This window comes from Apteryx mantelli, chromosome 9, assembly GCF_036417845.1.
Source record: "Apteryx mantelli isolate bAptMan1 chromosome 9, bAptMan1.hap1, whole genome shotgun sequence".
Classification (NCBI taxonomy): Eukaryota; Metazoa; Chordata; class Aves; order Apterygiformes; family Apterygidae; genus Apteryx; species Apteryx mantelli.
The window spans coordinates 22,869,679-23,013,857 of NC_089986.1; positions in this window are offsets into that span (position 1 = coordinate 22,869,679).

Genomic DNA, 144,179 nt, shown 5'->3' on the forward strand with positions numbered 1-144,179 from the left:
TCTACAGTATTTACTTTAATTAGTATTTTATTAAATGCTCAATTTCACTCACATAGTTGGACAAGAGTAGCAGTCAGCCTGTGGGCAAAGCAAGTATGACAGAAGTAAGATCACGTTACTCTCTCTCTACATCTGTCAGAAATACAAATCTTCTATATGATTTCACATGAAGATATGACTTAGGGTTATATTGCCTTTGCCCACATAATCACATCATTGAGAAAGTCAAATGTGTGCATCACAGACTGTGCCATGACAACAGATAACTACACTAACTAACACATATTACAAGCTGCAGACCTACTCTAATTATGCTTTAGGTAAACAGCATCAACATATACAATGCTCGCAGATGTATTTAGACTGCCCTTGCGCATGCTGTGGTACTCCAGCATGCAGACAGCAGGCTTAGAGGAATGGTTCTGCTCAGCAGAACCGGTGGAGGCTCTTGCACCAAAATATGTCATCAGCTCACTCTACTCCTAACATGTCACTAAGCATGCTTAGCCAGGTGGTCTGCAGGCTACCTGTGGTGCCACATGCCCGGCTGCTCCCCTGGCTGCACTGCAGGGACCTTGGGCTGTCCTGGAGCTGAAACGATTTACAGAACACAGCTTGGCCCTGAAAGCTGAACCACAGAGGTTCAGTAGGTGATTCGCTGCCTCGTCCACACTACAGTCTTTTGCCATTTTGGTCAGCTGTTACTTGGGTTCCCTTTAATCATAAGGGACATAATGCCTATGGGTGTCTACATTAGTTTTTTAGTTTGCATCACCCATCTGCCTTTGAAGACGATCTCCCAGTCCTCACTTACTGCGCTTTGCTTCACATCCCATACTGGTCTCAGGAGCACAAACTAGACTCCATTTGGACTGCACTCCAGAGCACTCCTAATGTGGTCCAAATGTGGATAGGCATTTGGACCACTAGAACTGGACTGAAGTAAAACCACTTGAAATGCAGGTAGTGTGGATGTCACTTCTCAGTACAAATCTGCTCTACGGATCCGCTCCAATTGGACTGCACTACTCCCTAATATAAACATGGACTATAACTCTTCAAAATCCATGGGGTGGGGAGGTGCATGTCTTGCCTTCTCTCTCCTTTTCCCAAATTAAAAACTGCTGTTCTTATCTGGTTAATTACACTGTGTATTTTTATCCTATGGTGAATAGCTTGCCACTGTAGTTAACTCTAACACAAAAGAGTTTTTTCTTCCTTTGGTTTGGGACTGGTCCAATGCCAATGAAATCAGATTTTGTCCCTGTTGACAGCAATAGGCTTTGAAACAACTTCTTTCTTTGTGTTTTGTCAATAGTAAATGCACTGAAGTAAAAATAAAATTTAAAAAATGCAAATAATTGATTTTTTTTCATTTACAAATTAATTAAGATGAAAAATAAACTGTGGGGCTATGAGAAATTCTGTAGTCATGATAAATGTGGGGTTACTATATTTATCTTGCCTGATCCATATGCAAGAAGTGAACTCCATAAATGTTTAACTTTCCAGCTCACTTAGCATCATCACAAGACCACCATATTTAAGTTTGTTTTTATGTAAAATAGGCACAAAATGTTTCTGTTTTTTTTCTTTAGTTTCGATGTGGAAATTTGTTCTTCATGTTGCATCTACTACTACTTAGTAATGAGAATGATTCAGTTATGAGCCAAAATCAAATTTTCTATGCAAAAAGAATGAAACAGTTGATATTCTATGATTTCTTGGCTCAAAAAAGAAGTGTATCCTTTTATGGAAAGCATATTCTCAACTTTCAGATGGCACCTACCAAAAGCCGCTAATGTAGATAGATGACAGTATACTCTATTGCTTTCTTCCAAAGTGCACTTATAGGCAGCTGTATTCAGGGAGTACTTTCAGTAAAACTTTGCAAATAGGGAGACAGACATGTTTGCTTGATTCTCTTTTAAGGTTCATTTTATTATAGATACAGACAAGTATAGGGACTGGAGTATATACACATATATACATATTAATAAACACAATGAAGATGAGAGAAACACCTTCTTCAGCATTCGTTTTCAGCACTGGTGCAGACAGCAAAGACCCATGAGAACTATGGACTTCAGCATTAGCATAGTTCAAATACGGGAGGATCTTGAAAGAGTCTTTCTTTTCCAAAGATGAAATCATGGTGGAGCTGATATCATTTAAACACGCACATGGACAGTTACCATGAGGTAAACTATTGACTGAGCTTCTAACATTCCTGCCATTCCTTAGTAACTGGTCACAATGAAAGAATTGAAAAAAATACAAGCTACTTGATACTTACAGTGTGGTACTGAAACAGAAGAATATGCACATAGGCAATAACACTGAGTAGTTAATGCAGTAAAGATAAAGTTCACACATGATCTTATCCCCCAGAAACTTATTTATTTGCTAGACTCTGCATAGACTCTAGATTTAATCCCTGTACCTATAAATAACTCCTTTGTTGTTTCGATCAAAACACTATGCTGTATTCCATACACCCACTGTATTAAGGCAATACCTCCTAGAGAGGAATTGGAATGACTACTTCATTCATGGTTATGAAATGACTAAATATTTACTAAGATAAGGTTGTTTAAATATTTAGATATTGATTTGACATCACAGCCAAGAGATACAGAGATCCAAAAGCAATGAAACAGAAAAATTAAGGAGCTATAAAACTTAGAAAGGATTTGTCTACAAATTAAAAGAAAGAGAAAAGAAGATAAATAGTTTGTAAGTCTTTAAAAATAAAATAGAACTCAAGAAAACAACAAAGCACTTTTGACTTAAGACTAAAAATTAATATATGGTATAATAGGTAACTACAATAAGAGATCAGAAGGCTATAATAGATTATTAGGAATAACAAAGAAAAAAAGCATGACAGAGAAAGACAGGGAAAAAAAGCTTTTCTGTATAGGAACATTTATGAAAAAACAGGATTTTTTATGTGAAATGCTACAAAAGAACTTCAAGATTATTACAAAATAAATAAAAGCAGCAGCAAAACCACTCTCAGTGCCGGTAGACTGATGTATGTCTCTGGTGTTTTTGAATGACTTTACTCCGATTAATGAACTGATCCCATGAACTTACATGGACAAAGCCCCTGAATTTTCATTATCATTAAAGAAACTTCTATTTTAAGAATGCTATCTTTTCAAGGAAAAAAAAATTCCTTATGGGAGGTTTTTTCAGATTATTTTTATTTCCCAAGTCTGAGCACAGCGTGAGTCAAAAACATTTGTAAGTCACTGGGAATAGCTTCAGGTTTAGACCGTTCTGGTAGGATTGCAATGTTTTACCTACTTCTGGAAGAAAAGTGGTTAAGAAAGGAAGAAATTAACAGTGAGGGAAATTAATCTGGGCCAGACTTTCAGCTGCTGAAAATCAACTTCAGTGGAACAACATCCATTTATAACCACTTGGGATATGGCTTTGGGGAGATGGTAATATTGCTTTACCTACCAGAAGCACATGGATGTCTTATTTCTTGACTGGCTCTCTGGGGATCTCAAAAACTTAAATATGTTATACTATGCTTGAACTTAGGAAGGATGTAGGAGTTTGCAGCAGGTGGTTAGTAGGAGGCAAGGGTGACAGAAAAGGGAATCGGGAATATACTCATTAAGCTCTTTCCAGTGATGGGGCACCTCCATTCCAGGGTATGCTTGCTCCTTTACCTGGTGGAGCTCCAGACTTCCTAGGAAAGGGAGTATCTCAGGACAACAGCACTGTAGCAGCACTGCCTTCAGCAAGGACTGCCTGGACCTCTGGCATGTTTTCAGCTTGGCTAGCCTATGCTGAGCTCCATGTTGCTGACGCACTACAAGGAGCATAAAAGACATGGTCACAAGCAAAAATGGCTACAAGGAGAATTTCAGAATTTCAGGGTAAAAATTAAGAACAGTTTAGATCCCATCTTTATATAAGGAAGTGGAAAGTTGACACATGCAACTTTATGAAAGATATGTTACTTGGACAGTACAAGCATGATTCATCCACCACTGCTAGCTCCTTTAAATAAAGGTATACAACACTTACACGGTAAGGTACCTTTCCTGCAGTCTTTCACAGCAGTATATTTTTGTTGCCTAAACAGCTTTCCAGTCCAAGGTTTGACTGGAGCATCAGGTACAACTTAAACCTGCCTTAATTTTGCTGTAAGTTCATCTAGCTGCAAGGATAAGGGGAAGCCAGAATTCCAATATGGTCTCTGTAGTAGGTGCTATAAGAGGTTAATTCCTTAAGTGACTAAAAGCTTTGAAGCTATTTACTCAGTCTAATATTTAAAACAAAAGTTTTAAGATTTTTTTCGTCTTATAAGGAAGATAGAAAGATGCCTTTAAAACTTTACATGTGACCTTTCTGGCTATAAATAATAACAACAAAAAAAAGCATTTCTGACAGTTCTTTGCCAGCATACAGGAATAGAACTCATTGCATTTAAGAAGCAAGATACTGAATATAGTAGACAATTGCCATATCAAGGCCTTTAATTACGATGAGAACTGTCCATACTTTAAGTACCTCAACTTTTATGGGCCAGCTCAGCAGCTAAGTGCTTAGGCAAGGTAGTACTGTCATCTTCTAGACACTGGCTGAGAGCCAGCGCTCTTATGGCAGAGACTTCGCAGAATAATTCTACCTATTGACCTAATACTTGGAAGTTCCAGGCAGAACTTGAATATTCCGATTATGTGGCTACTCCCTTATGAAAAAAGGCAAGTATATAAAACTCTTATCAGGTTGAAGAACTAGAATAATATCTTTGCCTTATTTCTTCCACCAGCATTGACAGATCAAAGCAGAAAAGATCACTATAGGTCAGGGACCTACTAGAAGAGCTTTGAGCAAGCATGCAAAAGCCTGGCTGTGAGCAGATGTCCTAGCTGGCCTTAATACTGCTTGAGGCTTTACTGAGAAACAGCAAGGAGATTGAGCTAACGGTAATATGGTATGTTTAGGTACCATACTTCCAGGAAGGATACAGGAAAGTAACTGAGAGGCTGAGCAAATGTTGTATATATCAGCATAGCACAAGAAAAGTAAATGGTGGGGCAGCAAAGTACTTAAGGGCGAGTGTTAACAGAGTGTTTGCTATTCTATGGCACTGTGAGGCTGGCATCCTACACTCCAGTTCTTTGCTTCTTGGGGAGATAATGCTTACGTTGTCAGCCCTCTCAACCACATGAAAATTCTTGCCCTGCTGGTGGCCTTCTTGCAGGTTTTGTTATTAGCAGGGTGATTTGGTCCCAGGCAAAGAATTGTAAAGCAGCCCTCACAAGCTGGATGCCAGGGAACAACAGAGACTGAAAAATCTTCTTCGAGATAGACAAAATATATCTAATCCTATAATAGCTAGCATGAGGTGTTTGGCAGCCATCCCAGAATGAAGGACAGAGCCGATCAATATTAAACATTCACAAGCAAGTGGAGCAAACCAACAAAAAAACCAGAGGAGATAGCCAATATGTTGACAGGAGAGGGAATTCTGAGGCTAAGGGAGGTAGAGTTACTATTTGGACTCACAGCTCTGCTCTGCTATCTCAGTCAAATGCAGAATTTTTCACTTGTATTGTATAGCTGTTGTACGTTATTAGCTATAAGCACAGATTTCTACCTAACTGCCTCACAAGTCCTCTCTGGAAAACAGCTTTTGCCAGCATTCTTCAAATTCAGCAGTTGAAATATGACATTCTTTTTCAGGAAATAGCTTTGCTGATAATCTTTTAATAAGGTTAGCTAGGATTGTCATCTATATCCTTTGTGGAAAGAGAAGAAAAAGAAGAAGTAGCAACCTGCCTCACTGGACTTTAAAGTTTGAAAAAGAGAAGGACAGTATCAGTTAATCAGTTAAAGTAACACTATTCTGCACCAAGTTAGTGTATCCCAAGACTATATAGCTTTTTGACTGCTGTTCCAAGAATTCTGTTCACCAAATTTCAGAAAAGGATTGGTTCTTAATTCATACACACTAGGACACAGTGTGGCCCCTGTCACTCTAAATCTCCAGGATTGTTTATGATGTCCTTCACAGTTTAGTTCATCTGTGCTTTAAATGTAATTCTCTATTCCTTAAGCTTTGAGCCTTTTAGTCAAGAAGCCCTTCAGAGATGGCCCCTAAGTCTTAATAAATTAGAATTGCTTTTACATGCAACTATGTCATAGATCTTACTACTATGCACAGTAGCTGAAAAAGAGAGTGAATGTAAATGTATCTTATACCAGGTTCTATAAAGTTGGCTTGTATATCTCTAAAACATTTTTATCATTCATGTGACTTTTTACACCTTTTTAGGTACCCATATTTTTAGGTACTCTCCATTTAAATTAAAATCTAAGTTATCCCTACATTTTTCTAATCCCTCCATTTCCACAGTGTCCTGAATGCCAGACTCCCAGATTTCAGATGCATATATTATATGCAGAAGAAGGGATATTCAAATAACACTTCAGAATGTCAGCCAAGCATATTTCCTTTCGAGCTTATTCTCAGTTCATGCTGTTTCTTTTGTACTCTTCCTGACTAAAATATGTTCTTTTTCTCTTGAGCTTTTCAAAGAGATAGGAAGTATCTGGGAAACTTGGAGGATCTCCTACCCAATCAGGACTGCAGTGAGATGGAAAACTTCAGCCAGCAGCACCTGAACTTAACAGCGGGGATTTCAACCATGTAGTAGGAATGAGAGCGTGTTTCAAGATGATGTCATTCTTGGCCAACTTGAGGAAGCAGAGGTTGGAGGAGACTCAGAATCCTTGGTCTGAAGGATGAGGCAGCCTTCCTACATTTGCTCCTAAGAGCAGAAGATGACAATTAACTGTTCTGCATATTAGAAAGGGCAGTTGTTTTGAGATGCTCATCTTCAGCTGCTGGGTGCAAAGGATAATCTTATAATCTTCTGTTCATTAGTACTTTCCTCACTGTCTGGGGGTGAAAGTCTTTTTAACATAATCCCTCTGATTTACCTTCTCACACTTGTCCAGAAAAGGGAACCAAATTAGATGGCATGACCCAAACAACAGACAATCTTGCTACAGACCTGTTCACTGTGAACATCATTTTGTTCAGATGAGAATCTGTTCCTAATCACAGAACTCCTATGTTGAGGTGAGGTTTAGTGGAAACCTTAAAAACCTATTACCATCCACTATGAAGGTCTCTTTATATAAAAGAAGGTTTCTGTAGTATCTAATAACAAGCAACAGAAACTTCTCTAGCTTCCCTATGTGTTTCCTATCTATACTTAATTATATTATAGTAAGAAGAAATACAAAAATAATCAATAAACCCTTAAATCAGATGGGAATAGAGAGAGACGAATGAATGTAAATGAATAGTTGATGTGTAATTCCAAAGAAGAAAATTCAAAGAAATTAGGCAGCGTCTGAATCATATTGTCGTTGTGAGCCTTGGTGAATGATAGCTCTGGGAACAAAATTCCAGCAAGATTTGTCAGTTAGTCAAAATGAATGTTTGTAATTATGAAATGAAGTGAGTTTTAATTCAATTGTCTCAAAATAGAAAACAGAACATAAATACAAACTTGCATGGGAGAAACTGGAGACAGAAAACAAATCATGATTGTTTACAAAGACTCCAAAGAGATCAGAGTGTTTTATCATATGCTCATTTTCAAGGGTTTGGGGAGTGGCAAGTGATTTTTATTGAGGTTCCCAATAGAAATAACAGACGTGATGTTGGACGCTCTAGTCAAAGGCCTTTACAACCCCTATGTTCATATCTCACCAGAACAGACAAAATTCATAGCCTGAATTGCAGTCATAGTGCCAAGTGATGGAATAACTGTACAAAACCGACATGAAACTTTAGAATTTAATCCAAAACAATAAATGTCACCTAGAGACATATTAAACAACATGAATATAAGTTTGTTACTCTAAGAGCCCAACTGCTTGCCGTTCTGTTAATGACACAGCTACTCAGTTCACTCTGCTAGGGTCCGTGGCATTCTGCTGAGCTAAGAAGTGCTACCAGGATTCATAAACTGTACATGACTTTTATAAAACAAAAAATGTTATGCTCCCTCTTCAGCAATTGTTAGCTTGTTGTGTGGCATATGTAATAATTTGGCTGCAGACAGTACCCAAAACACACTTATTCTAGACCATTCCCATGACATGCCTTGACCATTAAGGCTTCTGAACACTTCTAAGAGAGACCCGCTAGCTCTCATAGCTCTCCCAGGTGTTAGTGACTGCTGCCACCTTGGAATCAGTACTGTAGGCACATCTCACAGCTAAGGGCCACTTCAGAAGATAGACTTCCAGTTCCCTGCAAACAACTAACAGGATAAGGTACACCCAACCTGCCGAGCTCTTTATTCTAAGTCTTTCTGTAGAAGTCAACAATAAACTTAGACTTGCTGTAAGCATAGACAAAAGCAACGAAATGGGCAATAGGACTTCCTGCCTATTTTGCATATACGTTTCCCCAAGATAAGATGGACTAACTAACTTTAAGAAGCACAAGGCTCTGTGTGTTGCCTCCACAGTACTTCTTGGAGACAGCCTATCATCACTGCAGATGGTTTGGAATGGTAGTCACCATCCTTCCCTAGAGCGACGAAAGGCAACCAGATCAGGAGCAGGAGGAAGGCTGGGAATAAGGGAAAACCAGGCAGGATGTAGAATCAGGAATAGAGATTAGAGAACATGGTGAGCTTAGGTAGCAGGACTCAGGAACAAGGACCCAGAGGAAGCTTGCGGGCAATTCACATAGGATCCCTATAGGATCCCATTTTACGTAAGATGGATGAAGCCACCATGATTTAAGATCACAGGCTAGTACTTAGTCTCCTGGGATACTGATTGCAGTTGGGGGGCAGATGTAGCTTGATTGCCCTTGTAGGGCCCATAAGAGGCCAACAATGTGCTCTTCTCAGAGAGCTCTGATTTTGTTGAATCAGTATTCTCTTTCAGAAAAAAAAAAAAACAAAACAGAAAACAGTTCTTGGGAACTTTTTCAACCAGCTCTGCAGTTACACAGTGGCTCAGAAAGCAGCCAAAGAATTTTTGATGAGGAAACTTTTACATACAAATATGTGTATTTCTCCAGGATCTCATAATAATAAACAATTACACAAAAATCCAAACTTAATAAATGATATGACAGAAGATTCAAACTGCCTAGACAAACCCTTCGTTTTAACTTTACCCTCTGTTTCTAAATGTGAAGAAGTCTGACAAACTCTGTCAGACCCTCTGAGTGTTGTGATGAACAGCAGGATGATGAATGCTCCAGTAATCCTCTCCTCTGTACACTACCCTCATTAGTACCAAGCATAGGAAAAAAATGTGCAATGGTTATGTCATATGCAAAACAAAAAAGTCACTGAATCATACTCTTCAGAAAAACTGATTGTTTCAAATAATGAAATAATCAGAGATTGCTGTCTTGGTCTTGCATAAAAGAACCACAAGAATTGATTTCTGCTTATCTTTGCCATGTATGGAAATCTTTATCAGATTGCTGTCCCCCAGTAATGCCCTCTAGTGGCCTGGATCATTCTTGCATAAACCATATTTTGGTCATGCGCCCAGTGGACTTCCCTCTTCCTGGGAATCCCTTTTCCACTTGCCTCCCTGGGATTCCCTAGATTGCAGCCCCTGGACTTTGTGTAAGGTAATTACAGCCAGTTTTCTTCCACTGGTCTTCTGCCTTGCACCAAGCCAAGCCTCCTTCACCCCTTGAGCTGAGAAAGCTGGAAGGCAAGTCCTTCTCAGCTCCTCAGAGGCCACCTACTGTAGCCTCATTAGCTGCAGTCTTTGGAAAGATCTGCAGATCCTCAGAAGTGTCTCAAAGGTGCCTTTGCTCACCAACACATGAGGGCCTCCCCATATTTCTGGGATGTACCTTTTCCATCACCTTGTTTACATCATGAAGCCATCCACTTCCTAGTTTCTCTCTACCTCACAGTCTATAATGTACTCATTTAGATCACAGCAAACCTACGAGGTAGACATTATTATTCAGATAAGGTAATTCCCTTTCTCAGCTGATTTACTAGGATGTTGACCACTGGACCATCCTTCCTTTTTTAATTTCCATTAGGTAAGTCATATGGTTTCTCAGAAATCAAGTCAATTAAATTAGGTGAAATACATGGAACATTCCTATAGCTGTGGTATCAGAGAAATCTCATCTATATATTGCCCTTAAGCTCTTGCCACCAGTTATGCCTAAGACATATTGTACTGTTTGACTCAGTCACTGATTACTAATTATTTAATTGCCATCACTGAAAAATGCGCAGGATGTGTCAGCTATGCAGTAAATATCCTCTAGTGTTTGGGGGGGTTATTTAACATAAGTGCATTTTTACACAGCTGATCAAATCCTACAGTAAATAAAGATGTAACTTTAACTGAGGTTAAGAGAGAAAAAAACTAACTCGGAAAGGGAAAATGCAGCACTAAACAACAACAGAAATTTATTGCTGAGGGTACATCACAAAGGCCACGGCAAGGAAGTTCTCTATCAATCAAATATGTATTATCTAGGTATAATAAACTTATGTGAAAGCATACTGTGTATCTAACTAACTGACATATCCAACATACTGTATCTTGACCTAAAAGTCAGGATAATGATGGTCTGTTATATCAAATTGTAGATATTTTTATCTTTCCTCTTTCTGGCTATTTTGATATTTTTTCAATTATAAGGATTTTTTAATCTGTTTTTTTAATTATTAAGAAGGTAATAGTGATGAGATCCTCCTACTAGGTCACCAAATTGCTGTGAGAACAATGATTTAAAGACTCTGAAGCTTGGTAGCAACTGCCAAGCACTGTCTGAGACCTGTAAGCACTAGGAAAAAAGGTCCTGTAACTCTTCTGGAGACCTGGCATCCAGGGATCAAATAGCTCAGGATTCAGTATCCTCAAAATTCAGTACTATAACTTTGATCTTTCATCACTGCTGAAACTCACAATAATTTAAGTAAGTGCATAGTTTAAAATGGGTCAACTTCAGTAATTACAGCATTTGTAAGGAAATACACAAATACATAATACTTTTGTACTCAATTTCCTAATCATTGCTTTTCACCTGAAAATATAAAGCAATAGAATTTACGCACAAAACAGCATATGATGTCTCTCAGTCAAACGTCCCTTGGAAATACATAGTTGTATTCAACGTTTGGCAGGCAGGCAGACCAGTTCATTATATCTTCAGCTATGTAGATATTTCTGGTTTCTTAAATTTCCTGAATTTCATTTACCAAGAGGTCCAGCTTCCTGCTATCTGCTCATATTCAATATATTACTGTCCAACCTTCACTGTTCAAGAAAACAGTTTTATTAGGAAAAGCAGTACTAAGAGATGGGTTTTGCAAGTCTCGGACAATTCTGATTCATGGATTTAGTCACATGTGAGAGCTTTTCCAATTAAAATATTTTTCATACAAAATTTTAAATAATCCTGATTTTTCTTTAGCTTTCAGGATCTTTTAAGTGTGCCTCATTGAACACGGAGTAGCTAATAAGATTTTTCAGCCACCCATAATTTGTCATGCCTGAAAACATATTATATGGAAAAGAATTGGTAAATTAAAAGAAAAATTACGCTTCCCCCAAATGTACCATAAATACTATCAAATATGCATTAAACGATGTCTTCTATGCATTAAACAATGCTTTCTCAGTGGGAAGGAAAGGAGAATTGCAGCAGGAGTCTCTTCACCGACTTAGAAGATGATGGACAGGCTGATAAGCCAAAAGCCAACATCAAAAGCCATGTTAGTCTAGAGATGGCTTTTAGGAAGTGGAGAGGCTTCTGACAGTACTTCATTTGCACCTATCAAAGTAGAACCTTTTGGGGGTTTTACCACCATCTGTACTCCTGATACAGTGCTCAGTATGCTTTCGTCAGTGTAGTTTTTCTGGAAAAAGGTCAAAACTGATTACGATTCAAAATTGTTGTTTTTTAAATCAATTCTTCACCAGTTAGAGTGTGTGCGTTAATTTGGGGGACACATTATTCTTCAATACAAAATAAGAGATTGAATTCCTGCTGTCAAGGAAAAGTAGAACCTTAACCATGGCATTATCATCCCTCCATAACATAGTATGAATTACTGACAGGCCAGATCAGCTGTGACAGTGGGAAACTGTAAAGTATTGTTATAAATTACATTTATCTTAGACCTTTGACTGTTCCACCTATCATGTGATCACTTAGCCCAAACTCCGCTTGCCAATTTATTTCGCCAGATCTGCAGCTATCAGTTGAAATCTGAGTAGTTTCAAGGGAAATCTTTTGAAAGCAAAACAAAAATATACTCTTCTCTTTTTTCCTTCCCTGCCTCTCCACTTGCCCAAATGAGAATTTTTTTTCTTTCTTAATTCTACTGGACAGAACCCCAAAAGAGGCAAAAATCTTTGGACAGACACTACTTTACACTAAATCACAATATTATTATATTATATTATAATATATTATTATATTATAATCCTCTTAAGAGCTATTTCAGATATTCATTTGGAATTTTAGGAATATATTAATAATAATGTTTTTCTTCACTTTTAGGCCTCTAGAATTGCATTCATACTACCTGAAGACCTTGCCAAACATAGTATAAATTATCCGAAAACTAACCAAATAACTCTGCAATATTACTAAACATTTGTTCCTATATTGGGAGAGTCAAATACAGAACTCTCAGCGGTTTGGTAGGTTGAAGTACATGCTATATTAATTCACACCCAGGGTTCCTGTCTCCAAAAGAGGACGTCATCTTTGTTTCTGGGAACAGATGAAGGTCCTACTCCTATTCACTCTGCAAATACAGCTCTCACGACTTCCACCTTCTTTCTCAGCCTTAGCTTTATACAAATATACCAACTCTCAGAACTTAGTCACAGGCCTTATGGTATCTCATGTTTTTCTATATAGCAGATGATCTAATGAGAACCTCAGTTTTTATTTCAGCCCACCTACTTTGCTGAGAAAGAGTTAAGTAATTGTTTACACTTAATGATTTCAAGACATTTTTGTGATTTCTACTGGCTTAGTTCATGAGCTAACTTTGAGTAATTGAGATTAATACTACCGATACGATATGCAACAACTGTCTCAACACCCAGCCTGTCTCTCTGCATTTTTGTGTGAAATCTAACTGACAACATTGGATGTTTTCTTAGATATATAAATACCTAAATCAAGACTTAATTTTTCAAATACCAAATTTCAATATAATTGATCTGTTCAACATATGACTAGAGAGATGTCACAATAGATGATAGAAATAACAGGTTCTTAATTTCCTGCAAAAGTCTTGACTTATCAGCCAGGAACAAAAAACAGAACAGAAACAGATTTAATACATTTGCAGATCAGGATTACACATGCAATCATTGTATTAATTCCAATCCTTTCGGCCACAGCTTGATCCTAGCTGTTCTATTTACTAATTGCTTATTTACTCTCTAACCTACTCTAGTCCTGATTTAATTTTTTTTCCCTGTCTGATATTCTGGAATGGTCAAACCACAGCAACTCAATCAAAACCTTTGAACAAAGACCAAAATTATAGTTGAGCAAAAGATTCTTACAATAGTTAATAAATCTTCATTAGAAAAGCAATAGGGACACGTTATTTTCCTGTGTAATATTCTGTTAAAAGGATCAAGTTTAAAATACAGGCGAATTCCTTCTCAAGGTGAAAGAAGTAGCACTTGGGCCAAATGCTATTACATGATCACACATTTACTTCTAATTAGATCTTTCCTATCAGTCATCCCTGGTTGTGCAAACTCAGGAGCATCTGCTCTCCTACATAGATGTGTCAAGCTAGAGAAAGAAATCAGATTATAATTATTTTTCAGGTACTTTTTTAAATGATTGCAATTTAGTAGAAGATAGTTTCTACCTAATCTTGTGGAAATATTATAAATACTTGTTCCAGAATACAAAGAGTTGCAGTCTATCCTACTTTAAGGTAGTTTTGGGGGAGAGAAGGAGAGGCAGATAAAACTGATTTCATTGTATCTTCTGGATTCTTATCTGAGCATTTTTAATTTTTGTGGTCTATGATTAACCCAAAGAAATATGCTGTATTTTGGGTGTGACATACAGGAATATTCCTTTGGCTTAGTTAAACATTAGTGAGTCAGATCCTCAGAATAACTCCCACAAACTAATAGAATTAGGCTGATTTACACCTGATAAGAATCTGACCAGAGATTCTGAGAAGGTGACTCTTTCTGAATCAGCATAAATGAAGGATTTACACTGGTGTGAAATAAATACTTAAGGAGAAAGTGATGGATATTCCTTTTGGCTGAACAGGTCTCTCTAATAAAGCAGTTCTTTGTGTATTAATTTCATGTTTTCTTCTCACTGCAGGTTGCGCACTGATTATATGTTTCTTTCCAAATGTTGGATGAACTGTTTGAATTTGATCAGATGCTTGATGTATTTGCTGGTCCAGCAAAATGAGTTGAAAATAATCAACTCAGAACTCTTGTTCATTTTACATTTTCATTGTTTGAAGGTCTTTCAACTAGAAAGTGTGACTTGCTGCTTATTTAGCTTTGATTTCTTCTCTCTTTGGGGCTGGACTGGCATTTTTTCTGCCTGACTGGATAGGGATGCACTGAGGCATACTTCTAAAATCAGAGGATATGTACAAGTAAAGAACTTAAGTACATAGCCAGCAAGAGCATTCCAGGTGTAGAGTAAAGAGCAGTAGGAAGTGGTTATAAGTGGATCCTGCAGTATGATTTCTTCTTCTACACCAGTTGATGTTAAAAATTGTCCTCCTGGCAACTTATCAGAAAGTATGTTACTATTATGTGTTCCCAAAAGCACATAAAAACAAAAGCCTGCTTCAGGATAATTTTATCTGGCAGAAGTAATTTGAAATATCTGTATATGAGAGATTTGGTCTGAGGGTAAGAAAGAAAGACTATCAATCAACTAAATGCCTAATAGACAGTAAGCCCTATTTCTTTTTTTCTTTTTTCTTTTTTTTTTGGTAATAAATAGGGAATCCAAAACACAGAAATTTACTGTGACTTTCTCCAGGACATTCTGCATTATGCATGACGCAGGCATGATTCCAGATATATTCCCTAAGCTAGAAGACATTGCCAGGAGCATTCTGGGTCTTTCTTTTATGGCTTTTCTATGGGCAAGATAGAGCAGGGGATGTGATTCACAGGCAAAGCAGACGGTCCCACAGTGACTAGGACCAAGTCAAGAACCCATGCTAACTCAGCAAATCTCCTTATCATAAACTGGGCTTCTTTTTTCATTTGCTAGTTGCATGAAAACCCTGGTTTGAGGTCTCCAAAGATACAGAAGAGTGTGTTTGATTTGCTTTCTTGAAAGAGAACATGTTGTTATGAACTGTTATTTATCAGTTCCCAAGCAAACCTTCCCCCCACAATAGCAAAGGTGACACATTAGTGGTGGACTCCAGGTTCTATGTCAAATTTAGAAAAGACAAGGTACTTTTCTTAGTGGAAAGATGAACAATATTACTTTGTCAAAAGGCTCTTAGTCCAGTTGTTATATATATGCAAACAACGAATGCCTCTGCTTTACTTTCACCAAGTATGTCTTTAGTTACAACCACTTTCTAACTTCTTAATGCATAAAACTGAAGCAGATAAACCGTTCACAGATGTTACATTATCCATATTAGGAAAGAAAGAGTAATAGCCAATTGAGGAAACACTATTTTGGACAAAGGCTATTGAACAAATGAAATTACAGTATGTTACCAGCTAAGGACAATTACCAAGTATTATGTTTTATTCATGCAATTTACTGATGTCTTTGACCAGTCTGACATTACGAAGATTGAGTCAGTCAGAATTTATAGACAACAAGCAGAGTCAATGACAACTTGCCTCATTATGAAGAAATGTTGGATCACTAAAGAGATATAGTTAGTCATTTGCCTGTCAATTCCAGTTTTTAAGAAATGCCATGAACTGATTTCTCCTCCTGAATCTATGGGCTCCATGTTGATTGTGGCCATCCCATCCTCCACCTCTGTGGCTAGAATAGGTAGCAAAATGGAAATGCCAGCTACCTTACTTCCTCCATATAGAGCCATAATGATCTTAAGAACATGCAGCCACATATACGCACACAGCCTCTCCTCTGATCTGGATCATACCCTCGGGTAGGATTCCACTGAAATTCAGTGTTGAAAATGAAATACTCTAAGGAGCTTCCTTTATACCTATTGTGATGGACAGGCTTTCAGCTTAAGGAAGCAATCAGGGACAGGGTTATTTTAGGTATAAAGAGGTCAGAAGAGACTCCTCACCCCTTGGAAACATTTGGGAAAGTTTCATGGGACCCATTTTAAGTCAATATAAAGCTGTCAGAAAAATTTCTTTTTCTTTATACACACAAATAACCATTCATAAGAACTACAAAAACTAGGATCACCTAATCCCATCCCTTTCATACTTTCCTGACACCCTAAATCCTGCTTTTTTGGTATCAGGAGAGAACTTACTGACATCCAAAATTACTAGATAATATCAGGAGCAGTTCAGTGTATGCCATATGCATGCACTGCATTTTTCATGAAAAAATTACAGTCAGTCTGAAAAAAATGGTTGTCAATATAAGTATCTCCAGATCCTGAAATAAAATAAATCTATAAACAAGAGATACCAGTTCAAACTTACTGATCAAAAATAAAGAAAGAATCCATAGCATAATAAAAATAATGCTGTAGTTGTCTGTGTCATGTTCTATATAATAACACCTCAGCTATTAAATTAATATTTGCACTTTAGCTCTTGCTTATACTGGGGGACAAAGGAAATACTACAATAAATAATCAAAAAAATCAGATCTCACCTAGCACATGGAAAGCTTTTTTTATAGAATCAGGCTTCATTTTCCTTCATGACTGTAATAAGTGGCTTTTAAAAGCATATGACTAATATATGTAAATATGTATATATGTGTACACATATTTTATAAGTGTGCTTATATGTAATGAGCTGTAATAATCAAGTAGACATCAGCATACTACCTGAATATTTCAATGGCTAAGAAGGCCTCTTATAGTGAACAATCAGTTTAGCAATGTGGATAATTTTAATAGACACATTGCTTTAGAGCAAGTCTTTACCATCTGTTCCGCCCTCTAATTACAAATGCAACAAGAATATAATTCACAATTGCATCATTAAAAAGACATAAGGAATTTAATGTATGTTGCTGTTCCCCTTTAATGTAGCATGCATCTGTTATGTTTTCTTCTTATTTTGTAGACCAAAAAAAAAAAAAAAACCACCCAAGGAAAACTTCTTTCTCTTAATAGATAAAGTTCTCCCCATCTGCATTTTTTCCATAAGAGGCGTAATTCATATATAAGTACAATTACTGAACATATGTGGAATGCATTTGAAAACAAGTCCCTGCCTGTCCCCTATAAGCTATTCTTATAAGTGCACTTTAAGACCATAAACAGTCCCTCTAGGTATCTGGCCTTACCAATAGATAAAGCACTCTCACATCATCTTGAATGAAGAGCTATTACATCAGTAAATCTGAACCAGCTTCCACATGGTCTAATAAAATAAGGTGCTGAACATCGTTAATTGATTCAAGAGAATGAAAGTTGAAGGAAAAGGCCTCATTTTGAAAACTGTCTAAAAACACAAGACATGCATGGAGGTTTAATTTACCCCAAAATCCTAATCCCACCAAGAATTTATTTACTTCTGTAAGTCCTTAACTACCTTTCCTACCAGACCTACAGACTACAACCTCACGTCTTAGGTTCTCAAGAACCTAAAAGTAAGACTATCCTTCAGGTAAGGATGTACCTATAAATCATCAAGTTAAGTTCAAGACATTGCCATTTGTATTTATCCAACTTAGAGTTTACCACCTATAAGGTGCTATTGTAGTTACACAGTTATCAGTTTAAAATTAGCTCAGGTATGATGTAATCTGCTGTCACAATTTTGACTGAAGGACAGACATACTTTTGTATGGGGTGTACATGCTCCCAAATCACTTTTGTGAGTTTTAAAGATTTTCTCTGTGAAAATGTATGATATACTGAAACCTCCATTTTGCAGATCACAGCATTATATAACAAAAGACAACTCTTGTTTGCAATTTAAAATCTTTCTTGGAAAATAAGGAGATGCAAACTAAGAACGGAAAAGCACATAGGTTCTTTCAACCTTCCCCCTTTATTTAAAGGTACTATGTTTTAAAGCTCATCATTGAATATTTATATTCAAAAAAAATTCAAAATAAATATGCAAAGTATATTTTATACAATGTATCAGACAGAAAAAGTTGAAAAATAAAGCACACAATACAGGGAATTCTAAAGATAATGTTGCTACAGCAACTCATCCACATTGCAAATTCTTTATTTTCATTATGTTCCTTCTACAACATAAACAGTAATTTAATAAGGAAGAGATTTAACAAGGGGAGTAGGAGGAGAGGAAACAGTACAAATACAAGGTTGTTAAGTTACAAGTGGTATAGGCCCCCTAAATTAAAGTCTTACTCTTAAAAAGGACATTGTGGAGGTTCAAAGATTTCAAGATCAAACTGTGTAGATGACAAGTTCTAATAATGCTGGTTGATCTTTCTCCTAAATATCAGTCACAGAATCACAGAATAGCTGGGATTCAAAGGGACCTCTGGAGATCATCTGGTTCAAACCTCCTGCTCAAGCAAGGTCAGCCAGTGCAGGTTGACCATGACCGTTTCTGGATGCGTTTTGAATATCTCCAAGAACAGCTATCTCTGGGCAGCTATTCCAATATTCAGTCACCCTCACAGAGAAGAAGTGTTTTCTTATGTTCAGACAGAATTTCCTGTGTTTCAGTGTGTGCCCATTGCCTCTCTTCCTGTCACTGGGGACCACTGAGAAGAGTCTGACCCTATCCTCTTTACACCCTCCCATCAGATACTTATACGCATTGACAAGATCCCCCCTCAGCCTTCTCTTCTCCAGGCTAAACAGTCCCAGCTCTCTCAGCCTCTCCTCGTATAAGAGACGCTCCAGTCCCTTAATCATGTTTGTGGTCCATAGCTGGACTTGCTCCTATAAATCCATGTATGTCTTGTATTGGATTTCTATAATGGGAAAGAAGCTAAGTATTCAATTAATATCAATATTGAATTCATTAAGAGTCCGGAGGATTTTTTTAGCTATACTTCTGCAGTGGAACTGATTTGAACCATTTGCAAACTTATAGGATATTGGAACAGATACTTCTGATAAAATTCTCAAAGGGACTGCAGGACACAAGGTACAGATCTGTTCTGAAAATCTGGCCATATACTGAGATGCCTAATGTGAAATCAAAGTCTCATGAAAATCTGATTTTTGTTCTTGGTGCAGAGTCCTTCAAAAAAATTCAGTTTTTGTTCTTCAAGAAAACCTAGTTCTCTTCTTGTATTTATGATGCAGTAGGAGTAGTATACCTGCAGTTTTGTCCACATAAGGATATGCTTTTTGATATATCCTTATGTCTGTGGTCATCTATGGATCTTCCTCCTCCCGCTCTGCAGTCAAAAAAGCACAGCCACTGTGTCCAAGATCTCACCTCCTCCTGACAAACCGAACTGGGGAGTTGCACACAGCCACCAGCACATTTTCGCAGCTCTATTAATTCATAGTGGATTACAAACTTAGTGAGACAAAAAGCACATTTTGATCCTTCTTCACGGGACACACATCAGTGCTCAACAACTAGCTCACCCCATTTTCTCCTTCCCTCGTTGAATTTAATAGCATCACCCAGAGGAAACAGATTGTAGATGTAGAGAGCTAGCTCCATGATTTTCCTGGTGATAGTAGTTTCTGTGCAATTCCACACAGGCAATGAATAGGATATTTCTAGACATCTCTGGTGAAATGTTTCCTTGCCAACATTATGTGATAAAACGTTTTATTTTAATGTATTCAAAAAAAAAAAAAAAAAGGAACACACCTAGATTAAACAAAAGCCCACAAAGCTCAGACATTGAGGAAAACCAAAATACCAGCAGGTGTTCCTCCTCACTTTGTACTTCAGCCCAGTAAAATAAACTACCACACTACATGGGAGAAAGTGTGAGTCACTGAACGCTGTAAATTCTCCTAATGCATCACAGCTACAGAAACACCTGTGCTGAACACAGTAACCCTGTGCTAATCCTCTGTGAATATTTCAACAGCCCCCCGATGTTTCCGTGCCTTGCCAGCACGCTGGGGCGGCCGGTGTTGTCTTCTCCCCCCGTCTCCGCGCGGTCCCAACCTCACCACGGCTAAGCTCAGTGGGGATGCGGTCTGAGCGCTGCCCAGCCCCCGCCAGCCTCCGGCAGAAACTTCCCCGCGCGCAGGCTGGCGGCTCGGAGAGCAAGGCTTAACCCCGGCGGGCCGGGATAAAACACCCCTTGCCGGCAGCGCCGGGCAAGCGAGCGCGTTGCGGCCTCAGCTCGGCCGGGCCCGACAAGCGGGGCCACCGCGCTGAGGCGTTTTCTGGTGCCTTTCCTAAGAAAAGGAGTTACAACTCGAGTGGGCAACAGGCCCGTGTTTCAAAACGCCTGTTTCTGTACTGTACGCAAAACAGTGCTCTGATGACATCGCTTGCTTTAGAAAAGCAGGCCGAAGCAGGAAAACAGGCGGGCAGTGATGGCGTTTGGTACCGCTTGTGCCTCAAGAGCGCCAAGCGAACCACGAGGGAAAAACAGTTTGAAAACACAGAGTCCCGTCATTTCTGTGACGAGCCTTTCCGGACAACAGCCCTGCCGGGCCCCGCGTGGGGGTCAGCGGAGGCGGCCGGGCGGCCGCAGCCACACGCCGTGTTTGGGAGAGGTGGCGCGGCCCTGGGGCGCGGGGTGGACCCACCTGCACGAACGGGAGGAGGTCAGTAACCCTCACAGCCTGTGGTGCCGCAGCGGGCACAGCGCGGAGGGGGAAACTGAAAGGAGGCACAAATCAAGGATCGTGACGCTGGCATTGGCGAACGTACGACACGCACCATATTAGACCCCTGGCAGGGTTAGTGCTGGCAACGAGCTACGGCGTCAAAAGCAGATCTCGCAACGGCTCGCAAACTTCACACACCAGCTCCTTTCTAAAATAAGGCTTTAAATCAAAGCAAGCAATGGTTTATATCAGTCAAAACAAACATTTAGCGCTTCCAGAATCGGCTGCCCCTCATTCTTAGAAGGGTTTAATTAAAGACCATATACATTACTGCCCGTCATCCTTACCTCGCACGCTTGCAATTAGTTCCCTGCCTTCCTGCGGCGCCTGGGAGAGCCGAGCCCGACACGCCGAGCACTGTATACCACCGGGGAGATGCTTCTCACCCGCAAAGTCTGCAGTCTAAATACGACTCAGAAAAAAAGTTTTAAGTTTTTTTTTTTAAGTCAAAAAATTATAATGTACATTGACTAAGGCAGCAAACAAGGCATTCTAACAAAATATACTGGGTGGGAAAAATATATGCAGGTGGGAAAGAGAATGGCACAATCTACTACTCATTCCCCTTAAATGACCAATTTTTTTAGTTACTTTTTGAATAAAGTGGGACTCTTTTGGAGATATTAATCCAATTAGTAATCTTATCATAAAAAAAAACTACCAGTTGAAAAATAATCCCATACTGAAGAATGTTTTTCTTTGAGCAAAATAGATAAATTCCAATTATAATATGCACTATCTAGATACTAATTGGTATTTTTTGCCAGTGATCTAAGAGAGAGGGAGGTATGAAGAGCTGTCAGGAGTAGAGATGAAATGGGCAAGCCACAGATGTCCTTTTTTTTTCAGCTGCATACATCCTGCTTTTTAATTAATAAGTTGTTTAGAGGATAGTATAACTAGAGTGTAATACTTTATCAATTAAATACACTTGTCCTTCCCACATGAAACTTTTTTGCAGTGAAAATTGTCCTGTTGCTTTCTGTAAAATACACATTCCTTAAAATCCAACTTGACAAGTATTGATTAGATAAAGCAAATAACATTAAAGAGGAGAAGGATTTCTGAGTACACAGAAAAGCTATGGCTAGAATTAATAACAATAACCAAATCCAAATCTTCTCAGGCAGAGTAGACAACTCGGAATCTTTCAAATTACACTCTTCCCATTTCCTCATTTTTTAAAGAGAAGTTGGCTTCTTCTGTCATGTTTTGATAGACAGAAAGCAGCTACTATGCTGAGAGTGGATTCTGATTTAATAATTAATTCTTTTATCTTCCATTGTAATTCTTAAACCTTTTAAAAGATGTTGATATTTGCAGTAAATTAGGAAAAATCAATTTTAACCTCTACTGTCGTTGATATTTTACTGGATTTATAAGAGACCATGATGTTACTCCTGAATATTCTTTATTCTAAGTGGAATTCACCTAAGTATGCCCCAAAACAAGAGGTGACATCTGTTCTCTCTATTACCTGTAAGCATTCAATAATTCTGCTTCATTGTCTGCTTCCTATTTTTACTCTGTCAGCAGCACAAAAAATTGCTTGTTGATGGCGAGACCAGTTGGGAATTCAACTTTCCTCTGTTATCAGTGGCTTGATCTAACCTTCCATGATCTCAGTGAAATCTCCTCCGATTAGAAGTCCACGTTTCTAGCCTTATCTCCCAACCTACCATGGTTCTGGAAATTAGTCTTGCAGGCAGTGTAGAGTGCCTACTTTTCTCACTGGAGACAGAGATAGTTAATGGGCTGTTCAGAAATCCATTGCACTGAGTATAAACATTCCTGCTCCGTATGCACTTACTTCTAGAAAACAGCAACATAGGTATATTTTACTTGATCAGGCTATTGGAGTTCCTCAAGAATTTGGTGCAAATATTTGTACAAGGAGGCACAGATCTTTCGAATGCCTGATCACCCACCCCTAGGAAGTCCCAGTAACTGGGACTTGTTTTGTCTTAGTCTCCACGCAACAAAATGATGGGACAGATGTTCTCCTAAGCTTCTTCATAGATACATAGTTCAGAAACCTGTTTTCACCTTCCTCAAACATTGAATGTTTGGTAAAAATTGTTTCTCTTTTTTACACAACAAAACTTTTGTTTCACTTTGTATTACTATTCCATAAAATATGTATAGTGAAGAAAAAGTTACTGGAGCAAATTAGGTATTCTCTTATTCAGAGTCATATACCTTAACCTTGTGACCTGGTGTAGCAGTACAGGTCAACCACTGTGGAGCGCTTTACTAATGCAGTCCTCTGAGATTAATTTCCCTATATGGCAAAGAGGAAATTCTGAGCTGCTTCTGCTTCTGGAAGTTTCTAGTGCTTTAGGAGCAGTTCTGAAAGAACAATGCATTTTCAAAGACCTCTTTCAAAGGGCAGAGCTTTAGAATTAAAGTCCTTAGCTTCTTGTTTCAGACTGCAAGGTAAAAAAGGGGCAACTAATCAATCATACAGTCACCATTTACAAGGACTTTGTTTTCTAAGATAATTAAAGTTCTTTCAGGAGTTGTCCTAAGGTATTGACAAGCCAGATCAATAAATCTACTGCTACTGTTGATTCAGATCTGACTTACAACTTACTTTGCTGAGGTTATATCTGGATAAACTAGAACCAGAAAAAAAATTATGTTTGGGCTCTTGCCTTATCAAATTTTGTCAAGTTTAACCATGATATCTGATGGGCCATCAATAATCTCTTGTGTCATTTAGCTTTAATTAACTTTCCTGAAAAAGCAGAAACAAAGAAATTACCATACCAGGTCAAAACACATTTCATCTAACCTTGTGCCCTATCTGCACAAATACTTTATACCACATACTTCAACAAAACATGCAAGAACCTGAGGTGAGCGATAGTCCAGCCTTAGGAGACTCTGCCTTATAACCTCTTCGATAGCACACACATACACATTCAGTATCTGGACTGGAGGCCATGCAGGATACTGCATGGACTACTTTTTAGATGCCTTTTTATGAATTACATGCTGACTAATATTTGACTTTGTTAAAAACATTGCCCTGTATCTTCAGTCTGAATCCTTAAATATAGGATGCTCTTTTTTTTTCTCCTTTCTTGACCTCCTAGATATCTCCCCTATAATTTGTTCCAATATGCTTTTAAACCTTGCCTTTCCCAGAGAAACTTCATATATTTTCCTTTGCAATACCACATTATGTAACCCTTTAATGCAACAGGGAATAATAAAAATGTATTTTTATCATCTTTGTAATACCTTTACAGTATACTATGCTGAGAATTCGCATATTTCTTTGGAGGAAATACACATTAACCAAACGGGTAGTAAATTTTCTCCTCAAGTGTTAGAAAGATGTTAAATTATTTTGTTAGGTCCCAACTTTTGTAGTTAAAATGTTTATCTAAAAAAGGGCAGAAAAAAATGCTAAACAAACCTTTCTTCCTGTGTAGGTTTGTGCCACAACTCTTTAATACCGATAAACTGTATTTCAGGACTTTGTAGATTTGAAAACATTAAAGTAATAATTTAGGGCCCCAGACCACAACTGTCTTCCTGACTACAGCTGGGAGAATGATGCTGAAGTCCGGCAGGACCACGTATGCCAGCTTCAGTAAAACTGTTGCAAGATGGGTATACATCTTCTGTAAGATCTTTATAAGATCTTGTGGACCCTTTTCCCAAGAAGGCGTCCTTCCTCTGCATGTGCAATACAGTTCATCCCCATTTTTGTCATCTTACCCTCAGCTGGTCATGATCAATGGAATCATCTAAGTGCATGCTCATTTTTACCACAGCATACTGGTGAATATTAGTAGCCATTCATCTGTCCAGTGCAACATTTGCTATTTCTGCCATGTTCTACAGTGGTCATATCTTGCTATCCACCCAGAGACCTTGGAGAACCTCTGATATACCATTGGTACATGATCAAACTGATATATGACTTCTTTGATATCAAGATCATCTTCCTGCAACTAGATAGATAAATCAACTAAATCACTCAGCATCATAGTAATCCACAGGCAGAGCTTACAGGACAGTTTATTGCATACTCTGTGACACACAGAACATTATTTATTTACCCTTGGCACTAAGCTCACAATTCTCTCATAACTTGTAATTGTATAACTGAAGCTGACTGCTGCACACTTCTATTTCAGTTTATGCTAATCTGCAAGTGTCCTCAGATTGAGCCAGATCTTCCTCCCACCTACACCAGAGTTCAGTAAGGATAACAGTTTGATCGCCCCTGCTTGTGCTCATGTGGCACTCCACAAGAGGAGAATGGAGCCCCTGAGCACGATATTGTTTCATCTTTAGCAGAGACTTTCCTTTTCTTAAGTAATCAAGTTTCATTGTCACACAGGGGGAGAGACTCTGTTTCTGCAAGTTGTTTTACATGAGCAACCTTGCCTCCATTGACACCCGAGTCAAGGGTGTTGCACGCAGCTGCCGGAACATCTGATGCAATTGCCCAGGTGGAACAACATCTTGTTGTTGTCAAGACAATGATATAGAATAGTGTACTATTGTATAATGGAACTGTACATAGCATAACATTTGAAACAAAACTAGGAAGAATGTCACTGATCATTATATGCAACTAAGTATATCATGGCAGTAAAGTTTTGTACGTTCTGTTCTTATTTAAGAAAATGTGGACAAATAGGTAAAACAAAATAAAGCCCAATTCTTTGCTTAAAAGTATTGTGAGAACTGCTCTGTGTACATCATAGAAAGCATAGTTTTTTCATGTTTTAGGAAACTGACTTTTATAGCACTTCTACTATGGAAGGCATATTTTATTATTCTATACGGGTGTTTTGGGAAACTGTCTTAAAAAAAGGCAGAGCATTATATTACACATGTAAATTTTATGTCTCCTCTTAAACATTGGAGGAGTTTTGTGGTAATAGCACATAGTGGGGTGGTTTAGTGATACTATTCCACCTTTTTTTCACCCCCCAATCCTTACCATAAAAAACCCACCAGATTGTTTCTTTCCTCCAAGGAGATGTTGCTGTTTGGTCCTGGCTCTGAGAGCAATGACAGCAGAACTACACAACCCTTTCACCACTTCAGTTTCCCTTGGACTGTGGAATGTGATAGCGCTGCAGCGCTCCTAAAGTAGGTCAGTGCTGAGAAACTGGATTTTTTGGCTGGCATTGATTCAGAGATGCAGCCCTGATGCAGCAAATCAAATAGTCTGTATTTCCACCAACTGTGACTATCACATGAATGAGTTTAAAATCCGTGGTATGATATCTTTCAAGTCCCCAGTATCAGTGCCAAAAATCTGTCTGGATTTAGCTTGCTCGTCACGTATTTAAGGTGTAATCTACATAGCATGTGTAAACCAGAAAACATCTATGATACCTCGATTTTTCCCTGGGGAAAGGCACAAAACTTTTACCATGGTAAAAGAAACTGCAGGTGTCCATGTGTTGAACATTAGATTTCCAGAACCAGAAAAGCTGAATTCACATGCCAGAATGCACTGGGAATCAATATACATATTAACATTTTTAGAGAGAACTGTTACATTCTGTCAATGTCTGTGTTAGTTAAACCTGTGACTTTAAGTACCCCTCTGGTGAAAAGGCTGATTTGTAACTTGAAAGCGTTGTGGACGTGGCACGTGTTCCTAATGTTAAGCCTGGCATTTCTGATACTGGCACCACTGTCCTGTCACTGAAGTTCTTGATTTTTGAACACTCCTTACATACCATGTTTAATGCTAATGTACACAAGTAGTACAAGTGGAGCCATCTGTGCGCATAAAGGCTTGCAGAACTGGGGCTATGTTTATTCTTTCCAATTTACCAGTCACGGTGAGATCTGTGTCATGCTAAATCATGTTAGAGCAGTTTATACAGAAAAAAAAAAAAGGCACTTAAGCTTTAGAATGTTAAATATTTAAGTATGGATTAATTGAAAATTATTTCTGTATACTTCTGTTTCTTCCTTTGACTTTCAGGTCCTACTGAGTATTCTAACAGCAGATGCTATGATCATCAAGTATTCACTTTAGTGGCAAATTCATGAGTTTTGTGGAACAATATTACTTTGTAATACTAATACTGAGCATCAGCATCAATACTTCATTATTTCTCCTACATTTAAAATGCAGCATTATTTTATTTGAATTCCAACACAAATTCCAGTTTAAATCATGGATGTCTTAGACCTGTCAAGAATTAATGTATAGAAATGTTTTAATTTTCCCCATTTATGAGCTTTTCACATATTTTTCTCATCTTTCCATCGCAGAGTGATAATGGATTTTTGAGACATCCTTAAATGCTTAAATATGCACAAAGTGAGCAGGGGGCAGTTTTATGTGGTTCATTTACATTGACTACTGTATGAAAGAACACAAATGAATCACAGCATCACAGCAAATAAGGTGTATTATTTAGTGGAAATAATGCACTCAGGCCAACAGAGATAATGATAATTATACCATAACTTCTATCATCTTCTATATACATACCTCTTGTCACTCCTCTGTGCCATACAAATCACATTAGGATCTGTGATAAGCTAAAAATCCTGATAATATGAGGCATATGAAGATGAATTAATTTTAATATGCTCAGTTTCCTTTTTATGATTCTAAAAAGTAGCCAAATCTTAAACTTTCAAATATAGCCTGGAAGCCATTTTGAATTTATCCCAAACCAATTTTTTGGCATACAACATTTGTTTGATTTTGCTTGATTATGTTCAAGCATTTTGTATCTACAATGCAGTGCAGTTACAGAACATTAAGACTTTTGAATGGAATAATTCAGGTAAGAGCAGATTTACAAATAGGATCAAAACAGAAAAACTAGTGTGTTAGTAACCTTACTCAGTCACGTTACTATTCATGTTTCAAATCCAAATATGGCTCCATTTTCAGTTCTTGACTTATCATAACAAATCAGAACGATCTGTTCTGTTCTCTCTTGCTCCACCACAGGTTAAACACATTCACTATAATATTAGAAATAAGTATTTTTGTAATACATTTCCCAGAGCCAGCTCTGTATATGATATGCCATTACATTAAGAGACTTCCTGATAAAATCAGCAAACGGACAACAGAGATTGATTAATCAATATGTGGGCATGGCCTTATTACAGTGAACAAATTAGACAAGTCAGGATATATTGCTTTATAGGCAAGATTTCTTCTTTACAAATATTCTCCATAATTGATAGTAGTGACCTTTTGGCAATACTGAAAAACATCCTCAATTAATAGGCTGCTTTTGTAAAAGAGATCGCAATGGGGAGAATTACACAGCTTGCTCAGTAATCCTTTAAAGAAAAGGAGGAAAATGTTTTTTAAGCCTGCTCAGTGGGAAGTAGATGAGAGCTTTACTTTCTGAAACAATATCTGCTTAATAAAAACAATGTAAAGACAATTTAGCATTGATACTGTATTTCAAGAGTCACATCCCAAACTGGGTTCTAACCCATTGGCCCCACTGTCACAGGAGTACACAGGGGTCATCTATAGCTTATGAAGTATAGCAAATCCACACCAGAAGAGGAGTCCCTATGTAAAAAACATATTAAAGCCAGACTCTTAATTTATAGCACACTCTATATAGCAAAACCAATTATGGAGAGCAAGTGAGAAGACAGATGAGAACTTATGTCAATAATGACTTTAAATCTCACATATGGTCCAGAAGCAAGCAACAAAACTGCTTCTTTTCTCTAAGTCTTGTTTGATGGAACAGAGACCCAAGACATGCATTTAAAGAAGACTTCACTGGCAAGTGCCCACAAGTCAGCAGCAAACCCACTAACCACATTAATAGGCTTTGTTTCAAAGCCTTCTACTTACTCCTCTGTACGTCAACTTTCCAGATGACAAAAATGTTCAGATTTAGTTTAAAAAATGCACATTAAAGACAGAAAGATTTCACTTTCAAACCAAACCTTTTGGGGGTACGGTGAACTTGCTTGCAGAGAATTGACACAAAGGTCAGTTTGTTCACACAGTGTTTTACTTAGTGACGCAAATGTTTTGTTTAGTCCGCTTTTTCATGGAAACTGTATTCCTTTTCAAAGCAACATGGAAGTCAGTAAAGATTTGGGCATTCAAGCCCAATATCAAAGTTGATATCTGGGAAACCAGAAAAGATGGGAAGTAACAAATTAGGAGAAATAACATTTTTGTGCAAATGAGAAGAAAAGGAATTAAGTTCCTTTAAGCGTTCCTTCTATTTTTGGCTGGGAAAAGCGGAAAAGGGGAATAGCAGGATTCATGATCTAGCTGGAGGGGCAGAGGTATGGCATTCGCTCTCTGAATACCAGGGAATCCTGGAAAGCTGTATATCTTTCCCTGTGTGATGCATTTCTTTTCATTCAAAGGGTCAGGCTCTTCCTGCACTGTTAGCACCGTACTAGCTGTCTTCTGGGGTGTGGAAGATTTTTTGTTACTCAAACTGTCTAGAGAAAACTGAACGTTTTTCTATCTTCCCAACAGCAGTTTCAGACCTAGTCGGTTTGATCAGGTGGTTGTCACGTCCCAACAGATACCAGGTGTCAAGTACCCATACCTCTTCCACTGGGAAGCCCAAAGCCATGACGTGCTTGAGGTATGAGCAATTTGAAGAAAGACCAAAAATGAGAACTACATCTTTTTATGACCAGAGCTGTAATAAAGACTGGATAAAGGGGATCTTGCCATAAGTATTTCATCAATAGAAGGTACAAAATACAGACAAAACTTAAAACTCTTCTGGTTGTTACTGCTGCACTCAAGGAAACTAAAAGGAGCCAGGGAAAAAGATGAACAATGGCTGCAATGAACTGGGAAACAACACAAAGCAGGAAATGCAGAGGTGGATTAGGCTGTCTATTTTGATAGGGCTGAAAATCTTTATTCCCCCCAGGTCTTCAGCATCACAGTCTGTGTATGGGTGAGATGCTAGGAATAGGTGTTAGGAAGTTCAAAGAATGATGCAAGCTGGGGACAAGAGAGGACAATACTTCTCAAATATGAAATCAGAGTAAGGAAGGAATGATCAGCTCCTTGGGAGAAGTCCTTGTCAGCTAATCCCAGAAATTTTAAATAAATTTGCAGACCAATTAAAGGGAAATCGTTCAAATCTTGTTTTTCTTCCTCCATATCTAACACAATACTCAGTCCCACATACAACCCAGATGAGCTTTGTGGTGTTAAGCTAGCTGAAAAGACAGCTGAATGTACCTATTTACTCTCTTAGATTGGAAAATCTATGTAACAAAAATGTTCTGTCCATTTCAGAGTGAAGAAAACAGGGCTTGCCTTTCACACCCAGCAGGCGTTATACTGGTGGACTTGTGCATAGCTGTCTATTTTTATTAGTTTTCAGACTGTAAAAATTTCAGTGCGCTATATCCTGAAGGAGCATATGTCTGCAAACTTCTTTTTCTCTTTTTTTTTTCTTAAATGAAAGCTAATTAGCCTTGATTTTAGTCCTTTCTTTTGTGAGAGTCAAGTCCACTGGTTTTGTGCTGTAGCTTCTGGCTACACTCTGACCAAGCGTCACAAAAAAAACCCATAAAGTCCAGAAGTTGCTAATTTAAGCAACTTTCCTGTTTCCTGCCCACCCTCAACCACCACCACTCTTTCCATCTCAGTTCAAGAATTTATAGCACTATTTAAAAAAGAGGATTGGTAGTCATGATTCCATAACAAAAATTGATTGAAACCTTGCACAAATTTTCAGGCACAGCATTTGTACAGGCAGGCCTAACCAAAAAAAAAAAGGCAATGTTTGTCCATTAGTAATGTAATGAGAACCATTCCTTTCTGTATATTATTAGAGAACAGTTCTTGCAGGGCTCTGGTAGAAGTCAAAATAATGTAATGTACAGTTACAGGTACAGAATCTATTACGCACTGCTTTGTCAGCCCTTGTCACTTCTCATAGACATAACTGAGATCCATTGGAAGCAAGATGCTGACATGAAACAAGTATTCTCACCATTTCTCTTATCTGTCCCCTCCACCCGAGACTGCTGAGCAACCACTTCGAGCCAGTCTGAGGCATCTGCTCCATCCAGTGCCTGCGATCTGACCGGCAGGCAGCAACTTCTGCCTGGCAAGGTAAGTCACAAACAGGCATCCAGCATGATCCTTTGCATTCTCTTGATGCAACCATTTGTGCCTCAGTTACCACCCTGTATCCCAAAAGCCCTCTGATGCCTTTCTGAACAGCTATCTAAAGACACAAGCAAGTATTTGGGCTACCACCTTTAAAGTTGACACACCAAATCCATTTTCTCTTTTCTTGCCTATGAACAGGCTAAACTGGGCAACAGGCAAAGAAGCAAAGATGGCTGAAAAGGTTTCCAAAATTAAGCCTGTGGTGCAGACAGAGGCAATTTCTAAAATTTCCTACTTTCATACAGTTCAGGAGAACCTTGGGATGCAACCTAATGCAGTGTGTTGACTCTGTTACATGCTACAAAATATGCTGTAGAACAGAAAATGGCAAGTCCCATGATTTGGATTAGCCATATAACCTTCTAAGCTTGTGGATAATTGTCACTGCAGACATAAATCCGGTGTATCATTTTTAACAGATCACCAAGCAAGCTAAGCTTCTATCCAAAACAAAAATCCATGACAACTGGTGCTTTAGAAGCACAGATGTTCACATCTTCCTCTCCTAAACAAAAACAGAAACTTAGTACCAAATGTCAAGTTATTCAGTAAAATAGCATTGGTTAGATTCAATTAATCTTTAAGGTAATCTGCACTCCTAAGTAGATCAGAAGGCCTTTAGACAAATCAAGATTATTTTTCAGCAGCAGTGACACAAACATATCTTGTTATACCATGTCCTGAGTCTTAGTTTTCTCTATGTTTTGTTGTGCTAATTACCTACCTAAACCTTTGAGTCAAAAAAGCCTCCTTTGACTGTATCGCAGTCTTGCCAGCATAGGGATGATTTATTCACTTTCAGGTTTGTAAACCTAGGTTTGGTCCCACTTTCAACTATCTCGTTATTATATACGCTGTGATAACACAAAATAAGGGCCTGTTTACCTGAAAATTTCTACCTTTTGGCTTGATACATTGCAAGAAATGCCATCTTTCAAGGATGTGACAGACTCTAAACATAAGGCAAATACTTAGCTTATGTAAATGGTGGAAAGATTCATTGATTTCAAAACATTGATTTCTACGCAGTGCTGCCAACTTATACTAAGAGGAAGTGGCTCACTGAATCAAGAACCATCTGAAATTATACTCAAATTAAATACCTTTTAGAAAGATGCCTGCTACATGAAGGTGAATGCTTCATTTGATCAGCAAGTCTGTTTTCCTTCGTGCAAACAATCACAGATATTCGTCAGATCAGTCATTCTGTGTGATTGCCTTCTGCACTCATTGCCATGGTATCTGAGCAACTGATGACATTACATGAATTCTATATAGAGTCTAAACACAGACAGTAGTTACCTCTTCCCTTCCTATAAAACTACAGACATAAAGCAGATTAATATTAATTATTGCTAGCAAAAGTTATGGTAAAGATGTGAATTGTACTTTTCATCCTCAAGAGAAGATTTTCTTATTTCTTATTTTTTTATTTTTATCTCTAGAGGAGATTTAAGCAGCTATAGTCCAACCCAAGAAATATATATATAGAATCTTCATGCATCTCACTCTTGATATTTATTGTCTGTTGTGATAGATAAAGGTTCCCTTGTGAAGACCTAATTCTGAAGCTATTTGAAGATGAAGTCCCAAATTTTTATCTGCTTTTCAACAGACTTTGTCTGATACCAGACATGCTTTATCACGTATGTTTTCTTCAAGGTGGAAGGTCTGGACCAATATGGCCACTACGTTCATTGCCAGCATTTGTGAGTTGTGAATGTATAGGTCACTATGGCTATGTTTACATCTGCAAAGAGAGAAAAAGCCCCTCATTGACTGCTATACAAAAGTTATTTTTAACAGCTGCTGGTGATCAGTTTTTCAGTTGCTTAAGGAAATCAGGAAGACCTGTAGGCAAGCTATTGCATGGTAAAGAGTCTCCAGGAACAGAGTAGGGGAGAGTGCGCTTCTCCGCTCTGAGAAACAGTATTATCTGTTCTCTACCATGAAAATGCTGAGTCCTGCATCTAGGCATCTGCTCCTAGCTTTTCTTAAATGGAGACTCTAAATCCAAAGTCATACATAACATTTCATTGTTCATTTTTACCTGGTTGTAAACTTTTTTATTCATTTTGACACCTCATTTGAACAAAACAAAGCAATCCTTTCAGTTACACAAAATTAAAAACTTCTTAGAAAGTGGAAGTTTATCCAAGATGAAATTCATTTATTGGTGTTACTGACACTTACTCAGGTTAGGACAACAAGGCTAATCTCCCTGCTCTTAGACTTCAATTTTCTATCTCATTTAGATGTTTCCTTCCAGAACCACATGCCAAGGCATTAGTTCAGCTCTGACTCAAAAGGAAGAGTACCACCCACTGAATCAGCTCCTGTGGCATCCTGCATTTTCCTTAGAGAATCTTCTCAGCATGACATTTTGAGATCTGATGTGATTATAACCCAAGGCAAAATGAAAAAAAAATATGTGTATATATACATGATATACATATATATCCAACATATGGAAAATGTATCTTTGCCATATGAGACTGGAGGTTTGTACAGCACTCTTCAGAAAAAAAGAACATAATTTATAAAACATACATGCTGCTTTCATGCTATTCCCTTTCCTTACCTTTAATAGAAAACCCCAGAGAAAGCAATTTATGCTTAGTAAAAACAGCAGCATTTCTTGTAAAAGATAAACTCCAAATTATAAAGTGAACAGGAAAAACATAACACTAGCCCATAACCCACTAGAAGTTACAGTGGGGTTTTTTTGTCTGTAGGTTTTCCTTTTTCTTTTTTCTTTTTCCTTTTTTTTTTTTTTTTTAAGTAATACTCTCTTATCTTCCTACATGATGAAAAATCTGGCAATAGTCATGAGACAAACCTATGCATAAAGAGGATTAGGTCTTCAATTTGACTAAAATTTAAGTACGTCTTGTTTAGACAGTTCAGTATTAAAGGCACCAGCTTGTTTGTTTAAATTGCTTTAGGACTAGTAGGGCATACAGTTTTTCAGTGGAAGATGCACTGAATGTAGAAATTGAGAAGGAATAATTAAAAGAAATACAATATCCTTGAAAAGCAATACTCTGTCAGTTCTAATAATCCTTCTTTCCTTATCCTCTCTTTATAAGATGACATTGATATTAGAAGAAATGGGGCTTCTCATAATAAAACAATGTAATATTGGCTCCTTCCCTAAATATTTGTATAGAATTAAATAACATTCTCCTTCATTATTATAGTCCTCAGGAGTCATTCATGATATACATAATAAATCAATAAATCAGTAGGAATGCCTTGCAATGTTAATCTGCTTTTAAACAGAACAAATACAAGAGGGATTAAAATCCTAATTGTAGGGGAAATAATGAAAGTGTACAATGGAAATGTAGATTATATACTGGTAAAGGCATCCCATTTAATAACTCTATATACCATTTTAATTTTCAGACATTAAATTTACCTTCAAAGCATTATTTTTTTCTGACAATCCTGACTGCATTATAGTCTTAGCTAGTACTTATAATGGCTTATACCTTTTTAATATTAAACATGTTGGCCAGAATTGCCACTGCATGTTCTAGCCATTTTACTTATTCAACAGGTACAAAGCAGTGAAAATTGGCTTTTCTGGCCAGCAAGATATCCCTTAGAATCAGACCAATCAGCTTCAAGTTTTCTTGTTTGAGTTCTTGTTCAAATTGATCACCTTTATACAAGCTCTCAACTGCAATATGATCAGCTTCTAAGTTTCATTTTTTGAGTGCACTGACTAAGGCTTGCACAGATGTAGACACACAAAGTGAATCACCACCATGTAATACGGTCTTGTACTCTGAAAATATATGCTCATATATATACGATACACAAAAGTATGCAGGCCTAATTTTCTATCAGTGGATCCGCAGGGTCAACAAAGACATTTACATAATACCTCTCATTAGGAAAATATACAACAACAAACGAACAAAATAGCAGATAGCTTACATATCCCATGTAAGTTCTGACATATATTGAGCTGACTGATTCACAGAATGATGCCAGTCATCAGCCACATGCATAGCTGGCAAGTTGCTTGTATGCCATTTATTAAACAAAGATAAACATATATTAACCACACTGCATTAGGAGTCCTGAGAAAGAAAGAAAAGAATAAAGTTAAAAATAAAAAAAAACCTCTTTGAAATGGCTTGGGTGTTAATCCAAATGTATTTAGTGAGTTTATAAACAGAAAGGAATTGCTCTTATTGTCTGTGCATCAAATTGCTCAGTAATCTGGTATGAATGTTCCACAAATTCAGATATAGCATAAAGAAGCCCTCAGTCCTTTACTAAACTTACTTAAGAATATGCCATATTAGCATTTCCAGAGCTCTATAAACTGCCTGGATTTTTGGAGATAAATAGGGTAATTTTGACAAGAAATTTGCTGCCTAATGACCATAAGTTCAGAGTTGCCATGTTATTTCCAATAGCATTTGAATGAGTAGGCCATCTTACACAGAGGAAAGACAAAAGAAAAATAGAAATGTGCCTCAGGGTCAGCTTAAGTAGAGGGCTTATCAAAAAGGTACCTTTCACTTCTGATTGCTTCTCACCTTTAACCAGTAATCTTACTGATACAAGATAAATGAAGAATAGAGTTTGGACTGATGAAAAAAAAGATACAACTGATTTGTTCACATGAGCAACCTCCTTCCTCTCTTTTAGAAGACATTTGGTCAACCTCATTGGGATGGTAAGAAGAGGCCCTGAAAAGTCTGGGGCTCAGAATACAGCTAGATGGTGAACTCACAGTATGATCCTCTCCAAGGGATGCATTACATACGGTGGTATTTTGGTTGTTTAGAGGGCCAGTAAAGAATTTTTCCGGGAAACTTAGATTAAGGAGAAATAATTTTCTTGCTTTCATCAAATCCTGTGGGATAATTATGTTACTATTTTTTAATTTAGTAATGGGTTCCAGTGAAATCATACTATCTCTTAGAACTTCCACATGCTTAAAATGGGCAGGTCAATCAGAACTGCTAGTGTGAACTTTAGAAAAATTGTCTACTGCATGGACATGCAGTAAAATGATCCATGCACTAGAATTTAGCTGAAAGTTAGCTTGAGAGAGAAAAAAAGTGCAATGGTTTAAAAAACCTAATTCCCCCTTATTTTAGAATGACATATTTCAGTGCTTCTTTTCAAAACATTTTCATTTCAGCCTTTACTTTTTTATTATGATAGACCAGAGGGGAAAAAAGCAGAAAAGACATCAGTCTTTTGAATAACCTGCAACAATTATTGTAAAATTGTTTTGAGGTGAATTATGAAATTCTCATCCTTCATTTAAAAAATTAAAATATATTTTGAAATCTCTACAGCATTCTTGGAAACAAAATTTTACCTCTTGTCTAAAATGATATATGAGCAATAAATAACACTATAATTTTACAGAGATGATTTTTAATCACAGAAGTTTTTCCTTAGTCCATCGCCATTTATTAGGCCGTATTTGTGGATACCACATTTAAATATCTGCAGTTTCAGGCTCTCTTTTCTACAGACTTTTGATTAAAGTCTGTATTTTAAATGAAATCTGAATAAAACCTGAAGCTCACTAGTTGGTAATATAACCATATAGTCAGTAACACATCCATGCAGTTTAAATAATGACATAGGGAGAAAGAAATTTGGAGGCAGAGACCAAGGAGAGAAGCTGTTACGGTTGAAAAGTGATGGCAAGTGAATGAGGCAAGTGAATGAGGCAGAAAGAGGCACGGAAAGTCTTTTAGACAAAGCATCAATAAGAAAAAATTTCTGCTCGAAGTCTGGACAGATGGCAGGAGTGAATAAGAAACCGTAACAGTAGGTTGGTGCTAAATGGAGCTGGTTACAAATTCCCATCCAGACAAAATGGATTAGATGTACATAGTATTTTTCATTGGTGTTTTGGCAATTTTTATTTTTCTGCTTACTTATTCCAGGATTTTCCTAAATTAAAAGAGGAACGGCAGAAGGTTCTACTTCAAACTCGATCCTGAGAAAACAAGAAAACTACTGAAGTTGCTAGAGCAGGGTTTTGTTTTTCCTTTGAAAGGCAAGATTTTTGCCATCAATAGAAAAGTGCATGATAATGCGTTAAATGTGGCTGTATAGCTCAAGATCATCTCAGTGAGAGTTTTTTCAGTCAGTTCTGTGCAACAAGACTTTGAAATTTTCCTTTCGACAGTCCAGCAGCATTCATCCTTCCTCCATCCAGGTCCGGTGCTGATGGCCAATAGTCCATGCTTCTCCCCCCTTCAACCACTAAATGTTCCGGTGAAGCAATACAGAGTAGGTAGTCACAGTTATTCTCCACAATGAGACCAAAGTCTCACTAGTTTGCAGAAGAAAACTGCAGGCTCCTAAATTCAGCACCTTTGTGGAGAACCCACATCAGCCATGTTCTGGTGGACTAGGTCCTCCTAGCCTGACTAGCTCAATGTCTTACAACTGCAATGAAAAGAGTTCCTGCTCTTTCCCAATAATGCTCATTGGAGAGGAAGGAGAAAGCATGCATATTGTGAAAAGAACACAATGGCATTGTTTGTTAAATCATTCACTTTCTGTGGATAAAAACTAAGCAGACACACATAACGCAAAGAAGTTTTGGTCTCAAAATGGACCAGGACTGTGCCTTCCCAGAGCCATGGCTATATCTGAACTTCTATGGCTCACGGTGAATATTTCCTTGGCAGGTAGCTGCCACAGCTACTTCTCAAAGTCCTGTCCATCACTTCAGAGAACAGCAGAGAGTCTGGGGTCACATAGGGGACTTTCCACTCCTAACATCTTCCTCTTGACTACCTCCTTCCCTTTGTCAAAGCTTTTACGAAACAAAAATACCTGAAAATGTTTTGGAAAAGTGCTTTTACCTCTTTTCAATCCCCATGGGTCTTAGGATCTCCCTCTTTAGTCACATCAACTGCTTATATAGTCAAGTGAGACCCGCAGGATACAAACTAACCAGCAAGTAGGTCAGCCCCCCACCTGTAAGACTCTGCCTTGAAGGAAATTAAGCCCTGGATGACAGTGACTGATTTTTGGCTCTTGAAGTATGAAGATGGAGGCCCAGGGCTGAGCTGGGAGCTAGAAGTTCCATGAGAATTACTTCAGCTCCTTAATGTATCCCAAGATATATACAGGTGTTTCTTGCTGTGAGGGATAATCAGTCACCTGAGCCAGAAAATTTCATTGTGAGAATCCCAGATTTCCTGTCCTTTATAAGTTTCTTTTGTAGAGGGGCCAGTGTAACTCTACACACTCCGTGTTTCAGGAAATTATTAATTGTATTGTGCTTGTGTAAAATCAAGAGATCCCTAAGAGACTGTTTACCATATACAATTATTATTTTTTCATTTAACAATCTTTTCATCCCCATGGTGTTTTTATAGTTTTCTTTAATATATTTCAGTCTTTTCATTTTACTGAAAGTTACTGGCTGAACACGTGTGACTTATGGTTAATCACGATATGGACAAAATGTGTTACTTAGCTGGAGCTACCAAGGATCTCTCCTACTGTTTCAGTTGAAAAGGTTATTATTCCAAGACTACTGGGCTTCAGGCATAGGTTTATGAAGTAGTGAACTTTTCTTTTTAAAACTATGTGAATAGTTAAACAAAGATCATTCAACATTTACAATTGCATTCTTTGTAAGTCAAAATACATACATTTGCTCAATAACTTAAAAGACAACTTAAATTCCTTTCAATTTAAAATACAAAATATTTCCTTTTTTATTTTTTACAGTGTTGTAACTGAAGATTTTAGTGTAAAGCTTTAGGTAGGCCACTAACTCCTTGTGCCTCAGGCTATGCACATAGGCAATGAATTCACTGAACTAAAAAAGAATATGTGATAACTATGTCATTTTAGTAAAGCCAGCATACCCTTCATCATGGTGGTCACATATTCCATAACTTTCCTGCTATTAAAGCTGGCTAAGTTTTGATGGAAAGCAGTCTTTGATTGTAAACTCTTGTAAGCTCTTAGTTTTCATCTAAAAACCACAAGAACTTTTGTAACTTAGTAAATGTAAACAGATTGATGATGCCTTCATCAACACTAAAGTGCCCACAAGCTGATTTTATTGGTGATTTTTGTCCAAAACATTTGGTTATTTATTCTTGTTATTTTTTATCAGCTTTATTAGTTCAGTTCAAGCATCAAGATCAAAAATACAAGTCTCTCAAGCTTACTTAGATCTTTTAAGAGTAATTTCAGCAAAAAGGTTTTCAGAAAGGAGTGTCAGACTTTCAAAAGCATACATCTGTGGGATTCAAGGAGGTAGCAAGAGTCCATCTTGAAGGGTGCTAGGTTCACTCAACTCCACCTGACTATAAATGAAAGCTGAAAATACTCAGCATCTCAGAGAATCACATAATTTAAAAGATCGAAAATGTCCCATGCCTCTTCAGCTAGTTGCTTCAATGTAAGCAAATATTACTGGTGGACCTTAGGTATTCCAATTTGTTCAATCCTTATCAATGTTATCCATTCAAACACTCCTGGAGAGGCAGATATTAAAAAAAGCAACAAGATCACTTTCTAATAATGTGCTTAAATTCTGTATGTTGTTTCTAAGCAGGACTTTTTGAAATAACAGGAATTTGAAATAACCTTGATGTTTCCAGCAAATAAATGATTCTTGTTTATGTTGGACTCCAACATTTCTATGGTTACTGGCTACATAAGCTGTTTATTTGATCAAATAAATATATACATTCCTTTAGGCATTACTATTAAAACCTTAAGCTTCTTTTTAAGAGCTTCTGTTTGTGGTAACACGTAAGTTCAGTATTCCTGAGGCTTTGTATACGCTCTACAACTTTTGAGAAAGAGGGTGTTCCTGCGTCTCCTTGCTACAGAATATCAGAGCACATTTGTCTCTTGGTTTAACTGAAAGCAGACATGCTTGTCGTATTTGTTGTCTTGAAATAGCGTGAAACCAATCACAGGGGGCAAAATCCCATTTGATTATCTATAGAATATACTGTCTTCAGTAGCTATGAATTAATAAACTCTTTTCAAATGAGAATGTATATGTATTTTTTTGCTCTGAACAGCTGGCACACCTTTTCATTTTGTTAAGGAAAGCAATTTTACTCCCAGCCATATGCTATCCTCTTTAGTTCTTTTAATAAGGTAATTGTGGCTCAGTATCTTCAGAGCTGGTCTTTGTCAACAATATCTGGATCTTTCTTCTCCTCATAATCTAATGAGAGAAGAAAGGACTACAGTTTGTCCAAGACGAGTGAACTTCTAAGAAACTCATAAGTGATTACTGGGCTGAATGATATACAGTAGTGTCATAAATTCACTCTTTAATGACTCTTACAAAGTCTTAAAGACTTTTGCAGAGGTATATTGCCATTTATTGATAAAGTCAATTCTGTAAGAATGTCCAGCTCTTGCTGGGAGTATCTCTGCATGAGCTGGGATGGAGGACGTTTTAGTGCATTAGAGCTGCTAAGGAATGCATTTGGGTGTGGAGATGAGAACAGGAATTGCAGAGTAGCTCCTGATACTATTATATAAGGGATTATTAGTATATGAGAGCCTAGTGTGTAGCCTGTAATAGATAGAAGAGAAACCTCCAGCTGTATGATTACCTGCTTTCTTCTCATCTATTTCAGGTACATGCTGATTGTTAGCCAACAAATAAAAAGCCATCCAACACTTGTATGCCAGATGTGCATAATAGGTATGCCACTGCAATCTACCTGCAGAATGTGCTTCATACCTTCTGTTTTACAGAGAGCGGATGGAATATGTTACACAATGCTTGGTCTGATCTTGGAAATTCATTAGTGAGGATGCATATTTTGCACAGCCTCAACACTTCAGCACTTGAGTCTCCTAACACATGCATGACTAAAAAAAATCCACAATGTCTTTAATTTTTTGCTGGAATATTGCAATAGAAAGGGAAATTTCTATATCTAAAACACAGTGGAACTCTAAAGATATCTAAAACACTACTAGTTCCTAATATTTCTAGGTAGTCAATTACACAATCCAGAGGTTTTTTTGAAAGATGATTTGGCTAGGAGAAATCAGATGAGAGGAGTTGTTTCACCTTCTCTGATGAAGGTCAGTGACTATTGTTTGACAAGTCAGCAGTAATTAGACCAAACTGCATTGCAAGGCTTAATAAATAAAGCCTTTCTTCTTCTGCTCTGCACAATCCTGTCTGGCACCCACAGAAAACAGAGCTGAAATTAAGTCTCCATTCATTACAGAAATAGTCTAACAGTAATTCAAAGCTACGGACTGTCTGTTGTTTGTCAACGGTATTGAATGGTTTCTATCTACTGTAACAAATCACTCAACAGTAAAATAAATGGTAGTTGATTGTATGCCAATGGTATATTTAACAGTACTCTATTGTATTGAATGCTGCTGGAAATGTAACAGGTCTCGATAGGGGGAAAAATACATGCTATTTAAAAAAAATAAAATATTGATGTAATTGGTTTTCCCACCCACAGTGCTTCACAAGCCTAGAAGCAAGATTAGATTTAATAGTTTGTTAGAAAAGTTAGGGAGATTGGAGGAAAAGGATCTTGTTGACTTCAAGGCATTTTGAAAGTATTTAATTAAAAAGACCAGAACTATCACAGGCCTCCTTAGAATGAGGTCTCGGATTTCTCCCCACTCCCTCATCATCAGTTTAAAAAAAAAAAAAAAAAAAAATCAAATAGCATCCTACAGTGCTAAAAGAAAGAATGGAGTAGCAACATCCCGCCTAATGAACACTCTCTGGCAAAGAGGAGCAATCACGGAACGAAAGCTATAATCATGCCTTACTGGCAGCTGGTTGCACGGACTGATTGGCAAGCAGGCAAGGCCATGCAGTGGTTGCTTCCCATTTACTGCAAACCCACCCTCTGAGGGGGGAATTTTCCCCTTTGTCTTTTCTCTGTTTGTTCTTCTGCATTTGGGTCTCATTAGGTCACAAGCATATCTGAGCTATTAGGGACATCTCTCTTCCTTCCCTTTTGTTTCTTTTAATCCTGCCATCCTGAATTTCTGTAGGCAAACAAGTTGCCAATTGTTCCAAGGTCCCAGCTGGTTCAATCTGAACCAGCAAAGATAACTTGGAGCTGCTTATATTTTCACATGTACCAAGAGGGCAAGGACACTGGCCTTTGGTTTCCTACAACAGATGAAGAAAAATCCAGCTCCAAATTCATGATAAAAACTTTCCTTTGGAGATTCCCATTCACAAGGTCCTAGAGCTAAAAAGAAACTCATGGGTAATTTATTTGTTATTTCGCCCTGCTGGTCCATGATGATGTATATTCCTCATCCAAGGTACACAGCATGGATGGGTGATGTAGTGAGCAGAAACACATTTGCTAAACTGCCACACTTAAAAGGACAGCAAAGATTTACAAGGTGTAAAAAGGACAGCAAATACTTCATCTCTGGAAGGTACTAGTTAGTATTGGGTTCCCCTATATCATAAAAACCTCAGGCAGGAAAAATAACAATGATAAACAGGAACAACAAAAATGGGAATGTTCACCTATTGGAAGAGGTTAAAACTTGGCAGTCAGCTTATAACTACAACCTTTTCATCTAACTCAGCTGGAAGGCAAGGTAGCATTTAAAGAGCTCCTCTCTTCCCACAGTGTGCATTAATGAGATTTTCAGGACTCAGGTACCTAGGTAAATGTGAGCTAGGAAATCATAATTAAATGAACAAACAAATAATAGACAAACCAAAATGACCTTGTTCTTCCACTTGTTTTTCCTTTTCAGCTGTGAAATAATTAAAACTATTTTCACGATATTATTCCAGGGGGGAAGGGAGGGGGAAAGAAAGGAAGTCAGATTATTTCAGGCAACTAGAATCTGTGCACCAGTTATACATAAGAACACTTTCAGTCACACTGCATTTTCACTGTCTTTCTAATCCAAATCTGAAATTTTCAAATCTTTTTCATTTATACTACTAAAAAGCACTGAGAAACAGGGAAACTGCGCAATATATATGGGAACATGTGCATAAACAAATACTCTCTCCCTTCCTTTCTCTTTTACAGGACCCTTACAAAGATGTAAAAAGAGCCAAATTAATACAAGTAATCGGCAACCATCACCTTTTTGTGGCCTATCCCTGTGATAAGACTTTGCTTCACTGGTTATCCCAAAGTGGTTTAAGAAACTTCTAAGAACTGGCATTGACCCAATGCCACTTAGCTCAGAAGAACTGGTCTATCACATCATATTAAATACTATGATGATACAAAGTTTAGAAATTGTGTGCAAGTGATACAGCAGGCAAGATGAGTGCAAGTTATAGGTTGAATCTGATTCATTAATTTTACTGACAGTCATTCAAAGTAAAATACACAGATTCATATGCTGACCTGCATGGCTTAAAAGGATAGTATGAGGGTATCCATGACCAGTGAGAAGGCCTATGTTAACGAAGTTAACTTATCTGCATTCTCTGTATGCCTAAAACTCCTGCCTTGGAGGAGGAGGTAGAGAAAAAAGCAAGTGGGTATGTGTAAATGAGTTACAGAATTTTAAAATAAGGAGTCATCTTTATTTGGTATGACTAAAAGTTACACATGCTAAAATCCACATTTATTTATTCTCAGATAGGTATGTGGCATAATAATTCATATGCTCTCTCAGCAGTTTCATTTTTTAACCTATGAGAGAATTATTACTATCAACATCATTTTCAGATTTAACGTGAGTCATCTAGATGCCAACAACATAATTAGAATAGAATTAATACAACAACAACCCACATAGTGTTTGATTATATTTCAATACTCTTTTTCTCTTAAACAAGCAGCTTCTATTAGTAACATGAAAATAGAGCATGCTGAGAGAAACAGACAGTGCTTTGCAGATGAGCTGGGGATTCACAAAGAAATGCTTAAGTTTATAAACTGCAGAATGGAGAATCAATTTTGCTGAACGGAGAATACTTAATTACAGTAACATTTATGCCAAGAAAATGACATTCTGAAAACCCCATGAAAAACTGACACTGACATCCCACTGAGAGGCTTTTTTTCTTTCCATAAATAGACTGCGGGGCCCAGTTATTTATCGCCTGTGATGCTATGAAAGGAGGAAGACTGAAGGTTTGTGAGGATATGCTGTAGTTTGCGCTCATTGAGAAGGCAGAAACTGTATGGACAGCACTTTTAAAATGGCACAAAATCAGCAAGAAAGGCTTGGAGCATTTACAAGCATAAATACCCCTTTACAGATATCTTTCTATCACCTATCAAAAGTAGGGGTCTTTGTTTTTCATATTTACGTGGAAGACAGTTATAAAGGCGATAAGCATGTATAAGAGGCTGTAAAAGAAAGTATGATGTGAATCCATTTTTAAAATTTAGTCTGCATCCCTAATGGCCCAAATACCCTTTACAGTGCAGCTATGGAAGTGTGCATTAGTATCACAGAGAAACAACTTCCCCACCCAAAACTAAGGTAGACACAGTCTCTCTCTTAATTCTTCTCCACAGAAAATTTCAGGAAGCCTGAGGCCAGCAAGCATGGAGAGGTGGCATGACAAGGATACTAGAAGATTAAATTACAGTAGTTTCTGTGCTGTTTTCTGATTCTCAGGGCATTGTATACACAAGTACCGAGTGGGGATGGAGACAATAAAGACAGTTAATAACATGATGATGAAGACAGTTGAAGAAATTATCTGAGTAACTTCCAAAGTCATAGGGGGACAGGGAAGGAGACTCAGGAGAGGAACCAGGGTGTGGAATCACACTCTTCCAGGACTAAACACTAAACACAACAGTAAAGGATAGCAGGATTTTCCATCCTTTTGAAGAACTTGAAGCAAAATGAGGCAATCCTATTCACCAGAAATAAGAGTAATATTATAGGAAGACTGTCTGAAGGCTGCCTTAGAAGCTATTAAGTCTCACTTTCTCCAAGGAAGAATTTAGGATGGGATTTTCCTAACCAGTCTTTTATTGTGTGCCTCAGTGCCTTGAGCTCCTTTGAAGGCATGTTAAGTGCCTTGAGCTCAAACCTCCTTCTACAGAGGCAAATTTAATTTCAGTCAAGTTTCAGCCAAAGGTTACTACTGCAAAACCCTTCATAATTTTGTATGCTGAAGCACACTGCTAGCACAAAAATAGATCCTTCAGGCACGTTTATTTGTGACAACTCAACACACATGGATAGTGAGTGGAACAGCTCCTGCGCTGCAAGTATGTGCTGAAGAGTCCGCAGGAACAATCCAGTGAGGGTGGTACCACCAACTTCAAAGGGAGTTAATTCAGGTTCTTTAGGATTACAAATTCTACAATTTAAATTTCTAATTCAAAATTCTTAATTTTTATTTAATTTTAATTTTCAATTCACAATTCCAAATTCAAATTCTATATTAAGAATAATAAGTTATTAGATGAGACAAAGTTTCCCTCCTTAGCATGATCCCTTAACATCCTCTCTAAACTGCTTCATTTAGTCCAAATTAGGACACAGCAAACTTAAGAGCCGAATAGCCTGATAAAATATTTTTCTATGGAAAAATAACAGTTGTTAAAATCAAAGTGTTTAACAAATATTCATTTTTCACAGTAATATATTTCAAGGGAAAATACTATGTGATATTTCATCTTTCCCTTTTTAAATGATTGTTTCCAGTTATACAAGGTAATGGAGCATTTTTAGGAAGTCAAATCAAAACAAAACATTTTGATCAACTTTCAAGTATTTGTTCTTTAGATTTTTTTGCTTATTAAAAATACCTCATTCCATTTCAGAAATAGAAAAGAAATTGTAAAATATGTTTCCTATCCATCTTTACTCAGTGGCTTGAAAACTGCTTTAAAGAAAGCTGAAAATTTAAATTGCTCGAAGAATTATTTTATAAAAGGGTTTAATCATGTATTGATATGTTAACAAGCAGACAAGACCACATTCATTCATAGAGAATATATCACTACTGTCAGGGTAGAAACACCAAAGCACATCTCAGTTTATTATAAAAATAAGAATAATTCAATGAAAGACTCATGGAAATAAGCAAATCTAGTCATGATATTAACTGTACCCAATGACAGGTGAAAAAAGTAATACTCCATATTCAAGGACAGACTTTATAATCAAAAATTATTGGCTCTCCTAACTCAACTGTTAAAAGATAAAAAGATCATTTTCTGTATGATTTTATTTCACTAAAATTTAAGTAAATGGAAAACATGATCAGCCTCAAGGATTTAAGAAAACAGTTAATAAAACCTAGTTAATTTTTTTAATGATGAAAACAAACCTATCTTTCTTAATGGCAAAGACACAGTGTTCATTGTAATCAATTTTTATATAGCTTCTTTAAAGGAAAACTTATTGATGAAGATAAAATTTCATGCTTCTTAGGAGGCTGAAATTCGCTGATGATGAAAGCTACAGAATTCATTGCTCCAATTAATAAGCAGTAAGTTAAGAGGCAAATTCTGTGGGGAAAAAAAAGATTTCTAATCAGGAATGGACTTTTTTTTTTTTTTTTTTTTCCAGAAAGCTGCTTTGCTTGTTGGAAAATTTCCAGACCACATTTTGAAGGGGGAATTGTAATAAAACTGTAATAAAATCACTGATAGAATTGAAAGATACATTTGAATCGTAGAACTATTAAGAACTGCAGAGCTCTAGTTCTTCTTGGATAACAGTGCCACAGCGAATGCTGATGCTTGTGGGTACAAGTTGTGTCTTTGGAAAGGTCTGCATATGAGCACCCTGATCTATGTGCTACCTAACCGTAAAAAATAAATAAAATAAAAGGAAATCTTTTCTTTCTTACATGGTATGGTGAAACTGGAGGAAAAATTTAAAAGATTAAAAGAACTCTTATTTTGTCAAGAAAGAGGTGGAATCTGTGAAAGATGAATCCAGAAGTTTCTTTGACAGTAATTATTCCCTTTTCAGCTTCACATTCAGAGAGCATTACTGGAATTTCATTATGATCACTGTTATTTAATCAGTTATGTTGGTAGGGAGGTTAAATTTACTATCAAATGGGAATTACTCAATGGGAATTTAAGAGGGCTGTAGGAGGAACCACAACAATGAGATATTACAGTATTCTTTATGTGAGCCTGAATTTGAAGAAACCATTCATGAAAACATTTTAGATTGCTACTAATTAATCAGATTGATACATAGTCTCAAAAGCACTTCTGACAGCTAATGGTAGTTCTCAATAAACCTGATTCAAAGCCTATTGAATTCAAGGGAAAAACTCTCATTGACTTTGATTATGCCACACAAATGCAATTCTCATATGTATAGAGTGCCCAGTAAATGATCTACATTACAACAATCATATTGTTATAACAATATTATTGCATGTTTTTAATGACTAGCCTACTATTTTTAAGGCACAAACCATTTGCTAAATAGTCTATATATTTAAGAGACCCATTTGTAGGGCACAATGCAAAGTTAACGGGAGCCTTTACACAGATTTTAATAATGGATTCCATGGGACTAATTTCGGCACGGGATGCCAGGCATGAATAAGGGTGACAGAAGGGGGTCTTTGAGGCAGATCTGATTTTTTTGCATGACTTTAAGTATGGGATTGTGTTTTGCAGAAAAAAAAAAAAATTTCCTCAAAGGGACCCCCTTCGGTCACTCTTCCTAATTATTCTGAAAGCAATCCCATTAAATCAGTGGAGTTGTACTCTGGTCAACTAGAAGGAAAAAGTGTCATAGTAAAGGCCTAGCGTATCTGAATGTCCTTTTATCACGTTCTTTGCTCCTGTCTTTTGCCCTCCCCCCCTTCTTCATTTTGCATATGGAGAGAGACTTTTTCTTTCCTTTTCTATAAGCAATGACGTTTGCCAGTAGAACGAAATAATCTCCAATTAACCTACTGAGAAAGTGTATATTACAATTTCTTTGCCTAAGGACAAACTGAAGTGCATTTAGGGAATAATGAATAAAATTTAGACCAGCAAAACCAAATCAATGTATAACATCAATACAGAGGCCCTGAGCCTAGGATACCACAACAGTCTAATCTCAAAACGCAGCCTGTGTTAGGGTATTTGTAAATGATCTGTATGTATTCTGAGGTGGTTGAAAACAACCAACACTAAATCATTAACAATCTTGGTAGTCATTTATGGTTAATGTGTCTTAGAAATTACAAAGTATCTCACACGGGCAAGATTTCAGGAAGAAACTGTGGCTGACTCTACCCCATCATGCCCCCCCATCAGTAGAGGGGACTGTTGCACACATTTTTATAAGATAGGGACTGCATAAAGTACTTAAAGTGATGATAAAGTAATAATTAAAAAAATGTGGAAAGTGGATGATTCCTGTTGGCCCGATACAATTTTTAGTACTTCCTCAAAATTGTTTCTAGTTAGCAATCTCTCTGCTACGAAAATGAAGAGAGGATGCTCAGCCCAACACACAAGAGAAGTATTTTGCCTTCCAAAATCTCCAATTCTCTGGTTAACTAAGAGTCAGCATCATAGAGAATATGTTTTTTTCAGCCTCTGAAAACAGTTAGAAGGTAACTAGTGTGGAGTTTACTCAACAACTACACCTCTGAAAATGAAGAGGAGGAAAGTATCACGTTAAAGAGATAATGAAACTTCAGAATAGTCAGTGAACGGATACACACTTTGAACACCACATAAACAACTAAACTGTGACCTAATATTTCACCCTTCTAACATTTCAACTTATTGCAGTCTCAGATAGTTTTGCATAAATATAGACAATATATAAGTGTAAATGTCAGTCATTCAAAAAGTTTTTTCAGAATGATGGGGGAAGAAAGTTTTCTATATTCAGAGCCCTCCACAATGACCCAATGCAATGGATTACTTCATTTCCATATACAGCCAATGGCTGCATGACTGCCTGCTTTCTTTGTACACTTGCACTGTTAGCAGTGGTTAACTGAAATTAAACTGTCATAGGCTTACCATAAAATGTCATCTGCAATGAAAAGAATGTGCTGCTTTACACTAGAATGTGAAGCTGGAAACACAGTGGTGGTGGCTCAGTATAATTTGTCTAAGACAAGAAACAAAAAACAAGTGAACCTTTACTAAATTTTTATCATTTTTCTACACTGACATCATCTTCCTAGTCCATTGTTTTTTCTGCTGGGAAGGCTTCTTCTAACATACAAACGGCAAACAATTTGGAATAAACCCACTATTCATTAACTGGTCCTCTGTTCATGAGCTATTCCCAAACACTTCATAATTTTCCCAAATACCTCCACCACAAGCAGTTGTCTGATACAGCTTCCTTACTCGAGCACTGCCAACTCCTCGCTATGCACCATGAACAGCAGCAATTAAGCTGAGCTCTGGAGGGTCTCCCTATCCTGAGGTTCAAACCAGAGATGGTTTGACATGCATGCAGACATCCCCAAACTGATGGGTTTTTCCTCTCCCTCTTTTTCTCTCCCTGCTGAAGATGCAATACAGTGAGGATCCATTACAGCACAGGTATTCTGCGGGGTTTGCTCAGCTCATGGTGAAGCCTGTGCTGCCGCAGTTTCATTTTCAGCCCCATCCAGCTAAGGTATAAAGTGCATAATCTGCATCTGCCCAAACTGCCGATAGCACAGTCTATACGCTCTGTGTGCCAACAAGGGATCCAGAAAAGATTATACTGGCATTACACGAGGAGGTTGAACTCATTAAGAAATGTCTTTTGTCTCTATTTCTCAACCGTTTCACCTTCAAAAAGTAGAGTAGTAACTTACTCTTGGAATAAGTCTGACTATAGTAAAGGAAAACACCCCTGTCGGAGTAGTAATATCTGAACAAAGTTAGACATCTAAACAGCACTTAAAAATTAACAAGAGGGGATATGAACATCGCTGCAAGGAATCACAGCTCAGCATATTTCCCATCATCCTACCAACTACTCCCTTCTCCCACAATTCTTATGGTCCATAAATTAGGACCTTCTGGGAACATTATATAGTAAATATGAGCAGAGTGAAAGCCCTTTCTGCATTTTTAACATGCAGCCACTTGAAAAAGAAATAAATTTAAAGAAAATCAAACACTATTGCTGTCAGTCTTGGGGGAAATGTTGAGTGTTTCAGAAAAATTACATAACAGTGCAAGAATTTCTTTACATACCTGACTGACCTGAAAATAAAATAAATAAAAAACCCTACACCCTCATAATCAAAATCTGCAGTGAAGGGGCTAAATGCTTTATTTCTCACTTTGTTGTGAGAGTCCTGGGTTTTAGCCTCATTGCTCATACTGCAAGAAGTTAAAATACTATAGAAACTGAGTGTTTCAGAAAGGAATTATACTTTAACTGGAATTATGGAGGGGATTTGTTGGAATATTGCCATTGTGTTAATTTACTGTGTGTTCAGTCCTTACCTCTTTACTTTTTTATTTCTTTGTTTCTTTCATGTATTTTTTTTACCAGTATTTCTTTGCTGTGTATGCTTCTTTTGTTCTCTTCACTATTCTTTTATTCTATGACTTGCAGAGCTCAACACAATTAAGACAGCTAGATCAACATTACTGACCTATTTGGATTCACTTGGCACATTAACTATCTTTTAAAATTTGTATGTCCTATACAGCTTTAGGCTTTTTTGTCCTGGAAGGTCACTTCAAAGTCATCTAAGAATTACTGAGCTGTTTATTGATCTACTAATTATTCTGTGTTTGCTATTCTTCAGCTGACTCTCTCTGTGTTATTTTGTTATATTAGCTTAACAATTTAATAAACAAAGTATGCATAGAAAAGGAAGAGTGTATAAAAGAGAACAAAATGCAAAGCAGTTCAAAGGAAGACCAGAAGAGTTAATTTCCACTGAACTCTAAGGATGGAAATAAAAATACAAAAAAGAAGAAAAGCTGAAGCTTGGTCCACATGATGGGGCTTCCCTCAATTAAAACAAAACAAAACAAAAAATAGCAGGTTCAGTTTCTGAGTAATGTGCTTGCAGAAGGTGTGGTTATGCTGTGCGGGGTTTGCTGGCCATATTTTGCAGAAGTATTTCCAGACTTATTTTTTCTGGGTAATGCTTGTTCCTCAAAAATGTTCCTGAGAATGGACTTAAAGGCATCAGGAAGAAGAGAGAGAAAAATATTTCTCCGGTGAGGCACTTACATGGCTTCCATTACAACAATGCCTGATCTCTTTGACATTTACCCTTACAGGTGCTCCTATGCCGCTGTGATCAAAGTCATTCGATGGATTGAATGAGACTTGGGTTATGGTCACAATGCAAGTATGTAAAGTTTCTTACTAGAATCTACTATATGATTCATACAGTTCAACACAGCTCTTTAACTACCAACAGCTTTGTGCTGCAGCACAGACAGGAGCTGAAGAGTACCTATTAAAGAAGTACCTATTAAAGATATACTGAATGATCTCAGAAGTTAAAGTTAAAGTAAACCTCCCTGGCCTCATTTGTAATCTCTTGCACTGCCAGCTATAACTTCTTGCAGTCTCAGCAATCAATAAAAATCACCAAGATTTTCAATAATGCCGTAAAGGGAAAGAACACACCCTTCTTGCTCACCTTAGCAGTTCTACTTCACAAAACGGAGAGATCTTGTGCTTTGTATTTAGCAAACATGGTTCACTCCTGGTTTTTACTTTAGGTATGCACAGAGTCCATTCAACACAAAGCTCACTGCAGGATGTGACCTGCAATTGTATCCAGACCTTTTCCCATGGAAGGGTAATCAGAGAAACAGAAGGGACCGAAACAATCCCTCTTCTTTTTTCCCTGGGCCAACGCAACAAATTACACTCCATCCTAGCTTGGTGTCTTTGCAGATTTAACAAATGTAATCTACATATCTTTATTTTATCCACAGCTTCATTGCAGTTACCAAACAATACTGCATTCAGACTCAATACCCAGAGAAATGCTCTCAGCACCTCCTTCTGTTCTAATACTGATAAATTATGATTTTTCAAACCAACTTTGTACCACCTTCTAGTTGTTTAATCTAGATTAGATTGCCCAAACTGGCTTTGAATGTTCTCATTCTCATCTTTCTGTGGTCATAAATGCTTAGCTTAGTTATTTGTTCCAGCATTTCTCCAAGAACTGAATTTTATTAACTGGCCCCTTTCTTATCAAGACAGACAACACATTTGCCCTTCTTCACTCCTCCAGCAACCTCACCTCTACCCATAACTGCCTGAGGCTCTTCACTGCCATTCGTGAGCACTTTGACTCCTCAGTTCGAGCTCACTGGGCCCAGTCAATTGAGAACAATTTTGTAAGTAATCTTTAACCTGCTCTTTCATAATCCAAAGCTGATGTCTTACCAGTGTTAACTACAGTTACTATCCGATCACAACTGAGAGATTTACCAAAGATCAGTGAAAGTAAGCAATAACAAACCACAGTCCTGCCATTAGTCAAAAGCTTTCCTGCTCCACTTGGTAGCAAGTTAACCCATTCTTGGTCTTCCTCATACCATTATTGGACCTATAGATCATTATTCTTGATGTCTTTTGATAAGAGTTACATTTCATCTTTCAGACCTTCTGATTTTACCGGAAGTTATATTTTTATATTTAAATCTTTGTTACCAAGTCTTGTTTTCTTTTAAGGACAGTGAAGACTTACTGACTTAGTTACATCGGTTTGCCATTACACTTCCTATTCTTCCCTACAGTGGCATGGTTGCCTTCATGTCCTAACTAGCAGTTCTTTAAGGACTTGACAACTCTCTGCCTTTTCCCACAGATGGCTCCCAGAAGATGGCTTTTACCTATTCTTTGGGTTTGCTTAAATCTGTTTTCTAAATTCCATAGTTTTTATACTTCTTCTGAACCTCAGGAACCATGTTATTTATGGTCATTTACCAAGCCATCTTCCACGTAAGCCTTTTCAGTGGTCCCTTTCTATTGGTTATAAATGAAAAGGCAGCCTTACAGAGCAGCTCAGAAAAAGAGTTTTAAGGATGGGATCCTGAGCAGTCCACGAAAGCTATGAGGGACTCCACTGGGAACAAAGTGATCCTTGGAGTTGGAAAAATTGAAAGCCTCTCCCATTTGTTTGACAAGGATTTGGAAAACCAAAGAAAGTGTTTAATTATTATTTGACTCATCAAAATTGAATGTTCTTCCCCATAAATAAAGATAGCATTATTATAAAAATAATAATACTTTACAAAGAAAGGAACTAAGCTTGCCTTTCATTTCTAGGAGAAAATTCACCGTTGTATTTTGCTCTTTCCAAATTTTGTTCTCATTTTAAGAAATCTCCCCTACATTCACACACTCCTATTAAAAGCTCTGATGTATAAAGCAGGAACTCACCCATTATCAAGAATTTAATAGAACTATGCAAGAAATTTTTTTTTTTTTTTTTTTTTTTTAAGCAAAGAAGCCAGAGGGGGAAAAAGAAAACAATCTCTGAACTCATTTGCTGTTATCTTGTGTTTACATTAAGCATAGTAGCCATTTCTACAAGCTGTGATATTAAAATGTGACAAGCTGGAGGCTGCTAGTGTGCTATGTAGAGTGCTGTGATCGCGGGTTTTGGGGTTTTTTTCATCCCATGAGAAGAACCCGGGCTTCACACATTGGATGTGGGGTTAGGGAACACTTTCTGGAGCCCCTGGAGAATACCATTTACATCATGATCAAACAAAACCATTTTGTTTCTCTAATGAGCTCACAGAGCCAGGATGACTACCATGTGCAGACAGCAAGAGTAGCTAGTTTAGTAAGGTTCATAATAATTACTAATGGGTTTTCCTGTAGCTTTCATAGTAATGTGCACAGCCATATATTTTGTACTATAGTTGTTCATTATTACTGCTTAAAAGAACTACAGAGTTATATGAAACAACTATCTGGGTTGCAGAGCAGAAGGACAAAACTTATATATTAGGATTTCACTTTTCCTTACCTATTTTTATTCCCTGTTCTTGCTCTTCACGCTATTCACCACTTTTATCTTAAAATCCCAGGCTCAGTTTATTTGTTTTGATTCTGTATTTCATCAACACTCATTAGACAAATGCCTGAAATTATGGACAATGTCAATGATGCACCCCTTTGAAACCATGCAAGAATTTGCACAGAATTTTTTTTTTTTTTTAAGCACTTTTCTGAACAGAGTATTAGAGGGAACTGAATACGTTCAGGTTGTTGGAAATAAATTCTGTACCACAACCCTCTCCCATAAACCTCAGACATAGAAGTAATCCTCCTTCATGTGAAGCTATCTGATCACCGTATGTGAGCTGTTTCAGCTCGATTGAGAGCATTGACTTCAATGCAGTTACTCAAGTGCTTAAACTTCATTTACTTTCTTGCAGAACTGGAGTAAGAGCATTCAGTGTTCTGCAGGCTCAACAAACAGACAGGGCAGAGGAGGGCTGAAATAGCCTTACACGAACTCTGAAATCAGCAGAATGAGTCAAAATTTTCTTAAAGACTAGCACAAAGTTTCCTGGAGTCAATCAAAGACAAGTACTCTCTGCAAGGGTCTTTGGATCACAGCATAACCAAAACAAAGCAAAATATCCAAACAGCATAAGAGCAACTGTAAACTGTTCTAAATTACAAGGCTTTTTCAAAACTTCCCTAATTCACATTGAAAAAAGGCAACAATATGAATATAACTGAATCTACAGACACACATCTTATTTCAAATCAAAGCAGATGAGTCATCTGACAATCTAGCTGTTGTGAAACAAAAAGAACAGAAATGAGAAAATTGTGTCAGTTCATTACTTGATGAGATTTTATTTCATGTATTTTATTTTCAGTATCTGATTACCACTGTTATTTACATTTTTAGAGATAGATTTGCATTGGCTCACTTACTGATTTTTGAAGATAAAATTCAAATCACAATTAAGTTTAAACTGGATTTACTCAAAAAGCAAACAAGAGAAAGAAGAAGAATTACTTGTGTAATGGCTGACAATGAAATTGCTTGAAGTAATGGGGTCCCATTTAAACACCAAGAACTTGGCAGACCTAACAGCACTGAATTTGCATAGGCTGTAAAATCTTAGGCGTACTTTGGAAGCTTGCTGGAGAGCTTCACAGAATATAAAACTTCTTGGCATCATTACATATGCTGAAAAATAAATAGGAGAAAGCAAAACACTGTTTACTGCTAATTTTGATGTTCAGGTAGGAAGTTTGCTTCCTTCTCTATCCCTTCTCTCTTCAAATTTGTCTGCTAAATTTTCCCTCTGCGCCTCTCTAAGTTTCGCAATAAGTAATTCCAACTGATTCGAAAGATGCCTGCTAGCGAAGGCACAGCTGATCAACACGGCTTTTGCTGCTGCCAAACTTCAGCCAGTGAGCTATTCATGGTTCCCATCCCTGTTTCTCCTCATTAAGCCACTGGGAATTGTATGAATCATTTTCATTCCCTGCCAGGAAGCAACGCCAGTGTTTACTATTACTTATGCAAAATAATTTTCCAGAATCACTTTACAAATGCTGAATGCTCAGTTGACTTATAAAGACTGAAATGAATTAATAAGAAATAAATAAGCAGTCCCAACTGCATGGGTTATCAGTTTTATGCACAAGACAAGTAAAAGCCTTACGTATTTCCACTAAGCTGGAATTACAATAACCCCTTTTCTCTCAAGAGAAACGATACCTGAACCACAAAATTAAGATGTGCCTTATTTTTCTTTCATAACAACAGGGAGTGGACTTGGTCAAACTGAGTTTTATGGGATATGCAAATGATCTTAGGCACCAGCGTACAGGTTGCCTTATCCTTCTCTCATTTGCCTTATTCCTGAATAGGTTCTAATTCCTTTTTTCCCCCTCACACAGAATGATAGCACAGCAGGGAAATAATATTCTTAAAATGTAAAACCACAAATAGCCTGGGACGGGAAAGCAAAAAAGCTTTTGCAACTGGACTGCAAGAGCTGCTAAGGACTGAAACTTGAAAAGGCAACTGTATGACAAGATAAATATGGACATAATTGAAATATATAAATCAGGACAATAATTGTTTATAATAATTTGCCCATCAGTTAACTTGACTACATTTAATCAGCTATAGAGACATTACTGTTAACCCAATAGAAGGAAATTCTATTGAAAAACAGAAAGAAGTCTTTGTTGGAAAACCAGCAGAAAATTGTGCATAAAACCTGATGGGAGCCTCAGAATAATCTCATTAAAGTGGAACACACTTATTCAAGACAGACAAAAAGGGTTCACAGCAGTCTTAAAATCTGTTTTAGGAATTTCACTTTATCTCTTTCTCAAGTGGAGTTCTCTCCAATTACTCTATATTAAACTATGACTTTTTAATGTTCTCAGCAGGGTAAGGATTTGTCCAGAGCTAGTCATTTTAATACTCAATCTACAAAACAGATCAACCTGATAAAGACAGACCCCAAACCATAAATCTGTCTTTCTGTAACACAGAAGGATACATTGGCCCTAACTTTCCTCTGTGTTCACCCCCTCTTCACAGCAGGATATCTGCAGCCTTGTTAGAAAAACCATTCTTTAAAGGAACACTGTCAGGCTAAAAATATGGAAGAAGAAAGGAGAGGTTTGTTCAGATTTCCTTGCTACATCACTAGTCATAACTCATTGTGTTATTGATGTACAGTTTTTTTTCCTTGAAAATTTTACTTTTTTTTCATTCCCCTTGGACAATGAAAGTAGATCAGTTAGTTTTAGTATCAAGACTTAGACATGTTCAACCCCAGAAATACTAGCCTTTATATTCAACATAGGAGTATTGTTTCTCAGTGTTTATGTAATGATTTATTTCAGCATAACTTGTGAAGCCTCATTTCTGTAGGTTCATGTCCAAAGTCCCCATACTTCCTTACTTCAACCCTATCCCCTGCTCTACACCTAGGAGTCCATCTTCCCACAGCTCCTCCGGGTCTTCTCCAGGTTCCCACCTCAGTGCTACCAGGTCCTCCAAAACCTCTCACTCTCCTCAGCTTCTTGTCACCTTGTCCATTTACCAGCCCTGCAGGCCAGGTGTGCAGGCAGCCAGGGCACACGCGCCTCCAGACCTGCTGACATGCCATGCACAGCAGCTGCCTCCTGAACTCACATCAGAGTATTGCCTTTTCTGTCTCCTTCTCCTCCATTCAGCTATTCATTTAAACCATAATTCTGCTGCCAAATCTGGCTGTCACAAGTTCTTGGGTACAAGATGGACAGTCAATTTGATGATATTAATCTGTTTTCCTTAGAAAAACAGGCTAAAATAAAAGGCAAAGTATTTTTTCTTAAACTTAGTCTAAAATACCTAAAACCAGACTTAAGCTGTCATTTGAATCTCCTTCAGTCTCCCTTCAAATAGAAATAGATAGTGATTTTTATAAAATCTTTAATTATATTAACAATGAGCTTCTTCCCTTTGTTACGCTAGGCAGCTGGAGGCTTAATATTTTTTAATCCTCAGTGTCATGTCTTCAACACAATGTTTTCAGTGATCCAATTATGTAGGCCACTTAGGTAAGAAATGCCATTTCTTGGTGTCCTCTAAGCAGCTGGTTCTAAGATCATCCATTCCAGATTCTTTTTTTTTTTCTTTTTTTTTTTTTTAAATCAAAATAACTGGAAACATTTCCCTCTTTCCTGCCTTTAACACCTCCTTACTTTTCATATTTTCCATCTTCAGCCTTTCCCACCAGACACCCACATTCTATCTTCCACCATTAGATTCATGATTAGCTCAGCAGACCTGTAAGAAAACAAACTCCTATTTTACCAGCAACTATCTAAGCCCCAAAAGAATATAGTCCAACACTGCTGTGCCACTTACAGGAATGTGAATGAATGCGTTATGCAAACAACTGCAAATTAAAGGGTGCGATGGTGGGAGAAAATCAAATCTAAGTTTCCTCAGCCAGATTATTCAAGCTTTAAGGAGGAGATAATCCTTGTTAACTGACTTTGAGAACCTGAGCAATGTATCACTCAAAGTTCAAGACACTATTTTCTGCTTCTACACTTCAAGTGACATTTTCTACATATACTCTGGTTGCAGACTCCAATTTTAATGAGGCAGGAAGAAAGATCTTTCAAGCTCTTTTTAAAGTTATATTTGATAAATGTTCTTCTACTTCAGCAAATAGAGCTTCTAAAGTACTATTATGTATTGCATAAAAATAATGTTTGGTGTAGATCTCTCCTGGAGGGGTCTGTTCCAGGGCATATTTAGGAATGATTAGTGTTGGGAATGATTCACAAGGCACAGAGCAGGAAGCAGTACATAAAATCACGTAATGCTGATCTAAATTCTTAAGAATAAAATGTATTTCAGGAAGAGAGGAAAAACAAATCTCCAGCTACTTCTGGATGTCCCAAAACAATTTAAAAAAATATGACAATGCTTTCTTAATGATTTAATTGTTCCCTCTTTTAATATCAAAGACTTCATTATACAGACAAAATACAGTAACATCTTCAAAAGTTAGGTTGGCAAACAGAAATATTTAATATCTGTAGCATGATGTCTGGAGCTTTTTTTTTTTATTAAGTTTTTTTCTTTTCTCCCCCCATGCATAATTCACTCCTTCCTATATCTTGCAGCATATCCTAAGTAGAAAGTAAATCCAGTAACATCTGAATCAAACATAAATCCCACAATGTTGTAGCAAATTTTAAATAAGGAAAAATGAGTGTGTCCATCCCTAATTATCACTTGACTTATATAACTTCATTTCCTATCGACTGGATAGATTTTGAAAAATGAGACAGCATTCAGAGAACTTCATTTACAGCTCAGATCAGAGTCACAGTGCTTGTCAGCATTCATCTAGGAGTTGGGATTCAATCAGCATTGCACATGAAGGTTCTTTATAAAAAGAAGGCCTGCATTAGATCCTACTGCTTCATACCCAAGGTGGCTGTATTGATTATTGTGCAAAAAAAAAAAAAAAAAAAAAAATCGAATGTCCTTCTTTGCTATTTCTTCCTATTTTTTCTTCTCCTACAAACATTATATATGGAATGAGATATACAGAAGTATCAAAAGGTTTGCCTGGAATTTGAGATGACTGTGGAACATTTGTGCAGAAATAATATTCAAACAGAAATAAGTAGTTTTACGAGAAGCAAAACAGGGGAAGGCTAATTGAACCTTCTCTCTAAAAAGGTGCATGCCATTCGTAAAAGCTCCAGTGTACGATTTTCCATAGTTTAGAAATCTCTACAGGTTGTCTGAAGCCCAGTAAGGTTTGAACTCATACTATTGCCTTTTCCTCACAGGAGATACTATCACACTTATTTCCATGACAGTTGCTGAGTTTTTGAGGTTTTCTTCCGTGTTTCAGATTGTCTGGGTTCAACTAAGAGGAGCAATGGTTCTTAATGAAGGACAAAAATACCCCAGACATCTCTACTCACATCCATCTGTAAACAGCACAGTCGTATAGATCTTAATTTCTCTGGGAAACATGCTATAAGGCTGATGATGCTTACATTTATCATTTGTAAAAACGTATCACTTATATAAACTGCATTTCAGTTTTAGGTCTCCAAGTATCAAAGAGAAACTGAGGGAGAGAAGTTATGCTACATTCTTCTCAAACAGCATGTACGGGTGCAGTTAAGCTCTTCTCATACAGCTTTATTCCTGTATAACATAATCTACCCATTCCAAGAGATGGAATTTGAAAAAAAATTAGGAAAAAGCCACTTTGCTCTGACATGTTCCTGCACATCAATAGAGCAAATGTGGGCTGGCATGAAGTAAACACTGAGACATTTTAAAATCATCTTATACGCTTATCTCATGCTATGCTCATCTTAGCTAGCAAAAATACTCTCAAAATCTATAAAGAACTAAAGTGTCCAAAATAACTGAACACCAATAATTAGTAAACAACATGTTAATTTTAAGAGAAGAGATGAGCTACTGTTTGCAATATGTAAACTCTAAATGTTCTGCACATTTCCCAAGATGGAGTAATTCTGTCTTTCAGAGAACACTGTTTGTTCAGCAAAATATTTCTTCTCTGTTAAGAAAAGGCTAACCACCCCCCCCCAAAAAAAAAAAAAAGAAGAAAAAAGAAAGTGCCTTGTGAATGCTTATACAAGCAAAATGATGTAGCTAAAATGCCTGACTATTCTTGATCTTATTTGAACATGGTTTCTTTTTTTGATTGAAACCCAATCCTGACCCTGAGTCAACTGCAGTGACTCATGAACATCCTTTTGATATTCGTGGGTATCAGACTGAGTTTGTACTGTCTTTGTAATCCAGGAACAAAGACAGATATACTCAGAATCCCACAAAAATCTTTAGCTGGTAAGAAACCAATTTAATAGCTGCTTTAGACAGGACTCTATCGTTCTTTTTTTTTTGTTTCCCCCTCTCCCTCCCCACCATGGGTAAAATGCAAGAAAACAAAAACACATTAATACTGCAAAGAGAGGTAAAAGCCTTGGTTATGCCCAAGATTGACTGCAGCATTGTGACTTATTTTTCTTCTCAATGAGACGCACACAACCCTCAACAACACTGTAGCAACGATGGTGTCATTTTTACATAGTGGGATGGTTACAGTTTTTCAGATTTGGGTCACCTCCAAGTTGAACAAAGTATCTACTTACAAAGAAGAAAACTAAAAACTTTGAGAACTTTCAAAGTATTTGGAACTCCCTTCCCTGAGTTCATCTTTGTGGACCCAGAGTGTTCACATAAACCCATCTCTATCATTTTTCCCAAATCTTCAAGTTTTACATGTGTCCTACTTGAACCATTCACCGCTGAAGTGATTGGAGGGGATGAGGAGCCGTGGGGACAGGATGGGGAAACAACCCAGATGATAAGTCATGACAATTAAAAATGGAGAGCAGATAAAAGAAAGCACTTCCATAGCATTCCATCCTCACTGAGAATCCATAGGATTTACAACTACTATTACAGCACTCAGCTCATATCCAAAACTTGCAGAAGAATGGCCTACATTTAAAGGAATTCACAATCTGTGTGAATGCCTGTATTTCTCTTTAGAGAAATTATCAGTCCCAAAAGGTCTGACGTGGGGTTCCCTCTGCTAAATTCAAAATACTTTGTCTCCTTTTCCACAGTTTAGCCAAATTAGCAAAATTCATTCTACCAACATTTTTCCCCACAAATCTCATGAGAAACATTTTTTTCCAAGACAACCCAGGATTTCTAGCTATAAATGAGTGAAAATTAATATGGGTAAAGGTAGCATAGAACAGTTGGTCACAAATAATATCAAGCTAATCAACTTGGATAATTTTCTCAACATTTCATCTCAGTATTTTATTCTCAAATTCAAGCTCAGTTACCAATTTCAGCAAGAGTTGTTAGTAGAAATTCCTTTGCAGTGAAATACTCAAATAATGCCAAAATGAATTTGAGCTCTGATTTATAGTTTCCTATTTCTATTGCATTTTCAGTCATACAACTGTATTCTAGGTTTGACATCTTAGCTCTGAAGATCCTTCAGCTTGCAGAATATTGCATAATCCCTGCTGAATGGCAACTGGATCTTCTACAAGTTATTAGAAGTTAATTTGACTTGGTTAGGCATTATCTGACAATTGTACTGACCCCCATGTGAACCTTCGCATGCTAATTTATGTTCCCAGAGTGAAACTTAATGTTTCCAACACCAGAAAAGATTATGCTAAACTCATACTAAGTATAATTTTCTAATATAGCCCATAAATCATGCTGCTACTAAGCAACAAAGATCATTTCAATAAATGATACCCATCCAAACTATTGACATAAAACATTTCATCCAGGGCTAACTGGGTCTAGAAAAGCAGAACTGGGGTCCTCCAGTATGATGTGGCAATTCTGACAATCAGTCAGCATCTTATATATTAGAAATAGTAGTACACTTTGTTCACAGAGGGTCAAATTAAAATCCTGAACATCAGCTGAGTTAGCTATTGCTTTGTGTTAATAAATTAGCACCTCCACTCTTACCTTCTTTTGTTTTCATTCTCTGCAAAAACCATCAGTGTCAGTCTTGATCAGACCTGAAGTAATACATGAACCAACTGAGATTTGATGTATTACTAAAAGGAATGACCCAATATTTGAGCAACTCAGATACTATATTAACACACACATGCCACAACATTCAGCCTGTTACATTATTTATATAGCAACTTAAAGAAGCATCTGCCTCTGTGAACACATTTCTCTGTTATTCAAGTGTAGGAAAGTGTCAAAATGAATACCACGATACAAAACACCACCCTCTACTATGGTGCTGATATTCTTAAATATATTGAAGTATCATGAAGAAAACACTCAGTTCTGTAGTGCCAGGTCCTGCAACCACCTACACTAAAATACTACCTAGAAAAGAGGGGAACATAGAAGCAACTTTATACAGCATACATTTAAGCACCCAGTGTACATTAGAAGACTTACCTCTAGGACAGTTACGTAGTCAACAGAGAAAGATAAGAGATTAACTTATGCCCTTTTAATTGTACAGGAAAAAAAAAATAGTCTTCTAACTTAGCATAACATAATGTAGCTAAGTGTACCAGTGCAAGTACATATATTTGTAGCATCCTTCTAGCATCTGTTAGAGGCTGCATCGATCTGCTCACGGGGCTAAAGCACATTTTAAGCACTACAAAACGTTCTTCATTAGAGTACAAGACATCACGGATTCAAACACTAACTCTGCAGCATGAGTGGATATATCAAATAACCTCTGACATCTGGAAGGAATTCCTCACCCTTCAGACACCTGAAACCTGCAGATTCAAATGAAGACAAAAGCACTTTCCATGATACGTGACATATATAATAAATCCAAATGACAGACATCAAATCTCTGATGGAACAGTAAGTCCAAAAGGAGAGCAGGCCTGTTAGCACCACTATCAGTGTCTTCGTATATTATACGGTCACACCTGCATAGTGACTAACAGTCCATTACTTACTCTGCAGTCAGGTGCTCACTCTGTGCAATGAGATATGTGATCCCTCAGCTTCAAAACAGTAAACCCAGCACTAGTCAAGTCCCAAGGCAGAGAGCAGTGGCCCATTGCTATCTAGACAGATATCCAGAAGCTGCATATCAGCTATCCAGAAAACACCTATCGGGAATTTTCCTTTCAGAGTAGCAGAACGCTACCCATTTAACCTAGGTGACAGGGAAACAAGGTAATGCTGTTTATTCTCCTTGTGACTGCAGAGGGTGGGAGGTAGGTATTGGAGCATAGAAGTTTCCCCAGTGCTTATTCAAGCTATAAGGCACTACGCTCTGGCTGTGACCATTTGGAGTCCAGACTCGCAGCAAAGCCCCATTTGATTTTTGGTAAGTGACACATGGGACATTCAGAGGCACTGTGAGAGCTTTTGCCTAACTCAGGACAAAAGACATGAAGAGTTGTTCTCAACTAGAGGAAATCTAGTTGGCTTTTCAGTAAACACTTCTGCTTTTGGAGCAACCGGTATTCCAGAATACGAACCTGGAAGAAAGCCATGGCCAAAACCAGTTTCTTTTCTCTAGATCAGTGGAGAGTTCAAGCTGTCTCCACAGCTTGGTAGAAATGAGAAAGCAGCAGAAAGCCTTTAAGGCACAATAAGCGATACTGACCCATCCAACCTGAAAGACTGCCAACAAACTTTTCCACAGACAATATGATCTCACTTGAAACAACTGTGCAAATAAGGACGTATACATTTATCTTATGTTCACCAAAATCAACAGAACAACTACTTTGACTCTGCTCATTGAAGGAATGACACAGGGTTAGTGGACTTATTTCTCTGGGCAGCACCTGATGCCTATATAGTCTTTATTTTTGTTTTCTAAATACATAAAGCATGGCCAGTTATCAGATTCCATTTATAAGAGATTCTGCATGTAATAAATTTAACTGAGAACATAAAATTTGTAAGGGAAAGAGAGATCAATTAAAAAGCAGTCATTCAGATTTGTCATTCAGTCATCTAACTACCAAATAAAAATCATCAGTTTGAGAAAGGTCTTTTTCTTGAATTTTGAATAGTCTGCATTCAAGAAGTGAAAGAACTCAAGTAAGAAGCTACTGTTCTCAAGGATTCCCACAAGTACAGACTCCTTGAAAACTGGTCCTGTCCTCAAAAATTTCAATAAAACTTTTGTCTAAATTAAGACCATTTTTTCCCTAACAGCTGAAATCAGACATTAAAGCAAACACTCCCAAACAAAACCCAGAAGACCATGATTAGTCATAAAACCAGCTTGCATCAGAAGCATGCTTTCAAAATTTTTGTGACCCCACCATACCCTCACAGAGATTGATGATAAAACCACTACTGCCATCAATAGGAGCTGGACGGCATTTTGGGGCTTTGGAGCTTGAGAACCATCCAAAGCAGAATTAAACTGGATTAGTTTAGGGTATGAGCCCAAAGGATTTGCATTCAATCCCTGGTTCCACCATGAACTTCACGTGTGATCTTGCACAAATCACTTTGCCTTTCTATGCTTCATTTCCTCATCTTTCAAATAGGCATAACAGCACTTCCTTACCTCCCAGGCCATGTGTGCTAAGTATATTAAAGATCGTATCTACTAGACTGATGAGGGAGAGATACCTACATAATATTATCATAGATACATAGATCATAGCTATGATAAAATCTAGATAAAATCTCAACATCAAGAAGAGAGGAGTAGATATGATGTGGCATTTATTTCTATTATTCGCCTCTCCTTTCATCGCATGTGCTGGGAATCAGAAGCAACAAAGTAGCTGCAAACAAAGCAAGCAGCTTGTATTCTGGCATGTTTCCTCACATAGGGAATTGGAAACAGTGCAGCAAGAACTATTCATTCTTGGATGAAAAGTACATAAATAAAACAGATGAACCCTTTTAGTAACTCACTGACAGCAACCGCCTACTGACTGGACTAGTTTGCAGTATTCAAACTGGATGCAGGAGAAATAAAGGGCCCTAGGACTCTGGGAATGTGTGCCAACATCTGGAGCACATACAACATATACCTGTAAACTTAACCAAACAAATCAGCTTGCTCTGCTCCTTATTTAAAACACTTTCCTTTTATAATGCATGGGAAAACTATAGCAATATCTGTTATACCATTTACGATTAAGAAAATCAGGAGGTAGACAGCTTAGATCTATAAAAGTGATTTGATATATCTGGCAATCCAACTTGGCCTGCCTGCAATGAGCTGTTAAACGAAACTTTGCACAGCCATACCATCAGGCTTTATTCACTTGCCACATTTTATTCTGAAGGGTAAAACTGAAGGCTAGTACTAATCACCTCAATTATTGCCAGAATTGTGTCAGATTTGGGCACGAGATCAATCCCTCCTTGAACCAGAGGAAAGAAGATTCAGAAATCAGCAGCCAAAGAGAACAGAGAGATGCCCTAAAATGCAAACAGCTTTCCATTTCTTCAATAGATCGGGGATGCCAACAGGCGTTTCTAAAAACTCCAGGTGACATCTATGAAGGTTTCTCAGATAATGGAAGAAACCTAACAGCTCCTCCAATACTTATGGGTGAGAAAGTATATTTAAGAAGCAGGTATTAGAATAATATTAATATAAGCCTTTTCTGATGCAGTTCTGTATTTTTATGTTACACACAACTGACTGAACTGACCGTAATGGTGGGATTCCTCAGTAGGACACATATGACAACTGTGACAACCTGTTCTGTGCCTTCAAGCACAAAATAAAAAAAAACAACCAAAACTACAATAAAGCATAGGAATTATTAGTTATTAAAAGGGGAATGAGGGAAGAGTTTTCTTGTTCTAAATGCTGGAAGGTTTTCCTTTTACAGAATCCAGAAAGGACATCAGGACCAGACCACAGTCCACTTTACCCAAACTCCTGGCAGTGTTTAAACAATTTATTTCATTATTACTCATAGCTAGCACTCTGTTGCACTTCTGTTTACATACTCTGCAGAGGCCACCACCTACAGGAAAAAAGATGAGAACCTACTCAGATTATGGTACCTGTAAGACTCATCGAGTCTAATGATTTTCAAGCAGAGTCTTCCTGGGAAAGTGATGCACAGAGCCAATACAGAGCTCAGGTACAACACTCTCGCAATAAAATTAAAATTACTAAAATAAACTTCTATGTGTCTGGCAAAGAATTGAAAAATACAACATATTTATATATAATGTATCAACTGACACCAGATGCAGCACATGTGAGCAAGGCTGGGCTCAGTGAAAGGGGGCTGTGCAAATTGATATAGGCTTTAAGTGTGTGGTATGTGGATGGTTCTTGTTTCATGAACATATTTTCTTTTCCCCACTTGCTATTTTAACAACAATAATATTCTAGACCCAGGCATGAAACAAGAAATATTGTCCTGTTTGGGAAATAGTTTTTCACTGCACTAGCAACTATACACTTTTTTTTTTTTTTTTAAGAAATTTAGAGATAACAAGAAATTAATCAGAGGACATATTTACATACATGATATCTAGACCAATTCTAAGTTACTTTTCAGTGTATGTTGGTATATGGATACTTATACTTCAGAATAAAACTTTTTTTCTTATTTAAAATTGATTACTTAAATTTTTGATAAACTGACCTACATAAATCAAAATAAGCTACATGTGGATTTGTTTCAAGATAATTCCATTGGTTATAATCCAATTGGTTGCTTTTGCTCTAAGTTGTAACTAGGAAGACCCAAATATTTGGACAAATGTATCAAAAAGAAAGAAAATATCCCCCAAAAAAACCAGCCTCAAAAAACAAACTGCACTTAGTTGTATTGTCGTGATTTCTATTACAGGGGTAACTGCAGATAGAGTAATTTTCCAATCAGCACCAGCAAAGGAAAGGAAAAAAGGGTAAACAGATAAAAAGTAACAATTTTAGGATAAGCGCAACTGCTTTGCGTAGTCAAGAAACAGAGTCTGGAAGTTCAGTTAGGGTTTCCTTGCTGTTGTTCAGGTAAATGATCTCTCAAGTGCATCCATTTTACAGGGCCACAGAAAGCACTTCCAGATGAGCGGACGGTGCTCCACTACACGTTCTCATTCATTTGCAGTTTCGCTGAACTCTATCTGTGCATGAAGTTTCCCTTCATTTCTTTCCTGCTCCTTTGGCAGACAAACCTCAGTTCAATCTCTTCTGCACCATCTAGCTAGCAGAGTATCCTTCCTCAAAGCTAGATCATTGTGTCTCCTTCAGTGATTTCATCTCTTTTCCACTGGTCTTGAGCATAATTTGGGGTTTTGGTTTTTTTTTTCCTTCACGACAGAGCCTGGATCCTATTCACGTATCGCATATTATTCGTTTTCCAGCACTACCTTTTTATTCTGTCAGAGCAAAGTTCAATGATGCCTGTCAACACAACAGTGCAGACTTTATTTCTATGAACTCAGCAACAAAAATGCAAGGGTCTCATGCAGCATTCAGCATCAGGAACACAACATCAAATGGATAACTGTGTAATTAAAAGTAGATGCTGTCAGGGAGAGAGAACAAACCGAAACTCTGGAACAAAAGAATCTCACTGCTCTTTAATATTGTTATTCAGAAATTACTCTCATTCCTGGAAAACTAGACTTATTCTAGTGGAAAAGGATATTTAGGGCTGGGGTTAACTTTCCACTATGGCAGCATAGGCAAAAATACAGCGTTAATTGGCATTTTTATTCCTACTCTCCACAAACTTGAAAACAACCTATTTCTATGAATTTTCTCAGAATGTGCCTTGTTGATCCACCCATGATTTGGCAGCTGCAATTTGTATAACCAAATACAACTCAGAAGAATGTCAAGAATGAGACAATTTCAGCAATATAATCAACAGCATTCATAACCAGCAACCAAGGATTCATGGAGTCTCAGACAATTCAGTGAAAACATCAGCAGTTCAGTATAGGTTATTTTTAATTAAATTTTTTCCTAGTGTAGCCATGATGCTGGCTATAAAACACAGATCTACATACAGATCTAGATGCTGAGATCAAAAAAGCCAAGGAAAATTTTAGTGTTCTGATTAGTAAAGACATTAAGGAAACAAATAGAAAAGAGTCATGTACCTTTCACTTTTCCTAAGCACAATAAGAGGTGGGAAAAATAAGCGCATAAATATATACTTATATAGAATACATACATTTATATTTTGAACACGGTACTATTTGCTCGCACACTAGGACTTCTGTGGTATCCCTAACTCTACATTTGTAATACGATGAATCATACCTTAAAAAGCATTCATTCCTTTTCGTTTATTATAAAACAGGGACTAGCTCTTTTCTAGTCCCTTTGTCAGATATAAGAAGTTACACTTTAAGCACGTAAATATGGACTGATTAATCCTACACAAAACTGCTAGAGTAGGGGGTTTGGGGGGGGGGGGGTTGGTGGTGATGGGTTTTTTTGTTTTCTGTTTTTTAGTTATTAGTTATCCTCTTCTTTCACCTACTGAGCTTCTCTCAAACCCCAGGTTCTTAAACTCATCCCACCCAGTTTTGTACCCTACCTTTTATGCCTCGCACTATCTTGGGCTGCCTTTGTTTTTCTATCTTTCTGGCTATTTAACCCCAGCTCACCCAACAAGCTAATAGACATTAAAATGTGACTAGGTCTTTTCTTTCACAAAACAGAAAGGAAAACACGTGGCACTAATGTAGCTTTCAGAGAGCAGCACTGTTTATTTTGCTTGTCTCTTACTATCAATTCCTTTATCCTTGGTCTGATTTGGTTAAATTCTTCAAGCCTATTGCTAGCACAGTGAGATGCACCTCCTTCCTACCTTGGCCCTGCACAGAATAACAACTAGTACATCCTTCAGGGAACAGAGACTGAATGGAGCTTTGGTTGCATTTTACCTTTGAATAAAAAAGGAAAAAAACTTTGGGGTTTCTCATTCATAGCTGTCATATGTGTGTTGATTTTTGGGTGAAGTTCTGATTTGCCAAATGCTGAAGCCTCTGCAAACTCCAAAGTCAAGGCAAATACATTTAGCGTACCTTCATTTGCCAGCTGCAGACCTCTTTATCTCGCTAACCACATCGTTTTGGTATCTTGTGCTCAAAGTCACTTGGTGAATTATGAAGGAAGAATAAACTAAATGTATTTTAGCTAAAGTGCTAAAGACACAAGACATTACTATTTTAAACATCTAAGGCCATACTGAGCTCTATTTTTAAACAAAGCAGTGGCTGGTTCAGATAACTAATTTGGGTTTAAAGGCTAGTATAGACACTTGACACATATTTAGTCCAGTCTACAAATAAAAAGTCAATCACAGGTTCAAGTATTTACTGAATTCCAAGAAAAAAAAAATAGAACTTTTCTATACTCTTGAAAATAAAAGCAAATCAACTAAAGCCATGAAGGCACTGTTCAATAAGGCATGTTAAAAAATCAGGTACAGAAGCTGCCATCCAGGATTAGCACACTGCTGTAATCTAACCCTCTAAAGAAAACGTGATGCCACATGTTGCTCAGAAGATTAAGCAATAGTAGTCTAAGGCAACTTGACTTCTGTACGAGAGCGTTCACAAAGCAATTCAAAGATTTTCTACTTTCAGGCACATTAACTTCACTCCTTCAGAGGATCAACTTCTGTGGGATTGTACTGCATGTGGACAAGGACCAAGGGTAGGCAAGTACAGTAGCTTGCAGAAGGGAACCATTACCTGGCTATTGTATTTATTAGTTCATCAATGAATTCATATCTCAGAGGTTAAAAAGTACTCCAGCAAAAAAAGGTAACGAGTGCCAACAGACTCCTTTCAAAATCTCTCCAGCTGTCAGATTCACTGAATTCAGGAAAGGTCCATCTGGTTTCAGAAATGTAGACTGAGCTTAGCAACTACCTTTATAGCACAGTAACCAAACAACAAGAAGAATGGGGAGTCAACTTGGAGAAGGAAGATTTTATATTGGCCAGATCTGCCAAGATCTAAACTAGGAAATTAAATATGAAGCAAGTCTGAATTTTGGAAAATTGAATCTGGATCTGGACATAACGACATGGGCCTTTGCAAGCTGTGAGAGCATTTCAATTTTATTTGATTTAGTTACATTTAAATTACCCGCATAAAAATTATTATTTGGCTAAGTCCATTTGATAAGTCAGAGCAGACGAACTGAAAAAATAAAATAGCAACCTGAACCAAGTGACCAGCTCAGAAAAGGTCCATTTGTGGAAGATAATTTTGTAATGCATAACATAATGCCTAAAATCTGTGTTTAACCAAATAACACAATAAAAAAAATCTTGGAAAAAATAAAGCTATGGTAGAAACAAATGTGCCCTTACTCTCACATGCAAATTTTAATAGTCTTATTTAAATGAATGCAACACAATTCTCTGTGCCTACAGGCAGTTTCCTTAGAACAATTACTACAATAAAAGCACCATCACTGACCCAAGTAGTAATTGTATGATCTGCATAAATCACACTTTCCCTATGAATGTCCATTTCCAAAGAACTAAAGTTGTGTCTGTACAAAGAAATAAAGAGTAAATAAGACATTTGGCCAAAACACAAAATAGCAGTCCCTTCACTATTAAAAGAGATAACAACATTAATAGAAATGCAGCTATTTAGTACCTACTCAGAAGCATCCCTTAAAATGTAAGCAGCTGCTTGAAGTACAGGATAACAGTTGTTTAGACTGGAGAAGAAGAAAAAGATGAATCCCTATTCATGGGAACAGTATATGAAATTGTACATCAAGGTTTATGGGGTGGCTGCCATATTGCCTAAAGGACTGAAGATTAAACTCTGGATCGAAAGGAAGAATTACAACAGTTTAAACTAAAAAACCCAAAGCCTCCCAAACTACAGGTCAGCAATTCTGTGCACTGAAGACATCAGAAAGGCTTCCGACGCCAGTGACTGTATTTCCACTGCAGGTCAGCCAGGCACAAACGAGACGTCTTACGCCTGCATGGGGAGGAGAGTTTTGCAGCTCAGCAGAAACCCAACATTCGGTTCTTGGAAATGGATGTACTTTCTCACCTGCACTTTTAAACCAGTTTTCCAGTTAAGTCTGTAGTTTATTAGAAGTCTTCATTCTTATTCCTATGGAAGACCTATCATATTTATAAGGTCGTAATTTAAGCAGTTTCCCCTCTCAAAGAAGTTTTACGTCCAACATTAATTCCATTGAATCCATTTCACTAAGAAAATGAGTGATACAGCTGCCAACTACCGTCAGCAAAAGAATTATTTTTTTCATTCCCCTTCTTTAATATAATTTGTGGTAGTCAGTTATAGAGTTATGGGTCTTCAAATACTTCATAAGTATTTTCCGCAGATATCTTAAGGATATTTTTCACTGCATATCTTTATATAGAGTATTCATAAGACATGAAATTACTTCATTTCCCAGAAACATAGGACATCACAACAAACTGTGCCTTTTATAAGCCTGCTTAGTAGGGAGAGATAGAGACACAAATTTCTTTAATGTGAATCATATCATAATCAGCAACTAAGGAAAGGGGATTTTCAAAAATACGTACAACATCTGGATGCAGATAGATATATGGCATTTCAACACTCTGAAATCTGTGTTGATCTTCAGCCTTACTTAGGAGAACCTTATTTAGCCAACTTTACACTAGTATCAACAAGTGATTTTGCATATACAGGGGTTTTTTTGGAAAATAACAGCACCAGTACAAGTTGTGATAAAAATACAAAATAAATCTAGCTACTTTGTGTGATCTTCATAAAAGTAGTCAGGATCAGCTTTGCAATAGGAATGGCTGAAATAAAACACTAATTCTTGTTATATAGGATTTGATATATTTCAGTTAGATATTTTCCAAGTTCTGCAATTATCTACTTTTTTTTCAAAGAGGAAAAATTGATAATATTTTCACTTGTAAAGATGTAATTTTATTTCCCATTATTTCCCATTCATTTTATATGAATTATTCCTTGTAAACAAAACATCATAATCTATTGCATTTCATTTCCTTACATAATACTTTAGCTTTAAGAAAATAACACACTTTTGTTCAAGTAAACTTTGAAGTACTGGTTTCTTTACAGTATCTTCTCATTCTACAGAAAAGAAAAAAGCCAGTATTTTAACAGCAATACATATGAGAGATGCTTTATATACACATCTATTTTTAGACACTATTGACAGTAATATTGCAGTATCTTATTTAATTGGTATCCAACTGACATCCTTTCGTACTAACTATGGAAGGGATAAAAGTATGCATTTGGAGCAGAAGAAAATTAAGGAGGAGCTACATTTTTCTTATTTTTTTTTAAAGTAAAACCCTGGAGTATCACATGTAGAAAATTACGAGAATATAATAATCTATTTTCGCAATTGATTTCATCTTGTCATAATGAAGTAAAAAAAGTTACATAAGAAGGTACAAAGAATTATAACACTGATCTGCGTATTGTCAGAAAAGATTTTTTTCCCTTTTTTTTTTGTCTTGTTATAAAACTATCAGAAATGTTAAATATGGCAGCAGTTCTAAGCTTATTTGCTGGATTTGTTTGCCTTGAAAATCACTGTGTGTGTTGCTTATAGCTGCACTGGAATGCTCTGCTTCTGAAGTCAGCTCTTTCACTCCACAACAGCTGATTCCTTACGCATTCTGTATTTGCTTTCACTTGCCCATTAGCTTTCAAGCAATAGGGTTTTTTTAGCACCAGTTCAGACATAAAGCAATCATATAGAATGTCCATTATTTGAATGAATATTCTTTTGTGCCTACATCTCACCTTCCTTAGAAAAATCATTCTAGCAAAACCATCAATATTAGTAATATTTTTTTTCTTTCATATTTTGGCAATAATTTTACATTCTCATTTAGAGGAACTGAAAGCCTTTGTCAATCACTCAAAACCAGCATTCCCTCCCCACATATTTCTGTGGTGTCAGCTTGCTGGGATAGGAACCACAAGGCAAGCCACAGTAATTTTGATTTCTATTTGAATTATTTATATAGTTGGCATTTTTATGAGAAATATCTTCATACATTCATTAGACGCTGATAATGCGTGCCTAATAAATCAGATGAATGACAGGTTGAAACACACAGCCATGCACATGTTATTTAGCGAAGAAAGTTACTGCGTATCATTCCATTTTGGTATTCAGAAAACTTCACTCCTCTGACGCACTGCAGTTTAACTCAGGCAACCAAGAACTGGCCTTTTGTTAAGGATAGCAGGGAGCAACAAGGGGCTAGGAAACTTAACAGTAAAAAAATCTGTTGCTTTAGAGAGCACTTTGCCTGAGAGCGTTATTTCCCAGGGTAAAATCAAGCCCCTCTCTCACTCTGCACCCTCCAGTACCTTGTGTAGTTGGGGTTAGTACCCCAGACCTAATATGGATTATTGAATTTCAGGGTCTATATAGCAAATCTGGAGATAAAAAAATCTAGGGCCTAGGGAAAACAAATCAATCTCTATGAAGGGAAGTGCATGTAGTCTTGCAATATTTTCTTGAAATACTTACTAAGGTCTGTACTTCCAATGTAAACACAGCCATCACCAGCTCTAATAACTACATGTAGTTTACACTGAAAGTATGGTTGTAACGCATAACCTCCCCCAAACCTGGCTCATATTCCCAAAAGCCTTTGTATTTGCAGGTAACAAGAGAAGAGAATTTAAACTTCACGCTGCACAACCAAAAGAACCACAGCAAAAACCTTCAGCAAGTTTCTCTCTGCAGCTGAACGACAAAGAGCCGGAGGACTTCTCGGACCTCTCGGTGTCAGTAAGCTGCCCTGTATCAGTAGCCGCCAAGGACACATCTTGATCTCAGGCAGCCTTTGCCAGGTCAGATTCTACCTCGTTTTCACGGGAACACAGCTGTGATCAATGCAATGGGACAATTCACATGCAAGACTGTACAACAGGTTCATTTGAGAATGATAGCTAAAGCCTTGAAGATTAGCTATGACTACTTTCTTTTTCTTCCATTAACTCCAGTTCAACATGTTGCTATCTGAGGTACCACCCAAAAGCACTGGATAAATGCATCCAAACCACCATTTTCAATATCTGAAGTATGGCTTTCTAGAACACATAAAGCACCCATTAACTTCTTTACTGGGGCCCTTTTATTTTACTCTGGTTCTGTAACTATTCGTTAAATCAAGACTAAATTTCTTATAACCTCTCTTAGAGTCTCTTCACGTTGCCCGAAGGGTATATAGGAGATGGTCAGATGACAACAAGCAAACAATTCAGCCCATCTTAAGAAGTTGCTAAGCCTGAGCTGAGGCGACTTGACTGCACCAATCACCTTCCTAGTCCAGTGCAAATGCAAAGCAAAGTGAGTCAGATTAAACCACCACCACAATGGGTTAAGCTCATCCATTTAACACTATTTTCACTGGACTAGGACCATGCATTGGCACATGCCACTACCACTTCACAACCGAGGGCAGGAGCTTTTGAAGTTGTGGCAACTCAACTGATTGCGATCCTCTGCACACAAACATTTGACCACAGAGAGTCAAAGGCCTCATGTTCCCTTGACATTAAGCTAGAAAAAGTATTTTGCAAAGCTGATATAATTAATCAGATATAAAAACTGTAATAAAATCATTTGCTGAAATTAGATTCAGAGAACGACAATGTATTCATGAAAGCAGCCAAAAAAGAAGTCAGTGCACACATGGAAAATGCCTGCTCCATGGCATCTTTTAACACAGCTCAAAATGGTTGCATAAGCAAAAAAAATAAATAAAAATAAAAATACAGACTGGTTTTCTATACCACAAATATATTGAGACCACCCAACATATTTTCACTATTTTTTTCCAATTATCCTGATCAAATATTTCCATAATTTCATTAAACTCTCAAGAAGAATTTTATCTTTGTTTGTTTCATTATTTGCGTTTACCAGCTATTAAGGGGGTGGGGGCCAGGCAAAACCTTCTTTCACATAGAAGAAAGGTCTCAGCATGTTTCACTACATTTACAATTTAATCATGCCCTTAGTACAAAAATCTCAGAAAGCTTATATGGAAGTCTATAAACTCTAATTCATAAGTGCATTCATGTGACTGTGTATTACATATTACACATATACATTTTTAGCATCCATTGTATGTCCATTATCCCTGAAAATCCTTCATTTCTCTCGACTTACTGACTTACAGATAACTGTCCAATCTTTTATGGAATCCTCCATACACCTAGCGATGTAGAGACTAAAGACCTACCTTGCTGTAAAATGGCAAATTTGGGGGGTGGGGAACGGTGTTCTCCTTAGGACTTGATTATTAGATGCTTGCATGACTTCTAATTTTATGCTGCATAAAAGCTATCTTAAAGAACTTTTAAGAATTACCTGTTTCTGCTGCTTGTTTCTCACTAATTTTTTGTGAGCATTCAAAACATATGCAGATTTCTTTAACCATGCAGATCAGAGTATAAAGGTGATGACTTTCCATGGATGAATATCACTCATTAAATTAACTTTCTACTGAATATTCCAGTTCCAACTTTGAAATACACTTCCCACAAATGATCTCCAGTGTCAATTTAAAATTTGCTGTGTTAGTGGCAACTCCTGCCAGCAAATTTCTGCTACTAAAAATTCAAAGAAAGTAAACGACAAACAATTGATCTATGCAAATGAAATCAGTTATTTAAATTAACATCAGGAGGAATTTTTATGGTCCTTTCCTAACAGGAAGCAATTAATAGGCTATGAGGGTATGCCATTCCTTACATAACTATGAATAAATTAGATTGTAACACACCATTTTGAAGACGTAGATTTTGAGGGATGAGAAAAGTCAGTGAAGAGCAAGGGGATAGATAAAGCACAGCTCTCAACCTTGATCTCAACTTTCAGAAAGGGACAACTTCCCGTGGAAGTCCAGACAGGTTGGAGACAAGCCCAGGAGGATGGTTGGGAATGGCAGGGCTAGGATGGCATCAGGGCTGGATGTCCTGATATGAAGCAACTTAGAATTCATGGGGGTTACAGTATCTAAAATTAAAGTAATTCACATGCCCCTGTTATGCATCCATCTCTTTATAGATGCTAAAAGTGGCTGGCAAAATATTTTTTAAAGAATAAAGTTAACTTGCTATTCTGAACCATTTATTGGTAAAACTTATCTAACTTTCATCTTACTATTTACACCATAATATCTTTTAATAAAGTGATTTTTTTCAGAATCAAATACTTTGATTCAAAAAGTGTCCTTCAATATTATTTTAAAATGTAATACTAATCATTAAAAATAGTGCATTATTTAATGCCTTCATACTCCAGGTTTTGACTCACACAGAATTAAGTGGTCTCAAAAATATGTTTTTGAACCATCAAAAAGATAAAAGAACCATAACCAATAACTATCTGTTAAAGTCTATGTTGACAGTTGATCTAGTTCTCTTTGAACAAAAACCCACTTAACAAAATATACGACCTAATTATCTGCTTTATTCTTCACTGTTATCAAAGTGATCAAGATCTGAATTAGTATTGTTTGCCTAATTATCTGCTCAGACAGATTAACGAGCAATATGCTGCTGTTAACCAGGATGAGCCACTCGGAGAATCTCTCCAGAAACCCAGATCTCAGGTCAGTGCCTTTCAGGGAGTGTTAAATAAATTCACTCAAAAAAAAAAAAAAAAAACAACACAACAACAAAAAAACAAACTTTGATGTCCAAAGTAAAAGAAAAAGTCAGCTTCTGGTCATACTTGACAGTTTGGACAAGTAGTGTGTTTGTGTTTTCATTCCTTGTGACATTCTAGTTTTAAAGAGACTATTTCAGTTGTGGCAGAATTAATAGGCGGCTCATCTGTTTGTCAGGATGAATTTTCCATTCCAATATGGCTCTGTTGCAGAAGCAGCACAAAAAGACTAGCACAGAGAAATAATTCCCAATACTATTTTGCACCATCCTTCTTCAGAGGACAGAGCACTTAATCAGCTACAATGGGACTTAATGGACTGTCACAACTGTCCAGCTTCCCCCGACTACTAAAACTCCATAGCTATAAATCAAGATTTGTTAAGACTTTGAACCTATGAGCAGGTGTATACAATTTAAACAAACCCCGATTCCAGCCTGCCTGCTGCTAGGACAACCTACTGCAGCAAAGAGTCAAGTCATTACAGCTCAACTAGAGACTTTCAAGGGACAACGATTCCATTACCTTCCCAGGAATTACAGCCCATTGCTTTCGTATAAAATCATTTCCTTCCTTTGTTTATAAATTTTATACTACAACAGCTACATATAAACTCACCAGGAGCTTCCAGGAGGAAAAGTGGAGAAGTAATGGGTCTATTAGGCAATACATACAACTAAATATTCTCAGAAAAGGATCAGTTCAGATTTGGTGTTTGTTGAAAAGGGTTTGCTCTATGTTCCATAAACAGACTAAGATTAATTCTGATCTCTGACCTCTTATTTCAGGGCTTTTTTTAAGCACACTGAGGATACATGTAGAAAAATAGTTACATTCATTGAGAAACTGTCATACCTTTAGGATAGCCAAAATTAGCAAAGCAGAAGTTCAGCATTTTTAAGTCTGATCACCTATCACAGCATATTAAACTGCATATCTCTTTGCGATTTGTAGCTTTGATATGAAGGACTGACCAATAGGATTTCCATTTTAATAAGGTCATGCTGTACTTGTTAACACAACAACTAAAGAAAGAATTACTGTGGATCTAAGCAGAGAGACAAAGTGACTTAATTTTATAATGGAATGATTAACCTGGAACAAATACTACAAGAAGAGAATTTCCATATATACTCTGCACATCCATTAACATATTTGTAATACTCTCATGTTTTATTTAGCTGACATCCAAACAATACATTTCCATGATGCATGTGGATTTTTTTAAAGTACATCATACCTTAAGCTGCTTTCAGATTTTGAAGAGTTAATTAGATTATAAATACAAAGATAATATAAATAATATTTATATATATGTGATGTGAACATTTGTAAACTACTGAAGGAGCTGAGACACAGAATTACGACCAATTCTGTTACATTTGTCCATCTGCCTTTGCACATGGAGGATATAGACAAATTTGGTCTTGCAGAGTGGCCTAAGACATCGCAGGCCTACAAACGAGATGCTGTAATAGACTCTGAGTTTGCTTCAGAGAAAAACATCAACTTAAGTCGCTTCTAACAAGGGAAACAGGATTTATCATTCCTGGCTGCCCAAATAACCTTTCAAAGCCATATTCATTTGCATATCTCTGACCTCCCAGATAAAACCAGTTTAAGCTAACGAAGCTGATTAGGCATTGAGAGAGAGCAGGAGTGCTCCCGCAGGAGCCGAGAGATGCTTGTTGTGGGACAACTACAACAGTAACTCTTTAGACAGCCACAAAAAGAGTAATTTAAGAGACACCCATGCAGCAGTCTCTTGCAAGTGTAAACCTTCCTTTATCTGTCACAAATTCCTGAGAAGTTGCTCGTAAGGTTGCATTCAATACTTTGGACAAAAATTACTTGAGTCTGTTTTATTCACATCTTTGATAGCACGCATGTGATTCTGTAAGTCATAAGGTATTGCTTTTCTCCCTGACTGACGGATACTCAAAGGACAAAGACACACAGGACACAGAAAAGCACTGTAAATCACACTCCTGAGCCTATTTCTGATGCTTTGCAGATTTGCAAAAGAATACTGGGCAGACACCCAAATCTTCATGAATAGTGAATAGCGTTGGCTTCAGAAATAGTAGCAAACCAAAATTTGAATTGTTTATGAACACATTTATTTGCTATCCAATGGACTTTATTCATTTGGAAGCCTCAGAATACTAAAAATGAAGAGGAATATATATGTAATATTATACTAATGAAGCTTGCGCTATGTGATTATTCCAATTGAAACCAAGGAGTATCTAATAGTTTCATTATTCTTCTCTAATAATGGAAGGCAACTTTTCATTTTACGATGCATATGTGAACTTTAATACATAAATATTAACTCACATATACCAAGATCCCAAAATAGAAGTTACTATAGAAACCTGATTCACTTTTGTGATAGTTAAACACAGTATGTACAGAGCTAAATTGCTAAGTAGGAGCAAAAGTACTAACAAATACAGAGAAACAAGAACCTGTTCATATTGGAAAACATCTCTAAGGAACACATCATTAAGCACCTTACTCTATTGACTCAGAGAAAAATCAATTTGATCAGGTGCTTAAATATCATCTGTGTGTTTTAAAGTCTTAGCCCATGTCCACTGAATGCTGTACAAACACCCTAAGACAGACCACCTGACAAGGATCAGATGGCAATTAAACATAGCTGTTTTGTTGCACACAGATTCATCGAATATTTTCTTTAGCTTCAAGTTGAAAGAAACAAAAAAAATTTTAAACCAAAATCCCAATTATACTGACTCTCCTTGCATGTTTATATGTTGCCACAGAGGTTTCTTGATTTGAACACAAAAAACTTCAAGCCAGTTATGCTTTTAACTGACGAAACATTTTTTGTAAACACCGGTTCACAAAAATTCCAATTAGCATTTATGTTTATATGTAGGAGAAATCAGAAAATGGCTTTGTTTTGCATGTTCTTTTATGAAATACATGTTCAGTTTAAAATGGGGGAGAAGGGGAAAGGAGATATCTGATGAGTTTGAAAGGATTCTCCAAGTAAGAGAGAAAAATAACTTCAGCAAAGTTCTGCTGAGAACACTATAGGGAGCTCGCCCAAAGACAACAAGCATGACTGCAACAATTTCCTATAGTTGTTTCTGATGATTATTTTAATTTGTTTCGTCTTCCATGACCTTTCATGGTTATTAAGAGGAGTCATGGGTTTTCTCATCCCACATATTAAAGTGAATGAATTCATAAAATTTGGAGTCAAGTTTTATTAAAACATATGGACAAAAGAGGGGATGAGAAGGGCATCATGAGCATTTTTGGAATAATATTATTTCATTGCTTGTAACACTCTCTCCCCATTGGTACTAGGAGCACTGCTGATCAACGGCATTACGCAATGTACAATAGAGTTAAAAGAATATTAGATGACATACTGAGGCTTCACATCAGATTAATACAATAATTCAAAGTTATATTGGGATTTTTCTCTGGTTGGAGGGAAGGACAGAGGTCTGTGCATCTGACAAACTGCTGTGGCATGATCTGCAAATGGATGGGGAACACCCCTACAGTACTCAAAGCTGAAAAATCTAGTAAACCTCACAAATCTATAAAAAGTACCATCGAAACCAGCTTAGCAGGATCCCACAGAAATCCCATAAACTTTTCTGCAGGATTCTAGCAATTTTTAGCACAGGATACTGCAAATATGCCTTCTAAAATAAATTTAGAACAAAAGAATGATCCAATGATTTGACTTCAAAAGTGATGGTTTCAGCATATTCATTACCTTCCAAGCTCAGCCCGAAACAGTTTGAAGTCTTCCACCCACAAGACAGAGTAATTTTCAGCTGACCATTTATTACTATGAGACCAAAAGATAAATGACAACCGGCTTGCAAACTTTGAAGGTTTTGTCATCCAGAGCAAAAGTTTCAAGCAAACACGTCTGTATAATAGTTCTAATGCAAATATTATCCAGCCCTCTCCCGCTGAAGTGCCTATTGGCAATTCTGTGAGTATTTCACCACAATCTTTTTATACACAGCCTAAGGACTCTGACAAACTCTCTTTCCCTTCAAAGGCTTGTTAAGTATGTGATGAATAAATCTGTCACTTCCAATTCTAAACTTACTTTCTGTTTTGATTGCTGCAGGATCTCGTATCCATGGCAACTTTTCACCACTCAGAATCGATTAAAGAAGTGATCAGTTTATCTAAATAGCTGTGCTGATGGAAGGGACCGTTTTTTTGAAAGAGCAACCGTGACAGGTACTGTACATTTCCTTGATCAGTTAGTTTTCTAACACAGCCAGTAATGGATTCTCAAAGAGCACACTGCGGTCAGCTGAACGCTCAGTTCATTTCTCCTCTCTGAAACAGGTCTCTAATTAAATACTCCCACAAATCAGTATCTACATTTCTGATTAATCTGGCTTGCCCTCATTTAAGCAGAGGACCACAGCCTGCAGACCTGTTGAAGGTCTGAGCTGCATTTGTCTCCAAATACGGATATATTTTTATTTGCTTTAGGGTTTAGGAAAGATGCATTTATTCATTAGATGAGAAACTATCAAAGTTTTCAGTCAGGCTTAGCAAATGTTCAAATTAATTACCCAGTTTGGAGGTCTGATGCCCCAAGGGCATTGAAAGTACCACTGCAGGTAGTGGACCATGAGGGAGAAGAGTGCTCATGAAGTATGAACTGCCTCACACATTGCTTCAAGTTCCACAGACCGTCTTCACTCTGTGCATTTGTCAACTACAGGAGTTCTTAATTCAGGTATATGCGAAGGCTCTTGGGACCAAACATTAAAGATCTTAAGCATATGCTGGAATTTACAGTGATTAATGCGAGCATTTTGTAAAGTCTACAAAGGCACAGATTCAAAACCTGAGGAAGTGCTTCGGAGGATGGAATCAAGGCTTAATGCTTAAGCACAATGAAAGGGCACGAATCAGCTTAGTGGGGTTTACGTGACAACATATTAGATACAAAAACAGCACCCAGAGAAGCACTGCAACTTCAAAGTAAAATTCTGCAAGTTAAAGCACAGTGGAGGACTTCAACCATAATTAAAATTATCTTGCTTTCAAGACAGAAGCTTCATGTGCAATCAGCATTAATTATATCAACATCTAAGGCCATTTCAGTAACTGAGGGGAAAGGATGTTGTGCAGATTTCCTAGGTAAAAGCTCTTAATTCCAGGTGCAAGTTCATTCAAGTTGCTGCGCGCCTTGCCAACTTCACCCAGGCAACGAATTAAACAAGCATAAGCATGAAGTAGCTGCAACTGTAACTGAATGCCTGACACCAAGCCATCTTCATTCAGATCTGACAGCCAAACACAAGGTTAGAAATCCAGTCTGATCACCTCTGCCATACATCACTCTTCTGTGTTCCCAAGCTTAGTAGTAATATTTATAATATATGTAAAATGAATGCTGAGAGATCACTTAGGTTAGTTAAGCTGCAAATTGAAATACTGTGGGTCCCCCTCCTCCGAAGGATAGAGAAGTTTTTCTTTTTGTTTCCCCTAGAGGGAGAACTCTTGGGTGATGGCCAAATACAGCACCTCCACAGCCATGTTACGAGCACCAAGTTAGCAAGATAATGCTGACAGGGCGCTGAAAATGGGAACACTACAGTAGTGGGAACATTAGTGTGAAGGCTTAGAATCCTCTCCAGAAGTGCAGGGAGACAGCAAAAGAGGTGGGGAACAAAAGTTTAAACAGAATGAACGAGTGCCAGGTGGAAAACAAATGCTGAATTGGTCCTAGCACAGCTTGCTGTTTCAAGTGTCCCTCAGGAGGGCAGACAGCCAAGAAGAATCCTATTCTTACTTTCATATTGTTCGGTGTGAGGTTAGAGTTTAACAGGATGTTAGTTACCCATGATGTGAAAAGAGATAATAAGCAGACTTCAGTGAATGGCACCACGTTGCTGGTCCTGGCACAGCTGTCCCTGCCTGATGGATAAGCTGGAGGAGCAAAGAACAGCAGTGCAACTAGGGTGTCGACAAGCGAGCACCAGAGGACTGAGATGCCTCTTGTCTGACTTCAGACCTCTATCTGAGCCGGTCACCTGAGAACCACAGGCAAATAAATGGAGAGAAAGAGCAGGACTGATCTGACTTTTTATTAAAAACAAAGCAAAAAAAAACAAAAACAAAAAAACCACACATATCTACAACTGAGAAGAATCATGAATATTTCTCCCTGTGGACTATGAACTAGCCTAGACCAGGAACTGTCCTGCTCCAAAGCCAGAGCTGATCAAAGTATATCAAGCTCTTTTTGTAAGGCACATTGAATGTAGATGAATGTTAGATATATATAAAATATATAAATAAAATCTTCAGGATTTTAACATAAGCTCAGGCTATGCCTTTGGATGGTGCTGGCTCTGTGCTTGCGTTAGCGGCTCTGGTTTGAAGTGGCTCCTCCCTCGGCTGGTTACAGCAACTTGCTGTACCATACACCAAGCTGGTCATTCGGACTTGGGACAGTGAACGAAGCAGCCTTTGCCAGGCTTGTTACCTTCACTGAGAAATTTCCGAACACAAGAACTAGCACAGCTCAGGGAAAGTCCCCTGGAGCTGGCCCATGGCCCAGTCACTGTCCCAACACAGAGGCAGAAACAGTGACCGCAAAGAGAGCCGACTCCCGGGACCGTCACCGCCTTCGCCTGCTTTGGCGACGGTCGCACCCCGTGCTGTCAATGTCTGCCGACAGTTTGGGCAGTCTCCCCTGTTTAGACAAGACTGGCATTTCGATGATCTACCCAGAATCAAAGGCTTCCAGGACTTTCAGTAGAGAAACACTGTCAAAACAACAAACAAAACCAAAAAACGCCACACCTTTGTTGAAATTTCAGTTGGATTTCATCTGGAGTCATTAACCTCCTGAAAGCCTCCATTCCTCTAATTTATCCAGCGCATGTCAGTCAAAGCCTAAAAGATTCAGACCACCGTAAATGCGTTTGAACAGCTACTTGCTATTACACTCTGTTTGCGAGAGCTGACAACAAAAAGACTGGCAAAGTAGCAAAAAAATTGAGTAAAAATTAGTTTACCTTTTGCTTCTGGCATACAATGTGGGTTTTTTATTTTCTTAACATCTTTTTCATTTTATCACTGCTATACTGTACTGTTCTTATCATTAAAAGATCATGCTGGTCAGTGGATTTCTTAAAAAAAAAAAGAAAGAAGAAAAAAAAAAAGGAACTCAAATGTCACTGTGGTCAACTCTGCCATTTCAGTTTTCTTCTTCCTCCCTCCACCACCTCCTCCTCCCACCACCACCAACCACCATACATTAAACAGTTGATACCACAAACTGAAAGAGTACAGTCCCGAGGGAGCAAAAATAGCTGCAAAGAAAAACAGACTTGGGAATCACAACAAAAAGTAGAAATAAAATTGCTAGGCCTGATATATTACTTGAATATTAGTATATATGTGTTTTCCTTACAAAAACCCAAAACAGCTTAATTCAGTGATTCAGTTTTAAGATCTGTCATGTACAATGACTCATGTTAGTTGATAAACAATTAAAATTTGGCAATATGTAACAGGTTGTAAAAATAGAATTCATAAAATAAGAAAAGAGAAATCAATAATTAATTTTTTAAAAACATGAACTACAGAAGAATAAGATTTCCAAAACACCTGTACCGCATTTTCATAATAGATACAGGCACTCTCTAGGACTGTAGGATCACAAATCAGTGAGACTCCAGTTCTTTTCAAAAGGAATGCTATTTTCAAGCTATATGACATTTCAAATTTTTCCTACTGAATAATCAGGAAGATATATGTACATGATACAAAGACTGAATGGTTAACAAAAGCCAGAGAATACATAATGTTCTGTTTAAGTTTATCAGCATATAGAAAGTACTCCTTGGGCTAGGTCCCAAAGCAATTTAATTCAGTGAATATTTACTACGGACTTCAGTGGTCTCCATCAGCAGCCTGAAAACATATCACATTACAAGTTCCGGCATGTCTGAAATTCTGCATAAAGTTATATATCATATCCATGCTACACAGTTGTGTTTTCCAAACTTAATACCCTAAGAATGAGGCTCAAAAGAGTTGTGAATAATCTGTTTTTCTACACATTTCAACTGTCTGAAGTATTATTATCACATCAGTGGGCATAAGGACAGGACAATTACAATGTTTCATCAGTCAATAGATTTTATTTCAGTGTGTGAAAGGTTATCATACATTTTAAGAATCGAAGACACTGCAGAGTGAAGAAAAAAAACATCAGTAGTAAGATACCAAGCATATCAACACTAAATTAGTCTTTAGGAAAATTAAAGGAAAAGTACTGATGTCTATTAATGTCTCTTGTGATGTTTGCTGTTTAATTTTCACTGCGATAACAAAAGGAAGTATTTGCACCGTTATCTCCACATATTTTCATTCTTCCCCCCTCCCCCCCCCCAAGCCTGTTTTGCACTGAGTTTTGCTAGAATAACACAGCCAGGCAAGCTTGAAGTCATTTCTATACAGTACTGGAGAAACAACCTTATTTGCTGACAAGCAAAGGCTTGACAGTGTGGATGCTCCTTTCCCCAGTCATTCCACATTGACCCCTTCTCCACATCTAGGGCCTGCGACACAGAAGAACTGGACCCACCTAACTTCAAGCTTGGGCACTGGTGTGCCGATTAGGAGCAGCACTGCCCCAGGCTCCCTCTATAGTCAATGAAGAGGGAGGCTTTTCAGAGGATGGCAAGCCTTGGGAAAGTGCACAGCCTTAACTGAACTCTTAAGCTCAGCAATTTAATTACAGGGTGAGCTGGGATGGAACTAAATTCTTGCAGAACATGCTTATCCTTTCGTCACTCCATCTGCAGTAAACGTGCAGGTTCCCCAATTATTTGCTCCCCTTCATAATGGGAAGACCGAATTTCTTGTTCCAGCTTCTATTGAACTTCACCTGCGAAAAAGGTAAAAACCAAAACACTTGGCCCTCCACCCCATAAAAACTTGAACATAGGCTAGCTTCATTTGAGTTTAAAACAAAAGAGTTCCAACAGCCCATATGAAACTTTTCACGCATTTGCTTTGATTTGCCAACATTAATATTGTATAAGTTTTGGATGACAAGCTTTTTCCTTGTGACTCCAGGTGGGACTGCAAAAGAAGAGACCTAGTTCTAATTTTATTTCCTTCATGATGATTTTTAGTCTGGCCAACGTGACCTTATACTTGTACACAGTAATATTCAGAGCATTTTATATAAGCTGTATGCCAAACAGTCAAGCGCTATAGCTGGGGACGTGCAAGACTACCATGCCTCTTGGGTGGGACCAGGCACAGGGGTGAGGCAGAGGACACACTAGGGTTACACCCATACTTCAGAAAGTCACTTAATTCCCTTGAGTTGAGCTTCCTCACCTGTCATTTGCAAATAGTGAGATACTCTTGCACTATTACAAAATAATGGCACTGCAAAGTGCTCCACACAGCAAGAAAGAGATGAAAGTCAGAAGCCGCCGATAGACACAGGAACAAAACCTGGACACTCAAGACTTGTGCTAAGACTTGTGCTAAGACTTGTGCTAAGACTTGTGCTAAGACTTGTGCTAAGACTTGTGCTAAGACTTGTGCTAAGACTTGTGCTAAGACTTGTGCTAAGACTTGTGCTAAGACTTGTGCTAAGACTTGTGCTAAGACTTGTGCTAAGACTTGTGCTAAGACTTGTGCTAAGACTTGTGCTAAGACTTGTGCTAAGACTTGTGCTAAGACTTGTGCTAAGACTTGTGCTGTGCCAAATATAGTAGACCACATGGCTTCCCCAAGTAGCAGTTCACTTCCAATTTATATCCAGAAAATTGAATATACTATCATTTCTGATGTTTAGAAATGTTTAGTGACTGAGGTGCTTTAGGAGGCTACTGAATCTGTCTTCTGCATCCTGATGTTCAGAGATCTCGGGTGTGCAGCAGCAAAGTAAACTTTAAAGCTGAGGTTGTCAGAGCCTCAAGTCTCCCCCCTCTAGAGCTGGGGCTCCAACACCATAACACAGAGTTTGGAAACCTTTAGTTACCAAAAAATCTGGAGTGTGACTCTTCCCTGGATGAGACAACCTGCCAGCTGCTTCACAGATGAGCAGGTACCACACATGTCATCAATAACTAGCTCTCTGCAAATCATTCTCCTTTTGATAAATTTTCTTTTTTCATAAAAGCAAAAACTAGCAGCCATGCTACTCAGTAAAGTTCCTATCCAGATCTATGCATTAAAAAGTTTCCCCAGTACATGCAAACATCCTCCAGTGAGCTTTTTCACCAAGACTGAAGGACAGGATAGCAGAGATAATGAGATCTTTTGCCTGATTTTCCTCTTCACATCCCACTTTGGACAGAAGACAGACTCAAGGAAGAATCTTGAATAAGTTTCTATCAACCATCAACACACTGGCCAGTCCAGACAAGCCAGTGTCTATGCAGAAGTTATATTCAATAATTTGAGATTACCTATATATGTCTGCAGCCTATCAGAAATAAGGGGAAACAGGCAGGAATTTTCTTTCTGTTTGGAAAAGGTAAAATCACAACCTGATCCAGTGTGCATATGGGTGGCAGAAGAGAGAAATCATGTTTTAAGACTGAAGACAAAAGTGACACTACTAAATTCAAATAGTTTCCATATTCCAAGGATATTAAGAGGAAGAAAAAAGAACCAATGGCAGGAAGAAACAAGAGGAAAATATGAGCAATAAGAATCGTTTGAGTTTATGGGGCAATGGAATCTATTGCTTGAATGTGGAAAAAGGTTATTTGGGTTAGCTTATGTTATTCCAAATTTAGGTCCTTTTAATACCAGCTACAGACTTCACACCAAAATAGCCTTTGACTGTTTAACAGCCAAAGTGCAAACTAGCTATTAATGAAAAAGAACAAAGCCTTTGAGCAAGTAGGCTTCCCCTTGCCTCTCCCCCTTGCCATTATTTGTTAATGAAACTATGCCTCCACCTGGCAAATGCACACAATAGCAAATTCCTAATGCTCTGAAAATAGTCTTCGCATCTAACATACCACAAAGGTTTGGCACATATGCTATTGGCTTTAATAAATGAAAGATTAAGACTTTACACATGGAACTTGTTGCAAACCCACATAAACATTGTACCTACTTGATGAGTTAAGATGAAACGGAGCTCAGAGTCTGGGCTGCTGTGAATGTTTTAGTACTTAGAAAAATTATATATATCCATGGCTGCCTGTTTTTTGAGCTAGAGTTTAAAAGTTAGAGTAATGCTATTGGGGAAGAAAATAGTATTGAAAGATGTTTGTTGACCTAAGAGAAGGCACAGACCATTTTATGGGCTATTCAAAACCAAACCTGGCCCAGCAGGTTGGAACTGTGTTGGTATAACATAAGCTGCAAATATTCAGTTTTATTGAAAGTAATTGAAAAAGACAGTCCACACAATTATCTTGAGTAGATTTTTGTGCTGTTGTTCTGAGCTGAAAACCATTTTTTATGGAACGCTTCATATTGCTAATTCCATTCTCAGACAGAACAGAGCTAATTTATATAAAACACTTCGAAGCAAACAAACAATAAAATCCTAGGTGATCTTTTGATTTTGATAAAATGCTCCTTCCTGATCCTTGCCATTCTGTGTAACAAAAACCTTAGAGTTGGATTTTAGGAAGGAGAAACATTCCTCATAGTGCTTAGCACATACAGATGACTTTTTGCCGCTCCATCTCAAAGGCCTTTACCAAGATTGAAAAAACTATTACCGCCATTTTAGGCGGTGGGCTACCAGAACTCCTCCACCCCCGTAAGGCAACAGCTTAACCAGGAATTCAGCTCACTAAATTTCATCTCGCAAGTTGTTGGGCCAACTGGCCCAATCCAGCAAGATACACAAGAACATGTCCAACTACTTATAAAAGCAGCCCTAATTACTCTAACTGGGATTATTAGTGGCCATACCCACTGCTTCGGTGCAAGTCATTTCCTGGTTATGCTGCTCCCAGCCCTGTGACCACAATGACTTCAATAATTTACGCCAGTTTGATGGTAAATTGAACACAGAAATTATACCTGGGACTGGAGGAAGTTAAACCCTCAGCATTCACCTCTTCACTCTTAGTGATACTAGACATAACAGAGGCCTATAAAATGTATTTACCATGTGAATATTGTGCTGTTATTAACTTATTTGGAAATCTTTAAATTCCAAATAATTGGAAGAACCAAGGGAAGAATCTCACACAGACATGGCTTTTTAAACATAGACTAGATTGTTCTTCACTCTTATTTGAAAATGCAGGAGTCTTCTGCACATTTCCTTTTATTATGGTTCTGTGACTGCTACCATTGACACAACAGTGGTATTTTCTGTTAATTTGTTATTACAGAACTAATTTATTTGCTTCTGAATCACTTCACAATTTTTTAGTTACTGTTGATCTGATTTGTTTCAATTTCTCAAACTAACATAGCTTTATTTATTGCTTTCATTTTAGAGTTTTTTTTTTTTAAGAGTAATAGCCAAAATGTAAAATAGAAAAATCTGTCATCCTCACAATGCTTCACCAGTCAGTTATGAAACTTCAAAAGAAGTGCCTAAGTTATAATACCAATAAAACAGTGATCAGTAAATTCTCTATAGTTTTATTGGGTAGTTAAAGACCTATAACCCACTAAAGATTATAAGCAATAAATAGTTTAAAGTTACTTGCTATATTTTTAATTGTTCTCCATTACTAATATATCTGTCTGATTAACCATCTAAATATCTTCATAACTCATTGGTCCTAAAAAAAAAAAAAAATTCAATGTTCACTATAAATGTCTACCTCTAAAAAACCAGTTCTAAAGGAATTGAAAAGACAGGTCCTCACAGTCAACCCAAAATTTAAAAAGCAACCAGAAACCCCCCCACCCACACACACACACAAAGTTAGTGGATGTCCTTCTTTCTTTTAATTTGCCATCCTGGAAAATTTTAAATGAAAAAAGACCATCTCAAAACATTTTATGCATCTTTACCGGATTCAGAGCTCTTGTATTCTGCTGCCTCCTGCCCCCCCACCTCCCCCCCAGAACTGAACAGATTAGGGAGGTGCAGTTTATGCTATGAAGAATAGCAAGTGTGGACATGATAGAGGTTAGTATTAGGTTAATTGAAAAAGTTAATATTTAATAAGAACGTTTGACAGAGGAAAGACCTGTGTTTAGACACCTCACAAAAGCTCCCTCTATTAAATCCTAATATTCAGAATAGGCAGTGGATTAGATTTAAATGATGCATCAAGGTCTACATAACAACCCTACGTATACGGTCAAAATGAAATACATATACTCATCCACCAAAAAAAGAATCTACAGATTCTTTAAATATAAAACTCCTTACTGTATTTATGTTGAATTTCCCTTGACCTGTACCTGCTCTAATTCTCTAGGCCATCCTTACAGTCAGAAGTCAGCCTAACCCCTTGCTTTTGGGAGGAGAGTGAACAACAGTTTCCAGAAACTTCTAGGATTAGCTCTTTTTCTTTGACTGAACAAACAAAAATGATGAAACCCTCAAGTGGTATAAATAGACAGCGGGTCTGCACAATAACACTACCAGAGCATGCATCCTAGAGCAGGATTAGCTTTTTTTATTGTTATTTCCAACAGGCAAGATGTTTATATAGCATATCTGAATTGCAGTTGTTCATGAAAAACAAAAACAACTAATTGTGCTTGTAAACCATGCTTATTTTACTCATGTAGGTAAATCTATTGCTTTGTGCATAGTCATTTGTGTCATTCCATTTACTAATTACTTTTTTTTTTAAAGTAATCTTACTGCCTTTAAACATTTCCTCACATCTCTTATCCTTGATATTTCTCATTTATGAGATCTAATACTTTTTTTTTTTCCTCCTAAGAAAAAATAATCAAGCTAACCTCAAACACAAATATGGGAAGTTTTAAACAGATGCAATGAGGAAAAAAAAGTCTTAAAGAAATTCTACCAACATTTAAAAAAATATATAAGCCATAATTTGCAATATAATACAGTTACTTCTAAAAAGAAAGGTAAAAAGATAACTCTGGAAATATGATACAATGTGGTAAAATTCTCCAATCAAATTAAAAAGTATCCACTATGGAACAACAGTCAAACAGAAAAAACAGGGATATGAGCAGATGTTTTAAATCACTGGCTTTAATTACATAAAAGACTCCACATTCCACATCAGCTGGCACAGAATCACTCACTGGGCGGCAGCTCATGTTCTGCTTTCTCTTAAAGGTGAGCTACAAAGCTAAAACGAAAATCAAGCTCATTTTAGATGTGTGAGCTGAATTCCCTCCTCCCCCATAAACAGACAAATGCTTTTCTGCTGGCCTCATACAGATACCGACTTACATGTATACGCCAGCCTCTCTAATTCAGTGAATGTATTTCTCAACATAACATCAAAAGTAGCTTTTTTTCCTTCTTTTTCTTACTACAAAATTGTAGCTATTAACTAAGCCGAGCACATTGTCCACACTGAGTTTCAGGAGCTTTCTTGTCCTTACCTCTTCCCATTATTGATCCCCTAAAAATCCAAAATACCTCTCATATGGGCTTTGATAATAATGCGAAACTTTACTGGCTCTAGCCCTCAATCTCACTGAAATAACTGCTACTACATTAAGATTATCACATTCCAGAGTATTTTCATCAAGTTGTGGATGGCTAGAGAGATTTTCAGAAACGTCTCTACTGATACTGCAACATACATATATTTTTAATGTTTATTTAAAATATGGTTGTGAACACTTCCTCCAAACCCAATTAATTATGCCTCTCTTGGTGAAAAAGATTTACTTTTGCAATTCACATTAAAAACAAAAATGAAACAAAGAGAAACCTGAAAAAGACACCACCTACATCCAAGATTTTAAAAGGAAATCATTAGAGAAATATCTGTCTTCTTAATACCTTCTCAAGGACTTTGAGTTCTAAATGAAGTGAAGAAATGAGAGCTGCATAACCTGCAGCCACAGACGGAGCAGACCGACGCTGCACATACTTTGCCATTTTAAGAATTCCATTTCCTCTAACAATCTATTTATCAAGCTGTGCCGATAGACGCTTTGAACACCAGCTTTGAATTCTACTGATATTCATAAACATGTATCACATCACTGATTAGGGCACATAGCTATCTATAATATACACATTCTATTTATCAGGACCTTTAGTGAAATTTCACGCATGTAAAGTAACCAACTTAATCCATATTGGAACCAGACTCCCGACTCCTCCAAAGTACCACTTACATTTTCTCTATTTTCTTCCAAGTGCAAAGTATAATGAGTTCCTTGTGGGAAGTTAGGCAGACTTATAATGTTTAAAAATAAAGACTTTGTAATTCATTAACAAGTAGGCTGCTATGAATTTTGTCTGAGACTCTCACACTCAATGCCCAGTTCTTCTTAGATCTACACAACTGATCTCAGTTCAGATATTCTACTCTTCATTTATAAGTGGACCTCTTTTAGAGATTCACACACATACAGAAGATAGTCATTCAGACCCCAGATCTAGCACATGGTCCCCAAAGGAAAGGGCTCATTCTCAGGGTTAGAGCTGAGTAGGAAAGAACTGCTCCACACAATTCTACATTTTCCATATGGTTTCATTCTCATGTAGAATGTGAATCAAGACCTCTGGAGGATTTTCCCCAAAGACAGACACTCATCCCAAAAAAGTCATTATCCCAAATTTAGGTAATTCACTTGCAAAGTGAGACCTTCAAATCCCTGAGCGGTAACTTGGAGCCTAACCCCCACTTCACAGCCCATCAGCCCAGCCGCTATCTGGCCTGTTGGTTATTTTAGGGCGTTTCTTTTCCCTTTCTTCATTTTGATCACAGTTTTCCATTTTGCATAGGAAGCACCTGCCTTGATAAAAGATTCATCAGAACTGCTGGATTGCAGGCATGCAGTTTTGCTTTCAGGCCCGTCCTCAGTTTGGGTTGATATTGTAGCATGGAGGTGATCACAAGAAAATCGTCTTTCATTTTGCTAAATAGAAATTCTGTTTAATCATACTATTGTTTGATTTAAATTTTGATTTTCATTCCACCTCAGAAGAAAATCACAAAATTCTAAATTCTTCACAAAGTCATTCCAAGAAGATTTTATCTTATTTATCTTACTACGTTTTAAAGAGAACGTCTATCCTCCACAGTGCTTTGACGGCAAAACAGTTACTGGCTCCTAGTCCTATGGCAACACTGTAAGATATTGCATCCATCATCTTTCCATTATACATTGCAGATGGCAAAAGCGGGTGAAAGAACTCTGTTGTATGTCTAATAAAAATGAGGTTTTCTAGACACACGGCTGCTTTTGTTGGTAAGTTTTTACTTGATACTGAAAATGGTGAAATATGGAAAAGCTGTATTTGAGTTTACCGACACTGAAAGAGGTGTGCATACATCTTCACCTGAGACCTTCCCCAGTACAATCATTTTTAATTAATGATTCTGCAAGGCTCATTCTTCCCAAGATAACTCTCTTAAAGCAAATGGATGCATCTTGCCTTGTATGCTTTAACCTCTTGAGAGAATGCTGCCAGTGAGGCTAAACAGATAAGCAGATCAGTGTATCACACTTTAAAAAGATGAATAGAACACTTAAGATTTAGCAAGGTATTTATCAGATGAATTCCACTAAGAATGTAGGTTTCAGGTTGCTTTTACGGTCCATTTTACTGATGGTATCTGGCAAGTTCCCCAGGTATAGCAGTGTTCATCAGGGAATGGTCTCATAAGCTACTATTTTAATGACTCACTGTAAACAGTCTAGTGCATATAAATGCCATTCCCCATAGCATTTGGTGGCTAAGTGTGATGGAGTCTCGAATGTTATTATTCTCTCCAAAAGACAATAGTTGATTTTTCATTTCTTCCTTTTGCTTCAAAGCTTTGAGTAAAAGTTGTTGTGAGACTGTCAAAGCACTTCACACTTGGCATCTGAATGTAATTATACCATTCAAAGAAGAGTCATGCAACATTGATTACACTCGCGTTTACAACTCCAGACTGCTTTATAAAAGCAAACAAAACAGACACAAACAACTCAAAAGTCTTAGTGTCTCCACAAGCAGAACCTACTGGGACAGAACAGATCCGATGTTTATTTTAGTAACAGGAAGTTCCAGTCAAAGAAGTACCATTACCAGTGAGCACTCGCTCACTGTTGACAACAGAAGCGCTTTCTTTTTTCTCTTTTTTTTTTTAAAAGGGTATATAATTTGAGGGAAACGGCAAGGATGGTAGCCAAGCAATATGAAGACAGGTACAGCTAGGAATCTGTGCAACTCTACTAAAACAATTATGATTGTTCTGTCTGACCTCTGTGCTTTTGGTTCATGCTAAACAGTCACTTAATCTAGAATATTCACTCTTCTCCTCACAATTATAATTCCTCTATCGTAAACAATGTGAATGAACCTTCTGTGCCCCTAGTCCTGTGGTTTATGTTGACTCACAGGACTCTGGCAGGGTTCCTTTGCAAACCTGTTAGTATAACAACTTTCTCACATGAAATGGAGAAGGAGAATCAAAAAGTCACACAGTGTTAGTCAAAGGATACCACCTGAAACAGACAGAAGGCTGCATTTCAAAATAATGCAAATCAGTCTTTCATACTTGGGAAGATGAGGTTACATCTCCTGTTCAATTAAATCATCTACAGTAGAAATGCTCCCAGTATAATCAGTTTGTATATCAGTGTTACTTCACAGCCTTCCATTCAAACATTGGAGTACTGCAGAGACAGACATGTTCCGACTTCAAATAATGCTATAATTCAGCAAGAGATAAAGTCATTCCAAAGCCATTAAAGCCACAAAGAGTTTTCTCAACAAAAAAAGAATATACCAGACTGAAAGCATGAGACCACAGTCAAAACTGTTGGGCCAAGCCTGACTCTAGAAAATTAAAATAAATAAGTAAATAAATCCAAAGAGAAAACTATCTCCTACAAAGATAGCAATTAGATGTAAAATCAACAACAAATGCCTTCACTTACTGCCCAGTCTTCCCTCTACAACGCAAGAATATGGTGGCACTAAGGAGACTTTTTTTTTTTGGCATGCCAGAGGTTGACCACCTATATTCCAGTTACTGAAAATAACTTTATGAATACAACACTCTTATTCAATACAACCTCTTAATTCAGCTATATCTTTATGGTTCTCTCTAGTGTTTTTATTATAAAGGAATTCACTCTTACTTCAAAAGGCAGATGCAAGTCTTAAGTTTTCCAAATCTGGAAATTGAAAGAAATCGGGAATGGACAGACTAAGGTAGGTCTAATCTTTCAAGGCATAATCCATAGCCCATTAAAGATTCCTGTTACACATAATAGGCTTTGGATCAGGCCCCTGAACCTTTTCAAATTGTTGGATAGAGATAATTGTATCTACATTACAAGCACATTTAATTTTAGCTGCTTTACATGTCAAGCTCTTTCTTTCCTCTTAGGTAATTAGATAGGATACCAGGTCCAAAGACTTTCCCTTTACAAAAAGCTTCAGCAGATTTCTTGTGGTACAGAGACTGAAGAGACTCAACAGCACTTGTTATCAGAGGACCTCCAGATGTTGCTACTCCTCTGTTTGATAAAACTATTAAAGAGATAAAAGGAAAAAGAGGGAGAGTTATTTCAGTGGGTTTCAAAAGTCACCTTTTTCACATCCAGTGCTCCCTATTGCTTTTATTCACAAACTTTTTCCAGAGTTATTAGAATTTCTTAGACTATTCAGTTTTCCATCAGCTCCAAAGGCAGTACCCTTGATGGAGAGGGGAGGAAGATAAAGGTTTTGAGGGGGGCAGGGGGACCAACAAAACTGCAGTATTCAGGTTCTGCACCTCATCCTGATTTTGCCATAAGCTCTGCATAGGCAGACTTTCGCTCTCAGAAGTGAACTCTCCTGATATGACAAGAGCCTTGCAGTGTTTCTTTGTAAGTGATATCAGATAGAGGTTCTTCTCAGTGATCCCCATGCCTTCCTCTCAAGAAACCCTATCCACTGCCAAAAGACAGGATCTCTAGGTTCAAATCTTGCAATGATGAGAAGAATAGCACAGAACAGTGACTATACTGTCTTCTCTCATACAAGACTGCGGGTACCTCCACTTAGACTTACGAATTTAAAAAACTTAATTTGGGGGGGGGGGGGTGTCAAACAATAGTTTTTTCTGATGGAGGCTTTCATGTGGAATCACTTTGAGTCAAAGGAGGGTATTTATGCTGAAAATGAGCAGGTAATTGAATGAAACATTTTGGGAACATGTAAAAAGCAGCACACAACAATCCCACAGCAGAAATCTGCCCAAGTAGTCACAATACCTGCATGTTACAATTCAGATCATGCAACGAAAATGCTGCTCAAACTCTTTGAATCCTTCTTTGACAATAGTCTTCGTAATGGTCAGCTTACAGCCCGAAATACCAACACTGCATGAGAAAGAACTCCCCCTTGGCACCTCTAGTTATAAGCCCTGGCACAAGCGCCTGGGGGCACCCGCCAGCGGGGTTCGGGCAGTCTTTTAAAGTGGCAAACACAGACCAGGTCTGAAATCAAAGCTTGAGCTATACAGTCTAATAACCATCAGTTTACTACAGACCAAGGCCAGCTAGAGGCCAGGTACCTCATGCAGTAACAGTGATAGAGGCAGGAGTCTTCAAATTCTCACACCCACTAAGTCCCAAATTTTGCACGACTGCAGACCTCCTGCCTTGCATAACAACTGATCATCAGCTTTTCGCCCTTTAGAAAGGCAACACCTAGCAGCTCCTGGCAAGTTTCTACTAGGATGATTGATTTCTAACTTAGGAAAGAAAAATACAGCATGACACACAGTTGTTGGAAGGTTACTGACCCCTTGGATAAGACCGCTGTTGGGGAGATTCCAAGAGACATACCCTTACACCAAGAGACTGTCTCACATTTTAGTAGCTCAGCTAGCATTTTTAAACTGTGTTTGAACTCTTCATATTATTAGAGAGCAAAATGAGAAATTAATCTATTAGAATTTCTATTTACTTGTATAAGCACAATCAAAGTTGTAACAAAAAAATCCAAACAGACCTATATTGTTAGTGTTAGTCATTCTACAATATAAACACTGAATCAAGGTTAAAATACACATTATTCAACACATGATAACTTCACATAAAAGTCCACAGTTAAGTTTTCACCCATCTACTCTGACGGATGTTTAAAACTTACATTTTAGTAAATTCAATTTTTGGCCATGTAAAGAGTTGCTTGAAAACTGACTTCCAGGAGAAAGTCTGGTGGATGTACTGATTGACATCAATCTTGCCTAGAATACATCTAAGCAGAGAAACCAAAAATACAGTGAAAAAATCTGATAAACTGATTTGATCTCTCCCATCTCAAGCTTCAAGAAGAGTTGGTCTTGACTTGTTAAAGAGCTGCCAGAAATAACTGTGATGACATGTCCATAACAGAGGCTGAATTACCACAACCACAAGAAGTTGAAACTGTGGTAACACATTTCTAAAAAAAACTCTTTTTTCAACCTGTTATTTCCACGTGCCTCCACCCAAGGTAGGAAGGCATGCAAAGACATACAAGAATGCATTTTCACACACATTCCTTTAATTTCTTTCTAATTCCTCTTGAAGGAGTGCACATCTATTGCTAGAGAAGAATCAGCACTCATGAGCTTATCAACAGTTTAAGACAAGGTAATTGTGCTTGAAGTAGTACTGTGATCACATCACTAATCTACTTCAGGTTTCCTTCTGTTGTCTGTATGAGAAAGGGTACTACTTCATCTACAAATAGAACTAAATCTGTATTATTAATGAAGGGAAGCATGCAAAATTTATAAAGAAATATTCTATCTTACAGACAATATGAAGACTGACACAGGACTAATATCACAAGAATAAAAAAAAAAAATCAAAGCAACTGATGAGAATGACATTAGAATTAATTTTAAAATAACAGAACCAAGCAGAAAATATTAAATATTTTTGGCTGGAAGGAAAATTATTATAAGGTATTTAGTCAAATTTTCATTTGAAAAAAGAAATCTAGAATTCTAGTTTTCAGTCATTTAAAAAAAATCTTGATGGTGTAGCGCTTTATTAAAATAATTTGATTTTAAAAGAAGTTTCATTTTTAAATGAATCAAGATCTGCTCTGATAGGAATTCATAACCCTACAAAATAGAACTTGTTTGAATGAAAGGGCCTGTATTTTATAACTCATTAAGAGGTTCAAGCATCTTGGGTAAGATTCAACAGGAAAAACAAAAGAAATCAAAAACCCACAGGAGTACTACTGTGTACGAAGAAAAGGAGCCAAAGATGAAGAGGTCTGAAAACTAAGTTTACATTTTCTCTGAATCCACAGGTTTTGGATCTGGGATAAGTCTGTATTGTAAACTGTATAAATATTTGGTATACTAAGCTTGGTTATATTGTAAACTTTGAATTCAAGATTTTGGACACTGCAGTGTTTAAGAATTATTTTCTTATAAGCGTCCTAGACTAGTATAGTAGTACTCCTATGCACCCAGGAACTGATGAGCCAAGTATCCCTTCCTCCCTCCCAAAAAGAGAGGAGGGGGGAAGAGAGAGAGAGAGAGAGAGAGAGAGAGAGAGAGAGAGAGAGAGAGAGAGAGAGAGAGAGAGAGAGAGAGACGCTGATATCCTTAACATATACTCTGTTAGACTAAAGGAAAAATGCACCATTTCATTTCCTTAACAAGTTTCAAGCAAGAACGATTCACATTCATGCTAAATTTATGTGCCTGTGTTAGATGGATTTCTGGATTTTCTTAAAATCTTACTGCACAGCAGTATATTTCATTTTGTTCATACCTATACTTGCAGAAATCATCAGAAAGGTCAAGAATGGACACAAAGATCACATCTGACATCCTCCCAAGGTTAAAACATCTTAATTCCCTTCCTCACAAAGGATCTAGTGCCCAGAAAAGCAGGGCAGGTTTTCTGGGACACACTCATTTTACAAGGATTTAAAATGTTGTTCTAAGGTGTTCCCTGGGGAAGGAGGAGAAGACAGCAATGCAAACACACAAATTGGAACTGAAAGCTTCGTTCCGAGGTGTTCCTGTTGTACTGTCAATGCTTCATTGCTTAGAAAGGCAACTCTATTGCAAGCTAAAACACAATGAAGCCATAACAGGGCAGCATTTCCAAAAAAGCAGTGCTGCTCCCATGCTTTGGCAAATAGGCAGATGGCACCTATGTTTTCAAAGAGAGCAGATTGTACTGTATAAATAAAGATGGTTTGATTAGTCTTGATGGCCCAGGTTTAGACTAGTTTTAAAGAAAACTGTAATGGGTAACAAGAATAGAAAATAAAAATTACTTTTCTAATACAAAAAAGATTCGATATATTATGACAATTTAACATCACTTTTCTTCCAGAGAAGTGAAGTAAGCGTGTAATACAATATTGTAAACTGCTAACAACAGGGAAGTCTTCTGTCCTAGTAGCTCCATGCCACCAGCAAAGCCACATTGCACACAGCCCTCCTCTCCCCGAGCCTTTACTCACATTTCAAGATAAAAATCTTAGGTTTCTTATTAGATCCATAATGCATATCCCAGAGGAACAAGAAATTTCAATAGTTAAACACTGGAGATTGAAAGCATGCAATCAAAGCTACACATCCATAATGGAAATAGCAGTAGGGAAGAAGAGGTACATCCCATGAAGGCTGCTGCGCTGGAACAGAATGACTGCCCTCAGCTCACACCTGCACTGCAGACATTGCAAGCCAGAGATACAGGCAACACCTGCAGCTCGCTCTTTCTCTTTGAGGCAAAAATGCTTTTAGCAGCTGCAACTTGATACCCTGATCACAGTGCTTTGGGGGATGCCATTCCCAGGTTGTGCGTGTCTGTTTGTATTAAAGCAGACGCAAAGAGCTAGCAAGACGCCTTTATCAAGCTGTCCTGTCTCTGGACCCCTCAGCAAGACTTGAACGCACAGTGCCAAGCGCATTACTCCCAAAGCTGAGCCTAAACACCCAAGAAGGTCTTCTGCTCCAAAATTCACACCAGATATCACACAGGATAACCAAGTCCGAAGCAGTTGCTGGACAGCGCGTTACTTAGCTTTTACCCACTAGCCACACAGGTACATTATCCATTAGGATATTTACTTATGTTTAGGATATTCAGCCACCAGATGTCTCTGCATTATGCTTCGTTTTGAAACGGCTATGGCCTGTTTGTCCAAAGGTAAGATGGAAGCCACATTCATTTCTCCATACAACTCCCGTTTTCAGAACTGTGTTTTAATCATTCAGCAGTCAAGCTATTAATAGCCTACCAAGGAATATTAATGTTATAATACTAAAATAAATTCTTATTTGCTAAAATATGCTATAATTAAAGCATTCATGTTTCTCTAAATGCTTTGACAACCACTAGAAATGTAAGGAACAGCCCTGTTATAGAGATGTTCGGTAAGGTAACCTCATCCTTTGAGTACATGAGTGTCTACATTTGTTCCGAGACTTACAATATGCACTAGAAATACACACATGTGATCAGTGGGTGATTGTATTGGTCCTTTCGCTTGCATACACAGTCATTCATTTAAAAACCATAAGTATGTACAGTTTATTTTGTTTCTTGCTACTGTAGAAGCAGTATATTTTCATCCTATTTTTACCATGCCACGTGTGTCTACACTTGGTAGCATTCATGTTGTTAATAAAGATTATATAAGAGGAAATGTCTCCATCTGTGCACCAATGCTAATAGCTAAGACCAACATAAAACCTTAGCTGATGTCTGAGGCTTTAAACATGTGGACATTAACTACTTACCAGATGTATAAAAAGACATAGCTTCATCAGGGTATAATACTGAAGGCTGTAACATCCACATTCACACTTTACTTGACAAGAGACTAGAAAGATCAACCAAATATTAACACCCCTTTGCTGTGAAACATGTCCCCACCTGGATATGTTTCAGCAGGTCACATCACCCCTACCTGATGAGAAGGAAGTAGAACAAGGACATATGTCCTTAAAGACTTTCTGTAGTTCTTTTATATCTTCAGCATGTTCCCAATCACTAACTAATTAATTACAAGTCACTGAGGTAGGCAATCACTCAAGCATGCACATGAAGGGAAGACCAGAGTCAGGCTCGAGGTTTGGAGCAGCTGGTTCCCAATCACAGGCCTGCTCTGCCGCAGCACAACACTCAGCTGCCTGCTGCACACACAGCATCACAGTCTTATTTATAGTCGCTCCTCAGGAAGCTGTAATTTGTATTAAAATATGTAATGACTGAATTACTCTTCAGTGCCTGTACTTGAGAATAACAAAGTGTTCCCACCAATCTCCACACTAAACTGGAGCTAATAGCAAGGATTTGCTCAGAAGGCAGCCTAAAGTGGAAAGAATCTGACCTTTACGCAGCAGAAGACAACTTCTACGCTTCTTCAAGGATATTTCACTAATACCAGAAAGTGCAATTCTTGTTCATTTACACCGATATAAAGGCGTTTGCTTAGTATTAACAGAGCACACAACAGTAGGCAATGTTCAAATGTAACACATAAGCTTGAAGTTATACTTGAAAAATAATCTGTAAAAACACAGCTACCTTATTTCTCTACTAGCTTGTCCTTCCCTCTTGCACAAAAACCTTTCCTCTAGAATAAAATGCTAAAAAGACCTATCTATACCAGTGCTTTAAAGGGCTCCTAGAAGCTCTCTCTCGTTTCTCACTCACCCCAGTTACCCTTTTGGTCTAGCCCTCTGTGCATCTTGAACACCTGGCAGTCAACTGCTAGTTTCACATAATGTGTCTGTAATCCCTACCAGTCACATTAACACCTGCTCTGCCCACAAACCCACTGCTGTCTGACCTTCTCCAATTAGCAAGTTCTTACTTACTCCTTTCTAGGATGGAGTTGGGAAACAGTGCTTCTCCTGAAAAACTAACTCTCTCCTGAAACACTTTTCTATTTGTCACATCTGGGTTATCCTTTCCAAATAAAACAAACTGTAGCAAATCCTCACAATGCGTGATCAAATGTTGCACTGTGAGAGAGCAAGTGACTCTTGGGCTTAAAGAGGGGATGCATCTTGTTCCACACAGGCATTGCACTTTCTAAGCCTTAATAACCCAATTTTGAAAGGGGTGTGCATGGGTGTAAATTACAATTAGATCACATGAGATGTGCTTATTAACTGGTTTGTAATTGATCTGTACTACACTGCATCTCAAGGATGATTAGATTACCCCAGTAAAATCCATAAGTGGTGGAAGGGCTGTTTCTGTTCATTAATTAAAGACTTGAGTTTTGCAAAGGTGTTTTTTCTGCCTGCCTCCCCAAGATGACAGTGTATGATTTATATACAAGTTCAGTGGGTGCATAACAGAAAGTAGAGTTATAGAACACAGAAAAATATTTGAGTATGGATTGAGCAAACTGGCTTGCTTTGCCTAAGAAGAATGACAATGAATATAAGGCATCAAGTATGTAGAAGCCTGGTGGAAGGGATATGAACAACCTGTCTTTGTGCTGAAGTACAAAGGGCTTAAGATGTAGAAAAAGATTCAACTTTAGGGAAAAGAAAAGCAGAACCAACTTTCTGATGGCAAGGGTAATGAGACACAAGCAGGGAACTTGGCAAGTTTCTGTCATAAGGAGTTTCAGAGAAAGGCAGGCTGGAGGATGATCAGTCAGGGATAGCCTTGCTTACAAGAGGACACATAATCCAGTATTTCTACTGTGCAAACAGAAATGAATTAGAAGAGGTGGTAAAATGGCTTATGCTAGCAAGATTGTGACTATAGCTGCAATTCTAAACTGCCTTTCTTGCTCCATCACAGAGATGCCCAGAGAGTGGAAGAACCTTCAGAGAAACTCAAAACAAATTTGCATCCAATTATTTTCCCTTCCAGTTAGTTCCAAGGTGTGATGAATGCAAGGCTTCAAGACCTTGCAATTTGTACTATCACTATGGAGAAACAAGTTAGCCTTCCATAAAGGCTTTTACAGGCTCTATTGAAGTTAAAGTGGGTCTTTCTACACAGGTGATTAGGTGTCTTCCTGCTCCTTCCTCCCACAGGAAATAAGAGGGAGTATGTGAAAAAGAGGAAAACATCATCTTAAGGGGAGAACATGCCCACCAAAAAAGAATTACTGAAACTAAAATATACCGAAATTAAATATGTGGTTCTAGATACTCAGAGTTTTCAGAAAAACACAGAATCAGTAAAAGTATCTTTCTCTGGTAGATTTTAAGTATGGACTTTGCTATTTATGTCACTGAACAAATTGTGGAGTTCATACAAAATACATACCCAGCCTCCTAAGCTTTTTAGTAGGAAAAAACGGGGGGGTTTTCTGTTCTACCTCATTCTCTTGATTTTGTGCTTCTGTACATTTCAGAATGTCTACAATTTTGTGAGATTCAGGTTCTACATAATAAAGAAGCACCTTACCCATTTCTGGAAATAATCTGAATTTACAAGATCAGAGATTACTTGTGTAATTAAAGTACAACTTGAATATAATTACAACAAAATATGACTAGAAAACTAAATCTTACTGACTGTGCCTCTATTTTAGGTTTTTTGCTTGTCTGTCTTAGGTGTCTGTTACCTTAAAATATCTCCAGAAATGTGCTCTGAATGCTTGAAGGCCAGAAAGAAACTTTGTGGTTAAAGAAAAAAAAAACAACTTGAGACAAGTTTCCCACATTTTAGTCTAACAAGATACATAACTATCATACTTTACAGGTGTGCACATCCACTTCTTGCTGAAATAATGCAAGGCCTGTGTCCTGCACTTAAAAGCCAGGAAGGACTGAAAGCCATCCTCTAAGTCATGAGGCCCAACTTCTTGTTTTTACTGAATTATTTCCTACAGTATAATCTCAGATATCACTCTCTAAACTAATTTCAAATATCTTTATGGGTGGCTTCCAGATCTTTCTAAAAGTCTACATTTTTCTGCATTACTTCCAATGTTGTTCATGCATCTTTCAGCTAAATAATTCTTCAGCCCATGATTGCTCTCCATGTTGCCTGTCACAAACATTATGAATATAAGTATCAAAAAAGGGAAGTCTCAGGCCTGACTCCTACAAGGAGAATGGCATACAGTTCCACTATTCTTTAAATACTCTCGAGGTCTCTCTTTACATCTTAGTTTTTCAAATTCATAAAACAAAGACAAAACCCCCATAACTATGTACAACTCACTACAGACATCTTCAATATCAGCATTGCTCTCTTATCCATGGTCAAAACCACTGTTCCATTTTACAGCTAGAGAAAATGATACTCAAAAAGACTGAGATGCCCTTACTGATCCTATTAATTTGTGAGCTTAGGGCTATTTATTTATTCATCTTCATATCTGTTGTAGGAAAAAATGGATGCACCCTACTTTGAGCAAAGAGTAATAAATATGCTGGGAAGTTATTGCCATTATATCGCAAAAACAAAACACGAACAACTGTGACATCTTTGTTTTGTTGGGTTGAGTCTATCAGCTCTCAGACAAATATAGGAAAACCTGATTTGCAGTCCTGGGTAGAAAATTCCTGAAACATTTTCCATCAATGCTTGCAAAGTGTTGATCCTGACCTGCAGGCCAGCTCTGAAATCCAGTAGCACTTGTCCAAACAAACAGTGCATGCTCACTAGAGCTCTTGTGCAAACAAACTATAAATATTACACCAGTTACAGATTTCTCATTTGTTCATCTACTTAAACAAGCTTAAGATACATATTTGAACTGAATGAGCTTTCAGCCATATTGCAGGGAGACTTCCATCACAATTTGTAGTTTTATGGGATAAAATATCACAACATTATTTATTCAATCAATAATATTAATACAAGATAGAATTCTTTTCTTTAGGAAGAGGACCAAAGCACTCTGGATCACTGAAACAATTTCTTTTTACTAGACTACCTAACAATTTTGCCAACATAGTCTCATGGTATCTTCATTTGGGATTTGGGGGGTTTTGTATTTATGTTTTTGGTTTACATGTTTTTATGTATTTAGTGCCTGAAAAACAGAATGCATGTCCTACATATCTGCTTTTCTGTCTTAAAGCTTCTTAGACATTGGAGATGGACCTGAACAAATGCCAGTGGAACAAGCTCTCCTCTTCAGTACTTGCCATTGTTCAGATCCCAGTTCAGTCCATTACAGAGTCAGGCACTAGCCTAGAAATTCACAGTTAAGTCATGATTACCTCTGGAAGTAATGGATCAGGCATTTTAACTTAGGGAGATGTGATCTACTGAACCCAAAACTGTATTTTCCCCACATACTGATGGAACCATTGTTTTAGCCTCGTGCAATAGTTTGCATCCAAGAGAAATTATTAAAAATAGACACCTGATTCCTACTTTATGCAGAAATTTTCCTAAACTTATAGAGCTATTGCAGCAGTAATATCTTTTCCTCTGTTTTCCTACAAGTTGTAGAAGTCTCTAACATGTACATAATTCTCTAATAGATTCCATACAATGGTTCACAAAATCTATAGAGATATTGTAACTTTTTCATAATGATTTATTTTATTCTATGTAAGTTTTCCACATAGCTAAATTGAAATATTTTATTAGGCATGAGAGATTACCATCCTATAAATATATCTGTGGCAATTTTACAAAAAAGTATAATCATTTTCAATAGAATTCTTTACATGCAAAAAATTAAACTCATGCACATAAATGACTATGGGATAAAGACCTGAAGAACTAAACCTGTCAGATGCTGACTAACAAAGACTGGTAACAGACACTTCAGTTTGGATGATATAACACTCACCTGATCTGAGGCAAGAAAAAGGTGCGTCAACTGTTCTCTATGATTAATCTATGCAGATAAATACTATGTTTCCTCCCCATGCAAATTTTCTTCACTCCAGTGGCTTCAAATATTCTTACTTCTTTCAGTCACGTTTACTAGTGTTTATATTTAATCTGAGTCAAACTATGCAGTTCTTTAATAATGCAAAACTAAAATGCCATTTCTGTGTGCTTCTGGAAGATGTTACAAATCAGGTTTTCAGAGGGGATGGAAGGGGAGATGAATACGACCTTAGCCAAAAAAACCTGCAGTTTTCCTTCTACCTTGGAAAAAGCTGCCTTTATGTTTTCTTAGGATAGAAGTCTGTTAGTTTAACATGATGTCAGTCAAACTTTACTGGCTAAAAGGCCATAGTTTGTTTATCTTCAGTTCTGATATTAACCTGTTAAGAGACTAAGACCAGCTATCTGGATTTCAGGAGTGGCTTTCAAGATATAACAAATGCAGTATTTGGAAAATTAAAACACATGCCCTACAATTATTTATTACCTGCCATTTATTTTATCAATATTTGTAAAATGTGAATGGATTAAAGGCATCTATAAATCATCCTAACATTTAAAGATTCAAAAGTCCATACCTTAAAGCAGAAAGAATTCAGTTTTAGCTCCAGTCCTTTCTCATTTTCTAATTTGAGAATTCATTGGAACTGGCATTGCTAACCACAAAATACAGTAGGAAAATTGTAGGCTATGCAAGAAAAATGTGAATCTGATCTGCCAAGGATCAGTATTTTGTCACTTGTTTTTATTATACCATCCATTCTAGACAAATAGCGCATTCATAAACTACTATGTTTTTAAAATACCAGGGCTAACTTCCATCCTCTCTCTAGATCAAAAGCATGTGCATGAAAAAAATAAAATAAAATGCCTATGTTGAGTTTGTGATCTCTTCCAAAAGTCACTCAGGAGCTTTAGGAGTTCTTCCCCCCCCCCGCCCCCTTTTATGAAATTAAACAGAATTTATGAACTCCTTTTCCAGAGTTCTATGTGAAATCCCATCTTGGTTTTAATCAAGATTATACTGCCAAACTGACTAGGTACAGTTTAGTAGCTCCTCAGCCATGTCAATCAACTTCAAAGGACGCATAGATAAGTTACAGATGAAATTATACCAGACTATGTGGTGCACAATTACCATCTTTGATTACATACCTAGGGCCAAATCCACTGAGGAGGTAAACAAGCAGAATTCCATGGAAGTCATCCACATTTTCTAGAGTCAAATTAATATTGAGAGAGGTTTCTTCTTAAGATGTCAAAAAGCATGGCACCTATATACTGCATTCTCATGGTCTGTTTCAGCTCCAAAACTAGAAGAAAACTTTACTAAGTATATTTAACCACATTTCTAAAATGGGCTCTTACCTCGCTAACAAACTGCAGTAATTGGAGAATTAAATATATATCAGAGGAGATAATTATTTCATTATGTAAGGCCACTACTAGCGGAACTGTGGACAGCGCTACAGACTATAAAAGGACAAAGTCTTGGCAAGTGTGTTGACTTCTCAGTCTGATTATTGCAACACAGTATACTTGAGGGTATCTGTTGGATTTTTGAAAAGTGTCCCATTTGACTAAAAATATAGCAGTTATCCTGATTATTGGTAAGTGAAGCTATATGTTCTTCATCCAAGTTACAGTAAGCAGCTGGTGTAATGATTCATGGTCAGCTTCAAAGTTTCCATCCTAATCTTCAAAGTCTCCTGAACCATTTTCAACACTGACCTGCTGATACTCCTTAGAAGCAGCTAGGGGTATGACTCTGCTAGTGATTTGGTGGATAGGAGGGGTTCTTTCTAGGCGAAAATTTGCCTGTTGTCTATACCTGATGGTCACACAGTCTGCATCCAAGCATGCCAGTGGTGAACTTAAATCAGTTCCCTTCCTGTTAGAACCAAAGTTGAAGTCACATACAAGGGCACCATTTGGAGAACTCTACTTGCAATGCGGACCCGTGGTTGACCTGTAGTCAGCTCTGTGTGTGCGCATGGTACGTGCTTAGGACTAGCCACTGGCAGGAACTCCACTGCTGTTAAAGACATGATGCATATGAATGGTCCTGGAACCAGAACAAATCATTGGCAATCAAATATGGTCCTGGTCCTGCCATCCTTATACCACACCACTGAATAAAGTGGACACACCCTATGTCCTGCTTCAGGACAGTTTTCTATTGACAGTCCCCAGAACACTTGTTGTCTGTAAACTTAAATTTTATATACATGAGCCCATGTCATAAAGAAAAATTAGGGATGCAAAATTGGTTGAAAACATTGCAGTAAAGTTTTAAACTGTCAGCCACTGTCATTATCCTTGTTCTCTCCCCTTTCAGTAAGGCTTATCTGCTGGTCATAAATCAAAATAGATGATCACCTCTCAAGGGAAAGCCTTCTAGTGTATTTATACAATTGTATAATTGTACATCCACAAAACACAGCAGCCATGGCAATGCTGACAGTAACCATTGGCTACATTCCAGCAATCAAGGGTTATGCTCATGGGCACTGAACGCAGAGCTGGTCCAGTGACTGTCTCACCGAGAACCATCTCACTCTTGTAATGACTGTGATCATCCTTATCAAAGCACAAAAACACTTAAGGTTTGCTAGATGTTGTATTTCTTTAGTGGCTGACCAAGGTGTTTGGTAAAGTTCACCACCTGCTTCTGCAGGTTAGGATGAAAGTCTCAGATTAAGCTGCTGTGTAACTTTGTAAAACAGCAGAATTTGCTATTCAGTCATGACTTTGCTGAGTGAATAGGCCTGCAGAGGTTTGATTGAGTTTTGTGTTGGATCTGTTTGAAACCTAGTCAGAGACTGAACTTCTCGCTCTTAACATGTCTTAAAATCTGAACACCTTTAAAGGAAAGCCTCTGAGATTCTCACAGCTTCAGTTTTGAGCAAAAAGGCCATCACATTAAGAAAAAACACACCACCACCACAAACAGAAAACTTAGCTCTCTAGATCTTCTTAATAACCGTCCTAGTAAGATTGTATAAAGCAGCAGTTATTTTACTAATAGCCACTGGGTTAACAGATTTGGAGTCCAGAGGAAAGAACAAAAGTTATTGACAAAAGCTACAGCTATATTTTCTCCCCATCCTCCTTCTACATTAAGAGCCGCTTACTAAATAAGAATTAACTAGTGAATGGATATGACTCTTGATTTTGCTGTACAGGTGTTCCATCACATTTAGAGTGAGTTATAAAGAAAAAGAACAGCTCCTATCCAAGCAAATTGGTTATGTACGGATTCGAAAATTAAAATCATAGGCTTCTTCAGACAAATATGTCATATACAGCATAGTTTGGAAAATTAAGTCTATGTGTCAAAACTAGATTACATAACAACAGAGTAGGATGGATGTTGAACCTAAACCAAATTTGAAGAAGCCCCACTTCACAATGGAGATGGCAGGCTTCAGATGAGAACAGACCCCAGAAAAATAAAGCAAAATCATGTCGGGGGGAAGACAAGAGGAGAGTAAGTAAAGCCAGAAAGAAAAGAAAACGTGGTCTTTCTTCTCTCACTATGAAGAAATTTAAGAGTCCTTGCTTTGAAAATAATGCATACTCACCCATGACTTAACATTTCTCTCACTTTTGAAAGTCCAGCTTCTCAGGACTGCCAACTGTCACCCCAGCGGTAGAAGCTGGCTTGCAAGGTCCGATACTAGAATATGCCCCAAAACCATGGGATAATCTGGTGCATTTCACCATGTGGAGAACAAGCTTGTTGCTTCTTTTTTAGCCTCAGATCCTGATCTCAGCCATACAGGGCGTACAAAAAGGTTACCATGGTTCATCAGCTGTTCCATGTGCACCTCCTTCTCGCAAACAATTTTGAAATGGGCCTCACAGCCCCTTTAGCACCAACAGCCTCACTCACCCTGGCTAAGAAAACACATTTATCAAATCAGCTGCCATGCAGAAACTCATTCATGAATCCTTAGCTACTGTGATGCTCAGTATCCTGGAATGGAAACATTACTTTCAAAATTCTTTGTATTGAGAAGAAAGACATATGTTTCACAACAAGAAAACCTTTTCATCACTGATGTTACCTCATTAACTAAACTAAATAACAAGTCTACAATAACCATAACAGTTTGAAAATTGGGGGCCAGACACATTCAGAGGAAAATGAGTTCACTGACCTGGCTAGTTCATTGAAGCGTTTCCCCCTTCATGATGAGTATTAGTTTATTACTCCCTGAGTTTAGTTGAAACCAGATGTTTCTGATTTTTTGAAGACAACCTCATTGTGATGGCTTTGGCAGCCTGTATTTCCTTTAGACCTAGGTGTATGCATAGGTTGCAAGCCAATCAAGCTACAGAGAACTAGTTAAATTACTCCTTCATACGTTCTTTGCTAAGCATAAGATTACGTCACTCATTTGAGACACTGGAGATTAAAATGTCTTCTTACCTTTATATTAAAACCCCATTAAATAGTGAAGGCTCTCAGCCTTTTAGCTTGCCTACAGAAGAAGTGGACTGTTACCTTGTAGAGGGGGAACATTTTCTCTTTGAGAGAAATTCTGAAATTAGTTAAGCCAGTACAAATCTACCATAATTTCTTTACATTAATAGAACCTTCAGATTTACACTATCATAGCAGAGACAGAAGTGGCACTTTAAAATGACACCTTAAAAACTAAGCAAATCAAACATTGTTCTCATTCCCAAATCCTAGACTGCATCATGCTGTAGGAAACTCTTTTATTCTGACTAGATGTTACTGGACCTTTTGGTGCTGCAGGACAAGACATGAGATAAAGAAAACTTACAATTTTTTTCTCTTTGCTGCACAACTCCTGCCTCACGCTGTTCTGAAAGGAAATGACAACCAGATGCCCCTATGACCCACTGCTCCCCTGAGGTGACCAATCCAAGTGTAACATGTGGTCACCTCATTTGGGAAGGAGCCAAAGCCTGTTCTCTTTAATTGGCCGAGCAGTCCCCTACAGCTGCAACAGATTAGGGACAAATTCTCTTCAAATAAAGCTGCACTTTTTCTTTCTCTCTCTTTTTTTTTTTTTTTTTTTTTTGGGGGGGGGGGATCGTGCCTCAAGAAACGTGTTCATATACGCAAAAGTGAAGTTAATAAAAGTGTCAGGTAGGCAAACAAAACATCATTTATTATTAAACAGCAATAAAAGACTGCATTGATGTGCATAAGGAATCAGGCAACTAGGGAGCTCAAGAGAGAGGGACACTAGTAGAATCTCAGGAATCATTACAAAAGTTTGCTCTGAACTTGAATACCAGACCTGGTGACTTTTGGGGACAAAGGGACAAAACATTTGAAATTTCAAATCCTAAGGCCTCTCTTTCCAATTCTACAGCTATTCCTGGCTCAGCATGGCTAGAGATAAAATTTGCTGCAAAGAGAAGCTTAAGGTCTGCGAGCCATCTCAGAGGGAGCTTTCATTCAGCCTGGCCTGGCCTGGCATAGCCAGGAGCGCCATTAGCAGATATGAATTTTAAAGGTAAAGTCATCTTCAGGGCAGAAGCAGGTTGTTCATTTATCTAGAGATCCGCTATCTGAGAAACTCCTCAAGGAAAAGCTATATTTAGTAGACATTCAGCTGGTAAATATGTGCTCCGCTATTCATTAAGATCACAAATTTTCATGAAACAAAGCCCATTTTCTTAGACTTGGCAGAAGCTGAGTTTTAATGTAGTCCCTTCCTCCTCTTAAAAACTTCTTACTGTATTTTTCTTTGATTGCATAGTCTCAGTCGTGGGTGTTGAAATTAACTTTTGAGAACACTACAGGACATATGTAGTACTTACTAAAGACATATTTGGGGGGATGGAATTGCCGTAAGATTAGCAGATGCACACAACCAGCACCAATGGTGCTGGAGCCCCCAAAAGATGCCGAACCATTCTTGTTCCTAAATACATGAACTCCTTGAGATCTTCCCAACAATCTTCTAAGTTTTCAGAGAACCATACATAAAGTTTCACGTAACCCAAAGATTATTGTTTCTACTTAAGATTTTGGAAATGTCATCTTCCTTACAGCCTGTTAGGCAAGTGAGTGCAACACTACTGCAGTGTGTGAGAACAACCACATAAAACAAACATTCATTTTAATCTTCTTGGAAAAAGACAGTAAAATATGTTACCCTTGTCACATACACTGTTGTGCTTAGTTGAGAAGAAATGTTTGTTATTTTATTTAGAGATCTGATAGTCCAGCACCATCAGGACACATTTGTTAAACGTATTCACATACTATACAGTCAAAATAGTTACATGATTGTAGCAAATATTCCAACTGAAATTTTCTAAATATCTTCCACTCCTACTTCATGAACTAGAGCCTCTGAAGACAGGACCAATCATCTGTAACAAATAATTCAAATGGAGACACCACTATACCTTAAATAACCAAATACTAAAAAAAAAAAAAAAAGGATTTGTTGTTTGCTTTACTGAGAGGACGAATCTCAGGGAGAAGTTGAAAACTCCAAAATACAGAACAAGTATCTGTATATGGGTCAGCAATATGAATCTTTCGAGCCCACAGCAAGATTTCAGAGAGCTCAGATATAGAGACTTTGCTTTAAGACCTTCTCCCTGCTTGAAAGATAAGAAAGAAAGAGAAAGCTCCTCTTGCTTTGGGGTATTGGCATGTTTAATCCTCCCAACTCTTACTAATTATCTGATTTGTTCATTTCCCCCAAAATTTCTTCTTGGGAGGGAGGGAATCAAAGGACAATGAAGGATGAAATAAGTCTTCGTGGAGATAAAATCTTTTAGATTTGAAATATTTCCAAGAGACCTCTCTAGTTCTGTCTGTCCACACATGGAGGTATTTTATTTTCCCCTCACTGCATACATTAGAATTAATTGCTTTTGCATGTAACACTTTATATATACATATATATAAATATGTGTGTGTGTGTGTGTGTGTGTACACACACTAATAAACATTTTGAATTACTTCCTCCATTTATTTTAGAACAACTCACAGAGTTTCTTCAGCCTCAAAGCTGATAGGCATTTATTGTGTATTTCATCACATAAAAACCAAATGTCTTGTATCACTAAATATAGTCTTTTCCTCAGGCAGTAAAATGGCTTTACATCACTTTTTGACGAGGATGCCAAAGGGGTGGGAATGGGATGAGCCCAGCACAAGCTCTCGCCATTCTCAGATTGCTATCCTTCCATAAGCAGACAGAGGAACGAAAAGGGCACTCTGTGCCAGAAACATTTGCCTCAGTGATTCAAACATGATGAGATTCTTTGGACAAAAACCCAAAGCTCCTGTATGCTGATATTTTCTTCTACTCAGCTAAACTTGAAGTATTCAATGTTGAGAAAAATGACACCAAAAAATTCTTTGGTAGCCACCTGTTTATCAAACCCATCATCCTTCCTGCACAGTTAGCAAACAAAACTTGTTCACATGTGCATTTCCCTCATTAAAAATGTTGATTATATTCCTTTATATGACTACCAGTATCTCATCAAATATAGGACTACATCATCCAGAGACACATCATTGGAGACAAAAGCAAAGTTAACAAACAAGGACCATGTAAAAAATATTTAAGGGTTTTTTCCCTTGCTATTCCTGTTTTACCTAATACACTGAACTGTTTGCAAACTCCAATTTGATGCATGGGCAATTGAACATTTGCCTTTGAAACTGCTGTGACAAATCTATTTCATACTGGTGTATAATTACACTTTTCACAAAAGATTACGTGATAACACACTGTTGGGTTATTTTCTCATTACATATCAGATATATATGATCTCAAGGCTCCTCCATGTCGATATCCAGGTTAAATAAGTTAAAAAATTGTGTAGCTTTCTACTACCCCTTGCCTTTTGTTTTTTTTCCCTGTCCTGCAGCCATGACCAAGAAATTCACACCTAGACATTGGACACTGTTCTGACCAGTTTGGTCGAACCGCAGGATCACAGGAGAAGAAATAGCATAATCCATCTCTGTTATGTCCTCAGGAGACCCCCCCATAATGAGTCAGCCAGGCATCCCACCTGCAGCACCGAGGCTGAGATGCTCTCCTGCGCTTCCCAATCACAGAAGCAAGAGTGACAGCCCCTGCACGCTCACATTTACTATGCATTCGCTATTTGCTATTTTCATACTTCATTCTTACTTCTTTATCTTGTCTGGAGCTTTTCCTGTCCTGTCGGGTCACGGTACCACAGATGATGACTGCATGTGTATTTTTTTTTAGTGCAGAACAATAAGGCCTTTTCTGCAAATGGTTATCCTGCATATGTATGATTTTTGACCCATTTTCTACTACAAATAAAACCAAATTTATGCAAATACAATCTCACATTGAAAACACTCTACATTTATATTTTCAGATTTTTTGAATGTAAAAATAGCCACTTTTTTTGCTGACATTATTGCATTAAATACAATTTTGGAAGCAATTCATTTTGAATAACTCACAGTATGTGAAAGTTGGTGTGGATTAGACTCTACTAACTATTGTTTTCTTTATTTTTTTCAGGAGTTGCACAACATCTGATTTTTTAATACTGGGTACCACTATGAGGCACAGACGGTTTTGCGATGCTTTTGGGCTGGTAAAATCTGATCACTTAACATCATTAAAAATTTGGTTCTGCAGAAATGGATGTTAAGGTGCCTGTCTCAATAAATAGGTAAATATGCTACCACAGTAATCAATACGATCCTTATGTCGCTATCAGTAATATTCAATCTGTGAAATTCCTGAGACTTTTTTCAGTCTCTCTCTTCCACGGGCACTATGAATAATAATTCTACTGCAAAAGGATTTGGATCCTGCCACCAGGCAATTCTGTGCAAGATGTGCAATCACTTTGAGGAGGAGTCACACATGATGCTGACCATAAAGTCAAAGAGCGCTCTGCATTTCGTTGTGTATATCTGCAGCGTTGGCTGTTAACTCTTCTCTGAGCAGATCCAGCCATACAGAGAGATAACTCAGGTGACCAGGGAATGTCAGTGTGGGCAGCAATGAGGGAATGGTCCTCCCCAGAATGAAGGTTAAGCCAGTGACCATTTGTTAAAGCACAGGCAACAGTTTTCAAAGAAAGAGCCGCTCACTGCAATTGTAATCCTTCTTACAAAAACATCACAAAGCAAACCAGTAGATAATTCAAGATAACTAATGCTTTATAGAAAAGTATATTGGGAAAAAGTGAGCAAATCCAACAGGCCAAAGAACTAGTACAATTCTTTCATGCCTTCTCTAAAACTTGAGGAATTCTGTCCAGTTCCGCTCTTACTGCTGTCATATGCTATAACACCATCCTTGGAGCAGGTTACAATATAAATGTGGTTTCTTACAGAAAACGTGACAGAAGTCTCTCTATAGAATATCATTACTTTCTGCAGAATTCACCAGTCTATAATATTACACAGTCATGAAATTTTACAGTGAATACCAGATCAATTGCAGCTCTTGACATTTATCTAACTTGAATGCTACAGAATATACTTTTTGGTTTGATTCGTATCTGTTACCAACTAAATGGATCAATACGGCTTTTTTCTTTTTCAGTGACAGAGGGTCTACACTTGACATCTTCTTTTAAAGTTGAGCAGACAGTTTCATTCAAACTGCAATGCTCAGCAACCTCTGATATTCTAGCAGTATCCAGCTGCTTTCCTATTGTTAAGGGACGGTTCAAATCTCTATTATAAACCCTTTTTTTTTTTTAAAAGCAAGTTTAAAATTCAGCCATGAAAATTGCTTTGGGATGAACCTTTGCATGCTGAGCTGAGTGCTAGCCTCCTTTTTTCTCCCCCCGCCTGCCTCTTTTAAAATTTGAATTTAGATTTATCCTGTCTGGAGATAGAGGAAGGGAAGGGAATAATAAAAATACCCCATTCCAAAACTAATAGGCATACAGCAAACCATCAGATATCAGGTATGTGGCTTCACTACGAAAAATAACATATTAGATAATTTATATTTGCAACTGTCAGCCCCAAAAACCTTCACAGCATTAAAAGAAAAGATGTAACAGGCAAGCTGATGTTCAAGGTCATACATCTAGAAAAGATTCCCCATCACCAAGTCAGGTACAGCCTATCTCTACAGCAGCCCATGGAACTACTCTGGGTACTGAGGGCTAAAGGAGTTACTTATTGTAGCACCGTATTTTAATATACTGCTTTTATCAGTAGCAGATCAATACAATTACGGATACAGCACATGCTGTGTTTCAATAGATCAGAACAAACCATTATACAACTGTGTTTCAGTGGCCCTGCTTGCTCAGTAGTGAGTCCGTTCTCCACACTCATGCAAAACGGAGCTGTTAAGAGGCAGACACAGTCAATTGTCATGGATATATTGTTAAAAAAAGAGTTAATAATATGTGCCATCAGTGTGATGTATTCTCAGTGGCTAAGCTGCTGAGACAATCAGCAAACTATGTAAGTTTTAGAGTTAGCCTTCACTTGTGCTAGACGTGATTAGTTATCAAATGCAATCTCCAACTACTTGAGCCTAAGGATGGGAGTATAAAGCTGGCTATTCCAATAGCCTCTCTTAATGCCTGAAGCATTAGGATGCACTGGAAAGGACCCTTAGCTTTAATCTAGAATTTCCATTCTTTTGTAGATTTAATTAAGATTGTAGTTGGTCTTAAGACAAATGCAAAGTTTTGTACTCACTAATTCAGACCCGCTTTTGCTAGCACCTATTCAGAGTCTGAATATAACAACATAACAATTGCTAAATGGTGAAATCTTAAGAGTCAAAACATTCACAGAAAAAGAACGGCTCGCTGGGCTTGGGAAAGAAAATTCTAAAACTTGTGTTTGACAACCTTAGAGGCCTCCCAAGATGTTCTGAGTTGTCAGCATGCGAGTAGCTCTTTTCACCTGACACGCACACTACGTACCTCAAGAAAAGTTATTTTTGAAAATTCCTTTGAGCCAGGTGGCATGGTATCCTCTGAGAGCAGCAGCATGGCTTATATCGGGGTTATACAAGTAACTATACAATGAGCAGCTGTGAAATAGTCTTTCCAAAAACAAATTCAGATCATAATCAGCATATGCTTTGTCACAGGCAGATCTTAAGCCCTTTTTCTCACCACTCTTATCACTGTCCACAAAAATGATTCAGTCTTTTATAAACTAAGTTCTGCCTTTAACAATATCTTGCAGCAGTTCCACGAGTTACTTTAAGAATGTGTACTTCCTATTTTACCTTTATACATTACTATTTTGAACATATGAAATAAAAACCGACGCATTCTCAGCAAGATTCACCTCACATTCCTTCTGTAATAGACAGCTAGATACAAAATCCTGTTTGTATCTCTTCTACCATTCCTGTTTACCAGACTTAATCATTCCATTCCTTCTACATATGGAAGAGTCCTCACAACTCTTCACTTCTCTAATCATTATTTACTCCTAAACTTCAAAGCCGTATTTTTAAAACATACTTTATTCCTTAGGGATTTTTATTGAAACTTGTTCATATGTGATGGAAATATTAATATTTTGTTAATAGAAGTTAAGTGTTTAAGTATTAAACCTAATCAAAAGACAGTTCCATTGTGGAATAACTCCTTAATTTTTTAACTGCTCCAGTGCTCTTTCTCAAGTTTTCTAAGTTTTGCATCTGAAATTATACCTGACAGCATGGGTCCACAGAACAGATTTGAATCTCAGCTACGGTATCAGAGCTTCTTCTCTGAAATTCTTATCCCAGAATATTTATGGCCTTAAGGGATGGAAGCATATTCCCAGCCATTTTCATTTGAGGGAGCTAATCTGGGACAAATTCTAGCAGCTTTCAGCTTCTATGTAAAATACATAAACTCTGGAGCCAGAAAATAGTATTATGTACTCTGCACAAGGAAAAAGACTACAGTGCTACAGCGTGGTAGCAGCCAGAGCTGCATGCAATGCACACCAAAGACAAGAGCATCTCTGCTTTTCCCTTTGCACTAGAATGTATGAGGAGTTCACTCTATTGCTAAGCTCCAGGATGAAAGGTACCAATCAAAACAGGGGAAATTATTGCTTCTAATCAGGGGGGAAATATATAATAGCATGTATATGTATATAAACACACACACTATATATATATTTATATATACTTTTTATATATTTGATAAAAGTAATAATTTGAAAATTTATAAATGAGTACATTCGATTTGTTTAAATTTTAGCAGCCTTTGAGCCAAAGGTTTGCAGAACAGGTATTCCTCAGACCGGTAATATAGCATGACATGAAACACAACAAGCTGAAGCTGACAATTAAGTTCATGTTAACTTTCCATTGGAAAGCCTGGGGTCAGGTTCTTACAGTCTAAGACTTGCCACTATCTGGGCTAAATGAACTGTTCCTTACAGCTCTAATCATGATGTACAACACAGTTTTGGCCACGGCTGTTTCCTCTCTGTCAGACATCCATCCATAGCTGCAGTTGGAACCATGTGCATGAGGAGATTGATTTCTTGACATTTTGTCAGTGCCACTTCTCCCTGCATGACTGCTGATCTGATTAGAAAAAGAAATTTGCCTTGGTGAAAGGCATGTGTTCCATTTCCTGCCCTTGGCAGCAATGAGCTCGGCAGGGTTCCTCCAGCAGCTCGCCTTCAGCAAGTCTCCTTCCTCCGCCTTACCCTCACCCAGAGCTTGGAAGGAGGAAGAAAAAGTTGTTAAAAAAAGAAGAAAAAGAGAGAGAGAGGAAAATTCAAGTAAACAGCTTGAGAAATTAATAGAGGCTGGGAATAAATCTCCATCCTTAATCCCTTTTCTCCTTTTTATAGCACATCAGATTACACTAGCCTGATTTTGATACTTTTCAGCACAGGATGGCACATAAATAACAAAATTTAAATGGAAGGAGAGAGAAGAGGCAAGGGAGACAATGAACTCCCACACTGGGATTTTAGCAACAGCGTGAATAGAAAGCAATGCTTTCTCAGAGTCTGTTATTGAACAATATCAGTGATATCATCCCAATTTCTCTTGCTGAGTAGCTGTAGAACAGCTTGCAAAAAATTGGAATAAGCCTCTAAGCAACTACCCCAATGACAGTGATCACAAAGCCAGGAAAGCTAGGCTACTTCCAAACTAACCCTCATTAATTGTTCCCAAACCATCCTCGGCATTTAACACAAGCTGTTGCAGCCAGCAGCTTATTCCATTACGTTCTGAGAGTAAAAATTATCTCTGAAAAAGAGACTGAAAACAGCAAAATGTGGAAGAGGAGGAGGGAAAGGGAAAAGGGGAACAGAGACTGAAAGAGAAAGAGGCCTTCGAATTAACTGGATTTAAAATTCAGTTTATATTCTTTAAAATAAGTACCACAGTCATTGCCACCAAGAAAGGCAAAATGAAAGAGATGGCATGCAAACTTCAACTACCTTCTTTATGCATTTGTTTCAGAGGCATTTTTGATGCACAAATAAAAAGCAGCAACTTTGCTACAATCATATATTCACATGTCTAAAATCAGCTTTGTATTAGTCTGGAATATTTTATCAGCCAAAGCTGAAGATTTTTATGTATGCCTACATTAAACAAAAGTCAAAGAACTTGGTTTTTTTGATGGCAGGAGGACATGGCAAATGATAGGTGTTATAAAATATTCTCCTTGACAGTAACACCAAGAAACCACAGCCCCATTGTACCATACACGAAGCAAACAGGAAAAAATGCCTCCCAGTCCACAGATGTAAGTGGGCAACTGAGAGAAATACTTGTTCAAAGCCAATCTGCAGGTCACCGAAACAGAGAAGTGTTGGACTGGATTCTATTCCTGATATATTAGACACCTCTTTCATGGGATCTAGGCTTTGTAAACACAGATATACAGTTTTGGAGAGCATTTCCGCACAGGTGTCTAAGACTCAGCAAAATGTTTGTGTTTGGCGCTATAAAGGTCTAATTCAAATCTTGAAAAGAAAGACTGGATTTATTATCTACAGGCTTATTTAGTCTTAATGTACATTATTGGCAGCATTCTCTGCCTGCTCTAAATGTATTAGATATATCTGAGATCAAGGCTAGATTGCTTTGTTTACTCAGAGAATCAGCAAAAACCTCCACCAACAACAAAAGGATTCAAATCATATAATCTCCTTACAAGTAGGCAATATTTTCATAGAAGTAACAGTGGAAGTTTCCTGTGTCATCACAAAGCAAATTGCTCCCAAATGAACACTTTTACCGGCACAAAAAGGAGGAAAGACTGCTGTTTTGAATTCATCCTCAAAAGCCAATTCCAACATTAGTCCTCATCTCCCATCACAATTTTCCTTAGGTACTGGCAAAACTGAATGAGATCCACAAAAGCTAGAAGCAAAGCTGAGAATACCAACTATTCTCATTTAAACGAAAATATTTTTACTTATAGTCAAGTCTGGACTGAACTCAAAAGGTGGAAGTTTTCACACCTCATTGCCTATGCAATGAGCCTTGTAAATTCACCTTTAGCATGGCAGGGAAAGAAAGAAAACAAGGAAAAAATATTGTTCATCAAGCTAAGGTCAGAACATCACAGTGTTAAGCAAGAAAACTAAAAGCATTTGCCTAAGGTGGACTCTAAACCAAAGGAGCTGACCAGGCTGTTCCATTACTACTGCCGCTCAGCGACTTCTGCGACACGAGCTGTTGGTTCCAGTCCAGGTCCTAGAGAACGGTCATTTTGTTTGGTGGACACCTACTGCAAACGGCAGTATGAGCAGGTGTGAGAGGATGGAAAAACTATTCTCCCTCCATCTCAGAGATAGCTCTTTTCATGATATTTGAAGGGCACAGATGGGGTAATTTAAGGAAACTTTGGCATTTCTTTATTCAGTCTATAATGAAATCAATGTTTGTAGCCTTTGATGCTTTCCATGAATGTTAAGTCACTTTGAGAAAAGGAATATATAGAACTATATATGAAAATTAAAAGAGAGAAACTGATGAGTTACTGAAGCAAGATTTCAAGTCCATGCTTTGGAAGCAACGATTGTACTGAATTAAAACAATCCTAACTAGTTTAAAGACTTTCAGAAGGAATGGCAAATTGATAATAAGCAATTTCACATTGATAGCATTACAATGCCAGGGATTCTTTCAAATCAATTCCTATTTCCTCAGCAAAACAGGTCTGCAGATAGTAATTGCAGAAAACACATCTTTACTGTCAGAGGAGATCAGGTTTTGTATCTGAAATTGGACCAGCTCACCTTCTTCAAATGCTATTTTCCATTGAACTATTAAACAATACAAGTGTTACACAGTTGCCTGGTGGGATTGTACTGGAGACCCTGTGAAGAAAGAGGCAGACTGCGACACGACCTGTGAGGGTACTCAAAGCGCAAGACTACCAAATACTTGTTCTGGAACCCCTTTATTTCTAAGAACAATGCTGACTGAACCGAGTATTTTAGACAGGCCTGGAAAACAAGACAGAAGTAAATCAACCTTATTCTGTTGAGGTCAAATGCTGAAGAAACAGTGTTGCCTTTAGCAACAGAATTGCTTTTTCTTGAAGAAACAAGACCATATATCAGTATTTGTCAGGCATTTTATTCCTTTCAAAACTACATTTGTTAAGGACTGAAGTTTTCCAGGGCTGAATCCTTTAAAAGTTCTGACACAGCCCTTTGTATCCTAACACATACCATGCAATCTCACCTACAATGTCTTTGGTGTGATGATACTGATATATTATTTGTGACTTAAGAAGCTGTTGCATGGCAGAGAGGTTGCAACACAATCAAGCTGTGTCATGTAAGAAAGCAACATTAGCAGCTAAAAAACACAAAGCCAAAAAACAGCAAGAGGAAGAGAATAAGCAACACTAAGCACCACCAAAGAGGAAAAAGCACAGCCAAACATATTTATGGCGATTACAGGGGCACATGAATATTTCTGAGATTACATCAGATGCCTTACTACATCTACCCCAAATCAACCACAGATCTTCTTCCCCTCCCTCTTCTTGTATTTGCAAGAAATCAAAATGTTTAAAATGAAGTACTTCTTCACAATCTCACAGATCCCTGGGGGGACTGCATGACGCCAGATCATGGCAAATACAGAGCTCAGGGTACAAGACAGGAAATCAAGAGTTGTCATTATTTCACTACCTGTTAAAGATGAGGTTCTGTCAACTTCTTCCCAGCACACAAGGTGACTGCACCAGCTGCTAGCACGAAAAAGTGCTGGCTTTCCACAAGAAGTAAACACTGATTGCAAATAGTGTGTTAGGATTTTGACTGAAAGACAGGATGCCAAAGAAGCTTTGGGGACATTCTGTGACGTGGCTGCCAGTGTGAACCTCTCATGTTCGACCTTGGCACTGAATGTTCTCAGGTAATGTGGGAGCTGACCTATCCCACCTAGACAGTCGGTGGTATCTTCTAACTTCCAGCTACTCACACAGGTTGGTCATTTTTGAAGCTCTTCCCAGATACAGCGTTTGCAAAAAGACTCTACTTTACCCATAGTCCTCTCACTTCTCACTTTCTACAGATTTCCGTGAAGGCTGTGACAAAGGAAGTCTCCTTTAAGTTGCCTTTCACTAACAACCCAGACAAACCTTTAATGGTTACTATGCCATGCTGTTTGCAGTCAGTTCCAGTCCAGCTGAACTGCTCATAAGCATGTTCCTGTGCACTGCAGTTCCAGCAATAACCAGTTATGCAGTTACAGCATAAACCACACATCCCCATTGGCCACTCTTCACGAAAGGTAAAGCAATGGCTTGGAAGAGCATAACAAAAGTTATGCTGGACATCACAGACTGTGAGAACTTCCTGAATTCTACATAGAGCCATCAGTCTGAGCTCTTACGCTCTGGTAAGGGGAACCACTGATCTCCAAGATCATAGGTAGATCATCAGCCAACATAAACTGTCAATATTTACCTAGAATGATAAGTGATTGAGGAGACAAATGAGCTGCACAGCCAACTGCTTCAGCACACTGCTGTCAGCTCTCTGTTCAATTCCTGAGTTTGCTGATTTGTGGCATGTCCACCAAAAACAGTCCTGATACTTTGCTCTTCTTACTACAAGCTGAACAAGGAACACCACCTACAAAAGTCAGATCATTAAACCATTTTTTACTCCTTTCAGCTGGAAGGTAGCTTGTCAAAGGCAATGTGATGGAAGAAGAGGAATAGATATGTAGTAACGGAAATTGAGCATTCCCACCTGAAAGCAATGTAGAAAGAGCTTCTGCTTTAAGGGGGAAAAAAAATGTTTCTTCTTAGTTTCACCCTGCCTTGCAGGGAACAAAGTAAACCTCATGCACTGTAGATTCTAGCATGACTTAAATGACAATATGATACAAGGCAGGGTATTACACCAGGTTTTGTTTTAGTAATATAAGCATTTTTCTGACTGTAAAAAGCCCTGGAAGTTTCTGGCCAACTCTATTTGTGACTTTCATCCCTTCCAGATAAAGTCTAGGCTAAGCAAGACATTTGAAGAGTTGTCTTTCATTGCTGAAATGAATAACACTCATTAAATGCACTTCACCATGCTTTACCACTATTGAGTTTGGCAATAGCAAAGAGGCATAGTGAAGATCCCTACGCTACTTAAGCATACAATGAAGATTTCTAGAAGTGAGAAGAGAGTGAGGTTTCCAAGGAATTGCATGTGACAGGCGGTGGGGCTCCGTAAGTTAATTCCATTGCTCTCCCAGCTATACCACAGACCTATTGTGTGTCTCCGAGCTGGTTAACTTTTCACTCTCCCTCTCTCTTGTCTATATATGTTGTCAAGGTTTGGACCACCAACTCTTGCATTCGGTGACTGCATAACTATAGACAAGATCAGTCAGGGCCCATTGGTGCTACTGTAATAGAAATAATTCCTCATAATGACTTTGCAGGCTACAGGCAAGTGTAGATGGTACAGGTAAAAGAAGACAGATGATGCGCAAACAGCAATTCTCTTTATTAGATGTCAGTCTGATCAGCATATCTGAAAACAGATCAGCAAATCTGAAAACTTCACACACCTCCTTTTGCTTGGAAATCCAAAAGTAGTGTTACTGCAATATCATGCCATCACAAGTACAAAGTAACCCCACTGAAGTAAATGACGTTAGAGTAGACCAAAACGACAATACTACCTAGCTACCATTGAAGGAAGGTAATATTTTTATCAACATATAATCCCACCTCCACATGATGCTGGTTTATTATGATAACAGGGGTCTTTAAAATGTAGCTTTGACGAACAATAAGCATATGCTGTTGAGATTGAAAAACAACAGTTCATTTTTTCCCCATGCAGAAAGCAGTTTAGCAAGTTCTCCCCTAGATATTCTCTCACTAGATACCTTACAGGGAATCCCCCTGTAAGGGCAGCAGTGCTGTGGTTTAAACTTACCCTCTTTTGATCCCTGAAATCATTTCCTCCATTTTTCAAGTCTTGATTCCATGCTTTCCACCAAAACCTGGCTTGACCCATGATTTGGGAACAGCTGCTCCCACAGTATGAGTCTGCTACAACACTGGGAGTGCTGAATGACGGCTAAAAAAGGGAAAAAAAATCCTAGGATGAAATATAGTGAAGGAGAACAGCTGGGATCTTACATTGAAGGGCGTGGGGAAGGGTGCATGGGGAGAGAAAAGAAGTGTTACGCAACAAGTTTAAAAGCCAACAATACGAAAAGGTCTGTCAGACTGTCAATGAAGAAATTAAAGTGCAGTATTCTTACTAGAGCTAAATGAAGAATGACAGATGAACAGAGAAAAGAGCAGACTACACAGTGCTTACCAATTACTGCTGTTTCTTCCCAAGGTGTGTAAACTAGTTGTGCTTAGAAAGTTAAATGATATTGATTCAAGCATATTACTAATAGTACCTTCGCTGGCAATTGGATTTAACCCAAAATTCTGCTGCACCTAAATTATTTTGTCATACTAGCTGCTCCTGTAGAAATACAGATTTGTCTGCTAAAAGCAAGATGTATTGTACCAAGTATCCCTCAGCATTTATAAACAAAAATATGTTATTAAAAATATCTGGATGTTTTCAAATTATATTCCAACTAACAGTCAAAAAAATCATAATTCAGAGCTGTAAGGTAAGAAGAAGCTGTGCAATGGCTATGGACAGTTGTAACCCACCAGCAGCTATGAACACAACATTCGAAAAAATACAACCCTTTCCAGTTGCCTGTTTTCTGTGATTGAAATGTGAAATAGGTATTATTTAAACAAAGAAGCAGTGCCTACTTTTGGTAAGGGGGAGGAATTTCCCTGAGTAGTTACTTCAGTTATCCATCTGTTTAATCACAGGACTGTCATTCTGTTCAAATAGCAATACATGCACAAAGCAAGGACCCTTCCCCTTCCAGTGGTGTAAATGCAGAGCATTGCACTGTCCTGAGTACACTTACTCCATTGTGTACTAGCCGAATCAAGAGCAAAATCTCATTAGAAGGGTCAAATGAAGCACCTATTGAAGTCTATGGGAGCTTTAGCACAGGATGGGGCTGCAATTGCGATAACAGTTTAAGAGGATTCAACATTATGTTTGAATTGACAATAACAGAGTACAGATGGAAAAGTAATTCTTCCACAAGCTGCATGTGGTTAAGACAAAGAGCTGATACATCAAGATGATGTGGGATAAGCAATGACTAACCACCATACTTATCTTAATTCAGCAAGCCTCCCCGCTTAGAGGTTTGGGTTCTTTTAATCAGAGATCAGACTGTTTTTAGCGGTTTAGTCAGTTTACAGTTTATACCATCTTAGCGGCTTTAAATGGTGCTATGCAGACATTTTGGAAACATATTCTGATCAGCGAGAACTGATGGAGCTGTGCAGAGCCCCACCACCCTGCCTCCAACTTGGGCATTCAAACCTCCTGCTTTCAGCAACTCATTACAGTCCTGGATGCAACGGAACAGCAGCAGCCAGACAGTGTGAAGCTCTCGACCAGAAAACAAAAGCTTGTGGAGCAACCAGACTTCTATCTAGGACAGCGTAGGATACTTTTGTACCAAAGGAGCAGTTATCTGGTCCGGGCCATGGGGCATTACGTAGTTGCCATAGGGGAGGAATAATGGGAACCTTCGGGCTTGCCAGAGGCTCTTAGTGCCTTGTATACAACCCTCCCGTTTTTGTAGCTCAGCACCCCACAGGCCACAGTGCAACCATATGGTGAACCCAGTCAGCAGCTGCTCGCTTAGGCCAAGGCACCTGATAGACAGGAGCTCTTAATGCTGAGATGCCAGATAAGCAGAGCAGGAGAGAGTGAGCTCAGTAGGGAAATACAGGAAATTTTTTGCAGAAGATAGAAGGATGTGAGGTGGAGCTGGATTTGGAGGAGGTGTCAGAAAGCAAGGATGCAGCATCAAAGTGGGAGTGGTGGCCACAAGATTCTGCAATTTTACTTGAGATGTGAGAGGAACCGAGCTAAGGTAATGGGTGATGATAGGAAAGTGAGAAGATTGGATAGCAAGTGGCATCCTAGGTATTGCTAGTAGTGCAGCTGCAACTGCAAGGAACTTTATGCAAAGTTATTCAAATAGGAACCTACCTTGAACATATGCTGCCATGGTTACAGGGCTGGCGGATCCCAGGCCAGCCGCTTAGAGGTAGCTCCGTGAGATGCAGTCAGCACATGGAGGTAGACATAGGACAAAGCACGTAAATTAAAGAGCCTGTAAAAGCAAAGGCAGAAAGTAATCACGGTTTGGGTGCAGAAATGCTGTAATGTGTACTAAGAACAGGTGCAGAGAAGAGCATTAAACAAGTGTGTGTTCAGTGGGGATAGTTTAACACTGCAAATGTTACAGAGAAAGATGCACAGAGAATAAAACATTATCATGTGCTACCTCAGCAACTCACAGGAAACTCATGTACATAATTTTCAAAATCCTTTCTAAACGTATTGTAAAGACACAAAATTAAATATGAAGACCAGAACCTCAACCACATTAGTGGATCAGCAGCATTTTTGTGGTAAGTCTTTCAAACCTAGTTTTACTCCTCTCCAAAGGATCCTTAAAAGGACTATTTGAGTTAGGCCTGATAGCTTTGGCTAACTATACAAAGAATTGATTGCATTCCTACAGAAATGCCCCTAATAACTCTTTAGAATGAGCTGTGGCATTTTTCCACTAATTGTAGAAATAACTAATGGGCACCTTGAGCATGTGTTATTTATCTGCACGCCAATTTTAAGGGATTTCAGTTTGGAAAAACTACAAGGCATATTTATTCTACAGCACATACTCTATGCCAGTAAAAATAAAATACCCATTGTGAAATGGAAAAATAAAAAGGAATTTTCATCACAGGACTGTAGTGTCATTAAAGATACAAGATCCTGTACTGGCTCCCCGAAGAACACGGGATCAACCAGAGTTCAGTTTTCCTTGCTCAAGTTCTCAGAAGGGTGGTAGGAACAGTAAGAAATTGAGTACCAAGCATCATGGGAGAGAAATTAACCTAAGCAGAGAGTTCTATTAGATTTCGATTATAGTAACATATTTTATCCATTTTAAAGACCGGGGAAGGAGAAATAACCACAATTACACTTTTCTGCTGAGGTATTCCATTCTAACCCTTGTTCTACTCTACCTCATATCAATCTTCTCCTAAAGATGCAAGAGCCAGAATATAAAACAAAATAAAGCACAAAAACTGGAACAAAACCGCAAACCCTAGATATAAATGTACCTCTCCTGTAACTAAGATTTCCTAGAAAACACTGCTGTATCTCACATCTTTATTTATTATTTTCCCTACAGGCCTGGCCCCAGTCATTGGTTCCACACATTCTTGTTGTGAAGGGTTTTCTTATCATGCATAAGTCTGACATTTCAAAAATGTTCCCACTCACCTGGAGTGAAACCAAGATTTTTCCAGCTTTCCATAGACACCGTGAAGTGTCTTTCCTCACATAGCAGATGGCTGGGACACCAGTAAGGGTACAACACACCAGCTTCAGGTTCCTGCTTTGCCATTTGCCCACACACCAGAGTCCCTACCTTCATTACTAGGATGGTGTCTGTGTTGAGGTCAGCAGCTTCCAAAATTTCCTATCAAAATTCTTCTATTATGTATAAATAAATGTGGAGAAGCCAGACCTTGAACCTAGACATGGCTAGCTGTGGAAGCCTTAATCACTGCCTTAAAAATTGATCAGTGGGTGGGGAAAATTTTATCTAAACCTACGCGCTTTCTGTACAAAGTCCAATTGTGCCAAATCAACATTTTCTAATTAAAAAAAAAATGTTACTGGCAAATTTCTATCCAGATTTCTTCATTATGTCACCCTCACTTACCTCTAAGTTCTGCTGGAGCTGAATCAGCTCCAGAATCAGCATAAGGACAGCAGAGATTGGCATGAAGACTGTTAAAAAAAAAAGGGGGGGGGGGGGAAGGAAGCTTATTGCTGTGTTTATAACACCTCCAGAGGTTGCATGCCAACAGCATTTCAACTGGACACCCCACCCCACCCCACCCCTGGAAAACCCAATTATTCTTCTAACTGGGAAGATACCTTCTTTAGCCAACAAGAGCCTGATACAGTCTTTCTTGCAGAATATCTTTTTTTAAAAAGGGACTACATTCCTGTTTGATAGATGTTCAGGTCCCATATTTCTTCATCTGCCTTCCTGAGTGCAGTTTCATAATGAGTGTTAACAGGCCAGCTTTAAACACTAAGGAGTACATTTGCGGTGTAATGTGTAGAGATTTGGCTGGACAATTTCCCATTAACACTAATGTGCACTGCATGGTTAAATCCCTAAACACCATACTAAAAATTTAGTTTCAAAAGTGCCCATTATGTTTCGGTGTTGGATTTTTTTTAGAATGGTTGTTAGTCTATTAAACATTCATTGCTCTCACACTAGTAAGACAGAAGAATTTTCTCTTTTAGTTTCAGTTTAGACAGTTAAGAACAAGATACATTTTTGCAACAACTTCACATACTAAATGACGTTTTTAAAATCAAGCTTTAGAGCTGACACTGATTAAAGTCCTCATAATTCCTCATCTAAAGATCTACTCATAGATGCTAAAAGCTCTAGATAAATCTATGGCATCCGAATTAGCATTTTTACACTATATGATCTAACTACAAGTTTCCTGTTCACAAAGGGCAAGGCTTATGCTTAGAGAACACTAAATGTTTTTACAACCACAGTAGGTACTATTTTTTGATATAATTTTATCACAAATTTTCTGTCATTAAAGAACACAAAGTGAGTATACACATGTTTGTATTTGATTTTTTTCTAATTAGGCATTTAAAGCATTAACAAGAAAAACCTCAAGGGCTTTCACACTCGAGATGTGAATGCACATGAAAAATGGATAGATTAAAATAGCAAAAACTGAAGCATCAGGCAAGATTATGATTATAAGCAAGTTCTTAGTGACAACAACATAGCACTCACAGATAAAGTATAATCACAAGCTGGTCCCTACCTTTCCTACTATGCAATCTAAGCATGTGTCTGCTTTGTAGATCTTAAATGAAATGTAGCATAATCTAGCCATGACCCAGATGGTCTAGTTTTATTGGAAAAAGGCACGTAGCATTGGACCAGTCTTTCTGCTATTGAAATTTGTTAAGACAAACGAAGAGTTAGCTAGGGGTATGCTTGGGCAGGAGAGGTGGCGAATAGAAATTCCTGAATGTATTTCATGGAGTAAACTGAGATGAAATGTCCTCAACAGATAATGGGTGACTTAAAATCCATACTGTACGGCTGAGATTCATGTGTGGACATGAACAGATGGAGTCCACTACTTTTACAACGATTTGCTGGTTCTTTTTAGTGACTGTGAAGCAAGGCTATTGCCATTACAGACAAACATTTAATTCTTCAAAAAGCCCGATTTCTTCTTACAAGACAATAAAGTACTTCCTCTTGCAACAGCAGGTAAGCACTAAAGGCATCCTTAAAAATCTAATCCCAATGTGCTAAAGACACTTAATAATCTTTAAACTACATACAATACCACTTCCTCCCTGGTACCAGGATGTTGTAAAATGCCTAATTAGTGCTTATAACAGTGCTGACACCTCCACAGCACTTAAAAGAAGACTTTTAATTTACAAAAGACAGCTACGGTTCTCTTGATTTTTAACCTTTAATTAGATCGTAAGAGCTAGCTCCATAGACTGCAGATGAATATTCCATTAATTTGACTGTTAACCAACATAAGAGGTATTGGTTTAGGGTGCAAATAGATTTGTGAGGCTTTTTTAAAAGCAGTATTCTAATATTTTGAATGGATTTTTAATACACACAGTTTCATGGATTATTTAATTCTCTAATGAGGTAGAAAGAAATATTAAAGACAATATTTTCAATGTCAGATAAATGACCCAGTTTAATGTAAAAAGAGGACTTTTCTGTTGATTTTCCTTGCAAGGGTACCAGTAACTGCCTAGATTTTGGAAGTGACTTTGTGATGTTTAGATTTTATATTGGTGCAATAACTGTGCGCAGTAGGGTACTGTACCTAGCTATGAAATTCATTTAAAAATGAAATAAGAGGCATGATGAAAAATACAGAAAAGTCAGTTGCCCCAAAGGAAATATAAATAATTTTGAAAGCAAAAGTGTTTCTGTGGCAACATGAAGTTTAATAAGTCAAAATCTGCAATACTAGTAAGCCATACCCCAATGACAAGTAAATGCATGAATTTGAGTAAGAGGACCAGTGGAAATTATAGTCATAGAGCTGTCTCATGAAATCAGAGGAAGTGAGCAATACATGTCTGAGCACTTAATAAAAATCACCATCCAGCTCACAATGTGCAACACAAGCCCTAAAATAATGGGAAACCTCCACTGTGATACGTGAGGGGCTTAGTGTGTCGTTCAACATTAGCGCTCGCCTCAACTGTCGTCTACTCCAAACAGCGCAAAGAAGGGGGCAGCTCCAAAGACAGGTCCTTCTTGCTTTGGGCCAGCACATCTGGATGTGGTGAGGAGTCAGTTGCTGCCCCCTTCTAGCCCTCCTTCCAGAGAGGAGCTCCCAGAAAGCTCTTTATCCATCCCACTGTAATGAACAAAACAAGACGCAGGAGACAGTGAAGCTACACATCACAGGAGAAATACAAAGAATATGCAGGGCCTGTCAAAGGCTACTTGGAGACACAAGTTCAGACACAGAAGCAAAATGACTTGCCTGTTTTGTGAAAGGTGGAGATGTTCAGGAAACAGAATGTCTGCCTAGGAAGTGGGATGGAATTAAACAAATATGGATGGATATTAAAAAAGCAAACTGAACACTTTTCATTCAGAAATTTGAGTGAAGCTAAAGAATAATTCAAAGCCAAAATACTGAGTTCTCCTACTGGAAAACAAACAAACAAACAAAAAAAACAGAATACTTCATCAGAATTGATTTTTCTCTGCTTTTTGGAAATGTCAACTCAAAGCCTAAAACAAAGAAAATGTCCTACTTTAGCCAACCTTTACAGTCAGGGTATTGCATCCACACAGATTTAAGGGTTCTGTGCAGCTGTTTGCTACCTGCTCTTTCCTGTCCTATCTCTAAAGCGAATCCTGCCAATTGTGGAAGAAACCACACTACAATATTAACACATGGAACAAATCACAGGATGCTGCATAGCAGGGAATCATGCCCATCCCTACCTCAGTCACAGCTATCTCTCCTTATTTCCCTGTATTCCTTTCCTGACCTACAGAGATTTCAAAGTATGGCTTATGGTCACAGAAGTAGCTATCTCCTTTACCATAGATACAGGCAGATCTGTTCAACATGAGTTATCTCTAAGGAAGGACTCATATGGCCCAGTTCAGATCAGAGGCATTATTAAAAACTGCAAGTGACTGGCCTTATATTTCAGTGTACATATTATTGCTTGGGTAACACTTTTCTTATAATTGTTGTTCCAGAAGTCAAGAAAAAGGTTTGGGTTTTTAATAATTGAAGAACACACTTATCTAGTCTATAAGACCTAATTAAAAATTTAGAAGGCTCATAATGATCACCTATTCACTTCAAGGGGGAATGCCGGAAAAGAGACAGGAGGCAATTAAATATAAATAAATTAAAATTACTAAAACCTATTCGAAATGTGATGACTGTGTTTGTGGCTAACACCAACATTTGGACGTGCATCATCTTCTACAAGGATGGATATAAAATCTTATCCCTCCCATATTATCAGAAAAATGAAGTATTTTAACAGTAATCTATGCTTTGGCTTCATCTAGAGACACCTCTGTAGTGCTGGTCATCCTAATTTTAAAGGACATTGCCAAATTAGTGGGCTCAAAGAATAAAAATGAAAATATTCAAAAAGAAAGTTTCAAATATAAGAGACTGAGGAGAACATGAGTGTTTCCTTTGGACATGAGAAGATTCAGGAAGATCTAAAAGAAGTATAGAAAAGTAACAAATGGTATAGAGAAGGTTTTGGGGGAATATCTGTATATAATAGCATCTGATGATAATAAAAAATTGGAAAACATGTTCAAAACACAAGCTTTTTTTCATTCCACATCATGTTACAGAAGTCATCAGCATCAAAGCATGAAGATTAAAAGTATATATTTTAAAATATCAACATGGGTATCACCAATATGAGGAGCAATAATTAATGACAGTTCACATTTTAGAAGTCAGAAAATACGTTCTCCAGCTATTGAAGACCAGAATGAGACCTATGTAGAAGCAGGTCATTCTGTTATAAACCAGGTGACTCTCACAGTTATACCGAGATGTACAACTGGGCATTTGTACTTAAGACATATGAAGAAGCTTTAAAATGGGACATTAAGAGATGAGATAGGTGGAGCTATCTCAGGACAATCTCTCAAAACTTTTCTTATTTTCTCTGATTTATATATGCCAAATGCAACTGATAAAGATGGTGCTTTGTTTTAGAAATGTCAGTATTCTAGATTATATGACTAACCCTTACAGCAAGTCTGTTCTTGGGCTATTAACCCCTGCCTCTTAACTCCAGAGGTGAATAAGTAGTACTTCCTCTGTTTCTGCTCCTTCAATTTACAATGTTGATTATTTCTGAGTAATGGAAATGCTTATTCCAAAGTTTTCAGACCGAGCAGATTCTTCTTTTTGCAGAAACAGAAGAGAGGATAAAGGCTATCTAGTTTTCTTCCCTGAAGGTTCCTTTTCCACAGAGATATGGTCTAAAACTGGCTACCACTACCTAGCTTTTACTTTCAAATAAAGATGGATTGTTAAAGAAAGTTTCAGAAGAATATCTAACAAAAGATAACTCTCTTGTTCTGCCTGGCTGTCACCTCCAGCAATGGCAGGAATGGTAAGAACAGAAACCGGAGCTCGGGCCTAAGAGGTCCATCTGCCTGGGGCAGGGCACCTGTGGGACTGCAGGATATTCCAGCCCTGACCCAGCTCTAACCTGGACGAAACAGCTGCCAATCTACTTAGAACAATGAGTTCTGGGAAAGCGTCGTTCAAACTCCCCCGCAACAAGAGTGCCAGCAAAGAGGCAATTTAAAACGAGGATCACACTTCATCTTCCTTGCCGCAGTATAAGTCTGCGGGATCCACAGACTGCCTTGCCTTCACGGTCCTCTTTCTTCTCCCATACCCAAATGAACAGCTTAAACCGCGGTTCCAGACAGTCCCAAACCATAACCATTTCGTTTACCAAAAGTAGTGAGAAAAGTGAATTCCACAAGGCCTCTGTAGTTACGTCTGAATCATTCAAACAGCCTCAAGGCCCAGAAAACAGGCTTTGTTCAATAAAGATACACAAACTAAAAGCTCTGTTTTTCTCTCTCATTTTCTTTTAGGCAGTTTGTTGTATCGGTGAAGGCACACAGGCACTGTTTGCTCTAATTCCCTGACAATACTCCCTGCGAGACTGGCCTTTTCTATTCTTTTCATCAGAAACTGAAGTCTCATTTCACATAGGAGAGATCAAGAGAGCAGAAATGCTCGGCTCTCAGGTGCCATGGCTCATCATCATATCGTTCTCTGAAGAGATTTAAGATTAGTCATTGTATCCAAAAAGAAACACAGAGACATTTCTTTCATAAAAAAGTGACAGTCCACAGACAAACTGTTTTCTGCTCATCATGAGTTTCCACGTGGTCTTACATCTCATTCAGCTCGCTATCCAGGGCACAGAGCTTTTTAGTAGTTTAATTCAATGTACTGGCAGTACATTCATGAAATACACAGATATATTTGCTCTTGGTGCTGGTGATGTTTTTGTTTTGCTATCATTTGCATGGCTTTGACTCTCACACTGGGGTAATAGCATTTTTTTTTCACTTGTTGGATAAGTACTCTACTCCCTAGGCCGTTATACAAAAAATGACTCATGTTCTTTTCCACAGCAGCCACATTTATTTTTTCTGAGATAGTCTATGTCTCAACTCGTATGTTAGCCATGGTCTGAGCTGTTCACACCAGGATGCTTCTAAGCATGCCAAAAAGCAGAACAGGAGGCACTGAGAGGAATTTTAAGGGCAAAAAGTGGACTAGAGAATAAGCATAAGGTCCTCCAAGAGTTCTCTCAATACAGGTTGACATTTGAATCAATTTCTTTTTTTTTCTTTTTTTTCTTTCTTTTTTTCTTTTTTTTTTGATTCGGACCCAACGAACTGCTTCTGTTGAGAACCGGTGTCCTAGCTTTTGAAGAAGTCCTTTAGGCTCCTTGGAAACTCCTAGCTTTGTGATTCACCCAGTCATTATAGAAAGGTGGTTTCATTATCCTTATGTTTCTCATTGTTTTGCATGTGGCTCTCCATTAGAGCAGGAGAAATTACAAAACTCCTGGAAGATTTTATCAGTTTCATCTCTAGTCAGCTTGATTGAATTTTCTATAAGCAGGATGCATAAAAAGATGCATACAGGAACAGGATTACAGGAAAGCAAAAGAAAGGAGAAATGGGGGAGGACAAAGAGAAAGGTGGGGATATTTCATATATTGATACAAAAATGACAGCAGAAGTGCTGTCTTTGTTTATGGAGGCTGCAGCTCCCCTCTGAGCTCATTAATGATTCGCTGCACATCACAGGACTGAAAACAAGGAATGGGTACACCAGCAAGCCTCTGCAGCTAGCTGGCTTTCTGACTCAATCAGCCAGCGTTTGCAAAAGCCTCCACTCTTTGAAAACTCTCTATTCTTTTTGCAGAAACAAATACATAACTATCTTCCTCCCCAATGTTGACTCCCAGCTGTAAATAGGGAGGTGCCACAGAGCCCTCACCCAAAACCACAGATTCAGGCCAGCAGCCTTGACTGCAGCAAGCCCATTCTCTGCAGAGCCAAGACAAAGCTGCTAAAGACTGGCTGTAGTTACCATCCCCCCAGCAGATCTGATGACAATAGGGGCAGAAACGGAAATGAGTATTTATTGTTGAAAGTTCTTTACTTTAAAGAATATTTAGACAGGCCTTTCTTCATAATTTAAATGCCTCAAATTAGAGGTATACACTAATGCTCCTACTAGCGTCAAAAGGGCATTTGTCAAAGGCATCAATGGGAACTGAAATTAGTCCTTAATGATTTTGCCATTACAAGACTTCTCTATTTTGCTATTGCAAATCATAACCCACAGTCAAATCAACAAAACATTACAAAATCAAGGGGCAGGAGCTCAGGAAGTCTTGGAATGTCACTGCTTTTGTCTACCGGAAATGAAATGCCCTTCTCTAGTTTCAGTTTCTGCTGTTGAGAGTCAGACTGTATTTCAGCACATTCTGTTAAATCAATCACACTGTGAAATGCATTAACACTACACACCCCCAAAATGTTGTTTTTCATGTAATATTAGGTTTTTGATGACACGAAGCAAGACCATTGACATATAGAGCTAATACTCTACCCTCATCTCATCTCATTGTTTTCAGAGTTATAGCCCATATGGTACTTACACATTGCATTATATTTTGCCTTTTCTACCACACCCTCACAATAGCACCAGGCACCTTTCAGTGAAATAGTGAGCAACATGACTAGGGGCTGTCACATGCAGCTCATGCCTTCTCAAAGGGGAAGAACTGCTAGCGCATATTTTATATTTAGTTTCTGATTTCTGTCTTAATTTGTGACTCTGCTGTCATATGGGCTTTTATGACAATTGCAAAAATCAAAGAAAACATGTTCCGTTGTTTCAGTAAAAATGGTGAGGCAGGGTGTTCAACAGATTTCTTCAGAAAAGTGAGACATTTCTGAGAAAAGCTTTCAGTCCAGTTCAGAACAAGAAGCAGAGGTTTTGAAATCAAGATTTCAGCTCTCCAGTCTTTGGATAAGATGCCACCTGCATTCTGGAAGAGGGACTGGAGTAGATGGAATTTGGGTATATCACATATGCTATCCCCATCCCACTGACAAACAAAACAGATACACATAGCTTATAGAGCTCCCTAAGTAAAGAGCACAGGGAATAACATGCCAGGAGAAAGAGCAACACTGAGAATAAATTGGAGCCTGAAGGAGTAAATTCAAACTTTCCTGTGGTATTTTTTCAGTTAATCATGTCCCTAAGTTTTAGAAATTTCTTTCAAGTATCTGTTGGAGAGACACAGTGGGTGTGAAAAGAAACATTCAAGTTACAGTAAACAGGCAACATTATCAAAGCATTGCTTTAACTTTTAATGCAGTTCTTGCTCATGTGCTAGTATGAATTGGAATATGGATTTTTGAAAGTCAGAAGACTTTGCAGGCAAATATAACTGAATGGCTGAAGTTAGTTTATGAAGGCTGTTGTTTACCCCTAACCCAGATGTAAGCATAAACTGGAGGGAAAGCATATTGACAAGGCACTGGAATGCTTAGGGACTATCCAGTCTTAGTCTTTCTCTCCAGGTTTGCCTTTAAACTCCTCAGGGCAGAAGAGTCTAGATTAAACATTCCTCTGAAACAACTGCTTCCTGCAGCAGACAACTGAACATAAGAAGCCCACCACCAAGGCACAGGCAACTAAGTCCACTGCTTGTTCTCATCATGCACTGTCTACGGAAAAGGCTTCGTCTGCAGGAAAAACATTTCTCGTGGTCCGACAGAGAATCTCGTGCTCTCTAGCCACCCCAGCACAGTCCCATCTACCTTGCCTCAGCCTTTACCGTTTCCTACTGGAGAACACGAGTTTAGATCACATCCATCATTGTAACCCACGGGACAAAGCTAGTTATCGTTCCAACTCACGAGCCACCATTACCTTCAAAGAAAATCCATGTGTGCAGAACTGAAACAAGAAATCTTATATTTCTTCTCCAGACAGGTTGGGTATAGGTCCTCCTCACTGGGCTAACTAGACCTCATACACAGCTCTCGGGCTGACTGAGGGCATGTTAACTCTTCCCTGTCTTGGGTGGTAAGAGCCACAGGAGCACCTTCTCACAATAACTTTCAGCTCAGAAGAACTTTACTTTTTACTAAAATGCCTCTACTTAAAATAAGTCTCTAAGAACTGGGATGTTGCAGTGTTCCTATTAGTTATATCTATAAAAAGGATAAAACTAATGATTCAACATGTACCTGTTGTGATCAATTACCCAGTACTGTACGGTAGCTTATTAAAACCCTATTATATATTGCTAGATGCTGTTATACATCTGACTGCAATATTGCCAAAAAGACAGAGAATTTTAATTTTGTGAAATAATAGAAAATGTTGACATACTCAAAAGCTGTGCCTGGATTTCTGGAAGCTCTGTAAAACTTGTACAAATTACAAAAAAAAAAAAAAAAAAAAGGCAAAAGCAAACTTACATGAACAAATGGAGAATTTAATTAAATCCAGAGGCTGAGGGTAGATTCGGAGCATTTTTCAGGATCAAGTGACTTGGAAAAAGAGCAAGAAACCCTTGAGTGGATAAAAAGTGTTTACAGTACAAATGAGAAAAAATAAAGTTCAAATAACAAATTTAAGTAATTAAAATTAGAAAGGGAACTTCAAAAAAGATTTTAAAACAGAGCCTCTGGAAATTATATACCCAGTGATATTTGACACTTTATTTACACAAAGACACATAATTTTCCCCTCATTTGTGCATATTTCTTCCCCTTCTACAGTCTTGTAGCTGCTACAGTAACTTGGACATGATTACTGTTTTCTTTCACTTTTGGTCATTACTATTTCCATGGAAGTGACTCCAAATGCCCATAGGATGTCCACATTTGGGATGAAGTACCTGCAGAAAACAAGAGAGAATTCTGCTTTAGAGAGGCTACAGTCTCAAACCTTTATCCAGCAAAGATATTTACGCCCTTCCTATTTTCAGAATAAATAAGACGGGCAGGTGAGCAAGGCTACTCACAACTTCACAACTGGAGCTACATGACTTTGTTTTGTAGAGACTTTCTCTAGTCTGTCTGTTTTGAATAACTCTTTCAAACATGCATGCCAATCAGACTCAGCCCAGGCATTCCTACACGGGGTAGCCCTGTCTTTGGGCTAGCATGCATGTTTCCACAGGAGAAGGCTTTCATGTTTTCACCCCTGTACCACTCTGAAATTACTAGGAATGGTTCACATGCCATTTCGAGAACCTCCGCATTTTGCCTGAAACATGACTCACGTTCACCTTAAGTTCTGTGTTCGCACAATCCTTTTCTGATTCAAAACATACCGTCTGGGCTACTGAAATGACCAATCCATCTTGTGGACCATTTCACTGCTCATTTCCACTTCTTTTTACAACTGACTGAAAAGTGTGGACCCCAAACTGTCACACTGGAGGCGAAAGAATCAGCTGCAACTTCTTTTTCACAGCCACAGAGCAAAGTTACTCAGTTTAGTTTTCCCCAATTCTGGCAATTCAGGGCACCATGAGTCATAATTCTCTCCTGCCAACTACTGTTTCAAAGCACAAATCTCCATAAGGGGAAATTAAAGATTTCTACAAACTTGCCCTTCAAGAGCCAAGAGAACTGCTTCACTGAGAGTGGTTCTTGACATGACACACAGCAAAAAAACTCAGCGTAATCACTGCATGGGAATCAGAAAGTGTAAGCATATTCCAGACCTGTCAATTCTTCTGTTTCTGAGACAGCCGAGTACATTTCTGACATTTGGGGCCCACTTCTGCTTCCACTAAATTCAAAGGCAAAACCCCCATTGGCTTCAGCAGGCACAGGCCCACAATTACGTGAGGGAGCCAAGCTACTGTAACGGCTCCTTGACACTAGGATCTTCCTCTGGAGGATAGATGCACATAGCTGAGTTGCTGCCCTTCTCCAGTTATTCTAGAAGGTAAGTTGTAAGGTTTCATAAAATCAAAAGAGACAAGCAGTAATAGGATCAAGAGCTACTCTTCTTGTGAGAGGGACCAAATTAAATTTTCCTGAGATTAATTTTCCTTCCCTATTTCCCCCCAAATAAATAAATAAATAAATAACACAACAGCAGAACAACACAAGCTTATTCTAGTGCTTAACTAATTAACAGTACTAATTAGTGTTTAATGGTAATGATAATTATAATCATATCCCCGTGAGTCTACAGAGGCTGCCACATCAGATGGATTGTAACATTCCCCCTCCATCCCTTACAAACTTAAATCAATATCAGTTCAAACCTGACAGGGTCATTTCATGAAAAGTGATCAGAGAGTCACCTTTAATTTCTGTGCTAAACTGAGAAATGCAAAAACCTTTTTGAATGATGGGAGGAGAAAGCACCACTTTGAGTAATGAAATCACTAAATGAAGCTATTTGCTGTCCCGTGTAGACATCATTCTCATGTTTTCATTTGAAGTAGCTGCATATAAACAATACCACAGCCAATATTCACAAGCTCTGTGAAACTAGCACATTTCTATTACAACATATAATCACAGAATAATTTAGGTCAGCAAGGATCTTTGTAGGTCAAGCCTCCTTTCAAAACAGGGTTACCTGGTCAGTTTGCTCAGGGACTTGTATAGTTGAATATCTCAAAGGATGGAGATCCCACCCTCTGGGTCCCTGTCCCACTCTGTGATCACCCTCATGGTGAAAAATCTTCTTCCTTATATCTAAGAGGAATTTCTCTTGTGTTGCTCCATCAGGGAGAGGCATCAGGCACCTTCTGCAACAAGATCTGGCTGGTGGCACCCTCCCATTGGAGTCCTGTCTGGGTTGAGGCCTCTGAAGTGTCAAGGACAGTCACTGCAGCTGAAGCTAGAGACTATGCCCTGCAGCTTACTGACATCCCCAATGCACAGACTCAGGTAGTCTCATGATGTCTAGAACAGAGCTCTCGGCCACTCTGCCCCCTGCTAATTGCTGCTACAACTGTTACTCTCAGCCTGGGAGCCATGTCCCTGCCCACCGGTTATATGGCCAGCTGAACAGGTGCTTGAAATTCCCTGAGCAGGACTTCATTAAGACAACAGCTGTAGGCACTTCCTAATCAAGAAGCAGCCAACAGAAGCTCTGTTAGAGTCGACACAAGCAAAAGCCTCTGGAAGCTGATCTTCAGCAGCAGCAGTGAGCTGGAAGCTCCTGGTCCAAGCAGCTCTCAGGTGATGTTCCCTGAAGCTCTCTCAGAAGAAGCCTAGAAACTGCTGCAACAACTGCCACCTCTCTGCTAGCTGCCTCTGCTTGCTGAACTCTTGCAAGCCCCAAGTCGTCATGGACAAATAATTTGCTTGTTCTTTAAAGTGAAGGTCAGTGTACTCTCTGGGAACGGTCAGCACAAAACACACGATGTTGTAGAGTGGTTGGAACAAACAAATTCTGAGTTTACTAACCAAATGTAAAACTCCAATATGGAGTTTGGGTAGTTTCTGAATCATACTGGTAAATGCCCAGCCCCAAGCACCCAGCCTGACCAGCCACACAGAACACCAAAGATAAAGCAGAACAGGAATTCCTCTCACTAAAGAACAGGCAGAAAAACACTGCAGCAATTACCTCTGCTTTACATGGTCACACTTGACCACTGCATGAGAATAGGGGAGAGATACGGGGAAGCTTTTGAGCAGCTAAAAATTAATGTAAGCTTGGCATAGCAGTAATATACATATTCAGATATAGGTCTGTGCTTCATGCACATAATAAACATATACAACAGGAGTACTCTAGAGACTCATGATAATAATGAGAACAATTTGTAGGAAAATAAAATTCCAAGAAAGCAGAATTTGGAGCATCCAGAGGTCAGATTTGAGAGAATAATTGTTATTGCTTTCAATGCCAAAAGTAGAAGCACAGTAGAGCTGAGTCTCATAGCAGCTTTTGTTGCTGTCATCAGCTCTGAAAAATGGTAGAAGGAACCGCACAAGAGACAGCTAACTAGGGAACACAAGCTTTTGATGCATCTTAGCCAACTATCCTACCTTACTGTGATATTTTTTGTTTTTCTTTTTACAGTCATCATAGATACTTAAAAAAGAATCAAATCCTTCAAGTCTCCCATTTTGCAAGAAAAATTGTCAATTTGAACAAACACTTGAGGGGTGGCGACTTGTACCTGTTCCCTGACGATCACCTTCTCCATTAGGAATATATCTTTCCCCATCTGTTATGTTAATTCCAGGAGGAAATCAAATGTACATTTCCACTAGTGACTAAAGCTCTGATCCTACAATTAGTTACACACATGCTTAATTTTATGCATGTGAGTCATCCCATCAACATTTCCATACGCCAAAGTCTTTGTGGGATTGGTGCCTAATATGAAACCATCGTGAATGAACTCTATTTCTAAGTTGCAGAACTGGGGTTGGAAAGTACATGGAGAACTGAGATACTAGAACATGAATCCACAGTATAACCTAAGCCAAGAAAGCAAGTGCAAAAAAAAAAAAAACCCAAAACCTCAAGATTAGCGAATTCCTTATCCCGAAAAAAAAAATCTGATGAGTTGATGTTATTAATTATGAAGTTTCAGTCTCATTACTCGTTACCCAACAGTTAATACTTCTCCAACAAAAACATGGCAGAATGCCTCATTTTAAACCACATGTGCCAGACTTTTGGATTCAGCCGTGCCTGCTTTTGGCCACTACAGCAGCATAAATTTGGTACCTCTGTCATTCCGGCCTGATACGTAATAGTTCTAAACCCAATACTTTTCTACAGACGCAAAATAAAAAAACTTTAGGGACCCATAGCATTAATGAAAATCCCTAACACGTACTTAGCATTTTACATTTGGAAAACACTTTACAAACGTTAACTAATTAATTAGAACTAAATATAACTAATTAATACACTAATGAATTAATCATATGAGTACTGTGTATGCTGCTTAAAATGGCTGCCACAGCTTAGTAACGAAACAGTTTATTACAACAGCGGTAACTGTTAGTGCTATAGCAGAAACACATGCCAGAATCAGACTGGTAGTTTATAAGAAGGTGGTAGAACAAAATTTAATAACTCAGAATGAAATCTCTATACTTGCATTGCTGGACATGTAAAATTTAATAGTTCAAACTGAAATCTTAACACTTACATTGCTGGACATGTCTGAAAAGAATGGGCCCTGAATTGCACTCCACTGGTATTTCCATCACCTGCTAAAAGTCAAGTGTATTGCACAACCCTTACCCAGAAGTAAATGTGACTTATTCCTTCAAAGTTCAGTGGAATCTCACACTAAGTAAACTGAATCTTCTTTAGCCTTTTCACAAAGTATTTTAGAAAATCATTTTTCTTTGGGTACTAAAAGCAATTATTTTAACATATTTTAAAAATATCTCCTCTAAACCCAGTGCATACTCATCATTTAATATCATATGCTGTACAAGAGTCACTGTCAGTAGAAAGCAGACCTGCTGGCAAGTTATTTCTTTACAGATATTGCCACTTTCTAGTTCTAAACTATCCAAGAGTGGCTTACTACTTTCTCTAGAAAAGTTGTAAATAAACTAATTTCAGACTATGGCAAGCGGGCCATGAACTTCTGTAGCAAAAACTCTTCTGTTTCTTATATTAAGCACTTTAGTTGAAATATAAATATATATTATTTGATTATATAGAAGAAACTTTTCACATCAAAATATGAATTTAAAATTTACAGCGTGCAATTATTTACATGCCTTCTTTTCACAATGTTCCTGATAGTAAACTTATCTCTGATGATATTCATCTCCTGTAAACACTGGCAAAGCAATTTCAGAATTGTTATTCCAGTGCATATTCACTAGCTGTTGCTGGAGGTATTTTGTTCAGCTCTAATTAGCACAGTTAATAAGATCAATATTTTCAATACTGAATGTTGCAATAAGATAAAACATGCATAAATGCTTACACTTAAAAAATCCCAGACAATACTTTTCTTGGAAAATTCTAGCCTTTTATTGAAAAAGAAAAAAAAAACTTCAGAAGTTGTAAGACAAAAGCATTTTTGGTGTTTGCCTTTCTGAGGAGAAGAAAAAAATTAGAACTGACACATCCATATTAATCTTTTTTTTTTTTTTAGAGAAAATTTGTACCATTTTTCTAATTGCTTTTCTGAGTACTATTTACAGGCATCCAATGGCCTTCTCAGGAGAAATAAGCACTGAATTTGGAATTACTCTCACCGCCCTTAGTGTTGATTATATCTTCCTCTTTTTACCCTCGCCTCCTTCAAAAAAACAGAAACAGGGAAGAAAAGTAGAAGCACTACAATCTCGTGCAAATGCTTAAAACTGTGGCCTTCAACACTGACAAACAGACGCCAAAGGAAACACAAACACCACAGCTGCAAGCAGCCCCCAGGAGTGCGGGGCCTGGCAAGCACGCGAGAGCAGATTCGGCCTCTCTGCCCCCAAAACAGAAGCACCCGGCCTGGGGCTTAGCAGCTTCCTCCAAGCAGACTGCAAAAACACCCACTTCTGCCACAGAAGATGACAGCGGCCAACACCTTCTCGGGAGCTTGTGACAACTGGAGCAGCTCCAAGGAAAAGGGAGCAAAATACATACCGCCAACCTCCTGTTTCTCACATACCTGGGCTTTGGTAGCTGGCCTCCCTCATGTCTAATAGTACTAGCTCAGGCGAAAATCCTGAGCCTAAAACATTTTTTTTCTCCCTGGCATTTTTCTCTTCTTTTTAAAGAGGGAAGTTCAAATTTGCACTTGGAAAGCACTCGTCTATCCATCCACACCACCTCTCCGAACACAGCTTTCTTAATGAACTGATAATTCACTGTGCCTCTCCCTCTACAAAAATGTCAGTCAGGGAATTGTCACTGTAAACCACCCTAAAATAATCCCCCGCTCATGTTGAGTAATTATTTCCAAAACTGTTCCTGCAGAAAAATATGATCAAATATCAAACAGATACCATATAATTAAGCAGCAAGACACAACAGGGAGTAGAATACAGGTCTAGGTGCTTTATTAAGCACGAGGCTGAAGGCACAGGTTCTCAAAGCGGAAAGAAGTGCATTATATTGCACAGCCTGTAACATAAAGCTGTTTCCTAGGGTAACACATCCTGCACCTGTTGAGGTTTTGCCACCCACTGTGTCCATTTGAATTGGCTTTCTTCATTTCCATGACCTTCTTTTCTACGCTACTAGCTCGACTTCCTCTCCACCTAACATGTTAAACTTCCAATTTTCAGCATCAGAGCTGACAAGATATTTAGAAGCCAAAACCACAAAAGGCAAGACGAATTTGGAGTTCTGGGAATGGCAAGTGAAAACGCTGATGAAACATGCTAGGCAGTTCCCCAGGCATATTGAGTTTGCTGTCAGCTACCTGAGCTCTCAGAA